A 140086-nucleotide genomic window follows, 5' to 3' on the forward strand; every position below is an offset into this window, starting at 1 on the left:
CCCCTGCTGGAGGGAACCCTGGGTGCTGTGAACGCGGAATCCATCTGTGCCTAACGTACTGCCTGGGCAAGTGGCTCCTGTGGAAGAATTTTCAGTAGGCAAAGGTCCCCCTCTCCCCCACTACTCCTCATCACACACACTCCAATCATTCCTGACTTGGCCTTGAGCAGTATTGGTTCTTCCCTTCCTTGCTTCTAACCAGACAACTCCCCTTAGTCCTTGGGCTGCCTCTGCTTCTGACAGAGCATCTGGAAGAGATTCTCACCTGAAACCCCCCCCTCAGATATGCTGAGTACCTGGCAGGCTAACCACCATTCTTTTCTGCCAAGGGGAAGCTATGGTCTCTCACCGTGACAGGGCCACTCAGCCCTTCCTTCCCCTCCTCAGCCGACCGCACCAAAGAAACCAGAACCCAGGCCAAAGTATCAGAAACGTGTATTCTTTTTCTTTTAATAGTAAACCTCTTTACAACAAATATAGTGAAAGAGTTTTCAAACAAAACTCATAAGAATCTCGAGGACTTTGTCTTTTCTTATTGTGTAGAATACTAAGAAAGCATCACCATACAGCACGGAAAGAAATATTGAAAACAAATCAACAGCCACACACTTGGACTCGCCCTGCCCAGGACCCAGGAGGAGCCCCAGGAGTGTGGGTGATTGTCGGGTTTTAGGGGTGGGGCACCTCCATGGCCTGTCTCCCCCTCCCTCTGCCTCCCCGCCTTCCCTCTGGAACTTGAGTGGGGAAGACAGAGAGAATCCAGATTCTCCATATAACATTCCAGCCCCTCCTCCCCGCATACAAATCCCATTCCTTCTACCAACTGCTTAGGGGATGGAGAGAGGTGGTGAGAGGGGAGATGAGGCGTTCCCAGGCTCCATGTCGCCTCTCCTCCATGAAAGCCTAATTGCACCCCCCAACCCACCCCAGGGGATTCCAAAGAGTCAGTTAAAAATATATAGATATAGATATTTCTAGATACACTTTTACATCATTTCTGTCTCTCCAAACAAATAAATAATCAGCGAGAGAAGGTGCATTACTTCCTTCCTGTTCAAGGTGGGAAGGGCTGGATAAAGGTCAGGGGTCAGTCTCGCTGCATTGAGTGCACTGCTGGGGGGGGGGAGGAGAAATGTCGTGTTCCATTGTGGGGGGTGTGTGTCGGGGTGGGGGGTCCTCTTGCCCACTATCCCTGAAAGCTGTGGGAAACCTGGGGAGGGGAGGGGCATTGGATGACTCCAGTGATTACTTTGGCAAATGCCCAGTTCTTTGGAGGAAGGAGTGGGTGGAGGCAAATTTGGCTTGTGAGAGGAAGAAGAAATGAAGTCTCTACTTGAGATCTGGGTTCTCAGGGACCAGCTCATTGGGCCGGCCAGGAGCCCGCTACCCCCAAGAGAAACTTTGGGATACCGACTTGCAGAAATGTCACATACTCAATCACAGATCAGCTCCTGCCCCTAGGGATAGAAAGAAACAGACACATACACATCCACACATGGTAATCAAAAGCCAGGTTTGCCATTTCAAGGCAGAGGGCAAAACTGGTGAATATTGCACCGTGAACTGCAGGGGCCCTCACCCCCATCCCGTGTTACCGGTGGCCAAGCCCAGCCTAGAAAGGTGGGTGGACTGATGGCGGGAATAGCCTGAGAAGGGAAGGCCAGTCATTCAGCGTTTATTGAGCACCTATCATTCACCTTTCACCCACTCAGCAGTTACTGAGCGCTGGCTATGTGCCAGGCGCTGGGCAAGGCTCTGCGGACACACACACGCATGCGCAAAACTACACCCTGGCTTCTTCCAAGGTCCTGACCAAGTCTCATCTATTCTCGACACTCCCTCTAGGAACCTGCCGGAGACTGGGCATGCTGTGTGCGTGCCCAGCTGGCAGGTGCTGGGGGCAGGTAGGCTGTAAGGAAGAATGACTGCCCAGAAGGAAAAAGCTTCAGAGAGGAAGAACTTGAGTGTTACCCTAAAAGCAGGATGGGGGTGGGGGGAAGTGGGGACTCCAGGAGAGGGACCTGTGCATAAAGGTGTGGGCACTGGGTGGACCATTGTGCGTGGAGTTGCAGGAGAGGTAGGGCTATAGGGAGAAGCAAAGAGGGCCAATGCCAGATCCCCCTGAACTGAAGTATAAACATTAGAGTTGAGGGTGGGAACAGGTGATGGAGCAGAGAAAAGAGTGGGGCTCAGGAAGGAGGGTCACAGAACAGGAAGCCAGGGCTGTATGGCTGCAAGAGCCATCTGTCCCTCTGTAAACACACACTCAGGCACACACGTGCACATACACAAACACAGGCACACGCGTGTGCCCTCAGAGCTCAATTCACACAGAGACTCACATACATGCCCAGACGGGCCTAGAGACACAAAGGCACACCCATGCAATCACACACACACACATAAATACAAAGGTACACTCAGACACGTAAATACCAGGTGCCCTCATAAACACACTCAGGTACCTGTGCGGTCACTCGAACCCCTCTGCTTCTGCTTCCTTCCCTGCATCAAGTGTCGGAATACTACAAGCGGCTGGATTGCAGAGGCAGGCAGAGACTCACCTACCACAAAACCAACCGGGCCTTGTCTAACTCTACTTTCTCATCGGGATGAAACCCCAAGGGAGCACTGCAGCCCTTGGGCAGAGGGGCTGGGCTTCTGCGAAGGAGTGGCACAGGCCCCAGTCTGCCTGCCCACGTCACCCTAGGCCAGGCCCTGGAGGGCAGGGGGTGGTGGTGGGTTGCGGGCCGGGGGCCTGCCCCCTCCAGTTTGATCTGTGATCCAGCCTGAGGTCCCTGGACCCCACGCTTTGGCTGCCCCGACTGGGGAGGCAGCAGAGAGGGTGGACTTGGGGGGAGGGGAGGGGAGCAAGAACAACAGCAGAAGAATCTCGTCTGTACAGTACGGGCCGTTTGAGTCATTATTATTACAATATACTTTGACAAAAATAGAATCTCATTTCATATCAATACAACAACAACAAAAAAACAGTTTCCTGGACTGTTACACTGCTAACGTTTTCCAAAGGTTGCTATTTACAATTACAGTAGCCAAGAGGGAAGGTGGGATGCGGCCTGGGGGTGGTGGGGCAGGAGGTAGCGAGACAATGAGGGCGCCAAGAGCAGGGAAGGGGGGGCCAGGAGCGGAAGGAGCTGGTAGGAGGGCAGGAGAGGGGGCAAGGAGGAAAGAAGGGAGGCAGGCCTTCTTCGGGCCTCCTCTGTTCCCTCTCCCACCCTCACACACCACCCCAGGTCCACTCCTCTGGGGGTGTGTACGTGCAAGGAAGAGCGAGTCCCCTCACTCACACTAGTCCCTGGATGCAAGGGTTTCGGTCCTCAGACGCCCCAGGGTGCCTGAGGCGGCTCCTGCTGAGTCACCTCCCTCTCCCGGTTCTCCCTGCACTTCGTGGCCAGCTTTGCTGGGCTGGTGTCAGCTGAGGGACGGGGAGCTATTGCACTGTATATCTTAGAGAAAACGCTGGGGAAGGGAGGGGGCGCAACTCACCCCCTGTCCCAGCCCCTCGGCCCCTCCTCAGCCCTCTCCTCAGGCTCTGTCTCTCTCCTGCTGTGCTTCACAGGGGCCCCACCCCAAACCCCTCCCCGACAGCCTTCCAGCCCCAGTGCTGCTGGGCCAGCACCTCCACACCTTGGAGGCGCCGCTCACACAAGAATGGGAGAGAGCGTATGCGCGTGCACAGGGGCCTTCGGGGGCCCAGGCCCATGGGCCTGTGGCCACAAGAACAGCCCGGAAGCAGAGACCCTTTTCAGAACCTCTGCCTCACTTTCCCCCTAAAACACAAAACTACTCATTGAGCCGACTTTGGGGTCTCAGTCTATTGTAAGGGGTTTTTGTTGTTTGGTAGTTTTTTTGGTTATTTCCCTCTATCTGGGGGATGGGGTGGGAGGGCTCCGCATGCAGGGCTCGGCGCCTGTCCTTTCCCAAGGCCTATCGGGCCCCCCACCCCCTCCTGCAGCATATGTGTACAACGTGCAAAGTGTCCCCCCCTTCCCGCAAAAAAGAGCCCCTCCCAGCCAGTGAAAATGGCGGGGGGTGCAGAAAGAGGGGATGGGCACATCCCCTCTCCAAAGCGAGAATCCAAATTAAAAAAAATATAATAATAATAATAATAATATAATAATTATACACAAATGTAACCGTCAACAGGACACGGAGCACAAGAAAGGAAGTGGGGGGTCGAGCAGGAGGAGCCCAGGACAGGGAGGGGTGGGCGGTGAGATTGTCAACTCTTCATCAGGGAGGCGGAGAGGAGGGGAGTGGGGATCGTCACTTTAATGTCTGTGAAGAGAGGAGATGGAGAAGGGGGTGTGAGGGCGTGGCCCAGGCTACGGGCTCTGTGCCCCCCACGCCCCTCTCCCAGCAAGGCCGGGACTCTGGTGGCAGGGCCAGCTCTGAGGGGGAGGTCATCGAGCAGAAGGACTGACGCTGGGGGCAGGGGAGATGGGCCTCTGGTCGGGGGCAAAGGGTGCCAGTCCTGCCCTGTGCGGGCTGACGGAAGGGCGAGCTGGCCACAAGGCCTCGGGGGTGGGAGACGAGACAGGCTGGGGGTGGCTTATGGGGCAGTCCCTGGGTGGAGGAGACAACGGCAGACAGGAGGGGCGACGCTACAGTACCCAGGTGTCGAGTCGCATCCTCTTCACAGCTGAGCCCTCAGCCTCAGGCTCTGGGGCTGGGCGCAGCAGGCCCAGTGTGGGCCCGAAGTCCCCCCGTCCATCATCCCGGTCCCCCGTCTCGTAGGAGCCCCCAGCCGGGCTGCTGAGAGCGTCGCCAGGCTCAGGGCGGGTGGCCGGAAACACAGCTGGAGGTGGAGGCGCAGGGCTGCGCTCACGGCTGGGGGACACTGGTTCCGATTTGATGCTGATGTGGGGGTGGGTGGTGACTGTGAGGGCGGCACCCACGTGGGGCAAGGGGCTGCCCGGGCTGGAGACAGGCAATGGGCATGGAGTGCAGGGGACAGAACAGAGGACGTGAGTGACCGAAAAAGTGAGGGGAGGTCACAAGCCAGAGAAAGGACAGAGAATGAGAAGATGGGAGGCGGGGTTGGGGTGGGGACAGGTAGGTGGAGAAAGAGACCAGAAAGGCGGGGGGCGGGGGTGCCGAGAAGGGAAAGGAAGGAAGAGAAATCATGTTAGTTTTCTTTCTGACCCATGTCATCTTCTGCAGCCTGGGGGGCCCCCACCCCTGGGCTGGCTAGGGGAGAGTCTCAGGTGGGTCTCCCAGGCCCACGCCACGGATGCCAGGGCTGCCACTTAGTGGCTCCATGCTGTCCACTGACAACAACCCTGAAGGGATCTCAGATCTCTGAAGGCCTCTCCTCTTCCCGTCTGTCACTCTCCCGCCACAGACACCGGCAGGGCAGCCCCCAGGACTCACATTAGGTTGCTGAGAGACACAGGGACCAGGTGGGGCTGCTGCTGAGGTGGCTGTTGTGGCTGCTGGGGTGGCTGGGGTGGCTGCGGCTGCGGCTGCTGCGGAGGCTGCGGCTGGGGTGGCTGCTGCGGCTGCTGCCAGGCAGTGACGTTGCTGAGCGACAGCCCCCCAGGTGAACTGAAGGCTGGTAAGGAGGAGAGCTCTGCACTGGTCAACTGGTAATCTGTACAGGGTAAGGGAGGAAAGTGAGGGGGAGCTTCCCACTGTGGGAAAGAGGATAGAGGCTCCCACACCCTGGGGAGCCGCCTCCAGGAGTTCTATCAAGGTGGGGGGAGTTGTTAATGATAGCTGTGAATAATTACATCAGCCCATCTGAACTCAGTGAAGACGGCACTCAAAGAAACGCAAATCTTAACCATGAGGTGCTGCTTTTTAACAGGACGTACAAGAGAGGTGGTTTTCTAAAACAAGTGTTGAGCTTTTTTTCTTTTCCCCAGCCATGTGTAGGTGTCACTTTTAGAATGCCAGTTTTAAAAAAGAAGGGGAAAAAGGTAGGTAGGGAAAGTCTAATGCATGTTTAACTGTCATCTCTTCGACTGCCAAGTTCCAAGTGCCTTTCTGGGACAGAAGGGCATCGAGGGAAAGGCTAGGTGAATGGCGCCTCTGAATCGAACGACTGGAACACACAGGACAGGTGGCAGCAGGGCTCTGCTGCTGCGCCCACAAGCTCAAGAGGACGCACCTCTGCGGCCCAGGAGGGCCTGTGAGGGGACCGGGCCTGCGGGACAACCGCCCGGGGTCTGGTGATGTCCCCATGAGGTGGCGCATCTTGTTTTCCAAAATGCCTGTCTCAGTGAAGAAACTGTGATGTTTGCACTGTCACAGAACAAACAGAACCGTGAAATGTCTCACAGTTGACACAGTTGTATTTCATGCCGCAGCCTGTTTGGGACTGTTTAGAAAATGTCTTCCCTGAGGAACAGGGCCGACAGCGTGGTGGTGTGGTGAGGAGGACGTACCGGCCAGCCGGGCCCCCTGCCACACCACCTGAGGGGCTGTCTGCTCCAGCCCTCTGGAGCAGGGAAGACAGGATTATCTGTGCAGTGGAACAGACAGGAGCAGGATGCGAGCCACGGGGTCAAACCTCCTGGCCACCTCCACTCACAGGCCATGTGACTCTGGTGAACGAACTCTGCCTGTAAACTAGAGGCAATAAACCTGCCTGCCTCACACAGCTGCTTTGAGGACTGAGTGACTTAATGCATACGAAGCTGAGAGAACAGTGTGTGGCACATAGTAAATATTCACAGGATTTACCTGCTGTTATTATTCATTCACCAGAGGCAACTGCAGCCTCAAGTTTGAGGAACTCTCCTCAGGTCACAGTGAAAACCAATGGCAGAGCTCAGACAAGACCCGAGGCTTCTTTATTATCTCTGAATCTCACTCTATAGATGGTCCATGCTTGCCTCTGGTCTTACAACAATGTTAGCCAGGAGTGTTGAGACACTTAAATTTAAAAGGCAGACCCAGGGCAGACAGGAGCCCCGAGGACCAACTCTTTACAACACTCATTTCAGAAACAAGGACACCAACCCTGAGGAGTGCGGTGCCTTGCCCAACGGCCACAGCCAGTGACTGGTAGGGACTCGACCCCCAGTCCTGCACTTTCCCACCACACTCCCGCCCTGCCTACCTACAGACCTGACTCCCCACCCACCCGGCTCCTTGGTCTGCTCCTAGAAGGACCACCACCGGACCTCTGCAGCCAGTGTCAACAAGGGGCCAGGGTTGTCCCTACCCGTGATTTCCAGAGGCAGGTCACCCCCAGCTGGAGTTTGGAAGGGGGCCAGGGACTATAAACAGTGAACAACTAAACAGCAATGTGTTCACTGGGGTTCTGTTTATATTCAGAGGGTCACCTGAAAACACCTGCTGTTTAAACTGAGATCTACGTAACTACTCCTGCAGCCGGAGGAACTGGAGCCCCTGGTTTTCGAGAGGATGTGAGAAAGCCCAAATGCTTCCCAGCAGGGCTCTGAGGGCAGCCCAGGGTAAGAATCTGCTTTCTCACCCGCCTGACAAATAGAGTCTAAAGTCTGGCTTTGCTGAGCGTCTGTCCCAGGTTCACAGACACCAACTAACCTCCCTCCTGCTCCACAGAGACCGGTGAAGGGCCTGAGAAGATGGCAGGAAACCACCACCACGGGATTCTCGAGTCAACAGCAGCTCCTGAGCGCCGCCCTCTACCAACCGCGCCGGCTGCCAGGGCTAAAAGGGCCTCAGAGACCCGTCCACCCACAACTCACTGGGGAGAACTCCTACTGGGCTCCATGGGTGCTGCCATCTGAAGCAGTCCTCTCTAAAGCTGCCCAAGGACACGACAACTTGGCAGTGCGCACACACACAGGAGCACGCGCAAGGGACAACGGACTGCACAGACACCCGGGTGATAAACTCTGGACCCCCAACACACATGCCAGGGTCTGCCCCTCAGCATGAGGCAGTCCCTCCAGCTCCTTCACCTGCCCTAAGGGCCTTTCCTACACACAGGGCTGGGTTCTGGAGTTTTGCACACAGGGAAGAGGTGGGGTTCTGTGGCTCTCTGTACTGGTGTCTGGGACCTATCTAGCATGGGGAATGGGGGCTTGGAGAGTGGGGAGAAGTTTAGCGGTCTCTGTTCTAGTCTGATTTCACTGCAGAACAGCCCTGATGCAAGTCACTCACATCTGAGACAAGCTGGGGAGCATGAGAGGCTCGCCTCAGTGAGAAAAACAGACCAGGGCCCCAGCCACACAGATGCTCTGAAGCAAGGTGACAAGGCGTTTCTGCACTGGGAAGTCCTTCTTGACACAGCAGCTTGGAATGCAGGGAAGGGTGTTCAATCACAGACTGTCCCTGGGAGGGTGTGAGTTGGTGACAGGGGCCGGGACAGCCCTGGGGACCCAAGAGAGTCCAAGCACTGGGTGTCCTTTCTGAATTCTTCTACCCAGAAACCTCTCTCACGTCACCAAGTGACACGCCACCTTCAGATCCCCTCCCCCACCTTCATCGGACTTCCTCCTCCCTTCCCCCGTCATTATTCCACCAAACCAACATCAGGGTGAAAGCCCGCTTCCTCCTCCTCCACCTTGCCCTGGAGTCCCTACTTGGCTTTCCCAGGAAGCTGGATACATCTTCCTAACCATGCCTCCCTCTCTCTCATTTCCTCATCCTCCTCCTCCCGGACCTGGACACGCTTCCCTCCCCACTCCCCGACCTGGTCAGCCTGAGTCACCCAGCTGCTCAGCCCACCTCAGACGGGAGCTGCCCAAGGACAGGGCTCTCCTTCTCCATCCGGTCCTATGTAAAAATAAGGGATACTCACACTCACTTAAATTTGATTTTTCAGATGAAACAATGAATAATTTTTCCGTAAATACGTCTTGGAGACAGTTTCAGGAACACCATCACCGTGTGAACGGCATCTGATGCTGCTGTTCGCTAAGTCTGGCAGCCTTAACTAGGTGCTATGCTGTGTGTGCTCATTCACGTCCGGCTCTGCGACCCCATGGACTATAGAGCCCACCAGGCTCCTCTGTCCATGGGATTTCCAGGCAAGAATACTCGAACCTCCTGGGGGCTCCCCCAAATCAACGGCCTTCCTCAGACTGGGGCAGCCCCACAGAATACACTGTGTTTGCTCGGTGGTCCCACCTGCCCCGAGGGCAACTGCACCTGGCTACATGTAACATGGACACTCACCTGTATTGTAGGCAGTGGGCATGGAAGAGAAGGGGAGGCCCTGGCTGAGTAAACTCGGTGTTGCCACGGAAACCACTGGGGTGGTGAGCGAGTGGGTAGACTGGGAGACCCCAAGGCGCTGGGCATTGTTCTGCAGGAGAAAACAGTCTGTCAGAGGTGGCAGATGGGTGGGCTGCTTTACCCGGGCCCCTCACTCCAAAGCCCAGCAGGGCAACTCAAGGCCCAGGTGGGATGCCTCAACATGGAGGCCCCAGAGATACACACACACGGGTGCATACCGAGATGCTGAAATCCACAGAGAGAAACGTGCACACACAGATGTACTCCCACCTACACATGTGCAAAGGGGAAGGTGCACATGCTGGCCCCGTGGCCCCAACACCAGCCAGGGCCCCACCTCCACTCTCCTCCTGGCTGGCCCCTCCACCCGCCACACTGCAGCACACAGCCCGCTGGCATGTGTGAAGGGAACGCGGGGCCTGGCGTGGCATGTGCCTGCGTGTACGCACACACGTGTGTGGGGCTGTCAGCTCCATCTGCTGCTGAGTCACTTGTTTATTCCAACTCCACACTGGGGCCGAAACTGCCGCCGTGTTGGCCGCCAAAGCCTGCCTGCCTTTTCCAGCCTCTCTGGCCTCCCGTCAGGGAGTTGGGGCGGGGAGAGCCCCCATCCCACTCAGGCTGAGGGTGAGTATGTAAGTGTGTGTGCGTGTAAGAGAGAAAGAGTGGCTGTGTGTGCCTCTGAGTGCCTGTAAGATGGGCTGTATGCAGGAAGGAGCACACAGAAGATGGGGAGGCAGGGAAGCCCACAGCCAAGGACAACTCTGGCCTTGCCTGGCCTCAGCTTCCCCTAGAAAGCCGATTTTCCTGTCTGGCTGGCACTCCGCTGGAGGGCCCTGTCCTGGGTGGGCCTGAGTAGAGTCAGAGGGCAGGGGCCTAATGCAGGCATGCTGGGACACAACGAGATCGGACCTCTGAGGCCTGGGGCAGGCCCGCTCCCCTCTCGCGCACATGTGCAGGTACACACAGAGAAGTCAGTTTGCACGAACGCAACGTCACAAGAAGACGTCCACAGACACTCAGGTACACACACGTGCACGGGTAACCCCTTGCCCCACCCCACTCACTCTGTATCCCACCTGGCACTAAGCACAGCTCCTGGCAGCTAACCGAACAGCGCACACACACACGGCTGAAGGGACAAGGCGCACACGGCACTCCATGCTGGGGCCACAGAGCAGGAGGCTGGCCGGGGCTCAAAGCCCCAGCAAACCCCTCACAGCCTCACTTACCAGATCTAAATGGTCCTCAGTCTGGCGGCAGAAATAAAACCAAGGGGATGGCTCAGTCTCTGGCCTCTGCCCTTCCCTCACACCCCTGCCCCCAGGGCCATCCCATCTACCTCTCTGCATCAGAGCAGGGTACTGTCCTGACTGATCTCTGAAGGCGCTACATCCTAGAGCCCACCAGTGAGGAAATCCTCACAGGCTAACCCACGTCCCTCTGCTGTGACAGCAAGTCCTCCTCTCCCCCTCCTGTTATCATTAGGGAACCTTCTCTCCCACCTTGTGTCCCATTTCACCTCCCCCGAGGCTGGTAATTCTGTGTTCCAACCTCTCTTAAGGCCCTTTGGGAGGAAGAGCTCTTAAAAAGCCCCGATTCCACATTCTCTCGGGAAGCCCTAGCTGCTGGTTAACTTTCATCTCTTCTGCTGGAGGTCAGCTTTGTCCTCCCTCCCCACTCTCCCATTCCTCAGCCCCTGCCCTTGGTCCAAACACCCCACTCACCAAGTGATGCATTAACCCCTTTCCTCCCTGGGAAGTGATGACCCTCAGGTCAGGCTTGCGGCTGGGGGCTCCAAGCTGGGCGCTGTGGGCGGGTGGGGGTGGAGACTTGGCAGGGATGACCTTGTTTAGGCTGTTGCCATTGGCCACGGGGAGGAGGCCAGGGGAAGCCCGAGCACTGACATAGCCATTCCCTGGAGAGGTGAAGAGAAAGGGGTAAAAGGAAACACATGGACCTACCACTTATCCTTATCAACTGTGCCAGAAGGCCTGTTACCCAGAACTTCTCAGAATCATGCTCATGTTTTGAGTAGGGGCTGAGTTCTCTAATTTTCCCCTAAAACCACCTTATCTTGGCAATAGGGGGAGAACACCCCTTACTCCTCAATCATCAGGTTCATCCCCATGCCTCCAAGCTACATGTGATGGGGCTGGGTGGTAGGAGCTGGTCACTGATGACAGGAAGTCCAGCACTTGCCCCCAACCAGGCCCATAAAGACACAGGTGGTACAAAGGTAGCAGCCCGAAAGCTAAGACTCAGTGAGGATCCTGGTCACAAGATCAAATCAATACTCAAAAGACTGCTCCCCTTGCCTTGAGCTGGGAATGTCGGGAATGACGCCCCATGAACTTGTTGTGGCGGTGTTATTAGAGCTAGCGGGCTGGTGACACAGCTGCCCCCGTAATTAGACTGGTAATAACAAGCAGAATAACCATCTTTTACACTTGTTCCACACTCCATAACCAACACAGGGCCTTCACATACACCTCAGCGTATTTAATCCTCACACTAACCCTGCAAGAACGGACAGGACATGTATCGTTAGCCATATTTACAGAAGCAGAAACAAAGCCCACTTGGCAGAGGTGTGATGTGTCCAGAGCCACACAACCACTTTCTACTGCTGTGCTTGAGGGTCTACAAGGATCACTGTTCCTTAAGGTCTGCAGACGTTTCTCGGGGCCTTTCTTTGCGGGGGAGGGGTATTCACCCATCCCTGCCCCATACACAGCTACTGCCGAGGGGGTAGTAGTGCATGGTGCCTGGGGAGTGCTAAACCCCCGAGACGTGGGAGTGACCACAGTCAGAAGTGTCGCCTTGCTGTCTCCTGAGAGCACACTGCTTCCCTTGAAGTGTGCGGCTGCCTCCATCCCAATTCCCGGATCACTCCGGGAATGGCAGGAATGTCAGGGTGACGTCAACGGTGACATTCGAAGTCCCAGTCACCAGTGCACAACGGCACCAGGCAGGAGGGGCTGTCAGCTGCTGGGGGTCGGGGGGGCATGGAGGGAGCAGCCTTTCTTCTGTGGTTCACAGATGTGTGCTCCCAAGTGCACACCTACCATGTGCATATTCCCGTACGGGTGAGAATGTCTGTGCGTGAGGGTGTATGTGAGCCCACGCCTCTATCGTCGGCAGTGTCAGATATTTGTATCCTCCAGACCCCAGCCAGACGCCCCTAACTCAACTGGAAGACCCCGGAACCTCTCCTCTCACTGGAAGTGTTGGTGAGTTCTCGGTTTGCCCAGAATTCCCTAAGCCTACATTTTTGTTGATCGTCCACACCCATCACTGCTACAGACAAAAAAATCCAGGGGTTTAAAAGTCCTCAGACTCTGTATACCACCGACTCAGGTCCTGGGATCTTTCTCTCCTCTGACCTAGGTCCCTCGTGGTCCCTGGACACCTGAAGCCACTGAGCAGGCACTCTGGCCCACTCCCAGGCAGAAGAGCAGCTGTACTCACCGACAGGGCTGGGGCAGGCTCCGTTAGCACTGCTGAGGTCTCCCCCCAACATGGCCCCTGGAGGAAGAAGAACCATGGGCTGACAGGATGCCCCCTTCCAGGGTGAGGCCTGGGAACTGAACGGGGAGAGGAGTCGCAGCCCCTTCCCCCAGGAGCCCCGCACATGGGAGAGCGCTGCGGTGGGGGACGCGGGGCAGTCACCGTGGGGACAGAAGCCCCAAGTCCTCACCACGCCTCACTGCCGCCTCGCCACCGCCTGTCGGCTCGCTCACCTGCACTGGCTGGCCGCTGGGGCAGGCCGGGGGACACGCTGCTCCTCTGCAGCGCTGGCTGCTGCGGGGACAGGAGCCGTGGGTCCGTGAGGGATGACGTCACCAGGGAAGGGGTGACCAGGGAGCCGCTGGGATTGCTGAACTGCAGGGAGCTCTGACTGGACACGGGCACCGTGACGGGCATGGCAAAGTTGGGGGCCGGGACAGCTGACTAGACAGAAGATGGAGAGGCAGGGTCAGGCCAGGGTGACCCCTTAGCCTGGACCCACTTTTCCTGGGAGGGCAGGCTGGGGCTCCCCTATAGTCTCTGGGCTGTGTGTCCTACGGCCAGAAGCTGCTCGATCTCTCTGCTCTGGGGCCCCCTGGAATCATGCCTGCCCCTCCCACCAAGGAAGTAGGCAGGCTGGAGTGCTTTGGGATCCAGTTCTGGCCCAGAGAATGAGAAGACGACTCGGCTCGCTGCAGATGGACCCGGGACACCTAGAACCCCCCTAGTGGAGGTGGGTTAGTCCTCAGCCAGGCAGGACACACACAGAGCAGGTTAGAGGCCCTGAGTATAGACCCCAACTCACACACAGAGCTGTTAAGGCCGAGCGCGTGGGTCGGGACACCACCTCACTAGTCGTCTCTCATCCACCCGCCTGCTACAGAGGGTGTTCACCCACCTCACCTTCTTCCCCTTCAGCAGTCTCTGCCTCCCCTCGACAGCGTGACTCAGGGTCTTGGGCTGGGGTGTCAGAGCAGGGCGAGAGAGGCCTCTCCCCAGAACAGATCTGGACAAAGAGCACAGCCTCCACTTTCTAGTTATCTAAGGCTCGCAGGCCATCTACACACTTCTTGCTGGTGAGGCGGCACTCCAGGCCTCTCCCAGCTTATGCTCCATGACAAGGGCCACAGGTTTATCACAACCAGGCTCAGAGGGTCCTCAGTGGTCACCAGCAGCCCCACGCGGCTCAGAGCAGAACATCCACCAGAGGCCGCCGAGGGCCGGGGCGCAAAGCCACACCATGCACCACAGGGAGGCGCTCCTCCATGCGACTACTCACGGCCAGTCTATAACTCTGCATCATTTTATCAAATTCCTCGTCTATCTTTTTATATTTCTCCTCCGTCTGGGGGGTCAGGGCAAACACCTCGTCCACCTCAGGGCTCTCACACTCCCTGTGCTTCTTGTGCAGCGCCTGGGGGGGAAGGGGCCGGGAGGGGGGGCCAACAGAGAGAGAGTGAGTGGGGCTCACCCCATAGCGCCGGAAGAGCCCGTCCAGCTCCTCGCTGGCGCGCCGGTACTTGTCCTCCAGCAGGGGGCTCTGTTCCAGCGAGTCCTCCCCGTCGGGCTCCGGGCTGTCGCAGCCGTTGAAGCCCTTCTTCCTCAGGGTCTGTAACCGCACCACTACCATCAGCAGGGGTGAGGGTCCTCCCCTGCCTGCCCTCTGGCGCTCCTTCCAGCCCCTCCCTAAGACTCCCCTACTGTCTCCCCACCTCAGGGTTCTCAGCGCCCTCCCTTCACAGTGGCCCACCCCTCCTGAGGCACCATGTGGCTATGTGGTTGGTGGTGGGGTGGGCATTTCTGGGGGATGGGTTGAGGGGCCAGCCCTGAGCCAGCGGTGCCTGTGCACCCTTGGGTGAGCCCCGGCCAGAGGCGCAGAGGGCTCCCCGGGAGAAGGCAGCTCTGGGGCTGACTGCCTGACTCCACCCCTGGGCTCTGTTTAAAAAAGAAGGGGAGAGAGAAGCAGAGCCTGAGACAGACAGGGAGAAGAATAAGAGGGAGAAAGCAACATCGTTCCTTGCATTTCCTGAGTTCCTGGCATGCACCGCCCTGTGCGCTGTCCCCGACCGAAGGCTCGTGTTTCTCGCGCACAAAGCAGGGCACGCACCCCTGACGCGTCTAGAGGAGACCCCCAGGCTGCCCTCTCCACGCTCAAAACATCTTCACAGATGCTTGTTTTGTCTTGAAAATGAATGTAAATTTTACTTTCTAGTCTAGAGTAAACCTATTTTCTCTAATATAAAAATAGAGGAATTTCCTCCATATCTGTTAAAATCAAGTCTTGCTCCCAGAAGGCAGGCCTGTGGCTCCCCAGGTGCCCTCTTCATCAGCACAGGGCCTGCACCCCCAGTGAGGGAAGCAGACACTGGGCTGTCTCATTCAATGCACAACACTCTTCAAAGCAGGCGCTGGCCCCATTTCACGGGGGTGGGCACCAAGGCTTGCAGAACCACCTGCCCAAGGCCACACAGCCAGTAAAGGCCGGAGCTGGACTCCTAAGCCCATGCCCTTTAATGGTTCATCAGGTCGGCTCTCTCTGAAACAGAAAACAGAGCCACAGGGACCCACAAAGGGACAAAGACAGAGCAGGAGGAATGGAAACAAAGAACGAGACAGAGAGAGAAAGAGTCAGAGGCGGGAGCACATCAAAAGATGGAGAAGGAAGAAAAGAGAGAGAGAATCTGAGAGAAGACAGAGCAGAGACGTCACGCTACACCTGACAGACGTGAGGAAAATGGCTCAGAGGGTGCTGGGGGGCGTGGGCTGAGTGGGCAGCCCCAGCTGACAGCTACCTTGGTGCCCTCCTACCTTGCTGCCTTCCTCCTTCCCCGGGTTTGTGTGAGAGGATGTGGGTTTATCTGCGTGTGCACATGGGTGAGGGGCTTCACGGGGCAGGTGTGCACACGTGTGGGCGTGGGGTGTGCAGCTGCAGGCGGGGGCGGGGTCTGCGCGCGGCCCACCTCGATGATGTCAGCGTTGGTGCGGCTCTCGTGCGGCTCGTTGTACTCCGTGTACTTGAGCAGCACCTTGTCCATGTCCGTGCTGGCGTACTGGAACAGCTTGTTGGAGTGGTTGAAGATGATGAGCGCGATCTCGCAGTCACAGAGCACGCTTAGCTCGTACGCCTTCTTCATCAGCCCGAACTTCCGCTTGGTGAACGTCACCTGTAGATGGGTGGGTGGGCGGCCAGGTATGGCTCAGCCAAGGGCTGCCCAGAAGTCCCACCCGTAGGCCGCTGGACATAGCCCCTGCCTCAGGGTAACACAGCCCTGTTCTTAGGAGCCCCTGTCTGGGGAAGGAACAGGTCAGCACCTCTCTGCCAACACATGGCCAAGACACAGCCCGGAGCCAATTCACTGACGGCAAAGAAGTCAGATGGACAGAACTCCACATCTCTGGGCTGGAGGCTATGAAGAGGTTAAGGAAGGAGAAGACAAGAGCTTCCAGGCTCTTCCCTGGGGACTGGAGGAGGGGAGGGATTCATCCTGTGAAAGGGGAAGTGCCTGGGCATGTTCTGAGGCCTGCATGCTGAATATGGGAGGAACACAGGTCTGCCTGGCCGCAGCAGCAGGTGAGTCCTAGGGTTCTAGGACACAAGACTCTAAGAGATGCAGGGAGATGGGGGTTCCTCTTTTCCCAACTCAGCCCTTGCCCTTCCATAACAGACTCTAGAGCCCCCTTATTCCAGGAAGTCTTTTTGGAGTGGCTAGAAGGAGTGGAGGCAGACGCCAGCTCCCTGCCCACAACCACTCTGTGGGGCTCCAGGATGCCCTCACCTGTCGGTTCCGCTCATCGGTGATTCGCTGGATCTGAATCTTTTTCCTCCCCATCTTTTCTGGGGATCCTCAGTGCCAGGAAAGGGAGGGGGTTGCTGGGTGGCGGGCTCAGCACACCTTACACTGTGCTCATGAACGGTCTTGCACCAGCGCTCAGTTCATGGTCTGCAGGACACCTTCTGCACAGCCTCCTGGGTGGGGAGGGTTACAAGAGGACTGTCAGCCGAGGCAACCCGCAGCCCAGCTCCCTGGGCACCCCGGCCAGGCTCACAGCACCCCTGTGAGAGGCTGGCAGCATCTGAGCCCCATCCACAAACCGAGGAAATGGTGGCAACGAGGCGATGGCACGCCACAGCCAAGCACGAGCTACAATTCACTCAGGCCCAGGACTCTGCTAAAGGCTTTTCCCACACCATCACAGCTGCCCTCAGGTTTTAGGTCAGACAGAATACACTCAGAAAGCTCCCTGACTTCCAAGGGTCTGGGTCTTAGAGAATGCCTCAGGCCTTCCTTTCTTCCCAGAGCTCTCCCAGAACAGACACCTGGGCTCCCCAGCTGCCCCACTGGCCAAGGATGGCAGTTCCCGTATGGAGCCTGGTGCAGAGAATGGGCCGAGTGAACACAGGCCAAGAGTGTGAACAGCTCACACGGGGTACCTGCTACCAGAACGCCAGCGTGTCTGCGCCCCTGGCTCAAGAGCATGCCACTGCAGGTCCAGAGCAGTGGGGCGCACACCTGGCTCGGAGCCCTGCAGCCTGCAGACCCAGAGCAGGGCTCCGGCGGCAGAAGCCCCCTCCCCCTCACCCGGGGCGCCTGGACACCAATCTGTTCTGCTCAGTGGGCCTTGGCCTGAATTTCAGGCTTGAAGAAAGGATTCTGCTGCTTTAAACAAACAAACAAACAAACCCTCTAGACCACAAGTCTGTGATTTTTTCTTTAAAAAGCTAAATCATAAGTATTTCAGGCATCACAGGCCATAGTCTCCATTGTAACTACTCAACTCTGCCAGTGCAGCGTGAATGCAGCTGTGGAAACACAATTAAAGGAATGCGTGTGGCAGTGCCCCGATAAAGCTAGATTTCTAAGAAAGGGCGGCATGGCCAGATTTGGCCCATGGGTCGTAGTCTACACACTCCTGCTCTAGAGGAATGGGCCGTGTCTAGAACCCAAGTTCAGACTAAGAGCAGTGCCCCCCAAACTTGCTCAACTCCAAGCAGCAGAGAAAATATAAGATGAGTGCCATACAGGAAAGAGGCTGCTGGCAGCCAGGGGACACAGGCGCCAGGTAGAGGGACCCCCGTCTCTGTGCACGTACAAACCCATCACGGCCCACTGCTCGAAGAGCTCCAGTTCCAGAGCCGGGAGGGGAAACAGAGCCCCACACTGAACAACATGAGGTAATGGGTGGTTGGAGGCACAGAGATGGCAGCCATGCTCGAGCCAGAAAAGGTGCATGCTGGGGGTGGACAGCGCTCTAAGAGGCCAACCGGTGGGTGGGGGTGGGCGCGGCGGGGAAAGGAAGGGCCCAGGATGGAGGCACAAGATGACCCCAGGGCCCTTCCGGCTCTGTGATTCCAGAGATGGAGCAGTGGGGGACAGTGGCAGGGGGCCCGTGCCTCCTAAAGCCACTCTGAAAGGGTCCTGGGAGGAGTCCCGGCCACGTGCCAGCCCTCCTCCAGAGTTCCCCTTCCGCAGAGGCCCTGCGGGAGAGCTCACCAGTGTCCAGGGGGGTGGGCTCTCACCTCCCCCACCCAACCCGGACAGAGGTGTCATTGGAACCCCCTCCCCAGCCCCCATTTCAGTGGTTGCTGAGTTTCTCTGGAGCCTTTACATATCCACTCAACTGTGGCCCCCTGGGTTCCACAGCAGATGCCGAAAGTTCAGCCTTGGCCACAGAGGGGAGCAGAGAGGGCCGGCAGGGACTCTGTGGACTTGGAAGGAGCCAGGAATATCCCTCCCCACTCTCTCCCACTACCAGGACTTTCCCTCAGGCCTTCCCTAGCTCAGTTAGCTGGAAGAGCACTTCTGCTGAGTTCAGGTATCTCTCGAAAATAATGTAGCTCCCTCTCCACTCCAGGAAGGACCCTCCACCTCTCCCTCTCTCTTCCCAGGGAGAAATCCCCAAACACTCTTCCCCGGTTTCCTACCCTCAGGGTGCTCCATGGGCCCTGGGCCTTCTACTGTCCACCTTCATGCATGCCCTAGGACATCACCAGCAACAGCCCAGTCAACCCTGAGCTAGCTGAGCCGACATCGGGGCCCAGAACCAGCTCCAGCCATCCCATCCCTTGCCTGTGACCCCAACCTCTGCCAAACACTGTAAAGGCTCTACTCCAAGGATTTCAGCTCCTCTGCCTTCCAGTGCAACCCAAAGGCTGTATTTTCCAGAATTTCAGTGGTATGGGCTTGGCAGGGAAATACTGAGGGCAAGGGAGGGCTTTCTTAAAATTTAATTATTCAAGAAGTGGGCTTTTAAAACAGGACTCTCTGATCTAGCTTTGAAAACCCCAATCCAGACTGGTAAATGCAGTCACCATAACCCTCCTCTGGCTTACAGCATCCACCTCTGTCCCTCTCCTAGTTTTACTATCTCATTCTTGCCACCTTTTGTTCACCAGCAAATTTCTGCTGAGATATAACCACTCTCAGCTTATGGCCCATGCTCTCTTTGCTCTCATGATCCTCAGAAAAGTCATTCCTACAATCTAACTTCTTTCCTTAGGTCCTCCCCAAATTACTGACTCTCACAGTATTCTAATCTTTTCTTTCTAGCACTTATTGTGAGTGAGTGAGAGTGTGTGTGTGTGTGTGTGTGAGTGAGTGAGTGAGTGTGTGTGTGTGTGTGTGTAAGTCGCTCAGTTGTGTATGACTCTTTGCGACCCCATGGACTATACAGTCCATGGAATTCTCCAGGCCAGAATACTGGAGTGGGGAGCCGTTCCCTTCTCCAGGGGATCTTGCCAACCCAGGGATGGAACCCAGGTCCTCCCCATTGCAGGCGGATTCTTTACCAGCTGACCCACCAGGGAAGCCCAAGAATGCCGCAGTGGGTAGCCTATCCCTTCTTCAGCGGATCTCAACCCAGGGATCAAACTGAGGTCTCCCGCATTGCGAGCGGAGTCTTCACCAGCTGAGCCACCACGGAACCCTATCATGAATGTAAATAATCATAATTCCATGCTTCTGTTTAATGCCTAGCCCCCCTACAGGACTGAAGCGTTATGAGGGCAGGAACCATGTCTGTATTCTTCACCACTCTATCCCCTGTGAAGAGGAGCTCACAGAGGAGAGATGTCTGTTGAAAGGAAGGAAGGGCTGTTTTATTGCCGTGGCCCTGAGAGAAGTTCTTCCTGAGGTATAACTTCTGTTAGTCCTGCTGCAGGACCAGCTCCCCTCAGTCTGTGCTCTGTGGAAATACAATTCTTCCTCTCCCAGCTGCACCAATAGCCTGCCTGTTTGGACACCATCTACCCTCCGACCACCCCTGCCACTTTAGTCCTCAACCCTCCCTACCCTCAGGTTGGTTGGTACAGAGGGTGAGACTCTGAAGTCTTCTAAGGAGCAGCCCTGAACACATGGAGATGGAGAGGATGGGGTTGCTCAGGCAACTGTCGCCTGGCAACCAGCTCCCTGGCTGATCTCCTACGCCCCCCCCCACCCCCGCCTCATGCTGGGGGAGCTGGGATGCAAGAGGGAGCAGGACTGAGAAGACAGGGAAGGCACCGAGGCCCACTGAGCCTTGGCTGACAGAGGAAGGAGAGCCGGGTAAACAGGCCAGGCCTCAGCCACCCCCAGTCCCTGCCAAGGCAGTCCAAGGCACTTTCGTAACTCCAGGTTCCTGTCTCCCCTTCCCCATCGCCACTACCACCTCTGTGCTACCTGCCCAAGGAGAAGATGCCCCCGCTTTGGGCAGTCCTTCTTCCTATCTCACCAGGAGGCTCCCATAAAGCAGGCTCAGTCTGTACTCCTCTTTCCCCTTCTGCTATCCATCCATTCTGCGTTGCTGCAGTCTTAGAAAGCTTGGGGGCAAGAACATGAACTCAGCCCTTACTTTGGTAAAAGGGCTGGCTGGGGCCTGGGTGGGCACGATGAACCCTCAACTGACCCTATCCAAGGTACGGAGGCCTACCTTGTCCAAGCTTCCCTCCTAGCCAATTAGGGAAATTTTAATGAACACCTGGATCTCCTTAATCAGCCCTCTGCCTAATTACCTAACCAACTGCCAGGAGCCAGAGGCCTGAGCATCTGTTATCCAGATGTGAGCCTTTTCTTCCTCGCCCAGCCCAGCCCCATTCCTCTTCCCCTCTCTAGTCACTCCTCCTCTAGGAAGCCCTCCCAGATGATCTGGCTTTTGGCTGCTTCTCCTGGAGGCCAAAGGCTTGGGAGGGTGGAGAGCTGCTATGCAGACAGGGGGTTGTCCAGGACGGCCTTTCTGCTCCGATGGCCCCAGGGCCGAATCATTCCTGACCTCAGGGCACAGCTATGACTTCGGCTGGCAGCATTGCTGTCACTGAAAGTCCCCCCTCAAAGGCTCCAGCTGACTCTGACTCACCTACTCTGGGTAGTGCTGGGAGGACAGGACTGGGGAGTAATGGGAGCAGACAGAGAGAGGGCCTCACCCCATGGAGGCAGAAGGAGTGACGGACGAGGGGGATGGCAGCTGAGCTGAGGGAGGGAGGCAGGCGAGGACCCACTGTGGAGAAGGGTGGCTGCAGAGAAGCCTTTGCTAGTGGAGTGTAAAGAGGACAGGAGGCTTCTCTCACAACACTCTTGACAAGGAGGAGAGGCTGAGGGAGGGGACCAGACACGGTGGGGTTCCAGGAGGACCCCACGGACAACCAGTTTTCTCTGCTGGGCCACAGACCCAACAGGAATATGTGGGTTGTACTGACAAGCAAAGGAGGTGCAAATAATATATGTGTACCCTAAAGGGGGTCTTGGTTTGGAGGGGGCATAGGAGAAGTAACAGGCCCCTGCCTCCCCCAGTGTAACACCTCTTGGTACCTGAGCAATATTCAAACCATTCTCGGGTTTCAGAATGATGCTATCTCAGTTCCTGTGTGAGGGTGGCCTGGGGCCAGATGGAGGAGTGGGGGGAGCGGTCAGGGCAGCCTCTCGGAGCTGGCTGCCGTTGCAGCAGGGCTGCCCTTCCTGGGGGAGCTGCAGGACAGGCACCTCCCAAAGGTAACCCCCACCTCCTCTCTCCTGGTGCTGTCGGGGGACCACCTACCTCCCCGCTCCCCTTCTACCCAGATCCATCCTCCGTCCCAGTGGCCCAGAGGCTCGGAGGCACTGCAGAGCATCTGCTTTCAGAGCTGCCACACCGGCGCAAGTCAAAATGGAGCAGCTGCCCAGAGAGGCTGAGTGAGCAGCCCCCGTCACAGAGCAACGGGCTTCAGCCCCTGCTCTTCCACAGTGAGAAAGGCAACTCTCATAAAGCAGGCCCTTCCATCCCTTCCTCCCAGGCTGCTCAGGGCTGCAGGCTGTGGACTGGAGAGGAAGGCAAGAGGCGCTGGAGACAGCTGTCATCCCTCCTCCCGCCCCTTCCCTGTGGCTGGGCTGCAGGGCATGAAATAAGCAGCAGGCGCTGGGGGAGGGGGTGACAATCCAATCCACCTGTCACCCCCACAGTCAGGCGGCCTCAAGCAGCCTGCTCACTAACAAGGGAGGAGGCGTGGGTGAGGCAGACAGAGAGGGGGGTGGCAAAGGGGGACAGACGCACAGACGCAGGGAAAGAGACACAGAAAAAGAAGCAGAGCCAAGCAGAAGGCAGAGTGAGGGGCAGAGGTGGACAGAGACAGACAGGGCCAGAGGAGAGCGAGAGGCAGGAGACCAGAGGCAAAGATTCAGAGAGAGGCAGGCCGAGAACAAGGGGCAGGCTCAACAGCTGCTCGCAGCGCCCTGACGTAGGCTGGGCATGGGGGCATAACTCGACAGGACTCTATCCCCGCCCCAAAACCCTGCAGTCCCGCCAAGAGACAGACAAGGGCAGGGCAGGGAGAGCCAGGGAAAACTTCAGGGGCCAGAACTGGGCCCAGACCTGGCCTGGGACAGAGCATCTCGGCTCTTGGGGCTCTGGCTAGGTCTAGGCTTTAGGGCAGGCAGGCAGTGAGAGCAGGTGGATGGAGGTAAGCGTAAGGCCCAGGAGCCCTCTCAACACCCTGGGCACTGCCTCCATTCCTGCCCCACTCCAGGGCTCACAACCTTCCAAGCCACTCTCTCTAAGCACAGACACAGGCTGGGTGGGGACTCTGCAAGACGGGTGGGAAGGTGAGCTCAGGGACCACTGAGAGGTGGGGCCCAGGCAGGAGTCTTGGGGTTTGCAGCCTCAGGGGTATGCACAGCCCTTTCTTCACAAACGCTGTACTAGTGCTGGAGTTGGGGGCATTCCCCTCCCCTCAAAGTCTGGGCCAAGGCAGGGCCCCTCTTCCTGACCCTGCACAGTCCAACTCTCACACGCCCAGCCAGCTCCCCACCCACTGCTCCCTGGCTCCTCTCTGCTCTCCATTCTCTCTGCCCCTCCCACGCACTTGCCCTGGAGTCCTAGGGTCTGCTCTCAAAGGCACAGGCCAGACCCATCCCCATCCTCCTCCTCCTCCCTTCAACGTACTGTTTGGCAGGCTCACTCCCCAAACCCCTGGTTCCCACCATCGTCCCCTCCCTCGGGGACTCCCCTCCCCCAGCCCAGCAGCCTCAGGGCTGGGCAGGGGCTATTTTTAGTCTGGGCACTGAGCTAATTTTAACTCACCGACAGGGGACCTGGGGGCGGGCTCTCAGGCTGGGGGGGAGGGAGAGAAGGACCAGTCCAAGAAAGCTGGACGTGGGGCGTGGGGCGGGGGTGGGGGGTGGTCTTAGGTCCCAGGTGCCCTAAGTGGAGGCAAGCACTGCAGCCCCATTTGAAGGCACAGGAATCGACCTGCCAAGAGGAGCACCTAGTGTGGGGAGCAGGGCTAGGGGCCCTCCCTCCAGCTTCCGCTGGACAACTCTCCCAAGCCCCACCCTAGGCTTCCCGCCCTCTTCTCCTTGGCAGGTCTCCTGGGATGGGCCCTCCTGCTCTCTGCCCAGGAGATGCCTCTCTCGTGAGGGTCTGTCTCCTGAGCCTCCCCCACTGCTTCCCCACCCAGCTTGTCCTTCCTGTAGTCTAGCTCTCATCCTTCCTGTAGCAGCTCAGAGGCCCAAAGGCTCCCTACAGAGGCAGCCACCGACCCCCACCCCCAGCCTCTAGCACTTCCCACCCAGCTCTGGCCTTCCATCAGTGGCCTCTGGGCTGGCTCCCAGGACCCACCCTAGTCCCTGTGCTGCTGACCTCAGAAATAACGGGGGGGGGGGGGGGAGGTGGTAACAGGAGATTGAGTCCTCGTAGAAAAGGGAGAGGTTGAGGAAGGGCAATGAACAGCCCGAGGAAATACCGGGACTGTGGGTAGGGATTCTGGGCGCTTGGGTTCAAGCCCCTGCCCTGGCCAAACTCACTGTGTGAACCTGAAAAAGTCACTGCCCCCTCCAGGGTTCACCCCCCTCCCCCTGCCAGTACAATGGGTAGGTGGCATGGACCAGGTACCCTAGTGCCCTTCCAGCCTAGACATTCTATTCCTATGCTCTTTATAGAGCCCCAAAGAAAGGCAGATCAGGACTCTCGTGACACCATGGAGAGGTGACAGAGGAGGTGGCCCGCTTACGTGCTGTCCTCCAGCTTAGGAGGGGAGGGCAACGTGGAGGCCAGGAGAGAGGAGGCACAGGCCTGACGAAGAGGGGGTGCTTTCGGAACAATAACCTCCACAACAGATGGCCAAGGCTTGACAGAGGCTCATGGTAGGTCAGGGCAGGTGCCACGCGGGGCACACAGGCCCCGGGGGCAGAGGTTCTGCCAAACAAATCCCCTCACACACACAGAATGCTATCCGACCCAGGGCTTGGGAACCTGCTTCCGGTTAGAGCAGTGACTGACCCAAGGTCACTGTCATGGTCATCAGAGGGGCCAGCTCTGGCAGCCGAGCTGGAGCCTCGCTTCATGCTCTAGCTAGCAGGCTGACCAGTAATGACTCGCTCCTGCTCATCTGCATGGGCGTTTGCATAGCACATCTGATCTTATTCCATCAACTTCTACTTCCCATTCCAGGACCTGGGACACCCCCACCCAGCATCCCTAGGCACTTAGGGACCCCAAGTGGAGTTCCTGGCACCTCAGATCGCCCATCTCATCCTTCTCCAGAAAATATCCCTCACTTATCCAGTGGTACTGTCTAGAGCTCTCAGTCCAACAGGGTCCTCCACTCTTGTCTAGGTCCCCTGTCCAGGAAGGGATGTGAGGGGAGAAGGTGTAATTACGAGCAACAATTGAGCACCGGAGCTAGAGGAATTTTATGAGAATGATGAGGTGAAGTGTGATCCTTCCACAACAGCCTGGGGCTCCTCCGGAGAAGAGCCCTAGTCCCCTCTTTAGCAACGAGGTCAGGGCAGCGGTAGGAGAGGGGTGGACCGTCCTTTACTTCTATTTCTGTCTCCATGTCTAAATTCCACTCTCAAGAGTGCAAAGTGAGAGGAAACAGCCTAGTACAGTGTGCAAGATAGATGTTAAGACTACAGAGAGGACTTTCCAGAGCTGTCTTTGAACTCACAGACATCTCTGGGGCTAAAATTTGCTTTGTTAGACGTTACTCGACCAAGCATGGGCAGCTGGTAACACTTGGAAGGGGATGATGGCCACAGCATTAGAGTCCAACCACGGGAGCTAGAAGACGGCCGATCCGTTGCCTACCTTGAAGAGGTCAAACTGACCTCTGTTTGTCCAGTTATAATACCTACGCTTCCAGCCATACCCCCTGAAAGAATGAAGTCAAGCAGTGGTCTCCTATCCCAGGAAATTATTCCTGCTATCTAACCACCATCCCTCCCACTGCAGCCAACCCTTCCCTGGCAACCCACGCTCATCCACTCATCTTGATCAGAGTGGTGGCGGGGGGCCCCTGGCCAGCGAGGCCTCGGCTGAGGAGAGGTGGGGCGGTTGGAACGGTTAGTGTGTCACCTTCCACCTCCCCACCCAACTTCCCTCTGGGGTCTCAGGAGACAGAAGTGAAAGTGGCAGCTGGGGCCTTGGGGGCGGGTCAGCTTGAGAGCCGTTGGGGTGAGCATAATGACACCAATGCTGGGTCTGGGCTGCCTGCCATTGCAGCAGGTGGGCTGATGGTTAGATCAGGAGAGGGACTGCCCATGGAAATGAGGGCTTGGGAAAACTATGATGTGTGGGCCCCCTGGCCAAAGGAAGAGCAAGCTGAAGAGGAAAAAGTGGAGAAAAGCAGGCAGTACAGTCTCAGAAGGGCACCCTGGTTTGTTCCCTTGTTTAAAGCAGCAGGGTCCTTTTTTTCCCCATCCACAGAACAGGGGCAAGGCTGCTCAGGCTGAAGCAGATGAAGGGATTGCATGTCCTGACTGCTGGGACTTGAGAGCAAGGAGAGCAGGGAGGGGCCTGAGGCCGGGCCCTCACACTGGACGCTCCAATTCCAAAGGAAGGGGAGGCAGTGGAGGAGAATGCAAAGTGCTCACCTACTATTACGGCCAGCAGCCCCACCCCAAAGAGGCCAATCCAATCAGGGAGAGCAAATCCTCCTAGAGACATCATGACCTCGGGAAGCCACCGAGGATTTAAAGGGGCCGCTTGGGGTGGCAGCTGGATCTCCTTCTGACTCGAAGGACAGTCCTCTAAGCCCCTGGCAAGGGAGGGCAGCAGTGCGGCTGCGTGGGCCTGCCGAGGCGGCCAGCCAGGCAGCTCTTACAGGATTAGCTTGCTGCTTTCAGGAAAGGTGCCAGGTGAGGCTAAGATGCCCAGCCAGATGGAGCACCCCGCACCCCCATGGGCAGACAGTGGCGGGGGGCAGGGGAAGTACCTGCACAGATCTATGCAAACACTTGCCCCCAGATTTGATCCACGCCCTTCACCAATACGCAGTTTCTCACTCTTTCTTGAAGATACTGTACAAAGACCCCTCTGATTACTGACAGTGAGGATCCCTGCATACCCAGCTTTCTCTGCCATTTCTATCATCAAGAGCTACCCTCCGTCTAAGGAGGAAGTCCAGTCTATTGTCTCCTCTCAATCCTTCAGCTACACTTTACAACCAGGGCCCCACCCCAGCGAGCAGGTGAGGAGGCCAAGAGGTTCCTCCTCTCTGCTCCCTGTCAGCTCCCCACCCTCTGGGCTGACAGGTGGGGGAGACAAGAGGGAACAGCTGGGCCAGGACACCTGTCCCCACCCATTCAGCCTGGGCCCCACGGGGTATGCACAGAGGAGTCAGCAGAGAGGGGCAGGCAGCTGTGGGGGGTGGAGGGAAGGGGCTCAGCGGCCCAGAGATGTGACTGGGAAGGCCTGAGGCAACACTCTCAAAACCAGCCCTTCCTCCAGGTCTGCCCCCAACCGTCAAAACACACAGGCTCTAAAGGTCTGAGGTCATCTGCCCCATCCCCTCACCTCCGTGCTACTTGATCCAACTGGAGCGGGGAGACTCCACAAAGAGACCAACCCTCCTCTCCCCACCCACACCCACTCCTGCAGTCGGTCTTCCCTTGAGGTCTGAGCATCAGCTCTCTCTTACTCCTCCTCATTCTCCCAACCCTCAATCCCAAGTATTTGCTGGCAGGGGTGGGGGCAGGGAAATCATGAGAGATAAGTAAGCAGCCAGAGGGATCTGCTAACACTCTGGGGTGAAATGAGGAGGGGACAGTTCTGAGACAAGGAGATGGCTGGACGGGGAGGGCAGAGCTGGGCTCAGCTTCCCAAGCCCACCCCTGGGTCTTCTCGGGGCCCTCTGCAGCCCCCCTCACATCAAGTTCCTGCCTGGGACACAGTGTGCCCCTGCCCTACCTTCTGGACCATGGCCTTAGCAGGCAGGTCCAGGGCCAGGCTGAAGCTGACGTCTGGAAGAAAGGATACAGCCACTTTCCAAGCACCCACTCTGTGTTGAGTACCACACATTTTCCCATGGAACCTTTTAACCTTTTTTTTTTCCCCAGGGGAGGCATCTCTGTTTCACAGAAATGGAAACCAACTCAGAGATGGGCAGGGACTTGCACAAGGTCACCAGGAGTAAGTGGCAGAGGTGGGCTGACTGCTGGGCACAGCGCTTCCCTGCACAGCTTGGACTGAGTGCAGGCAGGGTCTCCCTTCCCAGGAGCAACAGCACATTCCTTCCGTGGCAGGTTCCCTACCATCAGGCTCAAGTCAGCCACGCCTCTCAGCCTTCGCACAAGCCCAGGACTCTCCTGGCTCAGATCTCTCCTGATCTAGTCTCTCTCCTCAGCCTTCTCATACGGCGGCTTTAGAGAGCACTAGCCAGTACCCAGGAGGGGTCTGAGTGACATCTATTCCTGCTTACATGTCCCTGCTTGGGGACCTTACCCCATGACAGTCCATCAGAAGACCTTCTCAGGGCACCAAAGCATGTCCCCCACCCCCCACCTGCCACCAGATCCTCATCCTCTGCCTTCCTGTCAGGGAATCCTACTGGACTGGTCCTTCCCTTCAGTGTATCTTCCTCCTACCCCCAGGTCTCCCTGGGCCTTCCTTTCCACTGCCCTTCCTGCGGGCAGGATCCTTCCCTTAATCTCAGACAAAAGCCCTTAGCAACTCCTAACTGGGAAAACTTGAGCAAGTCACTTAAATCTCTTACTCAGTCTCCCTAGTTACAAAGCAAACGACAAACGAAACAGTGTGTGAGAAATAAATGAATCTTCCTATGTTTCCATGCCCAGCACAGAGCTTGGCACACAGGGAAACAACAAATGCAAGTTTCCTTCCTCCAGTCCCCAGGGATCTCAAAAGTTTTAGCTTTTGGTCTCCAAAGCATATTGGAAAACAGAGTGAGTGGGGTACTGCCTGAGGGTAAAGTGCTCTTGACCACGGAGCAAAACAAGCTCCCTCTCTATATGCTTCCTGGGCCTTTCTAACTCCTCAGGGAGTGGCCAGAGCACCACGCCAAGGTCAGTGACCAGGCCTAGAGCCTGGAACCTCCTGGGAGGCTGGGAGGGTGAGTTTAAGTGAGTAAATATGGTCCCGCCTGGGTGAGGCCAGCAACAGGCCAGAGCTCCAGACAAGTCCCTCTCTTCCCAGCCTACAACCCAGGGGAGAGAGACCAAACAGGAGGCGCAACTGTCATCCCCCAGTCCCAAGCTCTCAGGGTCTCGTGCAGAGTCAGCGAACACATCGCCCACATCCACCCTATAGAAATCAGCCAGAAGCATGGCTAGGCCCCCCAGGAAGGGGAGGTTGTGGACACAGCCTCGAGAAAAGGGAAAATCAGATGCAAAGGGCCCTGGGGATCGCCCAGGCTAGGGGTCAGCCCCGAGATGCCTGAGGGCTCAGATGTAACCTTGATACCTTGGACTGGCCTTGTTTATCTGGGTGAGTGAGGAGTGCGACAGAGACCAGTGACAAACCACCCAAAGACCCAGGTGCTCTGCTCACCCAAGGCTAGGTGAAACTCCCGTACATCTGCAAAGTGGACTCACCCAAGGACATGTGGGTAGCATGAGGGGCCAAGGTAGGCTGAGCCAGGGCCACAGAGGGATGAATGGTGGCAGGGATGGGGTGGTGGGCAAGGGGCAGTGATGGAAGTCAGGACTCTCCAACTAACACGCCATGCTCTAGCTCTAGACTCAATCCCTCAAGCTCCCTTCAACACTCCTCTCTTTAGGGTTCTCCATGCCTCTGCCTTCTGGCCTCCAGTCCCCTCACCCTGTTCCCAGTCTCTGATCTTCTAATTATCTTTGCCTTTCAGTACCCCCAACCCCTACTGGATGCAGTGGCCCCAGGGGTGTGGACACACCCATGTGTGTGTGCTGCACACCTCCATGCACGTGTGCCACTAAACGCTATGGACCTGCCAGATATATCCAGGCATGCTAGTTTCCATAGGACCCCCACTCACCCGCCCTTGCCAGGGGAAAGGGGCCCAGAGGCTAGCCATCCCACAAGTCCAGGACAAACTCTCCTCAGGATACTTGCAGTCCCAGGCAGCGCGGGAGAAGAGAAGATAAATATTCCAGGAGCCAAAGAGCACCATCCACACTAGGCCAAAGTTCAAGGCCTTTCAGCAGAGCCACTGGAGAAGAAAGTACTCTGAGATCTGTCTTTCTCTGGCCCAGCTGGAGCTTGCTCTCTCTCCCTCGCCCACCTCCACTGTTAAGTCCTTCCTGAAGTCCAAGCTCCATTCTGCTGAAGTTGCGGACAGTCGGGGACATCAACTGCCACACAGAAAGGGGTTCAGCTCCCAGAAGAGAACTACCTGTGCCCGACGCCTCCCCCTCACCCCATGAGTAAGTCACCAAACTGGGACCGAAGGACAGACAGCTGGCCAGACTCCGGCCCCATGACTGGCTTGTAAAAGCCACTAGCGATTACAGTGATGCTAAGGCTACGCTGGCCCCGCCACCATCTCTTCCTTCCCTCTAAAAGGCAGATAATTGCCTCAAACCAGTTGGCTTGAGAGCCTGGAGAGCCCCAGCCCTGATCCCAAGGGGTGGGGCACGCCTGTCAGCACAGTGCCTCAAGACCCAGAACCTGAGCTGAGGCTCGAGGGCCAGGTCTGATCCTCAGACCCACTTCCAGAACCCGGGTGAACACCAGCTATGACTTGTTCCCGAGAGCTGAGGTCCACATTACCCATCCCCACCCACTCCCCTTCTCCAGTAAGGCCACCATGCTCTGGACCAGAGAGACACGGAGGCAGGAGGCCTGGCTCTCAGCACAGCTAGGGGAGAAATGCTGGGCCCACCCATTCGTTTCTGGCACCTCCCGCCCACAGAGGCACACGAGTGGGAGGCAAAGTGTCCAACACAGGGTCCCATCCACACCAGGCCAGGGCGAGCACTGAGATTCTGGGCCAAAGCCAAACGGGGAGGGCGGGGGCCTGGCTGGCCAGAAGACAGTTGACAGGAGGAGCAGAGAGGCAGGCCTCTCTGGGGGCACAAGGGCCAGGAAAATCCACAGCACAGAGACATTCCCAGGGCAGAGTCGGGGAGGAGGAGGGGCTAGGCCACAATCAGTGAGGGCCTAACCCCAAGGCCTCGTCTTTCCTGTCCTTCTCGGAGGCCAGGAGGCCTCCTCCAGCCTCCTGACTATCGGTTCTCCAGCCCCAACCTGAAGAGTCTACCCTCTGCCTTCTCCCCTCATCACACCTCCCAGGAAAAACCAGGAAAGATTAAAAAAAAAAAAAAACCTTCTGGAGAGATTATGTAACAAGCAGCCAGAAAGACGATCATATCTCCCAGCCTATGAGAAGAGCCAGGAGCCAAGAGAGGCAGAGTGGGGAAGCCCAGGTTCCCCCAGTGCAGGGACGGCAGGTACAGAGGAGGGGCACAACGGGCAGCCCCCGGCACACTCCCAGGTCCTTCACTACTGTGTTCCAGGCACTGGCGAGAGCAGACAGAACCTCCCATGCCAATCCCCCATTACAAGGGCCCTGCTTCTCCCCTTGGACCAGGGCCTCCAAGGGGAAGGACCAAGTCCTCCTTCCCGTGGTCTCTCCCTGCTATGAAGCCATGCCTGAAAGCATGGTGGCGGGACTAAAGCACTGACACAGATGTGCTGTGTGACCTCAGATTTAAAAACAACCTCTCTGGCCTCTGAAGGAGTGTAAGTAATAGCTCCCCATTCCCACAGAGAAACCAGAAACCCTTCTCTTTACAAATGTACACACACACACAAATATACAAACACCTACCGGGAGTGTCGGGAGAGGGGTGGCACGGAAGTTACAACAAGGAGAAAATGACCGCTGAGACCCAAGGGCCCGTATGTCTGCTGGGGAAAGACGTTCACATGAACTCCAGTGATTCCCCAATCACTCTATATACACGGGTACTCAGCCACCTTCACACTGATCCCACCCCACCCCCATCTTCTGCCCAACACACTGGGAAACCACAGGAAGGAAATTCATTCCCAGGCATGCCGTGGGAGCTGGGACAGCCAGGCTAAGTCCTGGGGCGGGTGTGACCCGGCGGCCACAGGAGGGTGGACATCTGTGAACACTGACATGTGCTTTTTTCAACACTCTCCTTGACTACTAAGACTTCCCTGTTATGCGTTTGGAGGGGAGTGGGAGGTGGACAGCTCCCTAACTTCAAAACACCCAATCTCCTGCTGGCCTGGGCTCCCCTGCTATCTCGAGGCCAGAGCAGCCCAAGGTCACCGCCCCAGACGTTAAACTTCCCATAGTCCAGGCTGGGCCCTGAATTGCCTAGAAGACCCACAGAGAGAATGGGGGGAAGGGGTGGGGAGGACCACTCACCCAAACCAAAGAAACCAGGGCTACAGAGACCTCAAAAGGGGGCTGGGCACTGAAAAGGGGGACACAGGATCCACCCACTGTACCCTCCCCCAACCCATCAACAATGAGCTGCTTAAAAGGAGGCAGAGAAAGCCTCCCACTCAAAGGACAAACCTGGATAACCTAGTCTGTAGTTCCAAGGGTACCCACACTCAGGAGCCCTCCCTTCATTAGGGAGAGACCTCAGGAGGCCTTTGAGAGATTAGCTTGAATCCCTAGGGGAAAGGAGACCCTGCCTGTAAGACCAAACCAGACAGGAAAGTGGCTGGCACTGGAGTAAAAGACTAGATGCATCTCAGTCTCCTTGGCCCTCCGTCCCCAAAAGCCCAACACTGACTAGACCCCCACTCCCAGCCCAGCTCAGCCTGCCATAGGTGAAGAAAGCGACTGGAGAACTCTCGCCCAGATGTTAGACAGCTGCAAACTTCTGGCCGGGGGTTCTCCAGTTGGGTCTACTGACAAACCAGATCAGGGGTCTCGGGAGAAGAGGGCGAGGAGGTCCCAAGGAAAGGCCCTGCGTGGCCACCTCCGCGGTGACTCCGCGTCCCAACTCCACAGGCACCGGGCAAGCCCGGGCCCCGGACACACACACACACACACACACACACACTCCCCAACCCACCACCCCGGTGTCATCTGAACAACATCCCCCCTCCCTCCCCCGCTTCCCAAACAGCTGCGGCTCCCCCCGCCCCCACCCTCCCGCCGCCCTCCCAGGCCCCCTTCTGCACCATTTCGGGCCAAGGAGGAGGGAACAGGCGGCGTGAGGAGGGAGAGGGAGGGAGGGCCGGCTGTTAAAATGTCAGTCGCTCCCGGCTGTCACCGGAGACCCCTTCTGAGGATGGCGCCCCTTCCCAGACCACTGGGGGGTCCGCCGTAACCCCAGGACACCAACAGACCGGCGCGCCCCCAAGCCGTCCGTCCCCACCCCGATCCCAACACCCAAGGGAATTACAGCCCACTCCACTTGTCCCCGTCAGCCGACTCCCTCACCCAAACAGTCCCCCATGTAATCTCCCACCAACGCTACACGAAAAGAGCCCGCTCCGCGAGTTCCTCCCAGCCCAGGAGGCCACCCCATCCCACCCCTCAGGGGGACGGTCTAGACCACCCTCCACCCCAACCTCAGGACGGGGTGGGGGAGGGGACCTCTTAAAGCGGCAGGCGCATTATTTTTCTTTACTCACCGGCCCCGCTGGGGGAAGGGAGGGTGTCACGGCTGGGAGGGGGTAGCTCTCGTCCCTAGTCCAGGGGCTCTTCAGCACCTGGAAGCCGCAGCTCCGGGCGGGGGGAAGAATTAGTGAGGCCGGCGTTCGCGCGGGCCCTGGGCGGCGCCGGGGGGCCTGGGCCCCCGTCGTGGGCGCGCGGGCGGGCAGGCAGACGGGGGACCGGGGCTGACCGCCCGAGCCGCCTCGGCTGTTGTTGATATTTTGCTTCCTTCCTCCTTTCGGGCTCCAAAGGTAACTCCTCCAGCCCCCGGGAGTCGAGGCCGACGTAGGCACAGCTCAGCCTAGCTTGAGGGGTGGGGGGAACGGGGGTGATGGACAGGCGGGGGGGCCAATGGGAGGAACCCGTGGGGGCGGAGGGGCGGGGCCGGAGTAGGGGCGGTCCCGGAGACGCGGCCCCGCCCCTCGCTTCCCTCGGGCCGGCCGGGCCGGGCAGGGTCGGCCTCCACCCCACCGCCCTTCCAAGCTACGCTGCGGCGCCGGCAGCGGCAGATCCCTCCGCCTGCCGGGAGGGAGGGAGGGAGGAAGCGACAGAGCGAGGCAAAGTGGGGAGGCGAGACCCAGAGGCCTCTACAGGGATCAGCCCGTGCCCGTGGTGCCGGCTTTAGCCGGCGGGACGGCCGCCTAGCACTGCTGCCACCATGCGCTTGAGGAGGTCCTTTCTGGGGAGGTTCGACGGACTGCACGCTTACTCTCTCATGCACTCAAGCTATATCGACAACTCCCCCAACCCCCAAGCTCCGAGAGAGTTGGGAGGTAGGAGTCTTAGTAGATAAATTAAGGGTAGATGCTAGGTGTTGAGAAGATTCCATCTCTCTCATTTAGGGTGTGCCGAAGCCCCACTTAAAGAGACCGGTGCATTTCTAGGGGGTTACCTGGCGAGCTCGTTTGCTCCCTCTACCTGTGACAGGCCCCCCTCCCTGCCCGGGACCCGGCTCGGCTGACGCCCAGCAATTTAAAGCGACAGCTCATAGTTCCTGGGTGACCTAATCCCGGGTGCCTGCGGCCTCAGAGCACTTACAGCCGAGGGGGCAATTTAAAGGGGTGTGACCTTAATTTCCCCCAGCACAGGAAACGCCCAAAAACATCTTATTAAAGAAGCAGAGTAGTAGCTGTTTTAAAAAGTTTATAATTCCTGTTTGCTCCAGGGTGTGGTGAATCCTCTCCTGCCTTGCAACAGGAGTGTGGGTGCCATGTGTACTGGACAACTGACCCTGTCAGACTTACTCCCCGTTACTCCAATGTCAGCTTCCTACCCTGAGCTTGACAAAATGATGGAATGTGGCTTAGATCTCAAAGAACCTTGCAGAACAGAAGGGCACTCAGTTCTTCACATACTTCGATTTCTACTGGGTCTGATTTACTGGACAAAGAGTCACTTCTAGGTTAAGGGTTGAAGACAAATATATCCCTGAAAGGGGCTGCATGTTATGGTGATTAGAGGCATCAACTTTGGGGGAGTCAAGCTATCTTGGCTCAAATCCTTATTCACCATTTATTAACTGGGAACATAGGCACATTACTTAACTTCCCTGTACCCCATGGGTAAAGTAGAGATGATGATAATAGTACCTAACTCATAAATTGGTGTGAAGATTAAATTAGTTCATACAAGTAGATTATTTTGAACGGTAGCCCAAGCTGCTTTATAATAAACCTAAGGGCTGGACTGTCAAGACCCCTTTAGGCCCATTATCCCACAGGATCCTCAGAGGAGGCAAGTTCAGTGGAATTGCTTTGCAAATAGGTTGGAGGCTTGTCTTATGTTTTAAGATAGGAAGCCAGCAGGCTATTTCCTTGGCCTCAGTTTCCATCTCTTCCACCTGACCACTCCTTCTGGAAACCTGATTTAAACTGTCCCACTTTGTCCCCAAAAGTAGCTTTAGCTCCCCATTATATTTAAGAGTTGGGGCCCCAGCACCAGAAGATGTCTGTCTTCCCTACCAGGCACAGCTGGCTTACCTGAAGGACCTCAGGGTAGGCAGGGGGAGCCCATCTGCCTGGTCCCCAAGGACTCTGAGAAGAACAGAGCCTTGTGCCAGGCTTGGGGCTGTGGCAATAGCACGATGGGAAAGTGCCCCCCCCACCCCTCAACTGGGGAACCTCCCCTCACTTGTGGCCTCTATTTTTAGTGCTTCCCCAGGCTCTAGCTGGAGAAACCGTTTAGTCATCAGGGTGTTTATTTTCCGGCTGTTTCCGACGTCGGGAAAGCAGAATGTTGAGACTGGAGAGATCCAGGGCTGCTGGAAAAGACTTCTTAGGGACGGGCCTGGGAACTAAGCCTTCAGACCACTGGGTCCTAGATCATAGGAAAAAAATTAAAGTGGGGAGGGGGCATCCAGGTCCCAGGAGACCAAGAGAGCTGGGTCAATCAGCCTGCCTTCAGTTTCAAGGCTCTCCCAGCTGAAGACCCCTCTGGCCCCTGCTCTAGTTGAAGGATTCTCTCCCAAAACATTAACGGTCCCAATACAAATTCTTTCCCAGAGCTGATTCCCAGAACCCCTCTCCATAATATCCTATATCTGTGTGGTGAGCCTCCCGCCAGCTGCAGCTCAGCCAATCTCAAGCCTGAGGCAGGCTTGTCAGGGCTGTGATTGGCCAGCTGGTCCTCCCTGCCTTGGAATGTTGGGTCCTTAACAAAGGAATGAGGAAGGAAGGTAGGTGAGTCACCTGGGAGGGTGCTAAAGGGCCAGGAAAAGCAGGAGAGAGAAAGGGAGGGAGGGATAAACTCAGTAGAGGAGATGAAGTATCTTGGACCCTGAGATGCTGAAATGATAATCCAGTAGAAAACAGAGTAGGAAAGAGTGGAACAGGCTGACATTACAAGTGGAATAGAATTTACATATACACTTATTTATAGAGAGAACTTCATAGGAAAGGAAGAGTAACAAACATGAGGTCTTGATTTCCATGGAGAACTAAGAAAGGATCTAGGGAGTACTGCTGCAAGTTAGACTATAATAAAGACTTCCGGAAAATGACTCACTATATCTTTTTCTTCTAGCCTCTGGACTACCCATCCCAGGATGCACTAGGTGAAAAATACCTAGACGGGCTCAGACGCCTGGGTCTCCCTTTTCTCTCCCTTTACCGACTCATCTTTCTTAGAGAAAAGTCACCTAATGTTGCCATAAAACCCCCTAGGAGTTAGACAAATGCCCACCAAGGTTTTAAAAAGTGTGTAAACTCCTCTGAACAGTATCATCTTCATCTATTTGTATGGCAAAGGGACCTCAGCAGCTCCCTTGATTCGTGCTTCCCCAAACACCCCTGTACAACTTAATTTGGAAAGGCCTGCCTCATCCACAAGGGCTGCTGCTCTCCTGACTGTTGTCCTGACTATGGAACTCTGGGATGCCGTTACCACCGTTTCAGCCTCTGTCTGGCTGTTTGGTTAACCCCTCTTGCCTTCTCCACAGCCATCTGGACAATCTCCATCCTCACCTCCATGCATGTCATCCTTTCCATTGGGCTGATCATTCTTCCTCCCAGTTTTCCAGTAATCCCAGCAAAGGCCCCCAGTCTCTCCCCACCTCTTCTACCTTGCTTGTGCCATCAATATAATATACTGGTGATTCTTCTGTGTAGACATTTTCCATGTGAACTTGTGTTTTCCTGTACCTCTGTTTAGTGTATTCTCTGTATCTACCTCATCAGTACACAATGCATTGTACTGGCATTCTTGGTTTCTAATTTACTGTCTTTCGGTAATTTTGAGCTCCTTGAGGGCAGCAGTTTAACTCAGCTTTGAGCTTTGCAGGGGCTGGCATGGTATGCGCTCAGCATTCTGTTGCATGAATTTCTGCATGTGTTTGTAGCTGTGTAACTGAGTTAAGATTACAAAAAACTATTGAACTCCTCCATTTGTCTATTGATAACTGTGCTAGGCCAGGAATGGGGCTCTGATCTGGGACCGAACAAGTCCCATTCTGGGCCGGGGGTAGGGCACGGGGAGGAGTCAGGCAGAGAGATGTCCAAGATTGTTGGCAGAGCTGTCCCCCAAGCTCAGTGCCAGGGTGCCTGGGGCCAGGCCCGGGGCAAAGGGCAGATGCCCCGCCCTGGAACTGAAGGGGGCAGGGACCGGGTGCCTAAGCCGGGTCCTGGGTCAGTGCCCCCCAACACGAGTTCCCTGCCCCCGGCTGGGCAGGATGTGGTGGCAGCTGCAGGAGGGTGGGCAGGATGTGGGGGTGGGGGCAGCTGAAACCAAGCCTGACAGTCGACTCCCCAGCTCCTCCCTTTTTCCCTCTCCCCACCCCCCCACCGCCCCCTCCGGGTCACGTGGTTCCAGCCCCGGCACCGAGGGACTATTTCCCCCTTTCCGCGGAAGGACATAATCGACATCGCAAACTCTAGTCACGACAGACTTTGGCTGTACCACGCGTTTTTCTTGTCCCCTAGCGCAAGACGGAAAGTTTTCCAAATACACAAATCTTTAAAGCCTTGAGCGCTAACCCTGGAGTGGCCCCTTTAAATGCAAATAAACCGCCCTCTGGTTTTCGCCCCACCAACCCCCATCCCAACTTCGCTCCTCGTGCCCAGACTCCGCCAGCTGCCATTGACGTCACGCGTGCGTCAGCGTCGCCAGCCCAACCAGACGGCACGTGGGGGGAAGAAGGTGGCCTTAAAGGGCCAGACGCTTTCGTCCTGCCGGGTTACTGATGTGAGGTTTGGCCTTGAAAAAGAGAAATGAAATGCGAGGTGGGGAAATCTATTGGAACAGAAAGAAATGCAGGATAGACGTTAGGAAGGACTTCCCAGAGTAGGACGGCCGGGCCTTTCCTCTAGATTACCCAGAAATTTGTCCCTGGGAGAGAACAGAACAACTCTGAGGGTAAAGGCAACTTGGCTTTACGACTCGCCCAATTATAATTTCAGCCTTTCTTCTATCCCTGAAGAGCATGTCCACAGCTCAAGGACTTCGGTCACTTCAGGATCCTCGGCACTAAGAGCAAAGGACGGAGTATCTAGATACTCAGTTTAAGAATTTGTAGAATGAATGAAGTACAGGGCAAAAACACATCTTTCCCTGACTGCCCCACCCAACCACGCATAGCACATACCCGAAGCTAAAGACAGTCTCGCTCTCTTTTGAATATCCACGGCATAAGAGCACAGAACTTGGAATCACATGCACACAGGTTCCAGTTCCGTTTACAAGCTTTGTGACTTTGGACAGGTCTCTTCTTGGTTCTACTAACTGTCAAATGGGGCTAATGCTGCTTAGACCACAGACTTGTTATGAGGATTAAGTGGGACAATTTCTGCGAAGTTCCTATATGGTATCTTATTCATAGTAAGCGCTCAAAAATGGTGGAGAGTAGATTTTAAGATGGCCATCTTCCCTACTAAACTTCAGGCTTCTTGAGAGCAAGGAGCTTGCCATACTAATTTATTCCCAGCACCAACACAAGGCAAGAGTTTGAGTTGGTGCTTTTGAAATGTTTGTTGAATGAATAAACACGAATGAATGAGTATTTCAGTATTTCCTGAAATCTGACCTCCAAACCCACCCCTGAAATTGTTATCTAAAGGGAGAAAACATGACAAGTGCCCCCTCTGTGCCCCAGGTTTTTAAAGCCTCAGGGTAGAGTTGGGGTGAGGCCCTAATCTCTGCGGTTGAACCAAAAGTATTATGCAAACAAGCCACAAATGATTGGTCTGCAATGGAGAACTGAGGGGGCCCTCCCCACCGCTCCCCATCCCCAGCTCAGCTGCTAAAGCTCTGTCCCAGCAAACCCAGGCTGAGCATATGCCAGGAACACAGGACACCAGGGAGCTAGAAGAGGAGAACTTCTTGCCCCTTCAGAGTTTCTCAGCCCTGACACTAATCCAGCTTTGGTCTTTTCTTCTCTGGAGCCTAGTTCGCCACCCCGTCCCCCAACATACACCCTCAATTCTTCTCTCCCGCTCTGCCTCCCATCCTCCACGCCAGTCCTCATCCCCGCCCCGGTTCCCAACAGATATATGGGGAGTGAAGTTGGAGAGGGACACAAAACCTCCTATCACCTGATTCCAGCTCCTTGGCCAGAGGAGCTGTAGCCACCTCCTCCTGATTCAGTCTGTCTTGAAGCTGCTTATCGATCTGATTTTCAATATCTGTCACCATCTCTGGAGTAGAAGGTCTGACAGACAACAGAAGGGACTTCCTGCCAGGCGTGGAGCTATGAGCAGAAGGCCGAGAGAGAGAGCCCTCTCCTTCCTTGAAGACCAGGAAGAAGCGGTGAGACCCTCCTCTGGCTGACAGCAAACCTGTCACCCCAAGGAACCCTGGGGGATGCGGGTGGGTTTCCCCCACAGGAATCTCCCATCGGCCGTCATGCTGGCTCCACCCCCTGCATGGGTGGGGTGCCGCCCAGGAGCACTCTGTGTTCTAGAAAACCCGAAAATAACCCGCCTTAACTGTCCGGCTGCTATTTCTGTCCATCTTGTTTAATTATTCAAACCCAAGTTGGGGAGTGAACTATAAAAAGCTCTCCCACTTGGGGACCCAGGAGAGCTGGGAGACTCGCCAGGTTGCAATAGCAGCAGACCACAGGGTTTGGGTGAGGTCACTCGATCCGGCCTCCTGCCTGAAAGTTCCATCTGCTGTTTGCTGGCTTCCTCTGCTAGAAGGCAGAATCCAGGCCTCCCTCCCTAAATCTCTCTCATGCCCTCATTTCAGCATCCCTCCAAGCCAACCCTGCCTAGGAGCTGGGCTCCACCCCATCTTCCTTTACTCTGGAAGTATTTTCTCAGCCATCTCTTTGCTGACTGCTCCCTAGTCCTGGTTCTTAATCCACAGATGATATCATCAGACCCGAGCCTCGGGGACTGAGGGAGATGGGGTAGGTAGAGAAATCAGGCCAGGTGACACAGACAGGGGGATCGACACCATGCCCTGGGAAGGCACTCTATCAGCTGGGGCAGCGCTAGGCAGCACTGTTCTGGGTGGGTGGGTTCCTGCCCACTGCAGGTGCTGAGCCTCTGCAAGAGCTTCTCTCTGGGACTCTGACATTATAGCTGATGAGGAGGGAGAGCAGCAGAGATGACTTGCTTTTCTGGAGCTAGTCCTCTTCTTGGCCAGAAGTCCAATGTCAGTTTCCATTGAAACTGAAGTGGGGGCTGGCTGAGTGCAGAAAGCCTAGGGGTCATTTCTGTGAGGCGCCTCCCACCACAGACTTTTGGTGAAAAGATGGAAACAAGGGGTGTGGTCATGGTTGCTAAGGCAACATGGGGTCATCACAATGATCAGTTTTTGGAGGTGGGGAGTGAGGGGATTAGTGTTAGTGAAGGGGAGACAGACACTTACTCATTCTAAGCAGGAGGGGCCTAAAGAGAGCCTGGGACAACCACAGAGACCCCAGAGATAGAGCCCCGTGGAAGTGGAGTTACAGGATTACAAGGGGCCTTGAACCTCAAAAGAGGAATAGATCACATGGACAGATCCAGAGACCCAGGGCAGAGAGAGCACAGCAGTGGGGCAAGATGTCCAGTTGGGAGGGGGAATCAGCAGCCTGGCAGAAGTTGGGGACAAGGGAGGGTGGCAGGAGTTTCTGAGAGTCAGTGTGGAACATGAATGTTAAAAAAGAACCTGGGCCTATTTGGGGACTTTTTCCCACACATTCCCTAGCAGCAGCAGCAGCTCCTGTCAGGTCCAGTCTGGCTCTCCCTGCTGTGGCTGACACTAAAGCTACGTGGAGAGGTTGCTGAGATAGGGAGGAGAGGCACGCCGTTGCTAAGCAACCAGAGGCTGTGTACCTGGCAGCATAGGAGGGGGCCCTGGCACCGTTTGTAGGGGGCAGGGCAGGCAGGGAGACAGTAAGGGAACAGAGTAGACGAGACTCAAGGCTCCCTCTCCATCCTCCTCATGAGTTACAGAAGAGAGACGTACTTGTCAATCCAAGTGTTAATGAGTGTGTAAGTGTGTGGTCCTTCTCCAGGGTGCTGTGACTGTGTGTGCACTTGCCTGTGATATACTCCTCAGACTCTCTCTTGAGAGCAGCCAGTGGTGGGGATTCAAGCTAGGGGACAAAAGACCAGGTTATGCATTTTTCATCAGGTAACAGAAGGGGTCAAATGCCCCATCCGCTTAAAGGAGTTTCTGCGGAAATGCATAGGCCAGAGGGCAGAAAGTTGGCAGGAGTTGGAATGGAGAGTCTGGTTGACCCTGCTGCGTTGGCCTCCCAAGTCTGATGGAGGCTCCGTAAAAGAGAGGCAGTGTGGTAGTGGGGTCTCTCACTCGTCCCGGAAATCTCAGTGTTCTCAAAACTGAAGATCTCCATTGTATTTCATTATTTTCATTCCGTTACTTAAAATTTGTTTTCAGGTTGGCTGGAGTTCGACAGAAGCAACCACCAATAGGAAAGAGTATATTCTTTCTCCTTTGAGCCCTGTCGCTCATTGAACCACACCTCTAACAAGTCTGTCAGGAAGTAGCTCAGGCCTTCATGCAGCGTGGACTCAGGACCATCACCATTCTTCTGCCGCTTCCTCCTCTGGCTCAGCCAGCCCCTGTCCCCAAAGAGCACCTTCCTTTAACAGTTGTTTATTGAGCACCTGTGACAGGGCACTGGGGAAGTGACGGGGTGGGCACCATGGTGGTTCATGCTCAGCACCCCCTCTGGAGTACCAGCCTGCCCACTGGTGTCTTGCCAAACTCTGGTTCTCCCCCTTGCCCTCCACTCACACATGTTGCACATACTGGTTAATAACTTCTTGAGGTCTGTCCGGGTATGGTCCCCAAATTCCACAGGGAACAGGGTGTGCTTCAGCCCCCTCTTGCTCTCAGTTATTATTTATTATTGTTGTGTGCGTATTCTGTGTCTGACTCTTTGCGACCCCGTGGACTGTAGCCCGCCAGGCTCCTCTGTCTATGGGATTCTCCAGGCAAGAATACTCGAGTGGATTGGCATGCCCTCCTCCAGGGGATCTTCCCAACCTAGAGATCAAACCCATGTCTCCTGCATCTCCTGCATTGGCAGGCAGATTCTTTACCATTGCTCCCCCTGGGAAGACACCCCCCTACCCCCAAACATCCACTCCCCAATGCCCGCCACCCCTGCTCTCAGTAAGAGCTGGGGAATCGCTTCATCTCACACACTCTCCACTTGCCCCTGGAAGGCTGTGTTGCTGGGAAGACTCAGGGGCCAATAAGAGGCTGTCTTAGTCCTGATCCATGAGAAAGTTTAAAAATCAAGGATAGAAAGGTATAAGCCTTGTTTTGTTTTCATTCCTGCTTGATGCCAGGCACTCTGAAAGGCATTAGATGCCCTCTTCTCATCATCCTACAATAGCTCAGCTGACATACAATTATCATCCTTATTTTACAGAGGATGAAGCTCAGAGAGTTTAGGGAATGTGTGCATATTCGTCCAAGAGGTGGCTGTGGGATCCCAACCTGGGCCCCTCTGTGCCCAGTCATGGGTCAGAGAGAAAATTGCCAAAAGAAGGAACACTGGAGGGGCCCAGGACTCCACACAGAGGGGAGACCTCAGAGGGCAATCGGAGCTGTACTCTCATGAATTCATTGCTGCAGCTGCTAATGAGGAAGAAAAGGGCACTGAGAAACCCAGCATGGTCACACAGGACCTCGGAATTGCTCATATTTCTGGGGAGAAAACCTGGGGAGAAGGCTGAGTCAGGCAGATCTGAGATCCAATCCCAGCCAGTCATTTCTAGCAGTGTGGCCTTAGATGAGTCACTGACCCTCTTCGAGCTTCAGTTTCCTCCAGGATAACATGAGGGTGATACAAACTACTGCAAAGATTACAATACATAATGTAAATGTGCCTTGCTACAAAGCCCCTCTCCTTCCATCCCCGACAGGAGAAGATCGTGTGTAACCGAGGCCAGATGCCAGAGTGGTGCAAATCTGTTGGTATAGTACCAGGATGCTCAAAGCATGGCAGAGGTTTGTGGAACACCTTAGAAGCTTCTCTCTCTCTCTCTCTCTCTCTCTCTCATGGCAGGGTGGAGGAAGGTCATGTTAAAGCAGAAGTGTCAAGAAAGGGCCAAAGAAGAGCCCTCTACTGTAGCAGACGGCATAACGATGACAGATGACAGAGGGAACACAATTCCCAACACCCGTTCTCTACCCATTTCTCTCCTAAAGCAGATATTTAAAGTGGAAACGAAAGCACTGAAGTTCTGGAAAAGTGAGAATCACATCTATAGCCCATTCATTCGGTGACTTCCGGTCTCTGCCCTGTGAAGTTCAGCATCGAGGGGACCTTGCACGGATGGTTGTGGTAGCATTTCCCTCGGTCTGTGAAGAATCCTGGAGAACAGAAGGGAAGCAAAGACTGGAGGTGAGAATAGGAGCTTCCAGTCTTTAGGAGGAGGGAGAGATCAGTTTTCAAAACTCCAGGCTTGAACCCCACCCCCACACCATTTTGGAAGGTGAGCAAGGAAAGCAAGGGTCATCAGGAGCTAGCTGAGGTTTGGTAACCCCTGATTCAGTGGGCACGGGCATCACCTGGGAGACGGTCAGCACTGCTGAGAAGGTCAGCCCACTCCAGAACTACTCTTCGCAACGTTCATTTTAACAAGATTTCAGGGATGATTCGAATGTACATTCAAGACTGAAAAAAACTTCACAAGAGAAAATTGGAACTACATGCGATCGTGGATTGTGCTGGTCATTTCACGATATATGCAAATATTGAATCATCATTATGTTGTATACCTGAAACTAATACAATGTTATATGTCCATTGTACCTTAAAAAGAGAGAGAGAGAGAATAAAAAGCAACAACAACAGATGCCTGTATGGGAAAGGAATCTAAAAAAAAAGTGGATATATGTGTGTGTATAACTGATTCATTTGTTGTACACTTGAAACTAACACAGCATTTTAAATCAACTATGCTATGCTGTGCTTAGTGATATCCAACTCTTTGGGCCCCCATGGACTATAGCCTGCCAAGCTCCTCTGTGCATGGGATTCTCCAGGCAAGAATACTGGAGTGGGTTGCCATTTCCTTCTCCAGGGGATCTTCCCAACCGAGGGATCGAACCCAGGTCTCCCTCATTGCAGGCAGATTCTTTACCATCTGAGCCACCAGAGAAGCCCAAGAATATTGGAGTGAGTAGCTTATCCCTTCAGGGGATCTTCCCGACCCAGGAGTCAAACTGGGCTCTTCTGCATTGCAGGCAGATTCTTTACCCGCTTAGCTACCAGGGAAGCCCAGATCAACTATGCTGCTGAGTCGCTTCAGTCGTGTCTGACTCTGTGCGACCCCATGGACGGCAGCCCGCCAGGCTCCCCCATCCCTGGGATTCTCCAAGCGAGAACACTGGAGTTGCCATTTCCTTCTCCAGTGCGTGAAAGTGAAGTCGCTCAGTTGTGTCCAACTCTTTGCGACCCCATGGACTGCAGCCTACCAGGCTCCTCTGTCCGTGGGATTTTCCAGGCAAGAGTACTGGAGTGGGTTGCCACTGCCTTCTTTAAAGCAAAACAAAACAGATAGAGAAGCGCTGCTTGACCTGTCCTTAGACCCTCTACAAGGTGATTGATTTGTAAATGTCATCAAAAGCTAGGAGTCTCTTCAGAGGCCTCTCCCTGTATGGAGGTTAGTGAGGAGAGGCACTGGCTGGGACCAGCAGCTTATTTGACTTGTTTTAAACCGTGAGTTTCCAGGAACTCTTACTTTGAAGAGGCAGTTCAGCTCAGTTCAGTCTCTCAGTCGTGTCCGACTATTTGAGACCCCATGAATTGCAGCACTCCAGGCCTCCCTGTCTGTCACCAACTCCTGGAGTTCACCCAAACTCATGTTCATCAAGTCGGTGATGCCATCCAGCCATCTCATCCTCTGTCATCCCCTTCTCCTCCTACCTCCAACCCCTCCCAGCATCAGTCTTTTCCAATGAGTCAACTCTGCATGAGGTGGCCAAAATATTGGAGTTTCAGCTTTAGCATCAGTCCTTCCAATGAACACCCAGGACTGATCTCTTTCAGAATGGACTGATTGGATCTCCTTGCAGTCCAAGGGACTCTCAAGAGTCTTCTCCAACACCACAGTTCAAAAGCATCAATTCTTCAGCGCTCAGCTTTCTTCACAGTCCAACTTTCACATCCATACATGACAACTGGAAAAACCATAGCCTTGACTAGACGGACCTTTGTGGGCAAAGTAATGTATCTGCTTTTCAATATGCTATCTAGGTTGGTCATAACTTTCCTTCCAAGGAGAAAGTGTCTTTTAATTTCATGGCTGCAGTCACCATCTGCAGTGATTTTGGAGCCCCCCAAAATAAAGTCTGACACTGTTTCCACTGTTTCCCCATCTATTTGCCATGAAGTGATGGGACCAGATGCCATGATCTTCATTTTCTGAATGTTGAACTTTAAGCCAACTTTTTCACTCTCCTCTTTCACTTTCATCAAGAAGCTTTTTAGTTCCTCTTCACTTTCTGCCATAAGGGAGGCCACAGCTAAAGATGTTTGAAAATTCTCTATGCTCTGTTATGCAATATCTGTGCTATAGAATACTGCACAGCCTTACAAAATATTGAGTGGATCTGAGCCCACTGACACACAACAGTCTCAGAAATTGCTCAGTGAAAAAAGCAAACCTTGGACTTCCCTGGTGGCCCAGTGGTTAACACTCTGGCCTTCCATTGCAGGGGCACAGGTTCAATGGATCCCTGGTTGGGGAACTAAGATCCCACAAAAAACAAGTCTCACTTATGGACATGGTGGCAGGGGAGGAAGGAGAGGGTGAGATGTACTGAATACCACAGAAACATACTTTACCATATGTAAACTGGATAACCAATGGGAATTGGCTGTATGACTCAGGAAACTCAACCGGGCCTCTGTAACAGCCTAGAGGCATGGGATGGGGAGGGAGATGGGAGAGAGGTTCCAGGGGGAGGGGTCATATGTAAACCTGTGGTGGATTCATGTTGATATTGGCGGAAACCAGCACAATACTGTGATGCAATTATCCTTCAGTTAAAAATAAATAAATTAAAAAAACAAGTCTCAGAGACATCTATGTAATAGGTCATTTATGCAAACAAGCATGTATAGGTATATATATATATATATTCATCAGTTACCTAATGGTTAGGGCTTTTTCAATCAGGTTTCACGCTGTCCCACTCTGACAGGGGTTAAGATGAAAGCTTCCTCACCTGTCTGGCCCCTGGGGTGGGAACACTCAAGCAGGTGGGGTTCAGAAAAGCTATGATCTTTACTTTCTCTAGTCTGTCTTTGTGATCTCCCTGGCACGGGGGCTTCAGGGTAGCCAGACTTCTTACAGTGTGGCTTACAGCTCTAGAAGTGTGTGTCCTAACACAGACAGCCAAGGGGAATCAATATTGTTTCTTAAGACAAGCCTTGGGTGTCAGCTCACATCACTTTTGTCACAGAGAGGCGTGCTCAGGCGGACAGGGGACAGAACCTCCGCCTGATGGGGTGTGGCAAGGTTTTGAAAGAGCACGTGGGATGGGAAATATTGTCACGGCCATTTTTGGAAAATACATTCTGCCACAAAAAGTTCATATCCAGGAATGCAAATATATAGAAAGAAGATCTGGAAGAATCCATACCAAACTATCAGTAAACTTTATCTCTAGGGAAAATGGGATGCAAATGTATTTTAGCTTACCTTCACATGTATCGTGCTTGTTGTTTAGTGGCTAAGTCTTGTCCAACTCTCTGCAACCCCAGGGACTGTAGCCCACCAGGCTCCTCTGTCCATGGGATTTCCCAGGCAAGAATACTGGAGTGGGTTGCCATTTTCTTCACCAGGGGATCTTCCTGACCCAGGATCAAACCCAAGGCTCTGGCATCTCCTGCCCACTCCAGTATTCTTGCCTGGAGAATCTCATGGACAGAGGAGTCTGGTAGGTTACAATCCATAGGGTCAAAAAGAGTCAGACATGACTGAGTGACTGAGCATCCACACAATATACATTATTTTATTCGTTTAATGAAAAGGAAACTAAAGAGAAGGAAAAAGTAAAACTTTGCCGTAAGCCTCTTAAAATTATTTAACAGTTTGGTATTTCTAGGGAATGTTGTATAATGTATCTGAGTTTCATGAAAAACACTGATTTAGATTGATTATAATATATTTAAACAAGGTACAGAATATGGACATTGTTATTATTCTTTATTGAGCTATAATGACATATAAGATTGTATAAGTTTAAGGTGTACAGTGTGATGATTTGATAATTATGAATTGCAAAATGATTATCCAATAAGGTTAGTTAACACCACCAACAACCTCACATAATTATCATGTGTGTGTGTGTGTGTGTTTTGTGAGAACAAACACACACTTTTTGCCTTCTTTGCTAGGAGAAAAGTCTAGCAACTTTCAGGTATAAGAATACAGTGTTGTTAAATATAGTCACCATGCTATACATTAGATCCAAGATTTATTCCTCTTAATACTAGGTCTGTACCCTTTAACCAATATATCCCCATCTCCCCACCTTCTATGAATAAGATTACTAATTTAACAAATGTTTATTGAATACCTATGTGTATTAATTGAACAGCTATTCTGAGAACATTTTTGTTCTGAGTTCATTCTGAGGGACATCTCTGGTAGTTTCATACATTGCCTCATCCTTTTTCACACGGTTATCTGGAAAGGGAAAAGGCAGGCTTGGCATCTTCATGTAAAAAGACTTCAATATATTAGGTAAGAATAATGAAAATGTTCAGCCTCACTCTTGTAGTTATCTATTGCTATATAACAAACCACCTTGAAACTTAGTGGCTTTGAGGGACTTCCCTGGTGGTCCAGGGGCTAAGAGACTCTGCGTCAAATGGGCCCAAGTTTGATCCCTAGTCGGGGAGCTAGATCCCACATGCTGCCGCTGCTTCCATGCTGCAAGGATCGAAGATCTCACGTGCCACAATAAGACCCAGCAGAGCCAAATAAATAAAGATTTTCAAAACAACTTAGTGGCTTGTAGAGCAAATTATGGACACCAAGGGAGGAAAGGGGGATGGGATGAATTAGGAGATTGAGACTGACATACACACCATCACTAAGTATAAAATAGATAACTAATGAGAACCTACTGTTTAGCGCAAAGAACTCTATTCAATCCTCTGCGGTGACCTAAATGAGAAGAAAATCCAAAAAGGAGGAGATATGTGTATATGTATTGCTGATTCACTTTGCTGCACAGTGGAAACCAATACAACATTGTAAAGCAACTATATTCCAATAAATTTTTTTTGAAAAAAGAAGAGAGAAAGGAAAGATAAAAAGAAAATAAATACAAAAAAAAAAGAAAATAAATACAGAAAGTCAATAAACATTTGAGCTGAGCAACCTAATAAACTGTATTAGTCAGGATTCTCCAGAGAAGCAGAACTGATGGGATGTGTGTATAGAGACTGAGTTTCATTTGTTTCAGAACATCATGTAGAGTTTGGTCTCATCTGTATACACAATTGAAGAAGTAAACGGCTGTTTCCTGGAAAGGACATTTACCAGAATCTTAATTGTAATTTTCTCTGAGAGGTGAAATTTCAGGTAATTTTTGTAACATTTATTGGAGGCATATTATGTATCAGGCATTCTTTCAAGTATTTTATATGGGTTAAGTTCACTCAATAATCTGAAAAAACAAAAACAAATCTTAGTGGCTTAAAACTTCCTCCTTCTCCTCCTCCTCCTCACCATCATTATGGCTCTGGGCTTGACTGAGCTCAGCCCAGCGGTTCTGTTTTAGAGTCTCTCATGAGGTTGCAGACAGACAATGGCAGGAGTCCTCCCAAAGGCCTCCTCATGCGTGTAGTTGCCAGCTAGGACCCCACCTGGGAACGTGAACTGGGACACCCTCACCTGACTCCTCTGGGTCACCTCGGCTTCCTCACTGCATGGCAGTGGGCTTCCGTGAGACAGGATGCAAGGCATAGCATTTGTTGTGACCTGGATTTAGAAGTCACATAGCTTCATCTTCAGTGTAGTTCTAGGCCTGCCCCTTCAAGGGAAGGGAGCACAGAGGCCGCCTCTCAATGGGTGGAGTGTCGATGCCATGGTGAGAAGAGTGTGGCGGGTGGGAGAATTTGTTATGCCCATGTTAGAAGATACAATCTGCTATCAGTTCAGTTCAGTTTAGTTGCTCGGTCATGTCTGACCCTTTGTGACCCCATGGACTGCAGCACGCCAGGCTTCCCTGTCCTTCACCATCTCCCGAAGTTTGCTCAAACTCATGTCTGTCGAGTTGGTGATGCCATCCAACCATCTCATCCTCTGTCTTCCCCTTCTCCTCCTGCCTTCACTCTTTCCCAGCATCAGGGTCTTTTTCAATGAGTCAGTTCTTCGCATCAGGTGGCCAAAGTATTGGAGCTTCAGCTTCAGCATCAGTCCTTTCAATGAATATTCAGGATTGATTTCCTTTAGAATTGACTGGTTTGATCTCCTTTCACTCCAGGGACTTTCAAGAGTCTTCTCCAACACCACAGTTCAAAAGCCATATTCAGTAATTATCAAAGAAATGAAAACTGAACAATCATGCTTGAATTTTTAAAGAAACAGTGGAGTCAGTTAACCCAAAGCCAAGTCCTTCCATGTCAGGCCAGATGGGCTAAGATGTGGTGCAGTGGTGACTGCTCCCCAAATCTCGGTAGCTTAACATATTAAGTCTTGGTGCCCGTGCCCAGCTATCTCTCCAGGGTGCCACCAACTGGTGACTCAGCTCATGACACTTGTCAAACTATTAGTTGGTAGGGGGAGGTTCTGCTCTAGGTAGGTAGTAGGTAGTCACTCAGGAGTGACCCAGGCTGTTGAAGGCTCTATCGTCTTGTCGCTGCACTGTCTGGACTGCAGACACCGACGAGGGAAAGAAAGACCAGAGAATCACATGTGGGATTTTTATTGCCTCAACCTGGAAGTGGCGCACATTACACCTCCACTCACGTTTCATTGGTCCAAACTGTTCTTACAGTCCTGTCTAGCTGCAAGGGGCTGGGGAATGTAGCAGAGGAACTGAGGATTGGGGTGAGCTTGGTCCCTGTGACATCTTGTACAGCCCCCGGCAAGGCCATATGCGATCCGTCCTTCCACTGTATCTCTCAGACCTTTCCTCCAGACATGCACGTGGCTTACCCCTTCACCTCCTTCAGGTCATTGCTGTGATGTTACCTCCTCAATGAAGCCTCTCTAGATCACCCTATTGAAAATCGTAGCTTACCCCTTATTCTCTGTTCTCCTCTGTTGTTCCTTATTCTACTTTTTCCAAAGTAGAATTACTTCTTTTTCTCTCTTTTCTAAAGAATATTAATTTAATTTAATTTATTTATTTGAAGTGTGCTGGGTCTTACTTGCAGCATGTGGGACTTTCAATCTTGGTTGCAGCTTGCGAACTCTTAGTTATGATGTGAGATCTAGTTCCCTGACCAGGGATCAAACCTGGGCCCCCTACGTTGGGAACTTGGAGTTCTAGTCACTGGACCACCAGGGAACTCCTTACTTCTTTTTTTTTTTTAACTGAAGTATAGCTGAGTTACGTATTTTGTTAGTTTCAGATTTACAGCAAATTACTCGGTTATATATATATATATATTCTTTTTTCAATTCTTTTCCATTATAGTTTATCAAAAGCAACTGCGTATAGTTCCCTGTGCTATACAGTAAATCCTTGTTCAAAGCACTTTTTGCTTCTAACAGACTAAAATATCTTTTTTGCTACAATGTCAACACCATGAGGGCATCAATCTATGTCTGCTTTGTTTAAAGATGGATCCCGAGAACCTAGGATAGTGCCTGGTACATAGACAGTACTTAATAAATATTTGCTGAAAGACTGAATTTTTAAAAATACTTGCTGTTGGCAAGGTTGTGGTAAGACTAACATTTCTATGCCCTCTTAGTGGGACTCTAAATTGGTGTGATACAGTTTTAAATAAACTTTTAATTTTGGAATAGTTTTAAATGTACAGAAAAGTTGCAGAAACAGTACAGAGAGTTCCTGTCTCTCCCCATGGTTAACAGTTTACATTGCTATGGTACATTTGTTAAAACTAAGAAACCAATATTAACATATTATTATTAACTAGACTCTAGACTTTATTCAGTTTCACCAGTTTTCCCATTAATGTCTTATTTTCTATTCCCGGATCCAGTCCAAGGTACCACACTGCATTTGGAAATCTGTATTTTTTATTTTCATTTTATTTTTTTAAGTTCTTTTATTTATTTGTTTCCCTCAGGTTGAGACACACTGGCTTAGTTGCTGGGAGGCATATGGGGATCTTAGTTCCCCAACCAGGGTTCAAACCCACATCCCCTGCATTGCAAGGCAGATTCTTCACCCCTGGACCACCAGGAAAGTCTTGGCAACCTGTATTTTTAAAATGTGTGTTCCTTGCAGAGGAAGGGGCCGCCTATGCTGCACTGATGGTGGTAGAAAGGCAACTGAGAGGTCTCACAGTCCCATGAGGGCAGGTTTAGGTTGACTGGCAAGAGTCATGCTGGGCTTCCTTCTGGGTCCAGGACTCTTGGCCCCAGCAAGGTGCACCAGTTTGCTCTCACATTCTCTGCCCCGTTTCTTTGTTAATTGATACTGATTTTCTGGAGGATGTTAGGTCACATACAAAAAGTGCCTACCCTTCAACACAGCCTCTTTTTTTCTAGGAATATAGTCTGAGAAAATAAATCCAGGCATAAAGATTACGTACTAAGATGAATCAGGAAGGAATCTTTGTAAATAATAAAATATGGCACTGAAGAACTTGAGCAAGCAGGGATTGGCTGGGAGATGCCAAGGGGCACTCAGGGTTGTAAGGGGTTAGGTGACTTGTGCTGGGAAACGTGACACGCTGACCCTTCTGGGGATCTCAGTGCCAGAAACTGGTGGCCATCTCTCCACGGTGCTGCCAGCTGGTGACTCAGCTACCACTGGCTTCCCTTCCTGGGTGCCGCCCTCAGAATTCAAATTCTCGTGGCAGAGGGGAAGAGAGTCTGTGTCTATTCTAGAACCTGGAGTCGAGTGCCCTGGTCAGTGGGAGGCAGATTCTGCAAATCATTAACCCCACCAGTCATTTAGAGGAAGAGAGGATCAGTTCACTAAAGGAAAAGATGCAGGACTTCCGTGCTAGTCCAGTAGTTAAGACTCTGTGTTTCCACTGCAGGGGGACACAGGTTTGATCCTTGGTGAGGGAACTAAGATACTAAAAAAAGGAAAAAAAGACCCAGAAAGAACAGTGTCAACAGAGCTCCCTACAAGGAATTTGCAACATAGCGTTCTTTTATATATCAAAACTTAACCCTCTAAATGGTTATTTAATAGTGGGTGGATTAAGTAAATTAGGGTATATTCCATTTAACATGGTGATATGTTTACAGTGTTAAATGGAATAAGGAGTTAACAAAATAAGATGCCTATAGTGTGATTCTAATTACAAATATGATTGGAAGAGAATGCATCAAAATGTTACAAGTAGCTATCATTTAGTGATGGTATCATGAATTATTTTAACCTTTGTTTCTTTTTAAAAAAGATTTCTTTTTTAATTTTACTTTTTGTCTGCGGTGGGTCTTTGTCGTTGCTCTTTCTATAGTTGCAGCCAGCAGGGGCTACTCTCCAGTCGCAGTGCGCCAGCTTCTGACTGCGACAGCTTCTCTTGCTGGGGAGCACAGGCTGCAGGGGCGGGCTTCAGTAGTCATGGTGCGTGGGCACAGTGGGCTCAGTACTTGAGGTGCGTGGGTTCAGTTACTCTGTGGCATGTGGGAACCTCTCAGACCAAGGATTGAACTAGCGTCCCCTACTTTGCAAGGAGGACTCTTAACCACTGACCCACCAACGAAGCCCCCTTTTATTTTTTGCCTTTTAAATATTTTCTAAATTTTACAGAACTATATAAAAAAAGATCTTCACAACCCAGATAACCACGATGGTGTGATCACTCACCTAGAGCCAGAAAACCTGGAATGCAAAGTCAAGTGGGCCTTAGGAAGCATCACTACCAACAAAGCTACTGGGGGCGATGGAATTCCAGTTGAGCTATTTCAAATCCTGAAAGATGATGCTGTGAAAATGCTGCACTCAATATGGCAACAAATTTGGAAAACTCAGCAGTGGTTACAGGACTGGAAAAGGTCAGTTTTTATTCCAATCCCAAAGAAAGGCAATGCCAAAGGATGTTCAAACTACTGCACAATTGCACTCATCTCACATGCTAGTAAAGAAATGCTCAAAATTCTCCAAGCCAGGCTTCAACAGTATGTGAACCATGAATTTCCAGATATTCAAGCTGGATTCAGAAAAGGCAAGGGAACCAGAGATCAAATTGCCAACACCCATTAGATCATGGAAAAAGCAAGAGAGTTCTAGAAAAACATCTTCAGTTCAGTTCAGTTCAGTTGCTCAGTCGTGTCTGACTCTTTGCAACCCCATGAATTGAAGCACGCCAGGCCTACCTGTCCATTACCAACTCCTGGAGTTCACTCAAACTCATGTCCATTGAGTCCATGATGCCATCCAGCCATCTCATCCTCTGTCATCCCCTTCTCCTCCTGCCCCCAATTCCTCCCAGCATCAGAGTCTTTTCCAATGAGTTAACTCTTCGCATGAGGTGGCCAAAGTACTGGAGTTTCAGCTTTAGCATCAGTCCTTCCAATGAACACCCAGGACTGATCTCCTTCAGAATGGACTGGTTGGATCTCCTTGCAATCCAAGGGACTCTCAAAAGTCTTCTCCAACACCACAGTTCAAAAGCATCAATTCTTCGGCACTCAGCTTTCTTCACAGTCCAATTCTCACATCCACACATGACCACTGGAAAAACCATAGTCTTGACTAGATGGACCTTTGTAGACAAAGTAATGTCTCTGCTTTTTAATATGCTATCTAGGTTGGTCATAACTTTCCTTCCAAGGAGTAAGCATCTTTTGATTTCTTGGCTGCAATCACCATCTGCAGTGATTTTGGAGCCCCCCAAAACAAAGTCGGACACTGTTTCCACTGTTTCCCCATCTATTTGCCATGAAGTGATGGGACCAGATGCCATGATCTTCATTTTCTGAATGTTAAGCTAACTTTTTCACTCTCCTCTTTCACTTTCATCAAGAGGCTGTTCAGTTCCTCCTCACTTTCTGCCATAAGGGTGGTGTCATCTGCATATCTGAGGTTATTGATATTTCTCCTGGCAATCTTGATTCCAGCTTGTGTTTCTTCCAGTCCAGCGTTTCTCATGATGTACTCTGCATAGAAGTTAAATAAGCAGGGTGACAATATACAGTCCTGATGTACTCCTTTTCCTATTTGGAACCAGTCTGTTGTTCCATGTCCAGTTCTAACTGTTGCTTCCTGACCTGCATATAGTTTCTCAAGAGGCAGGTCAGGTGGTCTGGTGTTCCCATCTCTTTCAGAATTTTCCACAGTATATTGTGATCCACACAATCAAAGGCTTTGGCATAGTCAATAAAGCAGAAATAGATGTTTTTGTGGAACTCTCTTGCTTTTTCGATGATCCAGCGGATGTTGGCAATTTGATCTCTGGTTCCTCTGCCTTTTCTAAAACCAGCTTGAACATCTGGAAGTTCACGGTTCACATATTGCTGAAGCCTGGCTTTGAGAATTTTGAGCATTACTTTACTAGCATGTGAGACGAGTGCAATTGTGTGGCAGTTTAAGCATTCTTTGGCATTGCCTTTCTTTGGGATTGGAATGAAAGGAGCTGACTGTGGCTCAGGTCATGAACTCCTTATTGCCAAATTCAGACTTACATTGAAGAAAGTAGGGAAAACCACTAGACCATTCAGGTATGACCTAAATCAAATCCCTTATGATTATTCAGTGGAAGTGAGAAATAGATTTAAGGGACTAGATCTGATAGATAGAGTGCCTGATAAACTATGGATGGAGGTTCATGACATTGTACAGGAGACAGGGATCAAGACCATCCCCATGGAAAAGAAATGCAAAAAAGCAAAATGGGTGTCTCAGGAGACCTTACAAATAGCTGTGAAAAGAAGAGAAGCGAAAAGCAAAGGAGAAAAGGAAAGATATAAGCATCTGAATGCAGAGTTCCAAAGAATAGCAAGGAGAGATAAAAAACCCTTCCTCAGCGATCAAAGCAAAGAAATAGAGGAAAACAACAGAATGGGAAAGACTAGAGAAAAACATCTATCTCTGCTTCATTGACTACAGGCCAAAGCCTTTGACTGTGTGGATCACAACAAACTGTGGAAAATCCTTCAAGAGATGGGAACACCAGACCACCTTACCTGCCTCCTGAGAAATCTGTATGCAGGTCAAGAAGCAACAGTTAGAACTGAACATGGAACAATAGACTGGTTCCAAATTGGGAACGGAGTACTTCAAGGCTGTGTATTGTCACCCTGCTCTTTTAACTTCTATGCAGAGTACATAATGAGAAACGCAAGGCTGGATGAAGCACAAGCTGGAATTAAGTTTGCTGGGAGAAACATCAATAACTTCAGATACACAGATGACACCACCCTTATGGCAGAAATGAAAGAAGCACTAAAGAACCTCCTGATGAAAGTGAAAGAGGAGTGTGAAAAAGCTGGCTTAAAACTCAACATTCAAAAAACTAAGGTCACGGCATCTGGTCCCATCACTTCATGGCAAATAGATGGGGAAACAATGGAAATAGTGACAGACTATTTTCTTGGGCTCCAAAAGACTGCAGCCATGAAATTAAAAGACACTTGCTCCTTGGAAGTAAAGCTATGACCAACCTAGACAGTATATTAAAAAGCAGAGACATTACTTTGCCAACAAAGGTCCATCTAGCCAAAGCTATGGTTTTCCCAGTAGTCATGTATGGATGTGAGAGTTGGACCATAAAGAAAGCTGAGTGCTGAAGATTTGATGCTCTTGAATTGTGGTGTTGGAGAAGACTCTTGAGAGTCCCTGGAGTGAAAGGAGATCAAACCAGTGAATTCTAAAGGAAATCAATCCTGAATATTCATTGAAAGGGCTGATGCTGAAGCTCCAATACTTTGGCCACCTGATGCGAAGAGCTGACTCATTGGAAAAGACCCTGATGCTGGGAAAGATTGAAGGCAGAAGAAGGGGAAGGCAGAGGATGAGATGGTTGGATGGCATCCCGGACTTGATGGACATGAGTTTGAATAAGCTCCGGGAGTTGGTGATGGACAGGGAAGCCTGGCGTGCTGCATTCTATGGGGTAGCAAAGAGTCAGACACGACTGAGTGACTGAACTGAACTGAAATTTTCTACAATGAATATGTATTATAATATGGAAAAACCTAATTTTAAAAAATATTCATACTCTTTGATCTAGCAATTTCTGTCCTAGTATTCTAGGGAGATATTTAGAAATATAAATAAAGATCTTAGATTCAAAAACATCCTGGAATGTGAAGTCAAGTGGGCCTTAGGATGAATCACTATGAACAAAGCTAGTGGAGGTGATGGAATTCCAGTTGAGCTGTTTCAAATCCTGAAAGATGATGCTGTGAAAGTGCTGCTCTCAATATGGCAGCAAATTTGGAAAACTCAGCAGTGGCCACAGGACTGGAAAAGGTCAGTTTTCATTCCAATCCCAAAGAAAGGCAATGCCGAAGAATGTTCAAACTACCGCACAACTGCACTCATCTCACACGCTAGTAAAGTAATGCTCAAAATTCTCCAAGCCAGGCTTCAGCAGTACGTGAACCGTGAACTTCCTGATGTTCAAGCTGGTTTTAGAAAAGGCAGAGGAACCAGAGATCAAATTGCCAACATCCCCTGGATCATGGAAAAAGCAAGAGAGTTCTAGAAAAACATCTATTTCTGCTTTATTGACTATGCCAAAGCCTTTGACTGTGTGGATCACAATAAACTGGAAAATTCTGAAGGAGATGGGAATACCAGACCACCTGACCTGCCTCTTGAGAAACCTATATGCAGGTCAGGAAGCAACAGTTAGAACTGGACATGGAACAACAGATTGGTTCTAAATAGGAAAAGGAGTACATCAAGGCTGTATATTGTCACCCTGCTTATTTAACTTCTATGCAGAGTACATCATGAGAAACGCTGGGCTGGAAGAAGCACAAGCTGGAATCAAGATTGCTGGGAGAAATATCAATAACCTCAGATATGCGGATGACACCACCCTTATGGCAGAAAGTGAGGAGGAACTGAACAGCCTCTTAATGAAAGTGAAAGAGGAGAGTGAAAAAGTTGGCTTAAAGCTCAACATTCAGAAAACTAAGCTCATGGCATCTGGTCCCATCACTTCATGGCAAATAGATGGGGAAACAGTGGAAACAGCGTCAGACTTTATTTTTCTGGGCTCCAAAATCACTGCAGATGGTGATTGCAGCCATGAAATTAAAAGACGCTTACTCCTTGGAAGGAAAGTTATGACCAACCTAGATAGCATATTCAAAAGCAGAGACATTACTTTGCTGACTAAGGTCCGTCTAGTCAAGGCTGTGGTTTTTCCAGTGGTCATGTATGGATGTGAGAGTTGGACTATGAAGAAACCTGAACTCCAAAGAATTGAAGCTTTTGAACTGTGGTGTTGGAGAAGACTCTTGAGAGTCCCTTGGACTGCAAGGAGATCCAACCAGTCCATTCTAAAGGAGAATGGTGTTCATTGGAAGGACTGATGCTGAGGCTGAAACTTCAATACTTTGGCCACCTGATATGAAGAGTTGACTCATTGGAAAAGACCTTGATGTTGGGAGGGATTGAGGGCAGGAGGAGAAGGGGACAACAGAGCATGGCATCATCGACTCAATGGACATGGGTTTGGGTGGACTCTGGCAGTTGATGATGGACAGGAAGGCCTGGCGTGCTGTGGTTCATGAGATCGCAAAGAGTCGGACACAACTGAGCAACTGAATTGAACTCAAAAATATTCATTGCAGAATTATATGTTCTTGATCATGGAAAACTGTCCGATATTATACGAATGTTAAATACATAAACTATATGGCCTACATGATGTTTTGAAGAAATTTTAAAGAAATGGAGAACGTTTTTCATGGCTCAATGAATATAGCAGAATCCAAAATTGCATATATAGTGTGATCTCAGCTACTTCATTCAGTCCCTCTGGTTTAATCAATCAGTGCTAATGCATTCTATGTCACTTGACTAGAAGTATGCCCTGTAGAACAGTTCTCAAACAGTCTGTAGTAAAGGGCAACTGCTTAAAATTTTCAATTCTGTTATTGACTGATATTTTCGTGAAATATGAAAAAACCAAGTTACTAGAAAAATGAAATGAAGAGACCTATATAATATAAAATATAATCTCAGTTTTTTTATCATTAGAATCACGGGTACAACTGCAAGCTGTGAGTTTCTAAGTGCTTGCTGTCGATTTCTGCATGTGTCCTAGTAGCTGACCAGGCACAGACTGTAGCACCTAGTTGGAGCCTCACTGTTCTAGAACAAGGGCCACGCCACTCCTCCATGTTGCTCACCCCTGTTCTAGACGCATGGCATGTGCTGGCCTCCTTTTCTGTAAGACTTGGATAAGCTTACTGTAATAACAACACAGAAAGATGCTTCCTACTCCCCAAAGGTGGACCACTGCCACATTTCTCATGTAGCATTCCAAATAACATGTACCATTGACAGCTTTTCACATCAGTACACTCAGATCTAGCTCATTTCTTTTTTTCCTACTTTAAAAAAAATATAATTAGTTTATTTTCGCCTGGGCTGGATCTTCATTGCTGCACATGGACCTTCCCTAGTTGCGGGGAGCAGGGCTACCCTCCAGGTGCAGTGTGTGGGCCACTCGCTGAGTGGCTTCTTTTGTTGCAGAGCAGGGGCTCTAGCACACGGGCTCTGTGGTTGAGGCTCGTGGGCTCTAGGGCGCAGGCTCAGTAGCTGTGGTGCATAAACTTAGGTGCCCCCAAGGCATGCGGAATCTTCCTGGACCAGGGATCAAACTGAAGTCTCCCCCATTGGCAGGCAGATTCTTTACCACTGAGCCACCAGGGAAGCCTGTGTTTGACTTTCATTTGGCGTGTTTTCAAGATTCTTCTATGTTGTAGCTTCTATCAGTATTTCATTCTGATGGCTGAATATTCCATTGTATGGATATATCACCTTTTGCTTATCCACTTGTTAGCTGATGAGCAATGCGATTATTTCCACTTTTTGGCTATTAAGAATCATGATGCTATAAACATTTGTATACAGATTTTTGTGCAGACATATGCTCTCAATTTTCTTGGGATTTATACCTAGGAGTGAAATTGCTGACTCATATGGTAACTCTGTGTTTAGCGAGGAACTGCCAAATTGTTTTCCAAAGTGAGTCCACTATCTTACAGCCTCCTTAGCAATACCTGACTTGTAATTTCTCCACAGCCTCACCAACACTTGTTATTCCCTATTGTACTTTAGCTATCCTAGTGGGGGTGAAGTGGTATCTCATGATTTTGATTTGCATTTTTCTAATGACTAATGATGTTGAATATCATTTTTTCCTAATAATCTTGGGCCTTCAGTCTCTTTTATAAAAAGATTTTACTTATTTATCTTTGGGTGTGCTGGATCTTTGCTGTTGCACGGGGGCTCTCTGCAGTAGCGCGAGCAGGGGCTGCTCTAGTTGTGGTGAGCCTGAGCCTCTCACTGCAGCGCCTTCTCTTGTTGCGGAGCTCAGGCTCAGTAATTGTGGTCCAGGAGCTTAGTCGCCTCAGGGCATGTGGGATCTTTTCAGACCAGGGGTCGAACCCACGTTTATTGGCAGGCAGATTCTTAACCACTGGACCACCAGGGAACCCTGAGCATCACTTCATGTGCTTATTAGCCATTCATCTATCTTCTTTGGAGAAATGGCTTTTCAAATTCTTTGCCCATTTAATTGGGTTATCTTTTTGAGTTGTGCAAGGAGGTCCAACCAGTCCATTCTGAGGGAGATCAGCCCTGGGTGTTCTTTGGAAGGAATGATGCTAAAGCTGAAACTCCAGTACTTTGGCCACCTCATGCGAAGAGTTGACTCATTGGAAAAGACTCTGATGCTGGGAGGGATTGGGGGCAGGAGGAGAAGGGGACGACCAAGGATGAAATGGCTGGATGGCATCACGGACTCGATGGACGTGAGTCTGAGTGAACTCTAGGAGTTGGTGATGGACAGGGAGGCCTGGCATGCTGCGATTCATGGGGTTGGGGAGAGCCGGACACGACTGAGCGACTGAACTGAATTGAACTGAAGAGTTCTTTATACATTGCAGATATAAATCCTTTGTCAGATATATGATTTGAAAACATCTCCCACTTTTGTGGGTTGTTTTATTTCCTTAAAGATGTCCTTTGAAGCACAAGAGTTTTGAATTTTGATGAAGTTCAATTTATCTACTTTTGTGCCTTGTGCTTTCAGTATCTAAAGAAACCACTGCCGAATCCAACGTCATGAAAATTTATATCCATGCTTCTTCTAAGAGTTTTATAGTTTTAGCTTTTATATCTAGGTCTGTGATGTTTCTTTCATTTTTGTTTATGGTGTGAGGTACAAGTCCAGCTTCATTCTTTTGAATGTGGATATCCAGCATCCCGACACCATTTGTTGAAAAGACTATTCTTTCCCCATTGAATTGTTCTGGTACCCTGCACTTAAATATGCATATATTTTAAATATTTATTTATTTGGCTGCACCAGGTCTTAATTGCAGCATGCAGGATCTAATTCTCTGACTAGGGATCAAACCCAGGCCCCCTGCCCTGGGAGCACAGATCTCAGCCTACAGATCTCAGCCTACAGATCTCAGCCTCTGGACCACCAGAGAAGTCCCTGCCCTTGCTATTTCTGATGTTGCAAAATTGTCCACTGAAGAGGTTGTACTGGTATCTAGTCCCACCCATCAGAACTAAGTGCCTGTATCTCAGATTGGGCACCAATAGTTAGGAAAAGATGAACTGAAGCGCATCAGGGACCAACACCAGGGTGGAGTGGGGTGGGCTTGAAAGACAAGAGTGGCACGGGAGTGTGGGGTGATGGAAGTGGAAATGTTTCAGGGAAGAGTACAGGGGAATATAAATCTGAGCAGATGGACCTGAGTTTAAAGACTTTCTTCCCCTTATGGCTCTGGTGCTTTGTGCAGTTATCTGACCCTTTGGACTGCAGTTTCGTCATCTATTAAATGAAACTGGTGACTGCTCACCTTTGTAGCTGTTGTGAGTAGTACGTGTGTGTAAATATCCCAGCAAGCACCGTAGCTACTGGGACTTTTCTATACGTGCTGTATGTGGCGGAGATCCTGTGCTTGTGGGGGAGCGTCACAGCGGGAGAGTGTCGGAATCATTTGGTGAATCTAAGTCTTTTAATGATGACCGATGTGTAGAAACTTGGATCCACTGGTACATGTCACTGTCACCCAGAGCGAGGCAGTACTTGAAGTCTTTGCTGTGACATGGTAAGTGGCGGGGGGTGGGGGTGGGGGTGGGGGTGCGGGTGGGGGAGGATGTGACTGAAACGGAATGTGACAGCAAGACAGATCCTGAGCGACAGAATGGAAAGGAGTGCAGGGACACAGGCTGCACCGCGCAGACCTGTGTGTGCCTGCCCAGCAGGAGCTGCTCGGGGGTTCCGAGGGCAGGATAGGCGTCCGTCTAGACTGTCCCCTCCTCCCAGCTTCCTGAAACCCAGGGGGAAAAGAGTGGGGCTTTCCTCCTGGACAGGGGATTTGGGCCAGAGTGTAGAGCCCACGATACCAAGAAGCTGTGGCTCAGGGGCCTTTGGTGTTGTCATCCAAGGCTCAGGCAAAGAACCTGCTGCAAATGTGTGCAAAACGAGTGGAGTAGAACCTGGACTGGTTTCCCCTCCTCTTGGCTTTAGTCTTCAGAGTGGCCAATAAAAACGGAATCGAAATCTAAGCACTTCTTCCTCCTCTCTGTCCCCTGGGGGAGGGAAGAGGGGAATAAAACGCCACCTCTCATTAAGAACCAATGAGCTCAGGTAGGTGGGGTCCACAGTGGATGCCTGCAGAAAGGTAAGGGGGGGCCGCTGCAGGAAAGACTCCCCCACTCACCAGGCGGATTTATCCCAGAACTTAGGCGCCTGCTCTGCAGGGGATGAAATAAGGGGTTAACAACAGATGCAGAGGTAACAGCTGCTTATATTAAAGTGAAATCAGAGGGGCCACAAGGACAGGAAGTTAGCTCTCAGATGCAAGAATCCTGTTGGGTGAGAGAGAAAAGGGAAAGACGGCTTTTCGTACCGTATGAGGCTGAAATAATGAGTTCTTAAACACGAGGGACCCAAGGTGACTTCATATACAAGGTATAAAAGATTGGCATGAGTATTAGTTTGAATAGGGAAATGGGAACTCTTTCTCTGAGCTTAGGAAGAAAGAATAAAAACCATGATTAAGGTTGCACAGGAGAGAATAAATACCCTGGTGACCCACATGTAAAACAGACTGTAAACAGGAGAGTGAGACTTGAGGTTAATGGAGGGTCATCTTGCCCAGGCCACTGTGTGTCACGAGGCCGAGTGGGCATTAACGAGTGCTGTCCACCCGGGGTGAGGGTCAGGGGTGGGAGGGTGTGAGGCGTCGCTGCAGCAGAGTGGCCTGGCCTCAGCAGGGGAGAACAGAAGCTGCTGCTGCAGTGGGGGTGGGGCAGGGAGCCCAGCCCTGCCTTGGGTCTGTAGAGAGAAGGGAGGCAGCAGGAATCAGGCCGCTGGGACAGTGCTTGCGTATGGGGAGGGCGGCAGCAGACACTAGAGCAGTAGCCTTCGCAGGGCAGGCCCTGGGTTCATTGCTTCCCATCAGGCTGGAAAATCATGGAGTTCTGTGGCTTATAAGCCACATGGCCGGCCTGGAGCCAATTAGAGACCCTGCCTGTGGGCCAGGGAGCCAGACTCCTCCCAGCTGGGGAAAGGTGAGACTCCTTGAGCCTTGCCTGGGCCTGAGTTCTGGGTGTCTGCAGGAAAGTGGAGCAGTGCATTAGTGTTAAGAAAAGCATCCAGTGAGGTAAGAAGGGCTTGGGGAGCACCCCCTGCCTCAGTCACTTCCGCAAGAATTTCTTGTTGAGAAGGAAGATGAGAAGGTTGACGTTGACCTTGGCCTTGTTGAAGAGTTTCATGACAGCCACACCCTCGTACTGGAGCTGCAGGAGGTCCTAGGAGGGAGGGAAGGGGCAGGGAGGGGAGTTGGAGGGGTTCTCACTGTGGCCCACAGAGTCTACAAAGCACTAACATCTTGGAGCCATACACAGTCATCCAGGGGCATTGGCCACCGAAGCGGGTGTGGAAACCCCCTTCATAGACAAGGGAACCACGACCGAGAGGCAGGTGCAGTGACCTGACCAAATGTCAGTTCAAGCAGAGCCAGGGCTTGAAATCATTTAAAAGGCAAAGCAGCAGAGCGGCAAGATTTGGATTTAAAATCACTGCTTTCCTGAACATGGGCCTATGACTTAGGCCAGCTTCTTAACCTTTTAGCCTCAGAGCCTATAAAACAGGGATAATGCTGGAGAGCTTTGGAGAGGATTAAATGAGGTAATGTGTAAAGCCCCTGACATGGGATAGGGCATCAAATATTAATCTGCTCTGCCACTGCCAGCCCACTCCACTCTCCTGTCGCCTGGCTGTGGGGTCTGTGTCAGGGCACGGGGGAGGCTTGGGCTACACAGACCATCACTCTCGTCTTCAGGAACAGACAATGTGGACTGGATAGGGAACAAAGTTGATACCGTCCAAGGCCCAGGGAAGCCAGGCCAGCCTTCCATCTTCAGGCTAGCGACTAAAGCCCAGCGGGTATCTGGAGGGCTCATGGGAATGTCCCTCACCTGATAGTGGAGCTGAAATCGTTCCATGTCCACACCTAGGAACTTGGCGTTTACTTCAAACCTTCCCGCCTCATCTCCAGGGGTGATGTCAAAGATCACATTTCTGAAACTATCAAGAACAGGATTCAAAACAGGGACCCACTGCCTCTTACCAGGGCCACACCCCACTCTTCCACCCACTCTTCCCAGGCAGCACTGTGTGTCACCCAGGGCCAGGCTTCCCTTGTGTCACTCCCCCCCTCTCTTTTCCTCCTTCCAATTTTACTTCTGCTCAGCACGCCTCAGCCCTTTTCTCTGGCTGGCCCTAAACCGCTGTTTTCTCTTCCAGGATGCTTTCCCAGCATCCCGTGCCTTGGGGTGTCTAGAACTGTGCCAGACCACGCCCACTGCCCTTTGCTCTCTGTCTGGAGCTGCCTGTCTTCCCCATCATCCTAATAGCTCCTTCAGGGCAGGGACCACGCTTCTTCCCTCCCACCCAGTGCCCAGCCCAGAGTGCCCCCATCCGCCTCCCAGGTTAGGGCCTGACATTCTGCCCTCCAAAGACACATACTGAGAGGTGGGAAGATCTTCAATTTCCACCAAGACACCCTTCTCCAGGAGCTGGGCAGCCGTGTAGTGGAGAGATACCTGCTTCTTCCCTTTCCCAGAACTCCTGAGGAAGAAAAGGCCCAGACAGTTCACTTAACAAACTCTTCAACACCAAAGACACTAATTCTCTGGGTGGCAGGTAGAAGGAAATTAGAGCCTGAGGAAGACTTCTCACTGGTGGAAGACACTTGAGCCCAAGACTTTACGAGGGAGACTCAAAGACAGTGTCAGGAAGGGACCACGCTGTGCTGGGGGGAGATGTCCGCTCCAAAGCTGGTAAACAGTGGGGCAAAGGTCGACATGGGTGAGAGGACAGGTCACAGGTCACCTTCAGAGTGCAGGAAGGGAGCACATACTTGGAGCTGGGGGCCAGGTGGTCCAGGCAGGCCCGGATGTACTGACTGTAGTAGTCGCCCTGCTCCTCATAAAAGGTGGTCTTGGTGCTCAGGCCCTGGAGTGTGGCCTGGAGCTTCAGCAGCTCTGCTTTCCTCCGTTGCCGGCGCTTGCGCTGGTTGCGGATATCCTGGGGGTGGGGGGACCAAGGGAGGGGTGAGTCGACCCTTCCTGGCAGGAGAGCCTCAGGGCCTGACTCAGGCCCAAGAACAACTTACTGTGAGGATCTTCAGGACAAGCCGGAAGAGGATGACTTCAAGGCAGTTTCTCTAAGAGGCGAACAACCTCAAGGACCCCACCCCAAACCCTCAAAGGATGTTTCAGGGCCTCCCTCCTACTGAGCAGTAACAGGACTAAAGCTTGCTTTTTTTTAAGTAAAAGAGCATTTTAAGAATACTCCCTTCCCTGACTAATTTTGAGACTTTTCCTTCAAAAAGGCCCTTGGAGGTCACTTGGCCTTCCCCTGGCTGGTGACAATTTTGGGTGGGCACTTCCCAGGGAGAGGCCTGCCCTTGAAGTGTCAACACTATGAACATGTGTACACACGCACACACACACATTCTCTCCCTCCCTCCAGACCGTTACCTTGGCCAGTTCGTCCACCAGCCCCTGGTAGCCGTCCCTGGCACTGACCAACCCCAGGCCCTCAAGTCGGCGCAGGTTCCGCAGGACGCGCCGCTGTTTCTCTGCCAGCGGCAGGAGGGAGTGGGCCGTCAGTGAGCGGTGTCGTCGCAGCAGCTCCGGGGTCTGGGCTTCACAGGCCTGGCGCCGGCACATCAGCCGCTTATGGGCTGCTTCCTGGGGGGCAGAGAGGCTGGAGGGGTCTAGCGGGTGCTGACATGCTGCCCCACCCATGGGTCCCCACCCTAGGGGTGGTGACGAACATCAAAGTGTACAACTTCATAGCCACTGAAGGGCCCTGTGGGTCAGCACAGAGGACGAGTGGCCCAGGAGACCCAGCAGGAGGACGGCATAAAAGGCCCGGTGGACACTGGCTGCGACTTCCCCAACGGTGGAGATTTGTGATGGATGGCTCCAGGGCACCCGGGGCATCTCCCTCCTTCTGTCTCATGTTTGGGACAGGCCTCTACTGGCTGTCCCCACCTGTGCTCTGGGAAGACCATGGCTGAGCCTGTGATCCAGCTGGTCCAACTTGCCCCTGGCCTCCCACACTGAACCACCTTCTCCAGCCTTCAGGCCCTCAAGCGGCCCATTCCCTATGCTGAGCGCCAGCTCCTTGGTGCTCTTCAAGGGAGTCTGCCCACTCTGCGTCTCTGCACCCCGACCCCTCCTACCACCGACAGCAGGGCTGCAGCAGGACTGGTTCTCCTGCAGGGCTCACTCTTGTTTCAGTGGGCAGTAGGGAGGAGCTGCAGTCTTGGGACTCTGCAGCCTGAGGGTCTCTGGGGGTTAAGGGCAGAGGCCTCAGCCCTGCAGAGCTCGCATGCCTGGTGAGCAAGGTGTCTGCTTGGAGCCGACCGTGGGCAGGGCCCCGGGAAAGGAACCAGCCACGCTCGAGTCGGGTGGATGAGACAGGACCTGGGAGCCAGGATGCCACTCACCTCCTCCCCGGAAGCTGAGAGGGATAGGATCTCCTGGAGGGAGTCTCCTGAGTGGAACTGCATGATGTCAGCCAGCATCTGCTTGGTGCTGCGGAAGGCGGGGAGCGATGGGGGAGAGGTGAGGGACGGGGGAGGGTCAGGACTGGGGCTGGTGAGGGAGCTGCCAGTAAGTAGCCCTGCCCTGCATGATGGCTGCCCGGCATGGCTGGAGGTAAGGAAAGAGAGCGATGCAGGGAGGTGTTATGAAGAGAACGTAACCAGGAGGAAGACCCAGGTGGACCGATGGCCCGTGACACTGAACTACCACGTCTGAACACACTGTACTCTCTTATACCTGTGTCCCCTGCCTGCAACGCCTCCCACAAATGGCCTTCTTTCGAGTCCTCTGGCTGAAGGATGCGGTTCCTCCTCGGTGAAACGTTTTCCCATCCAGGGGTCCCTCTGAGCTCTCAAGCACCCAACGCCCGGCCCCTCTCGGTGTCCTCTGATGTGTGTTCACCTCTAGCCTGGCCCCGCTGTGAGCCCTTCTGTGGCAAGACAGAGCTGAACACCCAGCTCATTGGTTTATTTGGTGAATGGACGAGTGGAGAGGCCGTCTTGTTGGCAGGGGGGTCAAAGTGGTGACCTGGCTCCTCTCTTGCCTAGATGACCAGCCTGGGCCTACTGAGGGCCCTGCCTCACATTTGCAGACTTGGGGATGAACAGTTCCACACCCACCTCCTGATCACAGTTCACAAGGCCAGGGGCTTGATTAGAACACGAGTTCCTTCACCTCCTGGCTGTGGGACTTTAGGCAAGTCACTTAGCTTGAGTTTCTTTCCTCCACTGGAAGGCAGGGAAAACACCATCTACCTCATTGTTTGTCCCTTACGTTAAATGAAGTGTAAGAAAGCATTTGGGGGGCTTCCCTGATGGTCCAGTGGCTAGGACTCTGTGCTCCCAAGGCAGGGGGACCAGGTTCAGTCCCTGGTCGGGGAACTAGTCTCACACGCCACAACTAAAGATCCCACATGCCACAAAGAAGATTTTGCATGGTGCAACTAAGATCTAGCACAGCCAGAAAAATAAATAAACAGTTTAAAAAAGCGAGCATTTGGTAGACAGCACAACAACATGCCAACAACCACGCTGCCAGTGTCCTAACTAGTCCTTTGCCTTCAGCCACAACACGGAGCCAAAAGCTGAGGCCGCCAGAAGGAAAACAGCCGAGGCTGCAGGAAGGGGAAGGCCAGTCAGGCTTGCGGGAGAACTTTCTGGAGGGTAAGAGAGTCCGGGAAGAAGGCGGGATGGCCACTGCAGAGCAGCCAGCTCACTGGCCCGGGGGGTCCCAGGGGGCCAAGGCTGTGCTCCCACCTCAGAAGCAGGCTCTGGGTGTTGGTGTCGTCAGCGTCTGTCTCCAGTCCTTCAAACTTGTTGGTGAGAGTCAGGGACACCTCTAGCTTGCTCAGATCCACGTTCCCATCCGGAGCTACATTCTCCCCTGACGCAGGTGAGGAAGGAGAGAAACTAGCACACGCACAGATGGGGCCATGGTGAACACGCTGCTCCACGTGCCCCTCTTCCAGGAAGCCTTCCCACACTGTCCCTCCGGCCACCCTGAGCACCAGTAGAAGGGCTGTCACCCACAGAGCTAACCCTCGTGTCTTTGGAGCTGTGCCTCTCTAGGCCGGGAGCTCCTCCTGGCTTTCTTCTATCTGTCCCCACCTGCCCTGCCCCTCTATCTCTGGAAGCCAACTTCCTTCCATTTCACAGCTTCTGAAATCTACCCTCATCAGAGACACATTTTGGGACCCAAAACAGGCCATTATCCCTCTGTCCTATCTCATGTGATTTAACATCACATTTATATGATGGTACAGGCTTAAATCAGTCTGTGTCCATCTCAGGACCAGAGGGAGAGAGGGAGTGCGTAGCCAGCCTCCTGGCACATGTCCCAGACTGAACAAAAACTCGAGAGGGCACGTTCCAAGGCCCTGCTCACCTGCCCACCCGCCCCTCCTGCAGGCCCCACCGCCCGCCCCAGTGTCAAGGATGGCACGCACCGATGAGGTCAGCGACAGTGGGCAGCTCCCCGAGGTCCTCCAGGAGCTCATGCAGGGGGTCTCGGTGATCAGGGGCGATCCAGTCCTGGTGTTCCAACAACAGCTACAGGGTGGAGGGAGTAAAGGAGACACAGAGCTTGAGCCAGGCCTTCCTTCCAGGGCCAGCCCACCCACCCATTGCCCCAGGCTTGCACAGGCCCTCACCCTGTGCGTGTTGACGAGCTCCCCCATGGTGATGTACACCACGGGTTTGGCCACAGCCACCATGTCCGAATACTCATCCATTGCAAAACGCTCCTCTGGCTCTAGCACCTGGCAGGCTCGGCAGATGAACCTCCTAGCCCCAGAGGAAAAGCATGTGAGAGGGTGGGGCAGTCCGGCATCCCCTCACGTTCTGTGTCCATCAGCCTTTCTCCCGCCTTGCCGGTGACTGCTCAAGCCAACTCTGCCTCTCTGCCCCTATCCGCTGCCTCACCTCTCCCAGTGGCCCCCTCAAACCAGCTTCCCTCAATAGCCCTCTCTCCTCTTCACTGGGAGTCCTTCCAACAATCTGTCCTCCAGCCCACTAACTATCCTCCGCGCCTCCCCTCCTCATGGATTTGATAAAGTAAGTTGTGCCTGAAAGGAAGTGGTCTGTGAAAAGAAGATGGGAAGAGGAGAAGAAGGAAACAGAGAGGAACAGGAAGCCGGGACCAAGACCTGAACTTGAGGTGCGTCTCTTCCAGATAGTCATTCAAGACGCGCAGGTGCTGGCTCTCCCTGGAGAAGGCCTTGCCGGCCGCGGCATGCTGCAGGACCTGAGCCACAGCCCCCAAGGCGTGGCGCTGGGGGGCCGCCAGCGCGCCGCCCGCTGCCATAGCCACAATGTCGAAGGCGTCGGGGGCCACCACAGCCGGGTTCAGGAAGCGGTAGTACAGGAGGTTCCCCACCACCTGAGGGCGGAGGAGGCTGTCGTAGAAGCGCCTGTGGCCCACCTCCACAGCTCCAGCCCCGCTCTCCCAGCTCAGCGGGTGGGAAGGACCCCCGGGTCAATCCCATCCTTGTGTAGAAAACAGACCCAGAGCAGACCAGCAACTTGCTCAAGGTCACGCAGCAAATGTTAGCTATAGCTGGGACTAGAACCCACTCTGACAAGGCCAGGTGGTTGTCTACTGTTAACTCCTGTCCTGGATCCCTTCCCGTCTGCCACTTGTTGCCATCTGAGCCCTGTTGGTGAGCCAGGCTTGTCTGACAGGGTGGAGAATATTCGCCTTCTTGGCTTTTTATAGCATAGGTTGTTTTTTGGGTCCTTTGGTCTCATTCTGGGGGTTCACAGCCACCATCAGGGCAAGCAGAGCTCTCAAGGTGGGAATGGGCGACAACACTTGCCTTCTGGATCTCATTCTCTGTGGCGTCGGGGAACTTCTCTGCCAGAGTCGTCTTCAGGACCTTAGCCACGTACCGCATCCCGTACCTGGGGCCAAGCAATAGGTGCACTATGGCCCTGCCCCCGCCTCAGCGCGAGGGCCTGAGTGCCCGCCTCTCCTTCCCCGGGCATAGCCACACCAGAGCTGACCCTCCACTTCCCACAGCCAGCTCCCTGCTGCTTCCTCCAAACATCTCTGGGCCTTGTCCCTCCCTCATGCCCTTGTATCAGCACCCAGGACCAGGGCCCAGACAGCTCTCACGAAGCCTCCAGCCTGTCCCCAGAGCCTCTTCCTCGGCCCCCTTTAGTCTTCCCTGGGGAGACCCTAGATCCCAGTGTCCATCCTGCCTTCCCCACAGAAGCACCTTGAGCCTGTATGTTAGGTGTCTGACACCTGCAGCCAAAACCCGATCCCAGGACAGCCTGGGAGGCTCTGTTATTACAGAGCATCTGTGAGGGCCTGGTCTGGGTTAGAGGCAGGCCCAGGAAGACAATGAACTGGAGTAGAAGCATCTGGTCCTGACTCCGCCACTAACCAGAGATGTCAGCTCAGGCTATTGCGCTCCCCTTACAAGTTTGTTCCCTGGTCTGGAAAATGGGACTGTTCATTCTTGCCCTTTCTATCTCCTAGGGCTTTTGTGAGGATCAAGTAAAATTATTTTTGTGAAAGTAATGGTAGAGTGCGATTCAAACAGCTTCCCTGGTGGCTCAGACGGTAAAGAATCTGCCTGCAAGGTGGGCGACCTGGGTTCGATCCCTGGGACCTTACTATTATTATTCCTATTTATGGATGTGCCACCTACAAATCTAATTAAATACTTTAAAAAGCTATTGCCTCTGCCTGGGGTACCAGGGAGAGAAGTTCACAGCTCACTGTGTGCTTTCCTTTATCAGTCCTAGGACAATCTTTTCTGAATCCTAACTGTAAATCCTTAATCCAGTCTTCCAGATCTGGGGAGCAGGGACATGAGCTCTGTGGGCTCCCCTCTCCCACATCCCCCCCCCTGCCCTGGGCACCACTGAGCACCAGGAAGGCTGGTTGGCTGAGTGAAGATCTAGAGGCAACCCACCTTGTCAACAGTTTCAATCATTTGCTTTTCAGAAAATAATTATTGACTAAATTTTAAGAAAGGAAAGGACTTTTATAAAGTGCTTTACTGGTGTGAAGTTTTCTTATTTTTGACTTTATAGACTAAAGAATTTTACATTTTCCACCACTTACATTTGGACAATCACATGTCCCCGTAATCACTTGAGGTGCCTTTCTCTGGCCCAGGGAGGTCTTGACTGCCCACTAGATCTGTGTGCTATAATCCAGCGCAAGTCTCTAGTCTCTTCCCCTTCCTACCTCCTGCAAGCCCCCAAGCACCCCAGCCCAGTTTCCCTTCCTGCCTGCCACCATTCAGGATTGCTTTGCTCTCCCCTCCCATGCCCGAGCCCTCCGGAGATCCACGCCTAAGCTGTTGCACATACGGAATTTGGTCCACAGATGAGATGATGGCTGCAAGAAACTTATCAGTCACGGCGAGGAGGTTGCGGAGGGAGATGTCCAGTCGTCTTTGGACCTCAGGGTGGCTCAAGGCCTGCTCTGGGGTGACATCATAGGGGAGGTGGCTGTGGGCAGAGAGAGACAAGCTATCAGCCAGAAACCCCTCCCAAGGCCTCCCCTCCCTGAGGCTCCACCCCTTAAACTCATCTCACAACAAGATCTCATACATACATGCTGACGGCAGCCCAGGATTTAGGCCAGAATAAGAGAAAGGACTCAGAAAGGACTAGACTGATGTGGGTGGAAGAAGAGATGAAGCACCTATGGGGAGGTGGAAGAGTGTAGGAGGAAATGGAGGGTCTGGGGTCTGTGGAAAGATCCCAGGGGGAACCAGATGAGACCAGGGCTCCCTGCAAGTCTCTGGTAGTTATGGGGATGCTGAAGGCTGGGCCAGGGCCTTGCAGTGCCCTCACCTGGATGCCTGTGCGCCATCCAGAGAAGCCACCAGCACTGCCTACTCTCCTCCGCGGCTCCATCTCCCCAGTACCTATGCACCTCAGTTAATGGCCATCTGGAGGGCTGATTTATTTCTTCCACTACCTCATCTGCCTATTCATCTATAAATCTGAATATTCAGCTATCTGCCTATCAATAAGGGGTCCTATCCCAACTCCCAGTATATCTGACAAATCATTCGCAAGCACTGACACAGCAATTACACACATTTGCATATTCATCTGGGCTCACTCTATGTTAAGCACACCAGGTCCAGTGTCATTTACATCAGTTCCATGTTAATTACCAGAGGGGGTCTAAAAGGCTACCTTATTTCATCCTATAGGGCTGGTGTCATATTTACATAAATCAGCAAGCTCATTTATATGCCGCCTTCAAAGCACACTCAAGCTTCCCCGGTGAGGCCCAAGACCAAGCTGATCAAAGAGACCCCTCCCTCTGCCCATCTGCTCACCTGCGCTGCCCTGTCTGGGCTTCAGTCTGGTTGATCCAACTCTTGTAGAGGTGGACAGGGTCTGTGTGGACGCTGAGCATCTTGTCCTCCAGCACGTCCTGGATCACCTTGCCCAGGATCTCCCGCAGGGCACTCTGCCCCCGCCCATTCCGATAGAATCTCACCACCAGCCTCACCACAGTCGGGTTGCCTGTCACCATATCCTGGGGCTGCTCCACCTTTGACCTGTGGATTAAGAGGTCATTGAATCTGGTCCCCTGCCTTGGTATAGAAGAGCTGCTTTTCCTTTTGAGATTTTCTTTAAAGCTTGTGTTGGCATCCCTCTTCTTAAGGACAGTCCTGTTACGTCTGTCTCAGCTGTGATATTAACATGTCAGCACATGTCCTCCCCCCAGGCTGTCCCAAGAGATGCCTTGCCTCGCTGGGAGGCAGAGAAAAGAGGTCTTCTGAGTCCATTTCTACCTTCAAACCTCAATAAATTGTCACCTTGTGAAGGAGCCAACAGTGGCCTCTCTTAACCCCTTCTCTTCCCATTCTTTTTGCTTTTGGAAAACCTACTTGATTTCCTCCTGGAGTGCTGCCTTGAACAGCTGGAGCAGGAGATAGGCCTCTCGGCTGTTGGAGGCATAGTTGTACAGACTGAAAATCACTGACTCCATGAATTTGGTGGTTTTGTTCTGAGGCATCTGAAAGATCAGCTTGGCCAGGTAGGTGGGTTGAGTCTGAAAGCAATGGGGAGATTGGAATGGCAGATGATGTACCTCAAGGACTAGTGATCAGATAAAGAAAGGCTTTGCTGAGTGGAACTAGGAATAGGGAGCACTGCTACACTTTCTCAAGGGTCCTAGGAACATTCCAGACAAATGAAAGGAGGCAGTCTCTTTCCCTGGGTGCAGGATGTTAGGATGGCAGGAAAGGACTCCTGACACGCAGGTGAGGGCTTAGACATGAAGGCCTCGGGTCCCAGGCCCTCAGGAGAGAATAGAGATGTCTCCTCCCAAAGCCCTCTGCTCACCTGGAGCAGGTAGAAGAGGTGTTGGTAAGCTTCTAGCTTCTGCCGTTTCTCTTTGCTCAGCGACTTTAATCCCTTCTGCTTATCCAGAACCATCATATCCGACAGCTGTTCCTTATTCTTCTTGGTCAGCTTCTTGCAGTGGGAGACCACTTCCTGCCGGGGCGGGGGAGCAGGTGATACAACCCATCCAGGCCAGCACAGAGCACAGAACATATGGTCTAGAGTCAGTGCTTCTAAGAGCCTGGGCTTTCTGCTGTGCAAGGTATCGAAGGCATGAGCCAGAGGAGACAAACGGGTCTGGGATGAGGAAGGGCCTCCTGCTGTCCTGAGACCCCCACCTGGCACCTCTGCGCTCACCAGGTGAGTCTCCAAAGAGAGCTGGGTTGTGGGACTGAGGCACCAGGTGTATTCATCTCTGCTCTGACTTCTCATTAGCCTGTTGTACAGAGTTGAGGTGGAGATACTGCTGCGTCACTTCTACCTCATCACAGCATATATGTATGGCAACTGACAGGTTAAGGAGCTCTCATATCTATTTTCACATCTGCCCTGGTGAGCACTCTCATTATTCCCACTTTACTAATGAGGAAACAGACCGAGAGGTTAAACAACCAGCCTCCAGTCCCGTCACCAGGAGTCAGCAGAGCCGGGCATTACAATTTTATGTCCAGAGCTCTTTCCATTATATCATGTGCCCCCAACAAATGACTACAAGGGCAGAGGACCGCTGGAGCAAGGATCTGAGCCAGATGATAAAATCTAGACATTCAGAAAATATCTGATTAGCAACCAGAGAATGGCCAGCATCACCTCTCCAGAGGCTCCTAGGTAGATTTCGGGTGGGCCCCTCACCTGCAGGGTGATTCGATTCTTCACCAGCAGGCCAATCTTAATATCCATGAGATTGAGGTCCTGTTCCAGCTGCTGATTGGACCGGATCTTCCTGACCACCTCCTCCTGGAGCTTCAGCAGCTCTGCCTCAGCCAAGAAGTCCTCCTGGCTTTGATTCAAGAGGTGGACAAATCTGCGTACCACACTGAGTGGGGGATGGGGTGTGTGGACTGGCAGGAAGAGGAGAGGTGCCAGGATTAGACATGTCCTCAGCAGACACTTCCTCGCCGCCCTCCTCCCCAGTAACCCCACCCTCAGTGTCCATGCTGCTTGAAGCTAGCAGGCACCCAACTCCAGTTCTTTTCCAATAGTTCTGCCTGCAGCTGGAGGGCAGTGGGCAGCCTCCCAGCTAGTCCTGTCTCTGAACTCCTTGTCTTATAACCAGGGATGACACAAAAGCTGCTTGCCTCTGCCTGGGTTCCCCCCCAACCTGGGCCTATCTCAGTGCCATCCTGCCCTAAAGTCAGAGCCCTAGCAGCCTCTGATGATCTGCTAGGGCCCCCCCATTCTGATTCATTCCCCCTTCGTGCCAGGTCGACTTACTCATCCTTCATCCTGAGTTTACTTCCACTTATCAGCCTCCATGCGGCCCTGCCTGACCCTCACACAACAATGGGTTTTATAATATAGGGAGATCAGAGCTAGATGGATTCTCCTTGAATCTCTTTTGGAATGAGCCTTTGAGCAAAGAAGAGTCTCAGGGTTGAGCTACAGGGAATAACAAGAAATATCCTGAATATTTATTGGAAGGACTGATGCTGAAGCTGAAATTCCAATACTTTGGCCCCCTGATGAAAAGAACTCACTCATTGGAAAAGTTCCTGATGCTGGGAGAGACTGAAGGCAGGAGGAGAAAGGGACGACAGAGGATGAGATACTTGGATGGCATAACCAACTCAATGGACATGAGTTTGAGTAAACTCTGGGAGTTGGTAATGGACTGGGAGGCCTAGCATGCTGCAGTCCATGGGAGTCGCAAAGAGTTGGACATGACTGAGCGACTGAACTGAACTGACTGAACTGAAGACATAATTTTCACTATGGAACAGAAACTGCTCTAAGTGCTTTACACACTTTATACACTGTAACTTACTGGTGAGATCACTCAGGCACAGAGAGAGTAAGTAACTTGCCCTAGACTACACAGCTAGTAAGGAATAAAAGGGTCAGATATGGAAGATGAACAAAACTAGGCCCGGTCCTTAAAGGCTATTCACTAAAGGAAGCAGACAATTAAACAACTCACTACAGTGTGGTTTAGTGCTCTGAGAGGGGCAAGCATGGGGACCTTTGGGAAAGTAAAGGCGTGCCACCAAAGGCCATGTCTGGAGCATGGAGAGGAGGGTGCAGGAGGTGAGGGACAGCGCGGGGGTCACTGAGGCCAGAGGTGCAGGAGAGGCTGGGTCAGAGTTTCGGAAGCTGTCCTCAGGAGGCTGGACTTTATCCCTGGGGCAGTGAGGCATCCTGACTTGTTTTAAGAAGGAGAGTGATAAGATCACAAGGTTTAATAAACTAATTTGGCTACTGCATGGAGGACGGATCTTTGAGGAGTGAAGAGTGGTGGCACCAAAGACAGCTGATGGCATCTTGGATTCAACGACACAGCACTTAACTCATTTGATCCTCACAACAACTCAACCTGATCCTTATCTCCGTTTTATAAGTGAGAAAGTGGAGGCAGTAAAGAAGTTCAGTAACTTGCCTAGGGCCACATGGCTAGGAAGCGGCAGCTCCCTACGTGAAGTGGGACTAATGAAGTTGGGAGACAGACCAGAGAAAAAACAAGTTCTTCCAGAAAAACTATAAACTAAAGAGGAAAAAGAAGATAAAGGATGACTCAGGGCATTGGTGTTAATGTAACAGCAAGAGAGAAAACAGAAATGGCCAAGCTGGGGAGAGGTAAGGAGGGAAAAGCAGCTAGTTGCCCAGAAGCAAATGGGCTGAGTTTCTGTGGTCAGAGAGGGGCAGGAGCACCCCTGCCACAGGGCAAGGTGGGAAGAGGGACTGAGGAGGTGAAGGAGATGATTCCTGGACAGTGTACTCAACCTTGAAGCCCAGAAGTGTAGTCTTGGGCCCGGGGAGGAAAGGGGCCTACCTCTTCAGGAAACCCAGGGCTGGAGGCCAACCTAGAGATGGACCACTAGTCCACTTGACCAAAAGGAGGCAGACTTCCAAGGCTGGGTTTCTGGGCTTTAACAAAGGAATCAAGAGGGCCCTGAAGGACCTCTGTAAGACTTCAGGGGGCTGTTCAACTATTGGGAACCATGGGGCAGGAAGATGGAACCCCCTCAAGTTCCCCAGGACTGCAGAAAGGACCCTAGGTCTGCCTTCCTGTGGGCTGGGCCACTAATGGGGGAAGAGTCATGGGTCAGAGAAGAGGGGAAAGATGGGGAGGCTGCAACTGTAGGAAAAGAGCCTTTCCTTCCCTTCCCCCCCAACCTTTTTTTTTTTTTTGCCTTGTGTCTTAGTAAGAGGAAGAAAGTCAAAGCCTGGTACAGACAGTAGCTGGTTTGAGGGACTGTTCCTGTGATGAGGTTATCTGCTGCTGGGGGTGGGGCGGGGGGCTTTTGTCACCAGCCCTGTTCCACATTCCTGCACAGACAACTAGTACCTTCCCCTAACCTGCTGTGTGGCTCCAGGAGGGATACGTAGACCTGCCTGACTCTCAGGGGACTCCTATCACTCCCACCAAACTGGGGGATTGGCAAAGGCAGGAGCACACCTCCTCACTCCTCAGCCCACTGTGGGTCCTACGGTGCATGCTCAAGGTTGTAGGCGTTAGTTGTTCGTGAGAGAAAGGCTCAGGTCAGACCACTTCTCCAAGGCCCCAGTTTATGGAGTGGTATGGCTTTCTGCCTCGTTCACTGTTGAAAGCCAGGAAGCTCACAAGGACAGTCACTTGCATAGACAGAAGAGGGAAACCAGGCACTTTACCTAACATCCTGTAGTCATCCCGGGCTTTCCTGGCTCGGAAAAATGCCTGGATCTTCACAATGGACTTAACCTGTCATGAATGCAGATGGAAAAAGCACTGTTGGTGGCCCCTCCCCGGTCTCATGGATAAAGGTGGGGTATGGGGACAAGGGGAGCAGAATGAGACTCACATTCTTCTGGAAGTAGCCCAGACGCTTCCGGTATTGCCTCCGAGCTGCCCACATCCGGGCCCAAGCCTGGATCTGGGGGCAGAGACAGACTGACTCAGAGCTCCAGGCTCAGGGCCCTCCCTTAGACACAGGCCAATTCAGCCTTCTCCAGAGGTCATGGGAGGTGAGAAGACTACAAATGGTTTTCAGAGGGTCCTTTAAGAGAGCCAGGAACCCATCCAAATCATGGGAGCTACCTTGATTACAGCATCTGTGTTCGCTTTTAAATACTGCAACCGTTCCAGGTAAATCTTCCGCTGTCTGTAACCACGCCAATGAGCCTGCCGATCAGAAGGGGGAGAAAGATGACTCCAGCTGGTCCCGATTGCCCTGAAAAGCTTGTGGGAAAAGTCTCATTCTGGACTCTCCAGAAAAGGGTAGTGGGGAGGTAGGAAAGGAGAATGGAGAGGCAAATTTGGCTCTGTCCTCAAAGAACTTCCAACTTCATGGGGAAGACTAAACATCTGCATGTAGCCACTCGAGCCCTCTGCCACACTCCCTGGACCCAGCAAACACAAACTCCCGCACACAAACTCTGACGCATGCACTATGCAATCAAACATACATTCAGAACCAACACCTCCTCACAGAAACAAGTGTTAAGACACAAGCTTTTTAAAAAGATATTAGTAAAACATACACTTACCGACTTCACCACAGCACTTACCATATCCCCTACAACATACTCATCCACCCATAAAACCACTACCCATAGGACTTCCCTGGTGGTCCAGGAGTTAAGAATTTGCCTTGCAATGCAGGGAATGTGGGTTTGATCCCTGGTCAGGCAACTAACATTTCACATGCCATGGAGCAACTAAGCCTTCGTGCTACAACTAGACAGTCTGTGATCTGCAATGAAAGACCCTGCATGACACAGCGAAGATCCTGCGTGCTGCAATTAAGATCCAATGCAGCCAAACAGATACATATTTTAAAAAAAACTACCCCCACACCATCACACAATCCAAAGTCTGGAGACGTGCATGGCGCAATGGCTGGAAAGTGCGTGCAGGCCAGAGCTGTATGCCTACCATCTCTGCCAACGGGCATCTGGGCCTCAGGTCGTTCGTGTTCTCATAACTCACACTTCTCTTTACAACCCTACCACTTAGCTGTGAACCTCAGCTCTGAGCAAATCTTCCCTCCAAGGTCTCCAGTAATTCAGCTGTCAGGCTGATGGCCTTTCCTCGCTGACTAGTCTGCTGCAAAGGCGTCTAAATGACCCTCTCCTCAATGGTCACACCCGCTTTGGTCTCTAAGACACAAATCTCATGACTCCCTTCTGTTTTGGTGTCCTTCCTGTGGGCTTTTCCCTTTTCACCCCAAGCTTGTGTGAATTTTCCTAAAACACTACTCGGACCATGCTTCTCATAGCGCCAGTTTCCAGGAAATCTCAACCATCGGACCCCACACTCCTATCTGACTGTCTACTGGTCCCTACTTCCTTAAGAAGTCTAGCCACCTCAGACATTTCACTTTCTTTCAAACATGCTTTATTATCTGCTGCCCCAAACCTTTGTCTATCTATGCCCTTACCCCAGCCCTCTCTCTACCTACTGAAACCTGTCTTTAGAGCACTAATCATTACACTTCTCCTGGGCACTCAGACCCTGGAGGACACTCTGCCACTGATGATGTCATGGTTTAGTGTGTTAGGTGCATTAACTTTCAGGGACTTCCCTGGTGGTCCCGTGGTTAAGACTCTGTGTTTCCAGGGCAGGGGGTACGTGTTCAATCCCTGGTCCAGGAATAAAGATCCCAGATGCCACGCGGCACAGCCAAAGCATTTTTAAAAAGAGCAGCCCCTTTCAGCCAACTGCTCTCTCAGCCTTTCCTAAAGCCAACTCTCCTGAGCAGGCTTTCCCTCTAAGACTTACACCTTCCTACTGTTGGGAAAGGATATAAAACAGGCAGCTTGGTCGCATGGTACCAGCTGTCTATTTTGGAGCCTAGAGGCCAGGGAGCCCCAAGTCTATGTCCTTTCTCAGCACTCCTTCCCCTCCCACTCCAGGTACTGCCTGACATACTGTTAGTTGTCAGAGGGAAAGGCGGAGGGGTCTCCTCTCTGCTCTGACCACCCACCCATCCCCACACGGCTTCTCCTTCAAGAGAGAAGGCCTCTCAGTCTGGATTGGTGAGAATTCAGGACCCTGACTGGAGTCCCAGCCAGGGTTAGAGCTCTCAGGAGACCCAAGCTGCTTCGTTTCTGACTCTCACTCTCCCTAGCTGGAGGGCAGGTGGCCTGGGTAGACCCAGGCCAGAGTCCGCACAGCTCTAGGGTGGGTGGCAAACTCACCTTCTGACTCCGTCCCCTCTCCCACTGTTGGTGTGGCTTCTCTGCTCCTTAGCTGGTGTGAAATTCCAGGCTGCGTCCAGGAGGACTGATTCAGACACTAAATGCTGATGGCTAAGGTTCTCAGTTCTGGGATCAGTGCCCCCAAATTTAACATCTCATAACGGTTTCACCAATAGAGCATGTCCCCGCACCAAGTGCTACATGTCATTTTCCTGCTTTACCCTCACAACCAGCATGAAGCAAGGAATCATCATGAATAAGGAAACTGAGGGCTGGAAAGGGCTCGGTAAGGTACCCAGAAGTTACAGGACCAGAATGCAAACTGCAGCCTCAGGGTCTAAAGCCTGCACTCTCAGTGACCACGTATCCCACATCACCACTGAGGGCATTTGCCCGTCTCCGTGCCTCTGGCTCCCTCAGGGTTCTCTGCTATTATTTTTGTGTCCTCACTAGCACAACATCTAACACCCACTGTATTCCAGTTCCTGCAATGGGAGAGACGTGAGCACGCATCTGTGTCTCACACACCATCTCTCACCCTTGCCCAATGCCAAGCGGAATCCTTTGCAGATACTGGGCATTTGGAGGTGTTCATTAAATAAAGTCTCTTTACACTGCCCACCTTGCCATGAGACCCTCCAGATCACGTCTGCCTGAGGAGGCCTCTGTTTGCTCAGCTCCCACTGTTCCTGGCTTGGAAAGTGCCTCAGCCCAAGGCCTCGTGCCTGAGTGACTTATGGGTCGGTCTCAGAGGCCACACTGAACCACCCAAAGGCTGGAAGAATAAAAATGGAAAGGGCTGGCTGGAGAGAAAGGTAGAAGTTCTTTCCCTAAGGGATTCCATCCCTTTTCTGTTGAATAGTCACCACTACCACCTCTTCACTACTCCCTCCTAGTCCTCCTGGTGTCTAAACCCTGATGCCGGGCTAAATCTTGTGCCACTCTCTCTGTGGGGAAGCTAAAAAGCAGCTCTCATACCCTCTGGATGGTGATGATGATAACAACAGTAACTAGCATTTGCCCATGTTCTTGCCTATCTGCCAGGTACTGTTTAAATGTACTTTAGATATCACCTCATAACACCCTAGAAGAGGGGTGCTACAACTTTCAGATGACTAGTTTTCAGATGAGGAAACTGGGAGAGAGTAAGTAATTAGTTAACATGGTGGAGAGGGGATTCAAACCCAAGTAGTCTGGGCTCCAGCATCCATGCCCTTACTACTACTGCACAGAGGCCAAAAGACCACCCCGACTCCACTCAGCAAAGAGGAAGCAGGAGGAACCTCTGAACCTCAGGGAAGTCCAGCTCTGCCACCTCAGAAGGCCAGAGTCCGCTACCTGGATCTTGACGACTGCGGGAAGCCAGGTCCTCAGAAAGTGGGAACGTTCAGCAAACTTCTGCCGGACCAGGAAGCCGCGGAGGCGGGCCTGGAGCCGGATGATGAAGCCCACGTTGGCCTTCCAGAGCTGCTGGCGGTCACGGGCAGCAGTGACCTTGGTGACAGCTGACTGCAGAAGTAGAAGAGAGGGCCTGTTGTGTCCTGGTGGGCGGGAGCCTCTCCCACAGGAAAGCTCCCATCCACGAGCCCCCACTCTCACAGGGGCTCCACCAACCTGGATCTCCTCCCGAGTTAGGTGGGAGGTATTGAGGCAGCAGGCAGGGGGTCGCTCCCAGGTCCCCTGGAAGGTCTGCAGGTGAAAGTAGTAGGCAGTACCATCCTTCATGTCATGTTGAACCCAGAGTGCTGTATCTCCTAAGCAGAAGCCAAATAAGCAAAGAAGGCTCAGAGGAGGTGAGAGGTAGCTGGGGCTGGCCAACAAGGGGAGAGGCAAGGTGAGGCCACTACCTGGGCGCTGCTTCTTTGCCATGGCATCTTCCAGGAGCCGCTGGTAGCCATCGGCACAGTCGGGAACCACTCCTCGGAGGCCTACGGCAGGGTTCCTTAATACCCGCTCTGTCTGGGCTGCTTTGCCCTCCTTGATGGCTTGGTTGATGGCAGCCACACCAAGAGCCACTAACAGGGGTATAGAGAGGAAGTGGTCAGTTTCTCCTTGAGCCCCTTCCACAGGCTCTGTCCTGTCTATTGTGAAGGAATCCAGAGAAGGAGGACTCAAAATCACGCTGTGTGATGGAAGGGACAAGGACATCCCAGGATGGACAGATGGAAAGAAGCAGCATGCAGCTGTGCTTAAAGGGAAAGGTAGCAATCAAGAAAGGCTTCCTGGAAGAAAGCAGTGTAGGGCTGGCCTGTTGTTTACTCACTAAGTCGTATCTGACTCTTTTGCAACCCCATGGACTGTAGCCTATGACGCTCCTGTCTATGGAATTTCCAAGGTAAGAATACTAGAGTGGGTTGCCATTTCCTCCTCCAGGGGATTTTCCCAACCCAGGGATCAAACCTGTGTCCCCTGTATTTACAGGCGGATTCTTTACCACTGAGCCATCAGGGAAGGCAGGGCTGGACTGCTGCTGCTGCTGCTGCTAAGTCGCTTCAGTTGTGTCTGACTCTGTGCGACCCCATAGACAGCAGCCCACCAGGCTCCACCGTCCCTGGGATTCTCCAGGCAAGAACACTGGAGTGGGTTGCCATTTCCTTCTCCCAATGCATGAAAGTGAAAAGTGAAAGTGAAGTCGCTCAGTCATGTCCGACCCTCAGCGACCCCATGGACTGCAGCCTACCAGGCTCCTCCGTCCATGGGAGTTTCCAGGCAAGAATACTGGAGTGGGGTGCCATTGCCTTCTCCAGGGCTGGACTAGGGCTTGGTAAAAGGAAGGCTTATACAGAAGTTCTGGGGCAAGACATGGTCAGAGACGCCACAGGACAGTTTCATAGGAGGAGAATAAAGTCCAAGAAGTGGGGGGAATTGATGTAGCCCTTGCCTTCCAGTCACTAACAGACATACCGATGGATTCCAGGCACTGAGAACTAACATCATCAGCATCCCACACAAGAACGCCAGTGTCTGTGCTGACTTGGCCTTTACTTTTCCTCAAAGCCAACCCCCCTTTGCCAACTTTGAGACTAAACATTCTCTAACCAGAGCTAATTGTTGAAACCCAAACTCAAGCTACCAGTAGAAAACGGGATGGATTTCTGGCCCCCACCTGTTTCACATGCTCACCCTGCAGGGGGAAAGTGCACACAGGAGGCAGTGGGTGGGCCAGGCGCGCTCGACTCCAGAGGATTTCCTGCCAGCTGACTGCTAGGAAATCTATCCTATGGTCAAAGCAGCAGCCCTTCTGCTCTCTTTCTGGCCTGCCTCCCCAAATCAGTTGAAATGGAGAAGGAGGTGACCGGGGAGGCTACCTGACTGTCTGGGCTCCCACTGAGCCCAATCTCCTCGCCTCCCGCAAACCCTCTCCCCTCCAGTACTGCCCCCCACCTCCACCCTGGCCCGTTTACTTCTCTGAGCTGCATGTGTGTCCTGGTTGGCTCTGACCACTTCCTGGCGGATCTCTTCCAGCCACAGCACAGCTTCAGGATCCCCTGTCACCTGATAAATTGAGAACAATAGGATATGATGAGAGCTCAGGCTGGTCTCCCCAGGTTCCCAAGCCCAGGTGCCCAGGGGAACCAAACTCCAGGCTGACTTGGGGAGCCATAGGGATAAGCAGTCTCTGTGCCCCTCTGCCCACCCTGCATGGGCACAGCCTTGTGGCTCCCTTGGATTGCTGCCAGGCTCACAGGGTTCTTTCCACCCTGCTTTCAGGCCATGCGTCAACTCGGGTGGGCCGTAGCACCCCAGAACCCTCTGAAACCTTCAGCATCCACCACGCTCTCAATAGTTCTTTCCTGCCCTTGTGCCCTAGCCATGTCCAGGGAGAGCCCACATCGGAGGGTGATGGGCTCTCCCCACTCCTCCTCCTTGTTCCCTTATGCCTCAACGCACAGCTTCTCAGGCCAATGCTGACCCTGACCTCCACAGTCCCCTTCCTTCCCAGGCTCCTCTGCCGCACAGGCCAAAGGAGCCTGTGCCCATCTCACCGTCAGGCTTATTCCCTCCCTAGATCTACCCAACCCCAACCCCAACCCCAGACTCTACTCCCTCCCCACTCTCCTCATTCATAGATGAACTTTCTGAACTAACATTTTATTGAGCCCCGGTGTTCCAGGCAGTGTTCTAAAGCACTTATGAACTAACATTTGTTAAGCACATAAGACGATATTTGGCACAGGGTGAGAACTTGATCAACGTTAGCTGGTGTCCCTGTCATATTATTTCACTTAAACCCTACATCTCTGAGGTAAGTTTATTATTGTCACAAGCCTGTAGGTGAGGAAACTGAGGCCCAGAGAGGGTAAGTAACATGTGCAGGGTCAGATGCCAGCATCCAAACTCAGCTAGTCTGGCTCAGGACTAGCAGCCCTCAGCCACTCTCTATGCTGCCACCTACTCCGGCCATTACAGGCTCAAAACCCTGCCACATTCGTCAGCTCACTTGGTTTTTTACCCCCATTCCAGTAGGGAGGTAGGACCAGGGCATGCAGTGTTTTACAGATGTATAAGGGGGGCTCAGGGGCGTTATGGATTCGCTGTGAGTCACATGGTCACTGAGCATCAGAGCAGGGAATGCAGCCTGGTTCTCAGCCCCCCAGATCTGTGCTCTTCCCACACATAAGGTACCCACAGGACACTCTGTGCTGTCAACTGGAGCTCTGCCCTTCTTCCCCAAGGGCAGATCAGAACCCCCCTGCCTCCCACCCCCAGAAGGGACCATGCCCATCAGACTGGCTTTCCAGGGTGCATACTGGGCACAGCTCTGCGCACAGGAGATATTCTTCCTGTGCTGGTGACCCCCCCAGCCAGCCCAAACCTCACCTGGGCCTTCCGCCTTTTGGCCGCCACGAGGAGGAGATGGTACCGAGGGGCGATGGGAAGGCTGATATCATCCAGGCTGGCAGCAGGAAGCAGAAGGGAGGAGAGGGTCTTCTCGGGGTTGTCCTGGTCCAGAGCCTCATTGATGAGGCTGACCGCAAGGACCTCTGGGAAAGAAAGATTGAGGTGGGCGGAGGGCACAGGCTTATGGCTAAAGGATGGGGCTGTCCGAGTTGGGCCGTCATCCCCCTGTCCTGGACTCCACTCACGATCAGTCTCTTCCTGGACCTGGGCGTTGACCTGGCTCACTGCAGCCTGTAGGTCATTCCAGCTCAGGAAGGCCCCATCCACTCCACGTATCTGTCGCAGCTTCACCAGAGCATCAAAGTACCTGGCAGCCAGGTGAGTGAGGATGAGGGGAGAGCGTGTGCATCACCAGCCAGAGGTCAGGGGAAACTTCTGGACTTTCCGCGCTTGACCTCCAGGACATCACATTCTCCTGGTTCTCATCTCACCTCACAGGTTGTCCTTTCTGAGTCTCCTCTGCTAGTTCCTCCTTCACCTCTAAGCACAGAGCATCCCAAGACTCAGTCTTCAAGCCTTTCTCTCTCCATGCTCACATTCTAAGTGATCTCACCTAATCTCATGGCCTGAAGCACCGTATGCTAGTGATTCCCCAGAGCACACCTACCACCCATTCATAAATGCCAGCTGCCTGCTCAGCATCTCCACATGAATGTCTGACACTCACCTCAAGCTGAATTCACATCTGAACTCCTGATTCCCCCACGTGCTCTGCATCTTCCACAGTCTTCTCCATCCCGGTAAATATTCACTCCAACTTCTCAGGCCAAAAATCTTGAAGTCACCCCTGACTCTCTCTCACATTCCATATCCACCACATAACCAAATCCTGTCAGTTCAGCTTTCAGAATATATCCAAAATATGGCTCCTTTTCACCACGTCCACTGTCATGGCCCTAGGCCAAGCCTCCATCATCTCTTGCCTGGATTACTCTGATAGACATTTAACAGATTTCCTTGCTTTTCCCTTCTAACCTAGAGTCAAGAGTCTTGGCACAGCAGCCAGAGTGATCCTGTTAAAAGTAGATCGCGTCACCTCCCTCCTCACTCAGATCCCTCCCGTGGCTTCCTCCTCACCTGGAGTAAAAGCCAGAGGCCTACGTGGTCAGGTCTCTGAGACCTCACCTCCCATTACTGTCCTCCCCTCCTTCCACCCCACCTCGTGGTCTCCCAGTGTTCTCTGAACACACCAAGGACACTTCTTTTTCAGAGTCTGTGCTACAGATAGCTCATGGCAATCCCTTATGACATTTAGGTCTCTCTCAAAATGACACTCTTACCATAGAGGCCTTCTTTAACCATACCATGTAGCAGACACAAACCACGCTTACCAGGGCCACATCCTTTATCCTCTCCGCCCTGTTTTATTTCTCACCGTGTATGCTGTGCTTAGTCACTTAGTTGTTTTTTGGCGATCCCATGAGCTGCAGCCCGCCAGGCTCCTCTGTCCATGGGATTCTCCAGGCAAAAATACTGGAGCGGGTTGCCATGCCCTCCTCCAGGGGATCTTCCCAACCCAGGAACCAAACCCAGGTCTCCCCAGTTACAGGAGGCTTCTTTACCGACTGAACCACCAGGGAAGCCCATTTATCACCATAGCTCTTCTAATCATTTAACGTATTTGTTTTTTGCCTCTCTTCCCCTGCTAGCACAAAGTCAGATGACAGCAGGATCTGTGTTTTGTTCACAATTGTCCCCAGCACCTAGATTAGTATCTGGCACGTGAGTGGGTACTCAAATATTAGCAATGAAATACTAAATAAATGGAGGGAAGGGGAATGACTGTGAACCCAAGCACTCCCAGAAGAAACAGGTCAGGGAACTGCAAAAAGACCCAGAGAGCGGGCCTGGGCCCAGGAACAGGACATCATGCAGAAGGCTAGCCTCCAAGCACAAGAACTTGGAGTCTTGGCTACACTCTCTCCATCACCCACCCTCTCCCTCTGTATGCGGCTACGCCTTTCTTACCGCTGAGCGTTCTCCCCGTCCACCTCGGCCAGGCCCGTGGCGGGGTTCACCAGGCTGCTCCAGAAGCCGCTAGCATCCTTGGCCTCCAGAGCCCGGTTGATCAGGACCACGGCTGAGAGCATCTCCACAGCCACAAAGAGCTCCTCCTGGGCCAGCTCCTGCAACACAGGGAGGGCTGAGTCTCCACGGGCTGGTGAAGGGCTGGGGGCCCAGCTGCCCTCCTGCCCCCAAGCCTCTCCCACATCCCAGAGCCTACATCTCAAAACCCTTACGGCCTAATCCACTCACGAATAATTAAACTTAATAATGCTTACTACGTATTCAATGTATAAGTACTTTGTGCACACTATCACTTAATTTTTCTAACAAGCCATAAGTACCACTGATAGTCCCATTTCACAGATGAGACTATAGTAAAGTAATATAAGATAAACCTAACTGCCAGACACCAGAGCCCACACTCAACCAGTGAGTTCTACTGGTCCCTATCACACACTAAGAACTGCAGTCAGCCCTGGGCACACAGAGAGGAAGAAAATGCAGGCCCCTCTGTGCTACACCACACACTGAAGGGCCCCTTGCCTGCCCAGTCTTCGCCCTGTGCTTGGCCCTGTCTGAAGCACCCTCCCAGTCCTCTACAAACAGAATGCTGCAAAGAATAATAATAATAATGGCTAAAACTTTTATGCCAGGTTCATTCCTAAGCACAGATGTTAACCCATTTAATCCTTACAACAATCCTATGAGATAAACATATTATTGTTCCAATTTTATACATGAATTGAGAGGCTCAAGGTCACATAGCTGGGAAGTAGCAGAGCTGAAATTTAACTCAGGCAGTCTGGCTCTAAAGTCCACATTAGTCGCTGTATTTTACTTCTTAGGACTTATTTTTTGCTTCCTTGTCATAGACTTCCTCACATTCACTGAGACCATCCCCTTCCCAGGTGCTGTGCCTGGACCCGAGGCTCTGTAAATGCCTGCTGTGGGGAGGATTCCCTGGTGAGTCTCCTTTCTTCCAAGACTTCCCAGGTTTACCCCAAGCTCTGCCCCCTCCATTCTCCTACTGTGAAACTGTCTTCCATTCACATCATCTACACCTTCCTCCCTGTCTCTGCTTGGACCCTCGGATGTGTTCTGACTTCTCCAGCAGGCTGGCAAGGCCCTATCACTTCACTGTCAGAGAAGCTGCATGGACGAGGGGAGGTGGGATAGCAGAGTGGTAAAAAGCATAGGCTTCAAGTACACTCGGCTTTGCATACACTCCCAGCACTGCCAGCTATAGCCGTTTGGGGCAAATTACTTAACCTCAGCATCTGTTTCTTCATCTCTAAAATGGAAATAATACTTATCCTATAGGGTTCCTTTAGCATTAAATGAGTGTTTAAAGCAGCGTTTACTCAAACGTATTCGCCATTATAACATACCCAGGATGGCAGGGATGGCAGCCCACCTCCACCCTTAGTCGCTTGCCAGCATTTAACAGTGCTCTCCTGGGTGCTCTGAACTGACTACGCTGATCCGTCCAGCTGCTTGGGGATCTGAGAGCTGGACCCTCACTTCTAGGGCTTACCCCCTGCTGCTGCTGCTGGAGCACTGCCAGCTCCTGCTGGTACACAGCCGAGGCAGAGGGGTACACTGGAGGCAGCTGGGCTTCTGGGCACATCAGCTCCTTCACAGTGTCAGCTGCCACTCCCCTCCGGAGAGCTCTGTTGATCCTCTGCACAGCCCGGAGCACTGCAGGGGAGGAGAGAGAGGCTGTGGAGGCTGGGCATCCAGTGCGATTTTCACTCTCCTAGCTAAATAGGTTCTGCTGGTAATCTCTGAGTGGAAATGGCTTTGAACCTCTGCTAGGTTCCAAATGTATTTCTAAATGTTCAGGAGGAAAAGGGGCTGGATCACTTTAAGAAGAGGTTCTGGAAGAAGCAATTTGTCAGGCCTAGAAGTTGAGTAGCTCAGCAGGTAACAAGGAGTGGCTGTTATAGCTGAGGTGAGTTCCTAAGGTGGTGAGCGCAAGACTGATAGGAGGTTGTGGAGCGCAGCTAAGATGAGGTTGGTCAAGAGGCTCCAGAGACCAAATCTTGATGACAGTGCAGAGGAATAAGGAACTAGCTTCAAGGCAGAGCCATTTGGGCTGCAAAGGGGCCATGGTGCATCAATGTAGTTTTAGTTTTCAAATGCTGGGGCTAATAAAATGCCAGGCAGATATGGGCATTGCCATCAAGGAGCACAAAATCTGCTGGAAAAAAATAAGGATACAGAATTACTACACGGCATTGCTGTCATTGCTGTGAAAGGTACTTCCCTTCCCCACTAGTATCCTGGCAGTGTTGGGGAGGAGAGACTTCAGGGGAGAGAGGAGGAAGATTTCACAGAGGAGGAAGCTGTGAGGCAGCTCTGCGGGACATTTTCATCCGGTTTCCACTGGTGACAATGTGGGGGAACTGTAATCTAGAGGACAGAGGCCTGGCGGTGGGCAAGGCTGGCGCCATCAAGCAAGAACAAGTTGTCTGACCCGGCTAGGCTGGTGGGATGTGAAGAGAAGGGTAGGAGAGATATTCGGAAGGTCTCACATACCAGGAGGAGGAGGAAAAGGGACTCAAGTCTTGGAGAAATATGGAAGAACCCGTGAAGGTCTGAAGGTGCGCAACAAAGAAGATCAGATCAGATTTGTCAGATTACTCTGGCACGAGGAAAGAACTGAGAGATAAGGCAGCCATTAGCCAAGAGTGACCTGGGGGCTCCGCAGAGCCTGCCAGACAAAGGTGAAAGGTGACCGAGCAAGTCCAGACAGAGGCAAGCATTTGCGCCAGGTATGCTGTCCACAGGCCTCTGCAGGACGCTTGGGGCTCTATTTTCCTTCACGCTTGCTCTCCAGGTTGATCCCCTGGGAGGGAGACAATCACTAACTCACATTCTTTTACTAAAGAATTATATCTGTATAGCATATTTTTAAGGGAAACTGAACTGTATCACGAGTTTCTCTCTCATCTGGGCCATCGCTGTATTTTGGAAGCCGAAGGAACCCAAGCAGGTTGAAACGGTCAAAATACAGGGCAAGTGCTTACAAGGAAACTGCCTGCCCCAGGAGTTCAGCCTGGTGCAGAACTGACTGTCATTATCTCCAAGGCCTTAATGAATTTAACTGTAGCATCCCTCTAGGGAGCCAAGAATAGGGCATACTAGGTGGCGGCCAGGAAATGGAGCAGCAGTCTGCACTGCTCTATACAGAAGCCAGCCAAGGAATTACATACTCTTCCAAGAACCAGGGATACAGCCAGACCAGGTCTCAGTCTGGAGGTGACTTACTGGCTTGTTCCTGATCACCCTTTATGTTGGCAGCAGCCACACCAGCTTGGACCTCCTCCTTTTCCAGAAGCTCCACTAGGCCCAGCTCCTGGAAGAGGGAAGAGATGCAATAGAAGAGAGTCCTCCCAGGGCTGTGAATGTGCTTCAGGAGCAGCCAGCGAGCGCCCCAGGTCCACCTCAAGGTCCACCCCAGGTCTACCCTCAAGCCCACCTCCCCCTTCTAGGCAGACTAGCCTGGCCCGCCCAGCCCTAGGAACTCATCTCTAACCTCTGGCTTTTTCTTACCCAGCAAACATCGGAAGTAACAACACAGGCAACACAAATATAGTTGTCTGGGAGAAAGTCAACAGCAATGAAAATAAGACTGCTAACTTGAAGCCTCAATTCAGCAATGGCAGAGCATGTCACTGCCTATTGGGCTGTCCCCCAGGACCCCCTGGTCAGGATGAGAGATGCTCAGAGGGCAGAAACTGATCAGTCTGGTCCATTAGACTTTGGGGTAATTTAACCATTTAAATAGTCTTCCCTGGTGGCTCAAATGGTAAAAAATCTCCCTGCAATGCAGAAGACCCGGGTTTGATTCCTAGGTGGGAAAAAATCCCCTGGAGAAGAGAATGGCTACCTACTCCAGTATTCCTGACTGGGCAATCTCATGAATAGAGGAGCCTAGCTACAGTCCATGGGGTTGTAAACAACTGGGCACAACTGAGCGACTAACACACACACACAGCATGTAGTCAGCACGTGCTAGATACAAAGAATTGACAGTGGTGAGGCTCTCCACCATCCCATAGTCAGAGAAGGTAAGCAAGTCATAGACAGAGCCTGACCTGCGCTTTCTGCTCTCTGTCTGAGCTCAGCTGTTCCAGGTACCAGTCCGCAAAGTCTCTCCTCACTCCTTGCAGGGTCAGGACAGGGTCTTGAAGGGCCTCAAGCAAGGCCTCGGGGCTCTGTCTTTCCAGGGCATCATCAACAACTTCTAGGGCCCCATGGACTGAAAAGACCAAGACTCCATAATGCACAGTGTGAGCAAGCCAACCCCTCACCATTCCCGGCTCAGCCCGCTTCTTTTCTGCCCAGGGTTACCCCCACCCTTGCCCCCTGGGCTCCTAGGGCCCAGCCTAAATTCTTTAGCTTGATCCTCACGGTCTTCCCAGCTCATCACTCCAGACTCTAAGGATACCCGTGCCCAAACAGGCAGGTGCACACTCCATCCTGGGCCTTCAAGCAGCCTCTCCTGCCCTGATCCCCCATCCCCATCCATCCATCCTCCAAACTCTCTTCTTGAAGGACCCCAGACCAACTGCCCCCAGTGCCAAGGGCTGAATGGCCTTCCCCTTTGCCTCTGTCCTCTCCATGGCTCTCCATTCAAACAGAAGCCCCCTTGACAGAGATTGCTTCTCCAGACATTGTCAGATGTAAAGAACACATATAGCCTTGACTTTGAAATAAAGGTTGACCCAAGTGAGGCCATGGGCCTTCTGGCCTGAGAGAAGCCAACCTCAGAACTCCCTGGGTGGGGGCTAATCCCTCAAGCCTGTCCTGGCCTGTCCCTCTCACCATTGACATGGTTGATGTTGCCTTGGATTTCCGCTTGAGTTAGGCAGCAGTCATAGATGTCCTGGCTTTCTCCATCATTCTGCAAAAACTACATTGAGAGGGGGACCTGGGAAAACCAGTTCAATCTTTCTTACTCCTCCCTCCCTGTATAACTAGTTGGTCTTCTGGGGGTCTTCTCAAAGCCAAAGATCAGTCTGGTTAGAAGGAATCTGGGGAAATTGTGTGACCTAACCCCCCCAGTACTGACACAGTTAAGCTGAACTAACCTTGGGAATCTCCAGTCCAGTCTCATCCAGTTCTGCATTCCAATCTCTCAGCCCTGCCCCAGAACCTTTCCCCCCGTTGTCTCTTCTCATCATTCTCCTCAGTTCCTCTCCTATTTCTCTACAGTAACTGACAAGTTAGTTTCTCCAGGCAACTTTACTCAGAGACAAGACACATAGGAGTCCTGGTTTCACTAGAGACTTTCCAGGCCACCCAGCTTTTTGGCCCTTGCCAGCCAAGTCTCCTTACGCGGTTCCTGGCGTTGGCAGCCTTTTCCATCTTGGCCTGAGCCAGCAGCTCCTGGTAGATGGCTGCCAGAGGCTCTCGAAGATTCTCCAGCAGAGCACTGGGATTCTGCAAGGCCGCTAGGGTGTCCTTGACCACCCCTCGCTCCACTGCCTCATTGATGGCAAGAACAGCCGCATGGACTAGGAGGGGACGTGAAAACAGGGTCAGGAGGCCAGAGCAAACCCCAGTCCAGCTACAGCACAGTCAGCTGCAGACCACTCTGACATTACCCTTTTTCTATCCACAAGGCCAGGCAAGTCAGGTAGCCTAATGGCCCTGCCTATGATGAGAGGTAACCAAAGTTTATACGGGGGCATAAGGCTCAGAGTCCTCCCATACCCACGGAACGACGCCAACAGGTGAGCCTGATCTCTACCTGCAGCCTCATCCACTGAAAGTTCATTGGCCAGGATGCCCCCGATCTTGCTGAAGGCAGGCAGCTGGAGGTCATACTTAGCCAGTTCAGAGGCCATGTTGCTGAGTTCCTCAGCTGCAATGAGAGCACAGGTGCCCTTCATCAGGCCCCGAACCCCCAAGACCCCACCCAGACTGTGGAGGTTGGGGGAGGAGCTGGGCTTACCTGTGAATTTCACCTTCCCATATAGATCATGTATCTGAGGAGCCAATCCCAGCCGGAAGAGGAAGAGACTGGGAAAGAATGGAAGGCATTGGGGCCTATTCATTTTGACAGGCTGCCTAGAATAGGTTTGCAGGAGATACTATGGGAATTTAGAGATGAAGACCATTCAGCGCCTGCCCACAACTCATCCCCCACTTACAGGGAGATAGGCAATGTAAGCCAGCCCAAGGCAATGCTGGAGCAGATAAGTAAGATGCTATAGGAGGTCTGTGGGGACTGGGAAGGCTTTACAGAGAAGGACACACTGCAGCGGCAGGTCATTGGATGGAGATGGAGGATGCAAAGGGCATAGCAAGCAGAGACCCACTGAGCTAAGGCACGGCCACCTGAAAGGACGCGGGAAAGGAAGCCAGAAGGAGGTGACGTGGTGGACACAGGAACAGGTCAATCCCTTTCTGTGATTTAGCCAACTGGTTGCTGATGGCTGGCTGTGAGTAGGACTAAACAGCCTTCTCTCTTCACACTGACTGTGACAGCATGTGACCCTCCTGATACATCCTAACTGGACTTCTCTGCACCCCAGTCACAAGCTGAAGACTCTTCGCTGCCTGCCCTTTCCCTTCACCCACAGAGGTCACGTGTAAAGGTGCCCTCCAGCACACACATAAATCTAAACAAAACTAGGGAGATCGAGAACGTCACTCCGAGAAGGGCTCCCTGTGGTCTACCCTCCGCCCTTCCTGTGTCAGTGTTCGTTGCTGTTGACTGTTGGTTGCATCCACCCAAGCAGCCCAGCTGACAAAGTCCTGGCCTCTCACCTGAGTGCATGAATGCAGTAGACCACCCGTGGCATGTTCTTCTTGTCATAAATGTCCGTGGTCTCTGGGAAGAAGGTCTGGAGGGGAAACCACCCAATTACTGCCAATGGACACTTCTAAGCAGCACCAGACGTGGAAAGAGGGGCTGAGGAATAGGTCTTCCTATCTGACCTGGGGTGTGTGTTCCTTTGTTGCCTGGGGCTTCTGGGTAAACCTCCCCATCTCTTTACAGCCAGCACTCATCCGCATACTCAGTGTAGAAGAAAAGCACTGGGACACACTCCAGCTGAGGCCCAGCCACAGACACACAGCCAAACCAAACATGAACCAAACATCAGACAAGGCTATCAAGTCTACAGGATGCGGGCCACACGCTCCAGGAGAGATAGGTGCCTCTATTCATCCTACAGAAGCAGCCAGCCTCTATCCCTCACCTTGGACTCTCACCAGAAAGGTGGCATGCTGGGAGCTGGCCATGACCCCAGAAAGGGCCCAGTGAGACACACACTGCCAAGGACCGCACAGGATCAGGACGTGCCATCACTGTGTCCAAGCCAGAGGTCTCTAGCCAACGGGGACCCCTCTAAGAGCTGAGTCACCCCCTGGCATGACTTCCCATGCCACCTGATGACAGTAATGAGGTTTAACCTCAATACATCTCGGTTACCCTAGATACGTAAGAAAGGTCCAAATCTAGGGACTTAAAAGCATTCTAGCCTCATCAAGGACACATGTTTCTATTGTTTCTGCCTCTCACTAAAGCTTCTTTCTTAACTGTCATTTCCTTGTCTTATAGTTCTCTCCTATAGTGCAGAAAAACACAGCATAGTCTTACCATGCCTTAATTTGCACAGTCTTTACAATCTACAAAAAGAGATCAAACAGATCATGTGATCTTCCTAACAACCTTATAGGGTAGATAGGGAGGGATCACTATCCCCATTTTACAGGTGAGACAAACTGAGAGTCAAAGAGTGAGAGGACACACAGCATGTGTCCAGCTGGGGTCCTGGCCCAGGCTTCCAAGTCTATCACCTAGGGGTGTGGTGTGTCCTTGCTTCGCACTATGAAAATCTGGTGGAAAGACGGCCCGTCAACATAAGGCCCACCTCCTGCATGATACAGGGGCCTCACTGACTAATGGGAACATCCTGGGCCAGGGAGCCTTCACCGCCCGTCACTTGACATACCCACAGGGAAACAGAGGCAGAGACCAAGTAACAAGGTTCAAAGACACATGGAGATGAACACTGAAGAGTCCCAGGGAGATAAAGCATGTGTGTGGTGGGGGTGCTGGTAAAGAGCAAAGATGAACCCCAATCTTAAGGCCCAGTGTTACCGAAGGCAGACCGACGTGGGCTATTGCAGACAGCCAAAAGTTGATGTTGTCCGTGTGACGGAAATGCAAGCCAGTTGCCTGAAAGGGAAGGAAACAGAAGAGAATCTATTTCCACAGTTCTTGGGGTTTGCTATGGGTAGAGTCCAGACTGGAACTTGAAGATTCAAGGGGTGAGGGCAGGGGACCCTGCCCTATGGATTTCCCATGCCCCCAGGATGGAGACACACAGACAGACAGAAACCACCAGGTATGGATGCCCAGTGAGGCATTTGGGAAGGATGGTATGGGGATGGGATTAGCAAGCTAGTAACGGCTTCTGAGAAAAGGGGAGTCCAGAGCTGGGCTGGGAAGGAGAGGCAGGCTGGGCTGGCCAGAACACAGCGAAGGGGAAGCGTGCCCTGGAAGTACCTTGAGGTGGTAAAGCCCACAGCCTCTGTGTGCAGACTGTAGGTAAAAAAGTCTGCTTGGAGGTTCTCATACCAGGGTCTCTCAAAACCCACCTAGCAAATGCCTGTTAAGGGTGATACACACTGCCTGGCTGGGAGATACCCATTGAAACCTGCTGTTCTGGTGCAAAGATTAATAGCATCCTTTTCATCCTCAATAGTAGCCAGGTCTGGACAATAAATTGTATGGTCATCCCACTCTCACAGCTTTGAGAAGAGGGAGTTTGAGAGGAAGAATGTAGAAGGTAGAGACCTCTGCTCCCCACCTGGTACCGCAGCTGCTCCGCATCATAGATCTTCTTCAAGGGAACCACAGAGGGTGCGAAACAGTGGCCCAGCTTGGCCAGCAGCACTCCGTTCCGGAGGCTCTCCTCCAGCTCCATGGGGGAAGGCAGCTCCTCCTTCAGGCAGGCCTCCATCCAGCTGAGGGCATGAGAGCAGCTTGTGGCCCACTCGGGCAGGCCACAGCACTTCATCCAGTCCCAGGACCCTCTTCCCTCCCTCTCTCCCTTTAAGCAGCCTCTCACTCTCTCCCGACTCCTGCTCCTGCCCTGCCTGCGACACCCACCTCTGCCCACTGCCTGGCTGTTTCCACAGTCATCCAAGCTGCCTCAGACACCTGGATTGGCCAGTCCTCAGCCCCCACCTGCCCCATACATCTTCCATGACAGATACTGAAGCTGCCCATCTTCGGTAAGGCTTAAACAGTACCTTACCTGTTACATGATATAACCTCTCACTCAGTCTGGTTATGCATTTGAGTGCTGAACCAAACTGTGCCTGCTCACTTCTCTTATTCTGCATGTTCTCAGAACCCAGGCACACAAAGGTCATGTCTACACAGCCCAAAACCCAGTTTTGATGATGAAGAGGGGAGTAGGTTTGAAGCAAGGGGAGCAGCACAAACAGACAAAAAGGAGTCAGGAGATCTGCTTTCCACACCGTCTCCCAAATTCACCTCTCTGAGCCTCCAGCTGCATAATCTGCAAAATGAAGATACCTGTACTTCCCACTTCAGTGGGCAGCTGCCATGATTAAATGAGTTAATGAATAGGAAAACACCTTGAATGTAAATATTAAGTATTATTATGGCTGATGAGTGTATAAGGGACAGAATAAAGGATCCCATCTGAGAAGCCCAATATGTGGGCTCTTCCTCCACATTTTGGGACCTATTCTGCTGCTGCTGCTGCTGCTGCTGCTAAGTCGCTTCAGTTGTGTCTGACTCTGTGCGACCCCAGAGATGGCAGCCCACCAGGCTTCCTCGTCCCTGGGATTCTCCAGGCAAGAACACTGGAGTGGGTTGCCATTTCCTTCTCCAATGTATGAAAGTGAAAAGTGAAAGTGAAGTCACTCAGTCGTGCCTGACTCTTAGCGACCCATGGACTGCAGCCCACCAGGCTCCTCCGTCCATTGGATTTTCCAGGCAAGAGTACTGGAGTGGGGTGCCATTGGGGAAAGTATTATTCCTTGATGCTCTTAACTCATATTATGAGCATCATTCATAGGGATATATTGCACCCTGGCTCTCTGACCGCCAATTTGGGAGAATGACATCAACAAAGGGTTACAAAGTTCATAATACATTGTAAAATTCAGGGTCCACAAAGCAGAACTATCAAGGCAACTATAACAGCGGTAGATATAGTTTTCCACCAATCACCCTTCACCCAAGATGATAGGACCGAAGTCCAGAAAGGAATGTTTTCATGTGACATTGTTTTCACCTGGTTTTTCATGTCATCTAAAGCAGTCGATACATTGCCAGATAAGTCAGGAATGTATTCACAACATTCAACCTTAATTATAGCACAGGTCTCTCCTTGAGCAGCTGTGAGTATGTCCAAAGCCATTCTATTATGAATTCCCGCTTTTCTCATTTGGAGTTGCTCTTCATTTAAGGCTGGGATGGCTTTTGTTCTATCTAGGAGGACCTGTTTTGTGAAATTAGTCAAGGCCTCTACTTTAATCATGATATCTGCTGTCCCTATAGAGGGTACAAACAAGGCAGCAATATACTCATACCATTGAAACACGGATCTTGTCCACCTAGCATGTAAATAAGGCAGATTTACCGGTTGCTGTAGGCTAGGCTTTTGTTACGCTGGCATTTATATCAAATGTAACCCCATGACTCGAGTCTATTGACTATAGGTCTTACACCAAGAGAGCCAGGAAAGTATATCTGTTTTCAAAGAAAGAGCAAGTCATACCTCATTTTATGCTTTCTCTGCCACAGACACCTGATTTCCTATCTACCCCATCCAACCTACTTTTTGGGAGAACATAAAAATTACACTATTGATTGAAAGGAAAAAATTGAGCATTTATCCTTCCTTTAGAGCCAACATCCATTCATAGGAAATATGGGGTAGAGTGGAACAAGTTGAGTGAGACAGGAAGTGAACAGAAAAAGCCAGAATGTAGGATGTTCTAAAGGACAAATGACTTGGTTTCTTCAACAAGTCAGTGACATAAAGAACTGAAGAGGGGAGGGGAGCTGTTCTAGATGAAAGAAGACTTAATAGTACATAACAACCAAATGCAATATATGAATTCTTTCAGATCCTTAACTGGATAAGCCAACTGTAAGAATACGTGACTTTTTAGACAGTCAAGAAAGTTTGAAAATGGCCTGAGTGTTGATCCTTCAAGGATTAATGGATAACTTAGGTGGGTATTATAATGGCATTGTGGTTATGAAGGCAAATGTCCATATACAGAGATATATATTAAAGTATATAGGGGGATAAAAGGATGTGATGTTGTCTTTGTTCACAGATGGCACACTCGTCTTTGCAGAAAATCTGAAAGCATGACACCAAAAAACTCCTGGAGGTAATAAGTGATTATAGCAAGGTTGTAGGAGACCAGGTTAATATATAAAATTCCATTGCTTTCCTATATACCAGCAATGAGCAAGTGGAATTCAAAATTAAAAACACAATACTATTTATATTAGCACCCCCCTCCAAATGAAATTAGGTATAAATCTACATAAGGAAATCTACAAAACTGATGATGAAATCAAAGAACTCAATAAATGGAGAAATATTCCATATTCATGGATAGGAAGATTCAATATTGTCAAGATGTTAGTTCCTCCCAACTTGAGCTATAAGTCAATTCAATGCTAATCCAAATCCCAGCAAGTCATTTTGCGGTTGTCTAAACAACGATTTTAAAGTTCACAAGGGGGTGCACCCAGCTAGCTTAGTTGGTACAGCATGAGACTCTTCGAGTTTACATGGAGAGCCCAAATACCCACACTAGCCAACATGACAGTGAAGAACAAGTCGGAATACTAACACTACCTGACTTAGCCACAGTAAGCAAGACAGTACGGTACTGGCGAATGAACAAATAGATCAGTGGAACCGAACAGAACCCATGTAAATACAGTCACTTGATCTTTGACAAAGGAGCAAAGGTAACACCACGGAGCAAAGACATTCTTTTCAACAAACGGTGCTGGAATAACTAGATATCCATGTGCAGAAAATGAATCTAGACAGAGACCTACACCGTGCACAAAAATCAACTCAAAACGGAGCATCAGCTTCAAAGTAAAATGCCAAACTGTAATACAACTCGTACAAGTCAACATAGGAGGAAACCTAGATGACCTTGGGTATGGCAATGACTTTTTAGATACAACACCAAAGGCACAGTCCTTGAAAGAAATAATAAGCTAAATTTCACTAAAATTAAAACCGTCTGCTCTACAAAAGGCAATGTCAAGAAAATAATGTGATAGTCACAGATTGGGATAAAATATTTGCAAAAGAAAACATGTACAAAAGACACATTTGAGGAAATTTCCTGGCGGTTCAGTGATTAAGACTCGGTGCTTTCGCTACCAGGGCCCAGGTTCAATCCCTGGTCAGGAAATTATGATCCCACAGCCAAAAATAAATTAATTAACTTAAATTATTAGTTTTTAAAAAGACATATCTGGTAAGAGATTGTTACCCAAGATATTAAAAAAACTCTTAAAACTCAACAGTAAGAAAACAAACAACCTGACTGAAAAATGGGATAACGATCTTAACAGACACCTCACCAAGAAAGACATACAGGTCTGGCTCTCCCTTGAGCCGGCCTGCTGTTCTAACAGCATCTCCCACTCTGATATACTTTATTCTCCTCTCATAAGAAAAAAGAAAAGAAAGAAAGATGTACAAAGAAAATAAACATGTGGCAAATAAGAATCTGAAGAGATGCTTCACATCACATGTCATCAGGGGAACGCAAATTAAAACAATGATGGAGTGCCAATAGACACCTATTGGAAAGGTCAAAGTCTGGAACACTGACAAGATCGGTGCCACTGAGGCAACGGAACAACAGGAACTCTCATTCATTGCTGGGAAGCCACCTTGGGAAGCCATTTGGTGGTTACTGTACTCTTAGCATGTGACCCAGCCATTGGGCCCTTTGGTATTTAACCAAAGGAGTTGAAAACTTACATCTGCAAAACATACTGCCCAACCTTGGAAGCAACCAGGATGACCTTCAATAGGTGAATGGCTTAATAAACTGTGGTACATCTAGATAATGGAATGTTATTCAGCACTAGCAACGAATGAGCTATGAGACCATGAAAAGACATGGAGGAAACTTAGATGTATATTACCAAGTAAAAAAGAAATCGATCTGAAAAGGCTACATATTGCATTATTCCAGGTATGTAAAATTCTGGAAAAGGCAAAACTCTGGAGACAGTAAAAAGATGAGTCGGTGCCAGGAACTGGGGGTGGGGTGGGAGAGAGGGGGTGAATACCTGAAACAGAGCCTTTTTAGGGCAGTGAAACTAATACGATAATTATGGAAGGATACATGTCATTGTATATTTGTTCAAACTCACAGAACGCCTACAATTCAGTGTGAACTCTAAGGCAAACTATGGGCTTTGAGAGATTATGTGTCAAAGTAGGTTCATCAATTGTAACACATGTACTACTCTTATGGGGGATGTTGATGGTGGGGAGGCCATGTATGTTTCTAGGAAGGGGATGTATGAAAAATCTCTGCATCTTTATCTTAATTTTACTGTGACCCTAAATAGGCTCTATAAAGTCTTTAAAAAAATAAAAGATGCTATTTCAACTCTCCCTTTCCCACAGAATGGACTCCTGCCTTTTTCCATTTGCTTTGGGGGCAGATGCCTGGGGTGGGCAAGATGGGAAGAGGAGGCCAGAAAGAGGCAGGCCCTCTGCTCACCGCTTGGCTTCCTCCAGCCGACACAGGTATTGATAGGCGATGTTCTGCCTCCTCTGCTCATCCATTTCCTCTGCTGTGAGGCGTTCATCTGAGGAGTCAAAGAAGGGAGCATTAGACAGAGGGCCGTAGCCAGGTTCTTCTTAGTAGATTTTCTTAGGCAACTCTGCTCAGAGACTAGAGGCAGCTCCCACATGCCTGTCCCCCTATTCCCAGGACACTGGCTCCCATCTTCTGCTCCCATTCGATAAAGATACCCTAGTCAGCACCCTGTTAGAGGGAGGATCCTTCCTCTACTGGAGGCATTCCTTTCCTTTCCAGCCATCTTCCAGGCCTCCTCCCTCCCTTCAGGGATGTCCAGATCCCTCCTTGGCTGGGAACTTAGCTCCTCATTTTATCCCTAATTAGGCTCTGAGTTCTCCAAGAACGGGACTTCCGTGATCCTCCTCATGTACTCTCCCAGAGACTAGGTTAACAGAACCAACTAAGATGCATCATCCAGCAACCATTCATTCACTCAATACCTCCTGTACGTCGCACTAGACTAGTGGACCTCTTCTCTCAAGAAGTTCTGGTTTAGTTATTCAGTCCTGTCTGACTCTTTTTGACCCCCAGGGACTGTAGCCCTCCAGCTCCTCTGTTCATGGGATTTTCCAGGCAAGAACACTGGAGTGGGTAGCCATTCCCTTCTCCAGGGGATCCCTGGGATCCCACCCAGGGACTGAACTCAGGTCTCCTGCTTTGCTAGTGGATTCTTTACCATCTTAGCCACCAGGGAAATCCAAGCAGAAAGGAAGGAAAAGCAACTCAACAGAGAGTACCATGTGAAAAAAAAGCCTCTCAACTTGGGATTAAATGGAATGACAGAGAATTTTAAAAGATCACAAAGGTGTATTTCCTCTCCCTTTTGGTATAGGTCACCTGAGAAAGAAAATAATCTCCAAGCTAAATAAAATGCAGACAATAACTTGACTCCCAAACTCAAGAACAGGAAATCCCTTAAATGAGGCAGCCTTATTTTGCCTTAGCCACAGCCTCCTTTTATCCTTCCCCTAACTCTTCTCTCCCATCCGTCAGTCTCCTTAGGGAAGACAATACAAAATCAGACAAAATGAGAGAAAGCTACATATACACACCAAGAAAATAAACTCAGAGAACTTGAAAAGAGAGTTTAGCAAATCTGTCTTTGACTCAGCACTTAATGCCATTCCGGCTCTTTATCTCTTTTCCTTATGTTGCTTATCCTATGATATGACTTGCGGGAGGGGCAGGGCTTCTCTGAATTGGTAGTTAAGCAAGTTAAAACACACACACACCCCTCCATGTTCAGATGTGAAAGCGCTGGCCAACAGCAGGAAATCCACCAGTTCCTCTGAGGGGGTGTACAAGGAACAAGTGTTGGTTGCTAAGTATGGAAAATAAACCAGTAAGTGAATGACATCACTTCAGAATTATGAACTGAGGACTGTGAGAGATGGGCGGGACTTTGCACATACACAGAGTCTTCTTTTCAGGTCTGAAACTAGCTTTCCTTCAACTGATCAGTAGACATGGACTAAGCTTTTTGAATCCAAATGGAGAAGAAGGGAAAGGAGTAGAAGATTTTGCTTTCACTCAGGTCAGATGAAAACCTTTCTGTGCTTCCATTTTTCCGGCCCTACTCTAAAGCAATGGTTTTGAAAACGTGGTACATGGACTATCCGCATCACAGTTAGGTGGGGTTATGGAAGAAGCCCAGTGGTTCCTGTTATAAGTGCAGATTATGGACCCAAGTTGAGACCTACTGTTGCTAACGCTCTGGGATAGAACAAACACCATACAGTTTAAGAGGCATTGTCTCAAAGAAGCACCAAAAAGTCAAGGAAGTCCCCCATGTCTTGTTAGGCAGTGCTTGGCAAGTATGAACTGCTGAATTTTTAAGGAGCCAACCAGACCACCTACATTCTCCGAGCCCCGGAGCCCCAGAATTTGGGAATAAGGGAGAAAACTCTCTGTAAGCTTTGAAACGCGACACAGAAGTCAGAGCATTTCGCAGCTCACAGCTTTACTCCCGCCCGCCAGAGTCCGAACTGGGTGCTCCCTCTCCACGGAACACAGTCCCGGAGCCCCTTGTCCAGCGGGCACCGCGCCCAGCCCCAGCCCCAACCTCTCCCAGGACCGCCGTGTCCCCGACCAGCGGCACCACAACCAGATCCTACTCGGCCCCTTCTAGCACTCACAGATCGCCCGGCCCGGGCCCGCTCCTCTCCGCTCCATGTTCCTCCTTCTTCCAGGTTTGAATCTCCCGCCGCCCAGCCACCGCCCCTCACCGTTGCCACAGGCGGACAGGGTACTTCCGGTCTATGCCGCAGGATGCTCTGGGATTTGTAGTACCAGGTAAGAAGAAGGATACCACTCAAGGCTGGGAGGATCGTCCTTGCGGTACTTTGGGTCGCTATTTCTCCAGGGCTTCTTCGCTGCTAAATCGTCTTATTTCGAGTACCCTCTGCTCCTGCCCCTGCCACTTTCATTTCCCCCTAATATTCCCATTAACCCCACCCCCGTTCCTATAGTGTTCTTTGGTTTGGTCTCGCTAACTTGAGGGCCTGTTTTGTGCTACGCGCTGATCAAGGTGGTGCTGATGCAGAGATGGCTTGCGTGCTAAGTCGCTTTAGTCGTGTCCAACTCTTTGCGACCGTATGGACTGTAGCCCGCCAGGCTCCTCTGTCCATGGGATTCTCCAGGCAGAAATACTAGACGGGCTCTTTACCACTAGCACCACCAGGGAAGCCCAATGTAGAGATAAACAGATACAGTTAATGCCCTAAAGAAATGCGCTTGAGTGATAAACACATAATCAAGTAACTCAGAGGTCAGTGATACACAGAGGGAGCAGATAATTGCTGTTGTTAAGAGCAGTGAAATAATAATACTTTGTGAAATAAATCAAACAGAAAAAGGCAAATACTATATGATATCACTTACATGTGGAATATAAAAAATAATACAATGAATATATATACAAAGCAGACACAGACTGACAGACACGGAAAACAGACCTGTGGTTACCAAAGAGGAGAGGGACAAATTAAGTGTATGAGAGAAACAGACATAAACTACTATACATAAAATAGAAAGCAACAAGGATTTACTGTATAGCACAGGAAATTATACCCAATATCTTATAATAGCCTATAATAGGATACATCCCCTGGAGGAGGGCATAGCAACCCACTCCAGTATTCTTGCCTGGAGAATCCCCATGGATAGAGGAGCCTGGCGGGCTACAGTCCAAAGGATCTCAAAGAGTTGGACAAGACTGAGCTGCTAAGCAGAGCACATGATAGGTTACAATCTGCAAAAATACTGAATCACAATGCTGCACACCTGAAAATAACAGGATTATAAATAAATGATACTTCAATTAAAAAAATTCAGAGGACGGGATAAAGTAAGTGTTTGAGGAAGAGTGTGTAAAGTAAGAAAGGAGCAAAGGGCAGAGTGTCGGGGAACACTGGTATTTTAGAGGTGGACAGGGGCTTCCCTTGTGGTCCAGTGGCTAAGACTCCATGCTCTCAAAGTAGGGGCCCGGGGGTTCCATCCCTGGTCAAGGAACTAGATCCCACATGCTGCAACTAAAGAGTCTGCATGTTGCAAGGAAAGGTCCCACATGCCACAACAAAGAAAGAAGATCCTGCATGCCACAACTGAGACCTGGTACAGCCAAATAAATAGAAATTTAAAAGGAAAAAAAAGAAGTGGACAGAAAGCAAGCAAAGGAGATGGAGGAGGAGTTGTCAGCACAGGAGAAAGACAGCCAGGACACAGTGGCTCATGGAGCCATGTAAGCAGAGATTTGCAAGGATATGTCAGATATAGTAGGGAATCAAACAAGAAAAATGATCCAGAAATGATCACTAGATCTTTAAGAGGTCATTGGAACCTTGGTGAGACCAGTTTTAGTCTCTGCCCCCTTCCCAAATCATTTCTTTTGCTTTGAGAGAGGCTGGTCAGTGAGCAACAGACTGGGCAGCATCTTTGACTCTGGCTATGCTGCGGTAGCATCCTGAAGGCCCAGCCCATGGACAGAAGCCGCAGGCAGCTAGGAGAGCCTGCCTCGGGCATGGGCACTTTCTGCGGCACACAGCACTAGGCTTGCACACAGCAGGCACTCAACCAAGTCTGCCTGGCAAATGCAGGTGAGCCCAACTACTTCCTTATAATTGTGTTTCTGGCCATGGCCTCTCTACTTAAAAGAGGCCTTTCTCCTAGATAAATGAGGACATTTGCTTTCTGATGCAGGCCACCCTTGGTGAGTTAGGGCAGGAGGTGCCTGTTTTTCCGGGTCCTGCTGTTCTCTCATTAAGCAGAACCTGGAGGTTGCAGATCAGTGGAGCTGGGAAAAGGAGTCCGGGGGCAGAGAGGCTCCTCTGATCTCCAGGCATTTCCTGACCATCAACTTTTCGCCCTCTTCCCAAATGTAAAACTACCACACAGAAGCACAGTGTATGAGTGTGTTCGTGTGTGTGTGAAAGGGTTCATTGCCTGGATAACCCATGCCTCATTAAAACTTGCAATCACGGTTAGTGGAAGGGACCTTAGGCTAGTGAGCCCAGAATCAGAAAACCTGGCCTGTAATCTCAGCCTCATGACTGCTTTGTGACCTCAGGCACACCTGCTTTTCTGAGGTCCCTTCTTCTGTGAAATGAGGGAATGTGATAAATGATCTTTGAAGCTATAACTAGCAACAAGCCCTTGCTGCTTTGATTCTTGCTTGAAATGAAGGACTTGAGGCATGTGTCTGCAAGAGTGGGGAGAAGTGGGGCAGGAAGGGCAAAGAAATACTGGTATCTGTGCCCAAGCACCAGCAGAGTTCAGCACTAAGATAGGATATTTGAGCTGTCAGTCAAAGAATTCCCTAGGCATTGAAGGCGGTACCTGGTTGTCTGGTAACCCCAGGGGCTCTGAGCTAAGAGCTGAGAGAGGTAATCCTAGCCAGAAGGGACCATTCCAGAAAGTCAGCTACAGAGAAGATCAAAGAAGGTAAGGCGCCTGTGCCTGGGGCCCCAAGGTCTGGTTGGGGGTAGCTAGGAATGCCCAGGAAGGAGGGCCTCAAAGAGACAGAATTTCTGGGTGCTCTTAGGAGCAGGGGTAGTTTCTTTAAAAAGAGAATGTATCACCTTTGCTTGCTTCTCCTAAAAAAAAAAAAAAAAAAAAAAAAAAAGGCAGCAGGGAAGAAGAAGAAGAAAATAGGAAGGACTGAGAACTCACCTCTTGGGCCTTTTCCACTCCTTTTCCTGTCTTGGGAGGATTCAGGGAAAAGGCTTTGCCTTTCTAGGGGGAGAGATCCTAATGAGAAACACATGCTGATGCAAGAAATGTATTTGGGTTTAACAGTGCCCCAGAGATAACAGCAGGATGTTAGGCGACCAAAACTAGCAAGCAGACGGAAAGTCAAGGAGGTAGTGGGGAGAAAGGTTCCCCCTGAGATAGGGAGTAGGCAGTAACCGGAGACACAGAGGCCTTGCTCCTGAAAGTTGGCTCCTCGCCAATTACATGGCCTAGTCAGCTTTGTGCCCCTAGTGCCTTGTATGGCTCCTGGCACACAGCAGGAGCACACTGAGCTTTTCCCGAACTGACTTGAACTCTACCTTGAGATTAGACGCAGGAGTATGTAGATTATGAGCAGATGTCTTTGGATGCACAGGGTGAAGGAGATGGTGGAGCAGAGGCCCTGTATGTGCTCTGTTCGTTCATCCATTCATTTATTCATTCAGTACACCTTTTTTATTGTGGCAAAAATCTATATATACCATGAAATTTACCATTTTAAACCTTTTCTAAGCATACAGTTCAGCAGCATTAAGTACTCACATTGTTGTGCAGCCTTCACCACCATCCATCTCCACAACTTTTCATCTCATTCGGTAAACATATTTTGAGAATCTACTGTTTTAGAACATTCAAGTTGCTCCAAATCTAGTAGGGGAAATGGTCAAGAAAGTCAACAACCCTAACTCGGTATGAAAAATGCCACAAGAGACCCAAGTACAGATAAGCACTATGGGAGTACAGAAGAAGGACCCAGCTGGTTGAGGGGAGGGGCTTTCTGAAGGAAGCTGTTACTTGAAATTGTTGCAAGGAAGAGAGTGGTTCAACAGAGGATGGTCAGATCCCAGGTCCAAGTCCCTGGGGTGGATGCCAAGTATGTGTTCTTGGCATCATGCAGGAAAGAATTCAATGTTGAGCCATAGTAAAGAGAAAGAAGGCTTATTCAGGGAAGAAACGCACTCCATAGACAGCGTGTGTGGGGCTGTCAATTTTTACATAGGCTCTTGGTGGGTATCCTCAGTATTGAGGTGATTATATAGGCTAATGATTGGGTGGAGTATTCCAGTTATTTTGGAAAAGGGGTGGGGATTTCAAGGAATTGGGCCACCACCCACTTTTTGACATTTTGTGGTCATCCTTAGAACCATCATGGCACCTGGGGTGTGTTACACTGAGAGTATACTGAGGCTCAAGGTCAAGTGGAAGTTGAGTCCGCCATCTTGGACCCAGTTGGTTCTAATCAGTTTATGTTGCATCCTCAGGCTAAGTCATTTTTTTTAAAGATTGTGCCCTTCCCCCTCCTTGTCTTAAAATGAGTCTTGGAGGATGAACAATTAGTCAGGACATTAGAGTGAGAGTTGATGTGGTGTCCAATGGGATAGGTGAAGCAAAGTGAGATGGCAGAGAGAAATCCTTTAACCCTGAGGGTCACACCGGTGCAGAAGTAGAGCTGAATTGCTGTAGAGGGACAGTGGTCCTTTGGAGGACCAAGGATAACATACTGACCCCTCTGCTCCCTATTGTCAGCCCTATGTCTTCCCTCAACACCGAGGATACCCCCCAAGAACCCTCGCTCTCGTCCTCAAGCTCCAAGAAGAAAAAGAAGAAAAGAAAGTGGCCTCAGCAAGAGGCCACCATCCAAGCCCTCACCAGGGCTGGCCACAGGGCCCTATTGGCTGGCCGGAACCATGAGGCCTTGACCAGCTTCCAGAGGGCCTTCCTCCTGGCTTCCAAGTCACCAAAAACCAGAGACACCCCTGTTCTCCAGGCCTGTGCCTTCAACCTTGGGGCTGCCTACGTGGAGACTGGGGACCCAGCCAGAGGCCTTGAGCTGCTCCTATGTGCTCACCCTCAAGAGACGGCCCAAGGCGGGTATCATGGCGACCAGTGTTTCAATGTGGCTTTGGCCTACCATGTCCTGGGTGACCTGCCTCAAGCTTTGGCCTGGTACCAAAAGGCCCTGTGCCACTACCAGCCACTAGGTGACCAGGGACAAGCCCAGGCAAAAATGGGAGCCTGCTACCGAGCTCTGGGACAGCCTGGGCTAGCAGCCCACTGCCTGCAAGAAGCAAGCCGGGCCTATGCCCAAGCAGGGCAGCCCCAGGCTGCAGCCCTGACACTGGGGGCTGCGGCGGGGTGTATGCTGAAGAGCGGGCAACATGGGGTGGGTGAAGTCATGCAGGTGCTGGAGGAAAGTCGGAGGCTTGCTGAGAGAAGCACTGAGCGGGGACTCCTGGGTGAGGCCTTGGGGCTGAGAAGGTGTGGGATCTGGGGGATTTCAGACTGGGTGATTCCCTGAGACATGGGGTGGAAGCAAAGGCCTTTCTGAGGGCTGGGAGGGGCATGGGAACGCTGGGGGAGTGGGACAGAGGCTGCACCAGTACAGCTTCAGCAGCATCTGGCCAGTGACCTTGGCTATGCCCTGCAGGGCAACTCTATAACGATCTAGGCCTGGGCTACTCCCAGCTCCAGCTGTTCCCGCTAGCAGTAGAGGCCTTCCTGCAAGCCCTGCCCCTGTGCCGGGAGCCAGGAGAGGAGGCCACAGTGCTAAGGAACCTTGGGATGGCCCACAATGCCCTCGGCAACTATCAGGAAGCCCGGGAGTTCCACCAGAAGGCTGCTGACCTGCACGGTGGGTACCAGGGACTGGGGAGTGAGACTGAGACCAAGGGGCTAAGAGGGGGGTTCCAGCTGGGCCCCAAGGTGGAACTCTAGAACTAATTATGGTTATACTTTGGAACTAATTAGACTGGGAAGTCCAGAACCAGGGAAGAGAGAGTGAGGGTGGGAGGGTGCAGGGGATGGGGTAGCCAGGCAGGACAGAGGGTTATGGGCCCCGAGGCTGAAGCCTGGGGTTGGAAAGGCAGCAATGGGCAGAGAGAAGAACCTGGCTGGAAAGGGAAGCCTGAAGTGGAGCCCAGTGCTTCTTCTAAATGATTGTGTGACTTTCAGCACATTATTTTCGCTTTCTGAGCTTCAGGTTGCACATGTATAAAAAATGGAGCTATTAATACCTGCCTTGCCTGCCTCCCTGAGTTTTTATATGGCTCAAAGCAGCCTGGGGAGGCATTCAGGCCAACGCTCAGGCTGGGTTTCAAGAGTTCAAGCCTTCATGGTGCCTCTAGAGGTGTGCCGGGGTTGCTCACCAGGACTCCTGGCAACCCTCCCTTCCTCGTTGGGGGGCAGGGCTCTGATGCCCCAGCAGGCCAAGTCTTCTCTTAGGATGGGGCGGGCTCTGTCCCCAGGCTCTGTGGGGCAGCGGAGGGAGCAGGGCTGGAGCTTTGGCAGCCTGGCATTTGCAGTGAGCCAGCTGGGAGACCACAAGGCCGCCAGAGACAACTACCTACATGCCCTGCAGGCTGCCCGGGACACTGGTGAGGGGAGCGGTTTGCAGGTGGCTTGGGGTGGGGCAAAGCCTGAGGATCCTTGGGGCTGGTGGGAGGACCTCTGGAGGGGAGGGTCGGTGGGGTTGGGAGCCAGGGGAGGACCTCTCAGACTGTCTTCCCCAGGGGACGTGAAGGGGCAATGGCAGGCCTGTGAGGGTCTGGGGGCTGCTGCAGCCAGACTGGGACAGCATGACCAGGCTCTGGAGTACTATAAGGAAGCGCTGGCCCGGTGTCCGGTGAGACCCTCCATCCCAGAATGGAACTGTTCCCCAGTAGCCCTCCAGTTGCTCTCCTGACGTGCTTTCTCCAGCTGATCTTCCTGTCTCTCCCCACCATCCATTCACTCATCAAATGTGCATTGGACACACGGTGTGCTGGGTCCTGGGACACTCTTGTGAGGAAGAATCCACCTCTGTCCACGGTTCTGCGTAGGCGGTGGCAGGACGCTGGCAAAGGCACAGGGATGGGCTAGAGAAGAGAGGAGACAAAGGCCCCTCCCCTCCTCCTTTTCTATTTCTTCCCCGGTCCTGAAGCCCAGGCCTTCCCCACTACCCCATTATCCACTCTCTCCCCAGAAGGAGTCAGATCCTGTGCGAGAGCGGCTGGTGGCCAAGCTGACAGATGCCGTAAGGACCCACTTGGCCCGGGGTGGGCTGCTTCCGACTCACACCCTGGTGAGATGACACCAAGACAAGCAGGAGGGGGTGGGGAGAGGTTACCCAGAGAAAGGGGTGGTGATGGGCAGAGCAGATGCCAAGGATGCTGTATTTGACTGCTCGTCTATGGTCACCTGCCCCAGGGCCTGCGTGTGAGACACACAACACTTTCCAGAGGCCACCTGGGGGTGGGGAGGTGGGTAGGGGGTTGGGGATTGTCCCCAACACCAGGGCTGTGCCAGGGCTTTGGCCGATTGGTAACTAGCCCAGTGGGTGAAGACCAAAGGCTGCCATTGAAGATGGGGCTTCCCAGGTGGCTCAGTGGTAAGGAATCTGCCTACCAGTGCAGGAGCCCCATGAAACACAGGTTCCATCCCTGGGTTTGGAAGATCCCTTGGAGGAGAAAACAGCAACCTACTCAATATTCTTGCCAGGATAATCCCATGGACAGAAGGAGCCTGGTAGGCTACAGTCCGTGGAATCCCAAAGAGTCAGACATGGCTGAACACACTTGCATGCATGGACACCATCAAAGATAACTGAGCCAACCCTGCAGGACGTGGTTTTGTCTCTGGCTGCAGTTCCCAAAAGAGCCGCAGGATGGGAGCAGTGCTCCAAGGATGTTCTCTCTCTCTCATTCTCTAGGGGACAGTTCTCTGTGGGTCTCTACCTGTGCCCCTCCTTCTCCAAACTCCTCCTCCCTCCCTCTCTACCTCCCATCCTCTCTCGACAGGTCAATGTCTCTTCAACTGCCTCTTCCCTCACTCTCAGGCAACCTACTTACCCCAGGAATTGAAATTATGCTTGAATATTTGTTATATTTATTTGCTGGGTTTTATGTCTCTACCACACGATTGCACTCATCTCACACGCCAGCAAAGTAATGCTCAAAATTCTCCAAGCCAGGCTTCAACAGTGCGTGAACCATGAACTTCCAGATGTTCAAGCTGGATTTAGAAAAGGCAGAGGAACCAGAGATCAAATTGCCAACATCCATTGGATCATCAAAAAAGCAAGAGAGTTCCAGAAAAACATCTATTTTTGCTTTATTGATTATGCCAAAGCCTTTGACTGTGTCGATCACAACAAACGGTGGAAAATTCTTCAAGAGATGGGAATACCAGACCACCTTACCTGCCTCCTGAGAAATCTATGTGCAGGTCAGGAAGCAACAGTTAGAACCGGACATGGAACAACAGACTGGTTTCAAATTGGGAAAGGATTATGCCAAGGCTGTATATTGTCACCCTGCTTATTTAACTTCTATGGAGAGTACATCATGAGAAATGCATGATGAAGCACAAGCTGGTATCAAGATTGCCGGGATAGATATCAGATATGCAGATGACACCGCCGTTATGGCAGAAAGTGAAGAGGAACTAAAGAGCCTCTTGATGAAAGTGAAAGAGGAGAGTGAAAAAGCTGACTTAAAACTCAACATTCAAAAAACTAAGATCATCTGGTCCCATCACTCCATGGCAAATAGATGGAGAAACAATGGAAACAGTGTCAGACTTTATTTTCTTGGGCTCCAAAATCACTGCAGATGGTGACTGCAGCCATGAAATTAAAAGATGCTTGCTCCTTGGAAGAAAAGTGATGACCAACCTAGACAGCATATTAAAGAACAGAGACGTTACTTTGCTGACAAAGGTCTGTCTAGCCAAAGCTATGGTTTTCCCAGTAGTTATGTATGGATGTGAGAGTTGGACTATAAAGAAAGCTGAGCACTGAGGAACTGATGCTTTTGAACTGTGGTGTTGGAGAAGAAAGACTCTTGAGAGTCCCTTGGATTGCAAGGAGATCCAAACAGTCAATCCTAAAGGAAATCCAGTCCTGAATAGTCATTGGAAGGATTGATGCTGAAGCTGAAGCTCCAATACTTTGGCCACCTGATGCGAAGAACTGACTCACTGGAAAAGACCCTGATGCTGGGAAAGATTGAAGGAGGGAGGAGAAGGGGATGACAGAGGATGAGATGGTTGGATGGACATGAGTTTGAGTAAGCTCCAGGAGTTGGTAATGGACAGGGAAGCCTGGTGTGCTGCAGTCCATGGGATCTCAAAGAGTCAGATACGACTGAGTGACTGAACTGAACTGATGTCCTCTCTTGGGAAGATCCCCTGGAGAAGAGAATGGCTACCCACTCCAGTATTCTTTCCTGGAGAATTCCATGGACAAAGGAACCTAGTGGGCTACAGTCCACGGGGTCACAAAGAGTTGGACACGACTGAGTGATGAACACTCTCACTTTTCCATCTATGTCCTCTCTTATTTGAAAGACTAGGACATCATATTATAGTTTGCAGGTAAAATTATCTTGGCATAAGCAGATGACTGGATTAGGCATCAGAAGACCTAGGTTCTATCCAACATTGGCCACCAACTTTCTGTGACTTTGTCCCTGGAGGCCCCAGGAGGGCCCGGGAAGGATGAGGTGGTCATCAAGCTCTGGCCAGGTCTGATACTCCATGAGCTTGAGTTCTAACTTGAGAGTTACTACTGGGAACCTTAATAGAACAAAGGGCCTTGCCCTGTAGTTTCATCCTTAGACACAAGGCACAGCCCAGCTGTCTCTAGCACTTCTCTGTCTCTCTGGGGCCATTGTGTGTGGAAGAAACGTACATTCACACCACAAACACAGCTGGGATAGCCATTTTTCTCAAACTGACCCTGTTTACCCGTCTTCATTCCTAGACCTCAGCTCCAGGGAGATCCCTGGCTCCAAGTGGAGCCAGCCTGGTGCAAGGGACCCCAGCCAGGGCAGGCAGGGGCACACCAGGAGTGCAGCACAGGTAAGCATGGCGGGAGCAGAGCTTCAGGGATGGGTGTGGCCTCAGGGGTGTGTCGGGAGGTGTCACAGCCTGGCACGGTGGGTGGGACATGGGGAGGAGGGGAGCTGGCCAGGGTACCACTCTGCCCCCTGTTTCCTGCCTCTACAGATCTTCCGGTGGGTGGGAAGATGAGTTAGAGGAAGGCCACGAGGGGAAAGAGGAAGAGTCAGCGAATGTTCCCACGACATCTCGGGCACCAAGCCTGGAGGGTGAGTCTAAGGAAGCTGCTTCTAGCATCACCGTCCCCTAAATGTGAGTGCTCTTACTTCCTGTACCCCACCCTCCCACTTGTCATATTCCCAAGGCCAGAACCAGCCCTCCCCACTTTCTGCTCCTCTCTCAAGGCCCTGGACCATTTTGCCTAAACCCTTTCCTGAATTTGCCTCTTCCCCCCTGCTCATGAGGCTTTTCTAACATCTAGAACTTTGTATCTTGGAGCACCAAGGTTTCCACACCTGCTGCATGCCAGGCCCTGGATGCTTTTCTTAGCTTGCTAGTCTCTTCCCCCAAAGGCTTTGCACTCTGAGGACAGAGTTCCTTGCTTCTTGGTGACTTCAATTCACTGATGTCTTCTTTTCAGTGTGTTTTCTTCCAGGCACACTGATTAATCATTCCCATCTAGTCAGTCCAAGTTTGCCAAGCACCTGCCCTATACAGGGGGACCTTCTGCGTACAGCGACCAAAACATCCCGATACCCACCCTCCTGGTTCTTCTGCCAAAGATGTCTCTTTCCCCTCATGATGGTTCTTGGGGCAGCGAGGCCTATGATGAATGTGTTTGTCTCTCCTTCCAGGCCCAAGACCCAAGGCCCATCTCTCATTTGGAGGCCAAGGCCCCCTCAGAATGGAGAACCCTGGCCTTCTGGTGCCCAATGGGCCCCGTGGCAATAGGTGGGTACCTGGGTCGGGATGAAGCCTGGAGAATGGATAAAAGAAGTAGGAGAGGACGTGACTTTGGATGACTTTAATGGAACATGATCACTGTTAAACTTGGGGGAAGAGGTGGTCTGTTGCTGGGGGACATGGTGCTTTGAGCCTCTCTGACTTTGCCCTTTAGCAGTCTGCACAACCTTCACCCAGCTCTGGAGGTCCAGAGTGTCCCCCGCCTCCTGCGTGGCCTGAGTGTAGACCTCGGCGAAAGGGAGAATCCTGCTGAATGGGGGAACACACGGCTTCAGCGTACTCCCCACTGCCCTGGAGCCCACCAGCAGAGGTAGGGCCAGAGAGGGTTACAGAAGCTGGAGCCAGAGCGAGCTGCCTTCTCTTCTCTCCCTAGTCACTCCCATTGGCAAGCCCCTCTCTGCCTCCTTCAGGTCATTCAAACAGCCCAGGGAACACCCTGGCAGGAACCCTCAGAGGAGATCCATGGAGTCTGGCTTCTGCATAATCATGTGACCATCCCCTGCTAGCCTCAGCATGGCCTCTGCAGTACCCTCCCAACATGCACACTTCAGGGACTTCTGGGGCTGGACCCCTTCCCCGTCGTTTCCGGTGAGCACTGCATGGGCATGGAATGCAATGTCTGCAAGTGGGCCCCCGAGCAGGCTGGACAAGGGCTTGGCAGTCTCAGCACCAAGGCGTTCTGGGTGCTTCTCATTGGGATTTTTGGATTCAATAGGAAAAAGAATAAAGGAAAACGGATGGTACATTTCTCCCCTTTCTTTCTGGCATCAAATCTCACAATCTGGCCTTGCGAGTTCTTAAAAGCATGACATCTTGTTTAAGACACTTTAGGGTCACTGACTCCATTTTCTCATATGGGAAATGGGTATCTCATGCTACAGAAGATACACCTTAAGGGAGCTATTGATACACTCCTCTTCCTCCACAAAAAAAAAGCAGATGCTGGATGCAGGGCCCCTCGGGCCTATAGCAGCAGTACTGCTGCTAGCTGCTGCAGCAACAGGATTTTGCACCATTGCTCACTTGGCACATGCCACACCCTGTTGTGCTTCACAAGTGTCTTCTCCTTTAATCCTCACAGCAGATGAATCCCCTTTCACACATGAGGAAAAGTAGGCACAAATGTTAAGTGGTTTACCTGCCAGGTCACACAGCTAGTAAGTGAAGCTGAGGTTCATACCTAGGCAGTGAGTACCTTTTAGGATGCTGTGCAGTTCAACTCCCCCAGTTAAGCCATTGCTTACCAACAGTTGTTTGTGTTTGATACCAAATGTGTTTATTCCAATTGTATGTGTTTTTGTTGTTTGTAATTAAACTGATGAACTAAGAGTGTGAAAACAAGCTGTTTCTATGACAACTAAATGGAATCTTTAGAAGACACAATTCAGGTTGAGTGACTTTAAAAACTGCTGTTGAATTAGATGTGAGCAGAGAAACTATTACAAATTGGGGGAAATCATAAAAATCTAGGTGAATTTTGCACTTAGATTGCTTTAAATATACCATCAATTTTCTGTTCCACCTTAAGGAAGCCAACTTTAAACTGTTAGGTGATATGTAGGTGGTGAAGTTTGTGCAAGAAAGAAGATGGATAACTACAGTCTTTGGCCTTATCCTCAAAGGCAAGACTCCGGTCACACTTTGACAGATGGCAAATGAACGTTTGTTGAAGTAAAATAATCTAGTCCCAGTCGTGTCAGATCAGAGAAGGCAATGGCACCCCACTCCAGTACTCTTGCCTGGAAAAATCCCATGGACGGAGGAGCCTGGTGGGCTGCAGTCCATGGGGTCGCTAAGAGTCGGACACGACTGAGCGACTTCACTTTCACTTTTCACTTTCATGCATTGGAGAAGGAAATGGCAACCCACTCCAGTGTTCTTGCCTGGAGAATCCCAGGGACAGGGGAGCCTGATGGGCTGCCATCTATGGGGTCGCACAGAGTCAGACACGACTGAAGCAACTTAGCAGCAGCAGCAGTCGTGTCAGATAAGAGGCATTCTACTGCACTGTGAATTTCTTCACAATGAGATTTTAAGGATTCATTAAAATATTTGTACATAGAGACCTACTAGGTTTCAGGCACAAAACCAGGTTTTGAATCTTCCTTACCTCAATAGAGCTTATTATCTTGTCAGGCATTGGAGATGTCTTGACTGAGATGTAGATTCACTGACTATAACAAAGCCAATCAAACTGCCTTTAAATGAAGAAAGAAGAAAGGAGAATGATTTTGAGGGACAAGTAGCAGCATCTGCCACACAAGAGTATTGATCCTAGGTCAGGATCAAGCATCATTGGCTCTACCATTTTATAGCTATATTACCTTAGGAAAATTACTTAACTTCTCTCTGCTACGCAACTTCTCATCTATAACATAAGGACAAAAATACATCATAGGATGGACAGGATCAAATTAGATAATATAGGCAGAGCATCTGGAACTTAGCAAATACTCAATCCTCATGCCCCCTTTCTTTAAAAGGTTTTCATTTATTTTTTTGCTGTGCTGGATCTTCACTGCTGCACAGGTTTTTCTCTAGTTGTGGAGAGCAGGGGCTACTCTTTAGTTGCAGTACTCAGGCTCCTCATGGCAATAGATTCTCCTCTTGTTGCAGAGCATGGGTTGTCTAGGCACATGGGCTCCAGTAGTTGCAGCTCCTGGGCTCTAGAGCACAGGCTCAGTAGTTGTGGCACATGGACTTAGTTGCTCATCTGCACGTGGAATCTTCCCAGATCAGGGATTGAACCTGTGTCTCCTGCACTGGAGATAGATTCTTTACCACTGAGCACCAGGGAAGCCCGACATGCCCTTCTTAAATTGACTTTGAAGGCATTTTCTAGAGCACACTCCAAAATGTGAAAGGCAGCAAGGTGGAACAGGTTGGGCACTGCCTTGCTGAAGATAGCCTTCATTGGCTGTTTCATGAATTCTAAGTGTGTATGGTGGGATATGTTTTGTGTTACTATTTTATAGTTACATCTCATCTGAATGAAGTCAGCAGTTGATAACCCTTCAGATATATAGCTCTGCATTTGGAGAGGCATTTCAGCATAGAATAATGCTTAAGACTTCAGACTTCAGGTCAAGCTGCTTGGGTCCTATCTCCACTGACAGCTATCAGTGTATCATTGGACATATCATTCAACATCTTTGAGCCTCGGTTTCCTAATCCGCCTTCAGTGCAGGAGACCCGGGCTTAATTCCTGGGTCAGGAAGATCCCCTGGGGAGGGGAATGGCACCTACTCCAGTATTCTTACCTGGAGAATTCCATGGACAGAGGAACCTGGCCAGCTACAGTCCACGGGTTTGCAAAGAATCAGACACTAATGAGTGACTAACACTCTCACTTCCTCATCTGGAAAATAGGGATAATGACAGTTGTTGTAAGGATAAAATGAGAAGACTCATGTCAGCACTGGGTACATATACTCAAAATATTATCTATGTTAAAGAAACATTCTTCACAGTGTGTTTTGGAAATGAATCTTCAGAATTGACTAATTTTCTCAAGTAGGCCTGTAGGGAGTCTTGTTGTTCAGTCACTAAGTCATGACTAATATATAAAAGTGAAGCTACTTATATACTGGTGAAGCTATAAAACAAAATTAGTGAGGTCTTAGATAAGATTATGCAATTGTAATGTAAACTCTCTTTTAATTAAGATGAATAAACGAAAAAACAAGGATGAGTAAACCACAGTCTAACCAAAACAATTTTCCACCACAATCACAGTCTGATACATTCAATTTTCCACATCAGACATGTAAATAAACATAGATGAAGGCAAGGTTACAAGCCATAGGTGATCGTAAGCCTCTTATAATAAAAAAAGAGAGACTATCAGAGGAATGGGCTTCCCAGATGGCTCAGTGGGTAACTAAATAATCTCCTTGTGATGCAGGAGAAACAGGAGACACTGGTTCGATCCCTGGGTTGGGAAGATCCCCTGGAGAAGGAAAATGGCATCCCATTCTAGTATTCTTGCCCGAAAAATCCCATTAACAGAGGAGCCTGGCAGGCTACAATCCATGGGGCTGCAGAGTCAGACACGACTGAGCGACTAAGCACAGCACTGCACAGCATCAGAGGAATAGTTAAAAGCAGGAGGGGTTCCGGCTTCTCTTGTGGCTCAGTGGTAAAGAATCTGCCTGCCAATGCAGAAGACATGGGTTCGATCCCTGGTCCAGAAAGATCCCACATGCCGCAGAGTAACTCAGCCCAGGCGCCAAAACTACTGAGCCTGTGCTCTAGAGCTGGGGAACCACAACTACTGAGCCCAGGAATAGCAACTATTGAAGTCTGCGTGCCCTAAAGCCCAGGCTCTGAAACAAGAGAAGCAACCACAATGAAAAGTCCAAGCATTGCAACTAGAGAGTAGCTCCCCCTCGCTGTGAATAAGGAAAAAAACCCTGGCAGCAAGGAAGACTCAGCACAGCTGATATAAATAAATAATTTTTTTCTTTTAAAGTAGGAGAGGTTTTTGCTTTTCTCAGTGAACTAGCCAGGAATGGAATTTGTTACAGAAACAGAATAAACTAACATAAAAACATCCCCCTCAATCCTGTTGTTGTTTAGTCACTAAGTCATGTCTGACTCTTTATACCCCATGGACTGTGGCCTGCCAGGCTCCTTTCAAGAATACTGGATACAAGAATACTGGAGTAGGTTGCCATTTCCTTCTCCAGGGGATCTTCCCCATCCAGGGATCTAATTCGCCTCTCTTACTTCTCCTGCATTGGCAGGCGGGTTCTTTACCTGGGAAGGCAGGTAAGCAGAGATAAGCGAGGTAATTTAGTGGGGAGAGGGGTCCCAAGTTATATGAAATGCTTCAGTTCAGTTCAGTCACTCAGTCGTGCCGACTCTTTGTGACCCCATGAATCGCAGCACGCCAGGCCTCCCTGTCCATCACCAACTCCCGGAGTGCACTCAGACTCACTGGCATCGAGTCAGTGATGCCATCCAGCCATCTCATCCTCTGTCGTCCCCTTCTCCTCCTGCCCCCAATCCCTCCCACCATCAGAGTTTTTCCAATGAGTCAACCCTTCACATGAGGTGGCCAAAGTACTGGAGTTTCAGCTTCAGCATCATTCCCTCCAAAGAAATCCCAGGGCTGATCTCCTTCAGAATGGACTGGTTGGATCTCCTTGCAGTCCAAGGGACTCTCAAGAATCTTTTCCAACACCACAGTTCAAAAGCATCAATTCTTCAGCACTCAGCTTTCTTCATAGTCCAACTCTCACATCCATACATGACTACTGGAAAAACCATAGCCTTGACTAGATGGACCTTTGTTGGCAGAGTAATGTCTCTGCTTTTCAATATGCTATCTAGGTTGGTCATAACTTTTCTTCCAAGGAGTAAGCGTCTTTTAATTTCATGGCTGCAGTCACCATCTGCAGTGATTTTTGGAGCCCCCAAAAATAAAGTCTGACACTGTTTCCACTGTTTCCCCATCTATTTCCCATGAAGTGATGGGATCGGATGCCATGATCTTCATTTTCTGAATGTTGAGCTTTAAGCCAATTTTTTCACTCTCCTCTTTCACTTTCATCAAGAGGCTTTTTAGTTCCTCTTCATTTTCTGCCATAAGGGTGGTATCATCTGCATATCTGAGGTTATTGATATTTCTCCCAGCAATCTTGATTCCAGCTTGTGCTTCTTCCAGCCCAGCATTTCTCATGATGTACTCTGCATAGAAGTTAAATAAGCAGGGTGACAATATACCGCCTTGACATACTTCTTTTCCTATTTGGAACCAGTCTGTTGTTCCATGCCCAGTTCTAATTGTTGCCTCCTGACCGCACACAGGTTTCTCAAGAGGCAGGTTAGGTGGTCTGGTATTCCCATCTCTTTCAGAAGTTTCCACAGTTGATTGTGATCCACACAGTCAAAGGCTTTGGCATAGTCAATAAGGCAGAAATAGATGTTTTTCTGGAACTCTCTTGCTTTTTCCATGATCCAGCAGATGTTGGCAATTTGATCTCTGGTTCCTCTGCCTTTTCTAAAACCAGCTTGAACATCTGGAAGTTCACGGTTCATGTATTGTTGAAGCCTGGCTTGGAGAATTTTGAGCATTACTTTACTAGCGTGTGAGATGAGTGCAATTGTGTAGTAGTTTGAGCATTCTGTGGCATTGCCTTTCTTTGGGATTGGAATGAAAACTGACCTTTTCCAGTCCTGTGGCCACTGCTGAGTTTTCCAAATTTGCTGGCATATTGAGTGCACCACTTTCACAGCATCATCTTTCAGGATTTGAAATAGCTCTACTGGCACTAGCTTTGTTCATAGTGATGTTTTCTAAGGCCCACTTGACTTCACATTCCAGGATGTCTGGCTCTAGGTGAGTGATCGTGATTATCTTGGTCGTGAAGATCTTTTTTGTACAGTTCTTCTGTGTATTCTTGCCACCTCTTCATAATATCTTCTGCTTGTTAGGTCCATACCATTTCTGCCCTTTATCGAGCACATCTTTGCATGAAATGTTCCCTTGGTATCTCTGATTTTCTTGAAGAGATCTCTAGTCTTTCCCATTCTGTTGTTTTCCTCTATTTCTTTCCACTGATCGCTGAGGAAGGCTTTCTTTTCTCTTCTTGCTATTCTTTGGAACTCTGCATTCAGATGCTTATATCTTTCCTTTTTCTCCTTTGCTTTTTGCTTCTCTTCTTTTCACAGCTATTTGTAAGGCCTCCTGAGACAGCCATTTTGCTTTTTTGCATTTCTTTTCCATGGAGGTGGTCTTGATCCCTGTCTCCTGTACAATGTCACGAACCTCCGTCCATAGTTCATCAGGCACTCTATCAGATCTAGTCCCTTAAATCTATTTCTCACTTCCACTGTATAATCATAACGTTGATAAGAACATTAACTTATTGAGCCCTATGTGCCTGACGCTGTCTACGGCTTTGCATGGACTACAGCCCCATATGTACTCGTATCCCATTTTATAGACAGGCAACAAATCTGGAAAGCCAAGTTCACTCACTAAGTGGTAGAGCAGGAACCCGGGTTAACTGCTGTGCTATACAGCTTAGCAGTAACAGAACTGCTACACAAAAGCATGAAGAAATGAAGAGTTATTATCGACGGGCGCTTGGGAGCAAAGCACTTCGGGTCATTTGCGAGGCAATATGAAAATGCTCCGGCGATGGGCTGGGATCCAGACTGTAAGACAAGACGCCCTGACGGAGGCGGGGCCGCGGTGGGAAGGCACCCGGGCGTTGGCGCGCACCGTAACAAGAGGAGAAGCGGCGGAGTTGCCAGTCGTAGGACCTCTTCCGGCCAGGGTGCGTGCGGGCCCGGCCCCTGGGGGGCAGGGCTAAGTGCTGCGCATGCGCCGGGCGGGCCAGCGTGCTCCCTCCCTGCTGGCTAGCTGGATGTCCGGTTTGCGGGCGCTTCTGGGGCTCGGGCTGCTGGTTGCAGGCTCGCGCCTGTCACGCGTCAGAGTCCAGGCCGGCTCCTGTCGCGCAGGACCCACCTGGTGGGTGCCGCAGCGGCTGATCTCGGGTGGCCGCGGGGACTCAGAAGTCATGGCGAGTTCAGCAGTGAAATACCTGAGGTAGGCGAAGTTCTGAGCGGGCAAGCGGGGCGTAGGACTTGGGTGGAACCCAAGGGGGCGGGACCTGGGGCGGCCGCGCCGCCCGCGCGAGGGAGCACCTGAGGGGTGGGGACTCAGGCCGTGGGTTTCCTCAGCCAGGAGGAGGCGCAAGCCGTGGACCAGGAGCTGTTTAATGAGTACCAGTTCAGCGTGGACCAACTTATGGAGCTGGCCGGTCTGAGCTGTGCCACAGCCATTGCCAAGGTCAGTGGCACAACGCTCGACCTTTGGGGCAAGCCATTGTACAAGCCCCCCGGCCTAGGCGCAACGAAGTGAGGGGAGGGACGGCCAGGCCAAGCCTGGTCTGTCACTGCCCAAAGCCCCTCTGAATCCCCTTTGACTCTGCCTTCAGGCATATCCCCCCACGTCCTTGTCCAGGAGCCCCCCTACCGTCCTGGTCATCTGTGGCCCTGGGAATAACGGAGGAGATGGCCTGGTCTGTGCTCGACACCTCAAACTCTTTGTGAGTATGCAGGGAAGGGCTGTGGGGGAGTGGTTTCCAAGACCTGGGCTTGAATTACCCACCTTCCTTTCCCCGTAGGGCTACCAGCCAACCATCTATTACCCTAAAAGGCCTAACAAGCCACTTTTCACCGCACTGGTGACGCAGTGCCAGAAAATGGACATCCCCTTCCTTGGTGAAATGCCCTCAGAGGTAGGTGGCTCCTGTTCACGGCCCTCCTCAGTAACTGCTGCCTGCATCCTGCTCTTCACTCACCTTTCCAGGCTGAGCTCACTCACGACTCTCCCTCTCTAGATTAACTGTTAGAGGGCAGGGAGAGTGCCTGACACAGGTGCCTGAAGCATGCTACCTGAATGGAATTGGTGTCATAGGGTGTGCTCCATTTATGAGTTGCCAGCACCCCCTTCTCTAAAGCTTTATTTCCCCTTAATCTCCCCTGGTCACTCTTTCCACGCTGTAGCCAATTCCTCTTCCTCTAGCATGCGGTAAACACATTATGTGCCCCTCTTGGGAACTGAAGTGACTACCTTATCCTAAACCCTTTCTTCAGATGATGGGTTTAGGAGTGGGTAACTTGAGAACGTTTTAAAATTCCTTAGCACGTTTTACAGATGAAGAGACTGAGATGCAAAAGAAGGTAAGTGATTTGTCCAAAGTCACACATCAGTTCACGGCAGAGGCAAGGCCAAAGCCTGCCCCTCCTGACTCCAGGTCTCGGGCTGTGCTACACTGTAGCCTCTCCAGTGGTTGGCAGACACTCAGAGCGGAAGATGTGACTGGACTCAGCTTGGCCTCAATCAGTGACTTGCACTGAACTCTAGGCCTCAGAATGCCATTTGAATGAGATTAAATTTCTCCCTGTGCCTGTGGCCTTTGGGTACAGAGGACAGCCCTTTCCTGTTAAGGGTTCTTTGTGAAGCTGCTAGCTCTGACATCTTCTCCTTCTCTACTACAGCCGATGCTGATTGATGAACTGTATGAGCTGGTGGTGGATGCCATCTTTGGCTTCAGCTTCACGGGTGAGGTTCGGGAGCCATTCCGCAGCATCCTGAGCGTCCTGAATGGACTCACTGTGCCCATTGCCAGCATCGACATTCCCTCAGGTGCGGGTCCAAGGAGGTTGGGGGGATCAGGGCCCTGCCCTGTCTTGAGGTAGGTACCTAGGAGTTCTTGTTCCTGATTCAAGGTTCAGAGTCTAGAGGTGAAGAGCGAGCCAAAGTAAGGCTGAGGAACAGAGTTTAGGAATGCCCTTTACATGTTGACTGTGAGACCAGAGCCCAGGAGTGTGTGCAGCTCCAAGGACATGATTTCCTCAGGTGGGGACCCAGGGGGCTTCCCACTCCTTTAAGATTAGAGCAGAGCAAGGTGTGGAAGGGACTGGACATCTTGGTCCCTTCTGCTCTGACTACCACCTTCTTTTCAGGATGGGACGTGGAGAAGGGAAGCTCTGGAGGAATCCAGCCAGACTTGCTCATCTCCCTGACAGCACCCAAAAAGTCTGCAACCCAGTTTACTGGTCGTTACCACTACCTGGGGGGTCGCTTCGTGCCACCTGCTCTGGAAAAGAAGTACCAGCTGAACCTACCACCCTACCCTGACACCGAATGTGTCTATCGTCTGCAGTGAGAGAAGGTGGGGGGCATTCTTTCCAATAAAGACTTAGTGCCTCTCTCCCAGAACTGTGGAGTCCTGGGAGCTCTTCTGACAATAACGGTTAAGAGATGGTATAGCCAGAGAACAACACTGGAGAGGTGGTGCACTCTCTGTGGGAACAGTATGCAAGAGAGGTTTCTATGGCATTTGGGGGCAATGACAGTTGACTTTCAGATGCTGAAAAAGGCTCCCAGGCGAGGTGTGCGTCCTTTACACGCACACAGTTATTAGGGATGCAGACAGGGAGCTGGGTGAGGTTCTCTGAACTCTCTCCTTTCACTTAACAGCATAGCAAGACTACCAGATGTTAACAGAAGGAACTTCTTCAGAGGCCTCTAAGGGAACTAATTTGTATTCAGGACCTTCCCGGGCTGAGAATGGAGATGACAGTCACAACTTATCTACAGACTAGAAGACCAAGCTGATGTTTATTCAATTTGGTATAGTTAGAAACTGGCAATCTATGGGCTGAATTTGCATGTTTTTCTTAGCCTTCAAAATAAAAAATCAGTATATTTCCCATAGATCTACATTTTCAGCTTCTTTAGCCAAGATGTCTCTTCAGATGTCTGCATTCCCACTGCCACAGCTCCCCGCATCCTGGTCCCTTAGCTGCCTGGCCCCTGCAGGTGCCTGAGTTCACCATCTCTGGGTTAGATTCTGTTAGGGGGACTTGCCTCTCCGTCAACTCAGACACGGCACTACCACTCTCCTCTCAGCGGACTGCTGTTCCACGGCTGTTTCCTCGGGAGGGACTCCTCACAGAGGGTGCCTAAGACCTGCGTCAGCTCAGGCCCGAGGCCTCAGCTCCTGGAGGGGCGTCAGTCGGGCCCCGCCATGGCCTGGCCTTCAGTCTCTCTTCTTCCGTTTCTTCTTCTTCTTTGCTTTCTGGGCAGTGTTGACGCCAGGTCCATCCAAGACTTCCTCCTCCTGATGCTGCCGTCTTTTCCTCTTGCTTCTCCCCCTTTTCTGATCACTGCACGATGTGCTTTCTGCTTCTCTGGTCCCACTATCTACGAGAGCCTCTTCAACTTCTTCATCCTCTGTGTTCAAGTCTTCTTCCTCATGCTGCCGCCTCTTCTTGCTTCTGCCACGTGGGTGAGTGTATACTCTCCTCTCCACTTCCTCTGTCCCGACTCCACTGACAGCCACCTTGCCTCCCTCATTATCTAAGACCGCCAGCTCCACCTTCTCCTCTTCACGGTGCTGCCTCTTCTTTTTCCTGAGGGACCGGTCGACGTGCTCTCTGTTTTTCAGTTCCCCAAGCCCACCTGTTCTTGTGGTCTCTTCGTTTCCTGTAGCTGTGCCCTCTCTCTCATCTGTGACTCTTTCTTCTCGATGCCGTCTCTTCTTCTTGCCTTTTCTGATGCTCCCGTCAGTGTGTTCTGAGTACTCTTCTGCACTCCTTTCAGTTGCTGTGGCCTCTTCCTCCTCTTTCTGTTTCCTTTTCTGTTTCTTTTTCTTGGGGGGCTTGCTCTCAGACTGCAGTTGAGGTACCCCAGGGTCCTGGCCTTTGAGCCGAGCCAGGAAGGCCTGCTCCTGGGCCTCTAAGCGAGCAAGCTTAGCTTTCATTGTGATCCCAAGACGGGCAGCCCTGAAATAGATGGGGCCCAAGTCAGAGGGAGGCCATCAGGGAAAAGAAGCCTCATCTTTGAGACTGCAGGGAAAGTTGGTAAGGAGGAGCTACCTGTCTTCAGGCAGCTTCAGAAATGGGCAAAGAGTAGGAATCATTTCCTCTGGGGTGAAAAGAGTGGCACAGGCCACCCTCAATGGTGGGCTTGTGATGGGGAGAAAAGAAGGGAGCCCAAGAAGCCAACCACGACTTACTTGTGTGCTGTTCGTCCCTCGCAGGCCTGGAGCAGCATCTCATCGGTCAGACTGTTGGAGAGGGGTGGGAATCAGAATTACAAATGGATCTGGTGGAAAGGCTTGACCTCTCCTCCCCTCCAAAACATTCACCAGTGAGTTCCTATTCAGGACCTGGAAGTGCCAAAGATTAGTACAACAGTTCCACCCCCAAAGAAGACCACAGTCAAGCATTATACTGGTCCTTTCTTCTGAGATTTGAAGGCATCTCCTCCCATATGCCCCAGCACTAGAAAGATGTCTCACACATTCGGAGGCTTGGGCTCCTGGCTGTCATCACTGCAGCTTTCCCAGTCCTTGTCTGGCTTCTCCCCACTTGAAGTCAGTGTGGCCGTCTAGAAGGAGGAATCGTGGGATGGACAAGGCCCACTCAACACCACCGTCATCCCACTTCTCTTCTGGAAACCACTCCCAACCACCATCTCAAGTAGCCAGAGGCACAGATCTGTCAGCCCCTGACATCACTTCTTACAGACCTCCACAGAGGTGTGCCAACCTGCATATGTCAGCCTGGGCAGGAAGTGGGCTGCAGTTGGGAATGGGTGGGGCAGGGGCAGTCCTGGCTCCCTGGCCCACAGCCAGCTAGCTAGTGGGCAGAACAAGAAGGGAGGGACAAGTGCCTGGGTCATCAGGTCTTCACAGTGGGACAAGTGCCCCCTGGTGGTCATCTCATGGTTCTAGCAACAGACAATAAAGATGGTTCTTTTCACAACCTGTGCGCCACCCCCCCTCCCCGCCCCCCGGCCCCCACCCCTGGGCCAATACCTATGCACAGTTCTTTATTTAACCAGGTTAAGAACCTACTATGGATTAAAAGGCTGGGGATACAGAGTGGAATAAGAATGAGATGGGTGCAGCTAACATAGATCCTACGTGATTAGCAGGGAAGGAGATATGGCAGAATGTAAGCAATTATGAAGGAAATACTGGCAGACTACAGTCCATAGTGTCCCCAGAGTCAGACATGACTTAGTGACTAAACAACAACGATCTCTGCTAGAGGAGGGGTACCTGACCAGGCTTCAGGGTTTGGGGAATAGTTCCTACAAGTAACTCGGCTTTGAAAGACAAGGAAAAGGTCAGCAGGTAAAGGAAGCAGAATGTCCCAGAGAGGGGGAGCATATGCAAAAATTTGAAGGTGATAAAACATGGTACCTAAAAAAGATTCAGAATCAATCTGGCTAAAGTGTAGACAGAGGTCCTGCGAAGTGCCGAGAAACAGGCTAGGGAAGAAGGCGAGGACAAGGCCTGAAGGGCCATCTGAGTCAGTCTGACACCTGTAGACTGTGTCATCCTAGGTCAAGGAGGAGCCAGTGACGCAGTGAAACCTGTGTTTTACAGAGAACACTCTGGATGCTTTGTGGAGGATGAACTGATTGGCACGAGGATTGAGACTAGAGTGAGGAGCCTAGCTAGTTATGAGGCTGTGGAAGAAACCATGCAGGAAATGATGGTCTGAACTGGGGCCGAAGATGGCCACAGAGATGAATGGGTAAGATCTGCTGGATAACATGTAGAGCCTTTAAGCAGGTAATGGAAGATCATTAAATGTCAGCTCCCTTCCACTGGCACGCTAGAAAAGCGAAGTCTGAATACCTGGGTTCTAGTCCTTGGCTAGAACAGGTTTTTATAGTTACTAGCCACCTGTGGGCTCTTCAGTGAGCCACCTCCCCACTTCTGGCCGTATCTGCCAAATAAAAGACAATGGGTCCGATAATCTCTCAGGTCTCCTCAGGCTTCTAAGTCCTTTGAAATAGATGTCCCCTTCCTGCTCTCCTCTGGCAGCTCCTGACTGTCCTCCGCCTCCCACTCCCTGTTGCAGCCCCCTCAGCAGAGGGCAGGGATCCATGCAGCCTGAAGATTTCAATTCTTGCTGAGGATCTGGGCAGTCTGGGTCAGCAACAGCGAGGTTAGTCCCAGGACCCTACTTAGGACAGTCCTGAGAACAGGTAGGGCATGCAAGGCAATTGTTCAGACCCCAAGAGACCAGGGAAGGGGAAAGGGTGGGCCCTCTCACCCCCAGCCTCTAATACCTTCACAAACTTCTGATACAGCAAGTTGGGCTTGGCGTGATCCTGACGGGTGGTCTCCTCAGACAGGCGTCTTATCTGTACTCCATCCTGGGGGAAGTATGTGTGAGTGGGTGCCACGTCTCCCTCACCCCCATGTGTCCAGGCCCTCGTGTGTTACATGCCTGCTGTTAGAGCTTATACCTGCCTAGTTTCCACCACCAAGTTGGCTGCAGTCTTGTTGAACAGATCATTCCACCAGTGATTTGTGAACTCCTTGGCAGGGTCGTGTCCCACCTGCCAGAGAAGTGTGAACTCAGGGCTTGTCATTCCCCTCCCTCACCCTATCTTCAAGGCCCCCATCTCCCATCCCACTGACCTCCCGCAGTCTGTCCAGCCTTACCCCATAAGTGTCCTGCTTCAGCGTCACCCTGAGGGCCTGGGTGATACCATTCTCCTTCCGGCCCAGGCCTTTGCCTACAGAAGACAGCGAATGACCTGGCTTATTCCACTGCCTGCCCTAAGCCCTCACAAAGCAACCCTGGCACATGCCACTCCTTGTCATTCCACACACCTAGCACTGGGCGTGCCCTGTCCCTCTCAGAAACCCTCCCAGTTCCACTCTTCCTACTACCTCTCCATACGGTCTTCATGTCTTTGAGCCCAAACTCTCTTTTCCCATAATTCTCTCAGGACAGAGGTCATCTCTTTCCCACTCCCAGTTCTCTCAGCCACTTCCTTCTCACTATCCACAGTCATATTTCTTCCCTTTTCTGGAAATGTCTGGAAATTGCTGAATTTTCTCTTTAACTTTTCCTCTTCCATTGAACAGACTACAGAGAGGTTAATCCAGGATAATGCCTCTCCCCTGGGCAGAGGGTAGTGAGGGAGTCGGGGGATGTGGAAGGGGCCCCCTGGGAATCACCTTGAGTCCATCCATGCTTTAGCAACTGCTCCTCAGCAAACTTCATCCCCCGACTCTTGACCTCGGGGGTAATACTCATGGTGAGAAAAGTCACTGTCTTCAGGCCCTCACTGGAGAAGCAGCAGTCACTGTCATCCCTTTAAGAGGAAGGGAGAAAGTGCTCAGATCATGTACCAAATCCATCCTAACCGCTCTTATAAGAATTCTTTCCTGGAGCTGGAACAGAGACCAAGCTGGGAGGCCTCGTCCTTAGGGAGCTCCCTGACCACTGAGAGGTCAACATGCTGAAAGTCAAGGAAGACCAGTATTAACAATAATACCTAAATTTATGGAGAGCTCACCACACGCTGGGCTTTGCTAAGGCTTTGCATGGATCATTTCATGTAACTGTCACAGTCCAGGAAGATTTCCTAAACTTTGCATTCAGGAAAAGTATTACTATCCTTTTGTTCAAATGAGGAAACTAAAGCCTAAAGAGGTTAGGTGACTTGCTCAAGGTCACACAGCTGATTCATGTAGAATTCACAATCAGGCAGCTGGTCTGCAGAATTCCCACTCTTGACCGCTACCTGACAACATCTCCCATGATTTATTACCATGTTAAAAACAAAGCAAAGCAATGAGATGTTTGTTAACCTGAGTGATATCTGTCTGTGCTCAGTTGTATGATTCTTTGTGACCCTTTGGTCTGTAGCCCGCCAGGTCCCTCTGCCCATGGGGTTCTCCCAGCAAGAATACTGGAGTAGGTTGCCATCTCCTCCTCCAGTTATAAGACAGCAGTGCTTAACAGAGCCTGTATCCTATACCTGTGCCCCAGCATTTACACTGTGGGGGCTTCACCACCACTGTCTTTCAGTCTTGTTGGAGCACCCTTTTTGAAACTGTCCAGCTTGGAAAGGTCCTCTTATATTTAACAGGAGGATTACACATACTATTATACTGTCTCATTTAACCCTGACAGTTCTGTAAGACAGATATTGTCCTTATTTTATAGAGGAGAAAAATAAAGTCTCGGTTTCTTCCCTGGTTTCTTATATAGCTGGTAAGGGATGTAGCTGGAAATATGAGCCCAGGATGCATGACTGTATAGTAGCCCGGCTTCTATTATATTCCCAACTACAGTCATCCCTCAGTTATCAGCGGGGGACTTGTTTTAGGACCTGCCATTGATACCAAAACCCAAATTCTATACTCAGCCTTCCACATGCCAGCATGTTGCTAATTGTTTCACACATATTATCTCATTTAATCCTTTCAGCAACCCCACAGGGAGGTGTTTTGGGTTTTGTTTTGGCTGCCCCGGGTTCCTTGCAGGATCTTAGCTCCCCAACTATGGACTGAACTCCAGCCCTCCGCAGTGAAGGTACAGAGTCCCAACCACTGGACCACCAGGGAATTCCCTGGAGGTGTTTTTACTGTAACTTACAACTGAAAAAATGGCACTGAAAAGTTTAGCTACTTGCACAAATCAAATAGCTGGTTAAGTAGCGGATCTAGGATCTCAGGCACTCCAGAACTGGTGTTCTCAATCACTACTCACAGGCTCATAGCCATTTACGCTTTACACGCTAAGACTTACACAGCCTATGCCTTGTCGCATTAATTTGAAATTATATTATATACCACAGCCTATGCTTAGTCTTATTCCCAAACCCCTGATACACTTAATGCAGCTCCTCAATGCGTTCAGTCCTTAATTGTTGAACTGAATGACACAGGTGGGAATTTCCTTAACCGACCTAGAACAGCTAACTGTGGACAGAAGCTAGATACCAGGCTGTGCTCGCAGTCTTTGCGAAGGCTGTGAGCACACTTTCAGGAACTGTCTTCTTTCCAGTCAACGTGAGTTTTCTGGAGAAGGGACCCTGGGCTACCATTCTTACAAAGGTTCTGAAGAGCTGGCTCCTTTCCCTAGGGTTCCTTCCTGTGGAGGTTAAAACTCCAGCCCTCCGACCGCAGTTTCACTTGAGTAAAACTATTCTCTTTCTGTCACATTTGCGCCTGAGCCCGAGCTATGACAGTCACCATTCGGGGGACTGTAGCCCCTTACCGTCATTGCGCGATCCTCTCCGCAGAAACATGTGACAAACGTGACTTGTGCGCAGCCATCTCCCCGGAAGTGCTGTTTCGACCCTTCTAGGCTGTGGAAACCATAGAGATGCACGCCGGAACTGAGTCTCTGTGGTCCCGGGAGAAACTATCTGAGAGGCCGGCCTGCCGTATGGTTGCCATAGAAACTCCGCCCCAGAGCTAGCCCATTTCTGGAGATTCGAGAGGTATTCTACTTATTGCCTCCCAGCAGGCCCTGTGCAGCTAAGTGACTTCAGTCCTACCTGACTCTATCGGGGTTCGGAGAATAGCTTTGGGTCCAACATTGACTAGTCCTAGGCACAAATACGAGAAAGGAAAATTTTAGGTGAAAGCATCGAGAGTGGCCTGAGAGATTCGTGGAGGCAGAGAAGGAGGTAGTACCTCTGAGGTGATCCATAATTCAGGGGATGAATACTCAGCTTGCAGGGACAGTTTTTTTTTGTTGTTGTTGTTTTTAAATAAAATCCTAGAGGTAAGAGGTTTCAATACGTTCATCAAACACATTTTGATTCACCCCTCTGTGCCAGGACCTGTTCTTCTTTGGTACTGGCGATACAAAGATGCGTAAGACACGAGCCCTGACTTCGAGGAGCACTTTGTCTAGCCCAAGCAAAGCTGGAAGCTCGAGTGGGACTGGAGAGGCAAAATCCCGGAATGCATAATAGGTTGAGGAGTTCAGACTTGCCTTATAAGTATGAGAATCCATTGAGCAGGAGAGGGAAAGAACATTGCAAAGAAGTCAGCAAGAGAGGTTGCACATCCTCTCATCCCCACAGTGTTCTTAGGGTCCACTGAGCCACCCAGGAACTAAAATCGGAAGGGAAAAAGAAAAAAGTTTTCCCTTATTTGCATCCCTATATCAATATTTGGACTTCCCTGGCTCAGACGGTAAAGCGTCTGTCTACAATGCAGGAGACCCGGGTTCTATCCCTGGGTTGGGAAGATCCCCTGGAGAAGGAAATGGCAATCCACTCCAGGACTATTGCCTGGAAAATCCCATGGACAGAGGAGCCTGGTAGGCTACAGTCCATGGGGTCTCAAAGAGTCAGACACGACTGAGCGACTTCACTTTCACTTTCACATCAATATTTACGGTAACTTAGCGCCCCCTAGGATCTTCAAAGAGAAAAGCTGCCATTTCACTCAAGCTTTGTCACAATTGTTCAGTATGTCATACTACCTCATTCCAGTACGTTTTTTTAACATGAAATTAGTTTTACTTTTAAAATATGCTACATGGGAACAATACTTTAAACAATGGATCTTGATTAGTGGGCTTGTAGATGCTTTCATAAGTGATGTGGAATGCTTCAAATATACTGTTCAGAGGTTGGATTCAATAGAGGAGCATTTCGTGAATGGCAGTCAGATCTGAGTCCTCTTCCTGCTCGAGAGCAACCTTTCCCTGGTCTATAAAATTAGAATGTTGAACTAGTACAATCATCTTTACAAACTTGGTTTTATTGTAGTGTCGCAGGGGCCACTGAGAAGATTCCATAGGTAGGGTTTCAATTTTCACCCTTTCAATTTTCCACCCTTTCTATCTCCCCTGTCTATCTAGTATTTACATATTATACTGTGGTCATAAAAGAAGTTTGAAAACTCATGAATAGGTCAAGGGCCCTTTTCAGCCCACAATTTCTGTTCAGCGTACTCTTTGTCAGCCATTCTGAAAACCTAATGGCCATAATTTGTTGAATTGAACATTCAGAAAACTAAGATCATGGCATCCAGTCCCATCAGTTAATGGCAAATAGATGGGGGGGAAAAATGGAAACAGTGACAGACTTTATTTTCTTGGACTCCAAAATCTCTGCAGACAATGACTACAGCCATGAAATTAAAAGATGCTTGCTACTTGTAAGAAAAGCTATGGCAAAACTAGACTGCATATTAAAAAGCAGAGACATCACTTTCCTTTAAAGGTCTATATATTCAAAGCTATGGCTTTTCCAGTAGTCATGTATGGATGAGAGACCCGGACTATAACAAAAGCTGCGTACCAAAGAATTGATGCTTTCAAACTGTGGTGTTGGAGAAGACTCTTGAGAGTCTCCAGTAAATGCTAAAGGAAATCAACCCTGAATATTCATTAGAAGGACTAATGCTGAAACTGAAGCTCCAGTACTTTGGCCACCTGATGAGAAGAACCGACTCTTGGAAAAGACCCTGATGCTGGGAAAGATTGGAGGCCGGAGGGGAAGGGGGCGACAGAGAATGAAATGGTTAGATGGTATCATCTATTTGACGGACATGAGTTTGAACAAACTCTGGGAGATAGTGAAAGATAGGGAAGCATGGCCTGCTGCAGTCCATGGAGTTGCAAAGAGTTGGATACGACTTGTTCAATCGGAGCAACTGAACAACAACATAACTTGTTGACTCAAGATTCTGAGTCTGGCCTAGGAACTTGAGCTCCTGCTCTGCCTGGCTCACTCATTTGATAAATATTTATTTAGGGTCTTCTATAGACCAAGGACTAAAGGTCCAGCCCTTGTTCTGTTGGGCTTCTCGATCATGTGGGGGTGTAACAAGTTACCATGAACTTATATCAGTGAGTGATGAGAGCTGTGGCAAGGTCAGAACACAGTTCTGTGGGGGTAAAAGAAGAAGTCAGGGCCCCTGCAGGCCTGTCCCTGGAGGCTATGTGGGGTTGCAAAAGAAGAAATGGGCCTCCAGGAGTTCAAAATTTCAGGGGCTTCAAACTCTTCACAAGAGTTGTACAAAATAAAAGCCATTATGAGAGAGCAAGAATACATGACTATTTATAAGGTAAGCTCGGGGTCTTTCTACTCCTCCGTCTTGGCCCCTCTCAGTTCTGAATGCTGGGAAGTCCAAGATCAAGGCACCAGGTTGATGACCTTCTGGTGAGGGCCCTTTTCCTGATTCATATCTGGCAACTTCTTGCTGTGTTCTTTTGTGGTGGAAGGGGCCATGACTACTTATAAGAAAATAATCTGAAATGCAGACATAGAAAGATCAGCAGAAATATTTATTACAGGAATATTTATAAAATGGAAAAAAAAAAAAAGCAAAGAAACTAAATATTCCACAACAGGAGAATGGCTAAATAACTTACAGTGAAACCATTGTTGCTTTATTGCCCAGTCACTAAGTCATGTCTTACTCTTTGTGACCCCTTGAACTGCAGCACACCAGGTTCCCCATCCTTCACTATCTCCCAGAGTTTGCTCAAAGAGTGGAAATATACAGTGCACTAATACATAGTCTTAAAAAAAGAATTTGAAGAAGGATTCTTAATAATTTTGGGGAAATGTCTATGATATGATTGAAGTGAAAAAAACAGGTACAAGTTCAGTTCAGTCGCTCAGTCATGTCCGACTCTTTGCGACCCCATGAATCGCAGCATGCCAGGCTTCCCTGTCCATCACCAACTCCCGGAGTTCACTCAAACTCATGTCCATCGAGTCGGTGATGCCATCCAGCCATCTCATCCTCGGTCGTCCCCTTCTCCTCCTGCCCTCAATCCCTCACAGCATCAAGGTCTTTTCTAATGAGTCAACTCTTCACATGAGGTGGCCAAAGTATTGGGAGTTTCAGCTTTAGCATCAGTCCTTCCAGTGAACACCCAGGACTGGTCTCCTTTAGAAAGGACTGGTTGGATCTCCTTGCAGGCCAAAGGACTCTCAAGAGTCTTCTCCAACACCACAGTTCAAAAGCATCAATTCTTTGGCGCTCAGCTTTCTTCACAGTCCAACTCTCACATCCATACATGACCACTGGAAAAACCATAGCCTTGACTAGATGGACCTTTGTTGGCAAAGTAGCAGATACCAACTGGTCCCTAAATAGTAAGAGCCATTGATGTTAAAAATTCATTGACTATGGCATCAAAATAAATAAAACACTTAGTAATTTAATAAAATATAGCCAAAAAGTGCAATAATTATACACTGAAAATTAAAAAATGTCATTGAAAGAAGCAAAAGAAGACCTACATAAATGGAAAAATACCTGTGTTTATGGATTGGCAGACTTAATAAGACCACTGTCCAAATTACTTTGCCAACAAAGGTCCGTCTAGTCAAGGCTATGGTTTTTCCAGTAGTCATGTATGGATATGAGAGTTGAACTGTAAAGAAAGCTGAGCACCGAAGAATTGATGCTTTTGAACTGTGGTGTTGGAGAAGACTCTTGAGAGCCCCTTGGACTGCAAGGAGATCCAACCAGTCCATCCTAAAGGAGACCAGTCCTGGGTGTTCACTGGAAGGACTGATGCTGAAGCTGAAACTCCAATACTTTGGCCACCTCATGTGAAGAGCTGACTCATTTGAAAAGACCCTGATGCTGGGAGGGATTGAGGGCAGGAGGAGAAGGGGAAGACCGAGGATGAGACGGTTGGATGGCATCACCAACCCGATGGACATGAGTTTGGGTAAATTCCAGGAGTTGGTGATGGACAGGGAGGCCTGGCGTGCTGCAGTCCATGGGGTCCCAAAGAGTCAGACACGACTGAGTGACTGAACTGAACTTACTCTCCAAATTGGTCTACAGATTCAGCACAATCTCTATCAAAATCTGAGTCGGATTTTTGCATCAGTTGACAAGTTGATTTGAAAATTCAAGTGGAAATGCCAGGGATCCTTTTTCTTGAAAATGAGCAAAGTTGAAGGACTAACTGAGCAACTTACGCTTTCACTGTTTTCATGATTGGTAACCGGGGGATCTTCAAGAGGAGGTGAGTGTGGCCCTGAGATGACCAACACTTGAAATCCTTTCTAAATTTCTGGAGCAGAATGAAACCCTAAAAACTAGGTATTAGGTTATTTTCCTTTAAGTCTGCACAATGTCATAAAAACCATACTCTGCCCACAAATACCTTTGGTGCATAAACTTGTGTAACATTTTCCTCTACCTCTTCTCGTTTATTTATTTGTTCTGTTACTGGACTGCAGGATTGAGAGAAGAGAAAAGACCTTGTGGTTGCAACTACAGTATGGGGATTTTTTAAAGTTTGTATCACAAATATTGACAGTGTTTATCTAGTATAATGTGTGGGTGTGCGCACGCTTTGACTGAGCTGCAAGGCTTTGGGGATGTTCTTTCTCCCACCAGGGATTGAAACCAACAATCCTCCAGTAATGAAAGCGAGGAGTCCTAACCACTGGACCACCAGGGAATTCCCTAACATAATGTTATTTTTCTGTCTGTCTCTTAGAGTTTTTCTTTAGGCTGATAGTATTTCCTAATCTTCAGGCCTTAGGCAGTTTCTAATTTTCCTACTCCATTAACCATTTGGAATTTATAACAATAAAAACAATACAATTTCTTGTGTAGAGTGCTCCGCTATTTAAAAGTAGTGGCTTTTATTTAAAACAGTGGCTTACAGTTTGAAATATTTTCACAAACATCAGTATATTTGATTCTCAGCCTAATCCCATGTTGTACGCAATCTTCCCCATTTGTAAGTGGGTAACCTGAGGGCCATGCCTGGAGAATCCCAGGGACAGAGGAGTCTGGTGGGCTGCTGTCTATGGGGTCGACAGAGTCAGACACGACTGAAGCGACTTAGCAGCAGCAACCTGAGGGCCAGTCAGCACAGAAAAAGGGACTAGAATGGTCTCAGCAAAAAAAAAAAAAAATAGAATGGTCTCAGCTGCAGGGGCTTGTTCTTTGACGAAGTTTAGTGTGTGCTCTGCTTAACAAACATTTATTTCTCTTTGAATCACACTGCCACTGCTCCTTGGTTCCATGCTTCTCTCCAGTCTGGATCAAGACCTCTCTCTGAGTCCAGCATCCCTGTCCCTGTAGTTCTCGTCTCTGACTTTCTCTGGCCTCAGTGTCTCCTGTGAAGGGGCTTGAACACCCCAGAGCCGGCCATGCTGGTTGTGGTCGGGGTTGGGGAGAATGCATGAGGGGGAGAACCGCCGAAGAGGTCTTCTTTCCTCTGTAGTGCTTGCTGCCACTTCTAGAGTCAGCCTAGAGGAGTAAAGTTTTTAAGACAGCAAATACTTCCAACTTGGGTTGTTTTTTATATTTAAAAAATGAAATGGAAAAATTTCAGTAAAAATGCCATGGAAAAATTTCTGAACGGGGGAAGTATGAAAGACACCAACATGAGTGGGAGCAGAGGTAGGAAAAAAGACTGAGCTGGAAAGAGAAACACCTCATTCCTTTGACACTGCTGATGCAAATATCAAGAAGGAAAACGCTCGGAGAAACTGGGACTCTCCCTCTGAACTGAAGCTTAGCTAAGCCTTGGCAAGCAAGAGTCTGAAGGGCGCTCTGAGTCTGGTAGACGCCCCCGGAACTTTAAAGTCTCTGCTGTAGCATTCCCATCTCAGAATGTTCTCCGCCTTAAACAAACAGTGATTTTCCAGCACGGCACAGGACGCCAGCTGAGTGTGGAGCCCAGCACTCTGCAGGGCTTGTCAGTGCCGGTAATGCAGCCTTCTCCCGCCACCTGCTGGCTATGTGATGTATTGCATATTAAGTCATGAAAAAAGTCAACAGTTCAGTTCGGTTCAGTTCAGTCGCGCTCAGTCGTGTCCGACTATTTGCGACCCCATGAATCAAAGCACGCCAGGCCTCCCTGTCCATCACCAACTCCCGGAGTTCACTCAGACTCACGTCCATCGAGTCAGTGATGCCATCCAGCCATCTCATCCTCTGTCGTCCCCTTCTCCTCCTGCCTTCAATCCCTCCCAGCATCAGAGTCCTTTCCAATGAGTCAACTCTTCGCATGAGGTGGCCAAAGTACTGGAGTTTCAGCTTCAGCATCAGTTCTTCCAATGAACCCAAGACTGATCTCATTTAGGATGGACTGGTTGGATCTCCTTGCAGTCCAAGGGACTCTCAAGAGTCTTCTCCAACACCACAGTTCAAAAGCATCAATTCTTTGGCACTCAGCTTTCTTCACGTCCAACTCTCACATCCATACATGACCACAGGAAAAACCATAGCCTTGACTAGACGGACCTTTGTTGGCAAAGTAATATCTCTGCTTTTTAATATGCTATCTAGGTTGGCCATAACTTTCCTTCCAAGGAGTAAGCGCCTTTTAATTTCATGGCTGCAATCACCATCTGCAGTGATTTGGGAGCCCCCAAAAATAAAGTTTCATTTTTTCCACTGTTTCCCCATCTATTTCCCATGAAGTGATGGGACCAGATGCCTTAAGAAACAAAAATTCCTTGAAAATCTGGAAGGACGGACAACAAAATGTAAAAAAATTAATTCTTTCTGCATGGTAAGATTAAGAGGGATTTTCATTTTTAAATGTTTTTATGTTTGTTAAATTGTCTGCAGTTAGGTGCCTCGTTGTGGGATCAGTTTTTAAGAAAGCAATAAAAGTGCTCCTCCAATTTAAAAATTATTATTCTGTGACTTATTCTGGCTTCACTTTTTAAAATGTTATTTATTTTTAATTGGAGGATAATTGCTTTACAGTGTTGTGTTGCTTTCTGCCATACATCACGATGAGTCAGCTGTGAGTAGACACTTGTTCCCATCCTCTTGAACCTCCTTCCCACCTCCCATCCCATCCCACCCCTTTAAGCTGTCACGGAGCACCGGGTTGAGCTCCCTGCATCACACAGCAGATTTCCACTGGCTCATTATTTTATATATGGCTTTGTTGTTGTTCAGTCGCTCAGTTGTGTTTGATACTTTGTGACCGCATGGACTGCAGCACACCAGGCTTCCCTGGAGTTTATCTCCTGGAGTTTGTTCAAACTCATGTCCATTGAGTCTATGATGCCATCCAACCATCTTATCCTCTGTCATCCCGTTTTCCTGCCCTCGGTCTTTCCCAGCATCAGGGTCGTTTCCAATGAGCGGGTTCTTCACATCAGGTGACCAACGTATTGGAGCTTCAGCTTTAGTGTCAGTCCTTCCAATGAATGTTCAGGCTTGATTTCACTTAGGATTGGTTGGTTTGATCTTGCAGTCTGAGGGACTCTCAAGAGTCATCTCCAGCACCACACAATTCAAAAGCATTGCTCAGCCTTCTCTCTGGTCCAGCTCTCACATCTGTATATGACTACTGGGAAAACCATAACTTTGACTATATGGACTTTTGTCACAAAGTGATGTCTTTACTTTTGGATATGCTGTCCGGGTTTGTCATAGCGTTTCTTCCAAGAAGCAAGTGTCTTAATTTCATGGCTGCAGTCAATGTTAGCAGTGACTTCAGAGCTCAAGAAAATGAAATCTGTCACTACTTCCACTTTCCCCCCTTCTATTTGCCATGAAATGATGGGAACAGATGCCATGATCTTAGTTTTTTGAATGTTGAGTTTTAAACCAGCTCTTTCACTCTCCTCTTTTATCCTCCTCAAGAGGCTCATTTGTTCCTCTTCACTTTCTCCCATTAGAGTGGCATCATCTGCATTTCTGTGGTTGTTGATATTTCTTCCAGCAATCTTGATTCCAGCTTGTGATTCAACCAGCCCAGCATTTCACATGATGTACTCTGCATAGAAGTTAAATAAGCAGGGTGACAATATACAGCTTTGTCATACTCCTTTCCCAATTTTGAACCAGTCTGTTGTTCCATGTAAGGTTCAAACTGTTACTTCTTGATCTGCATATAGATTTCTCAGGAGACTAGTAAGGCTATCTGGTAAACCATATCTTAAGAATTTTCCACAGTTTGTTGTGATCCACACAGTCACATATCATGCAAGAACAGATATGATAAAGGACAGAAATGGTAAGGACCTAACAGAACCAAAAGAGATTAAGAAGAGGTGGCAAGAATACACACACACACACACACACACACACAAAAGGTCTTAATGACCTGGATAACTATGATGGTGTGGTCACCCACCTACAACTGGACATCCTGAAGTGTGAAGCCAAGTAGACCTTAGGAAGCATCACTATGAACAAAGCTAGTGGGGGGTGATGGGATTCCAGCTTAGTTATTTCAAAATAATGCTGAAAACTGATGCTGTTAAAGTGCTGCGCTTAATATGTCAGCAAACTTTGAAAACCCAACAGTGGCCACAGGACTGGAAAATATCAGTTTTCACTCCAATCCCAAAGAAGGGCAATGCTGACGAATGTTCACACTACCATACATTTGTGTTCATTTCCCATGCATGTAAGATTATGTTCAAAGTTCTTCAAGCTAGGCTTCAGCAGTCTGAAGTTCTTATACCAAGAACTTCCAGATGTACAAGCTGGGTTTAGAAAAGGCAGAGGAACCAGAGATCAAATTGCCAATATTCGTTAGATCATAAAGAAAGCAAGAGAATTCTGGAAAAGCATCTACTTCTGCTTTATTATGCGAGAGCCTTTGACTGTGTGGATCACAGCTGGAATACTACGCAGACATGGAAAGGAATGAAGTTTTATGTCACGCACTAATAGGAACAGATGCTCACAACATATTATTAGATTAAAAAAGCAAAGTATGGAACAGTTTGTATTATATGATCTAAAATAGATTTTAAAAAGAATATATATACCTGACGTATATTTCTATTTATCTGCATTCTTGTAGTTTCTTTAAAACTTTCTGGGCATTTACAGAAGAAACTTAACAATAGTTTAATTGCTCCAAGAGAAGGTAAGAAGAAGGAAGGATTTTACTTTTCATTTTATTCCTTTGTTTGTAGTTTAATTCTTTTTTATTCTGTTCATGCATTAATTTTGTTGTATTTTGTGATAAAAATAAGTGGAACACTGACTTGTATGCGTTTACGGTATTTGTGTTCTTAAGATCAGGTGATCCCTTAGAATCAGTCAATCAGTATCTGTGTTTTGATTGATTCTGCTCCCTTTGACACTTCGTCCCCTTACCAACGGTAAGGACTAAAATATATTGAGTGCATTATATGAGTCAGTTTGTTATTTTTGTCGCTAAGTAGTATCCAACTCTTTTGCGACCCCATGGACTGGAGCCCACCAAGCTCCTCTGTCCATGGGATTTTCCAGGCAAGAATACTGGAGTGGGTTGCCATTTCATTCTCCAATATGAGTCAGGCTCAGTTCTAATTATTGATGTTGTTATCCTCATTTTCCGATGAAAACAATGAACAGCAGGTAAGGTGCCTAATGTTATCCAGCTAGTGGGTTGCCTGAGATTTATCTCCAGACACTCAAATTCCAGAGCCTGTGAAACTCCAACATTATGCCCTGTTAAGTCTGCAGAAATTAAAGAAAGAAGACCTCAATTTTATCTGTCTATTCAGTCAACATTTTCTGAATGCCTCCTC

The 140086-nt window shown here is 50.8% G+C and overlaps 5 protein-coding genes and 1 long non-coding RNA gene across 12 annotated transcripts; 2 read left to right on the forward strand and 4 right to left on the reverse strand.

Moving 5' to 3' along the window:
* Window positions 424-33331, reverse strand: MEF2D (myocyte enhancer factor 2D). 5 transcript variants are annotated; one of them, XM_018039411.1, is made up of 12 exons: window positions 32989-33331; window positions 16482-16672; window positions 15666-15869; window positions 13985-14119; window positions 12939-13149; window positions 12667-12723; window positions 10923-11113; window positions 10428-10448; window positions 9136-9265; window positions 5395-5614; window positions 4635-4941; window positions 424-4299 (listed from the first exon to the last, which is right to left on the reverse strand). In XM_018039411.1, the coding sequence occupies exons 2-12, from the start codon at window positions 16533-16535 to the stop codon at window positions 4288-4290; spliced, it is 1542 nt and encodes a 513-aa protein (XP_017894900.1). In that variant the 5' UTR covers window positions 16536-16672; window positions 32989-33331; the 3' UTR covers window positions 424-4287.
* Window positions 37381-39328, reverse strand: LOC106503822. The gene is made up of 2 exons (XR_001297524.2): window positions 39034-39328; window positions 37381-37699 (listed from the first exon to the last, which is right to left on the reverse strand). It is a non-coding gene; the product is annotated as an uncharacterized LOC106503822 (long non-coding RNA).
* On the reverse strand, window positions 62021-102500 carry IQGAP3 (IQ motif containing GTPase activating protein 3). The gene is made up of 38 exons (XM_005677342.2): window positions 102426-102500; window positions 100210-100297; window positions 95253-95409; window positions 94541-94618; window positions 93202-93278; window positions 92384-92451; window positions 92180-92293; window positions 91765-91943; window positions 91252-91339; window positions 90522-90685; window positions 89692-89779; window positions 87956-88119; window positions 86383-86540; window positions 84600-84721; window positions 84334-84497; window positions 82917-83007; window positions 81360-81527; window positions 81127-81266; window positions 80851-81021; window positions 77411-77494; window positions 77175-77246; window positions 77005-77074; window positions 74032-74240; window positions 73180-73332; window positions 72723-72886; window positions 72165-72389; window positions 71179-71319; window positions 69669-69753; window positions 69000-69232; window positions 68505-68637; window positions 68301-68403; window positions 67612-67738; window positions 66259-66346; window positions 65282-65494; window positions 64660-64826; window positions 64266-64367; window positions 63716-63824; window positions 62021-63046 (listed from the first exon to the last, which is right to left on the reverse strand). The coding sequence occupies exons 1-38, from the start codon at window positions 102460-102462 to the stop codon at window positions 62933-62935; spliced, it is 4908 nt and encodes a 1635-aa protein (XP_005677399.2). The 5' UTR covers window positions 102463-102500; the 3' UTR covers window positions 62021-62932.
* Window positions 107048-114618, forward strand: TTC24 (tetratricopeptide repeat domain 24). The gene is made up of 11 exons (XM_018046526.1): window positions 107048-107753; window positions 107945-108148; window positions 108762-108890; window positions 109026-109138; window positions 109478-109576; window positions 112256-112353; window positions 112501-112601; window positions 112973-113062; window positions 113181-113283; window positions 113450-113605; window positions 113706-114618. Exons 1-11 carry the CDS (start codon window positions 107048-107050, stop codon window positions 113785-113787), a joined length of 1881 nt encoding a protein of 626 aa, XP_017902015.1. The 3' UTR covers window positions 113788-114618.
* Window positions 120627-126558, forward strand: NAXE (NAD(P)HX epimerase). Of its 3 annotated transcripts, none has more exons than XM_013976609.2 (7): window positions 120627-120853; window positions 120988-121096; window positions 121245-121355; window positions 121434-121547; window positions 122311-122458; window positions 122779-122987; window positions 126216-126558. In XM_013976609.2, exons 1-6 carry the CDS (start codon window positions 120627-120629, stop codon window positions 122979-122981), a joined length of 912 nt encoding a protein of 303 aa, XP_013832063.2. In that variant the 3' UTR covers window positions 122982-122987; window positions 126216-126558. The 3 variants fall into 3 exon arrangements, with proteins under 3 accessions (XP_013832063.2, XP_017901780.1, XP_005677396.1); XM_005677339.3 differs by lacking the exon at window positions 126216-126558 and adding an exon at window positions 123296-123532 and having other exon boundaries at window positions 120628-120853; XM_018046291.1 differs by lacking the exon at window positions 126216-126558 and having other exon boundaries at window positions 122779-123063.
* On the reverse strand, window positions 123418-129959 carry GPATCH4 (G-patch domain containing 4). Its single transcript, XM_005677341.3, has 8 exons — window positions 129859-129959; window positions 127809-127945; window positions 127287-127360; window positions 127088-127180; window positions 126908-126994; window positions 125121-125209; window positions 124836-124886; window positions 123418-124602 (listed from the first exon to the last, which is right to left on the reverse strand). Exons 2-8 carry the CDS (start codon window positions 127885-127887, stop codon window positions 123858-123860), a joined length of 1218 nt encoding a protein of 405 aa, XP_005677398.2. The 5' UTR covers window positions 127888-127945; window positions 129859-129959; the 3' UTR covers window positions 123418-123857.

The sequence above is a fragment of the Capra hircus genome, chromosome 3, assembly GCF_001704415.2.
Source record: "Capra hircus breed San Clemente chromosome 3, ASM170441v1, whole genome shotgun sequence".
In the NCBI taxonomy this organism is placed as follows: domain Eukaryota; kingdom Metazoa; phylum Chordata; class Mammalia; order Artiodactyla; family Bovidae; genus Capra; species Capra hircus.

Coding starts and splice junctions, on each gene's coding strand:
- TTC24 (XM_018046526.1), top strand. CDS start 107,048: ATGTCTTCCCTCAACACCGAGGATACCCCCCAAGAACCCTCGCTCTCG. Junction 112,602..112,972: donor TCGGGCACCAAGCCTGGAGG/GTGAGTCTAAGG, acceptor TCTTCTTTTCAG/TGTGTTTTCTTCCAGGCACA. Junction 113,606..113,705: donor CCTGGAGCCCACCAGCAGAG/GTAGGGCCAGAG, acceptor TGCCTCCTTCAG/GTCATTCAAACAGCCCAGGG.
- IQGAP3 (XM_005677342.2), bottom strand. CDS start 102,462: ATGGAGCGGAGAGGAGCGGGCCCGGGCCGGGCGATCT. Junction 94,619..95,252: donor CGGAGCAGCTGCGGTACCAG/GTGGGGAGCAGA, acceptor CTTCCCTTTCAG/GCAACTGGCTTGCATTTCCG. Junction 86,541..87,955: donor TCCAGCAGCAGCAGCAGGGG/GTAAGCCCTAGA, acceptor CCTGTGTTGCAG/GAGCTGGCCCAGGAGGAGCT.
- GPATCH4 (XM_005677341.3), bottom strand. CDS start 127,887: ATGAGTATTACCCCCGAGGTCAAGAGTCGGGGGATGAAGTTTGCTGAG. Junction 127,181..127,286: donor TGAAGCAGGACACTTATGGG/GTAAGGCTGGAC, acceptor CTTCTCTGGCAG/GTGGGACACGACCCTGCCAA. Junction 124,603..124,835: donor GAGGGACGAACAGCACACAA/GTAAGTCGTGGT, acceptor CATCTATTTCAG/GGCTGCCCGTCTTGGGATCA.
- MEF2D (XM_018039401.1), bottom strand. CDS start 16,535: ATGGGGAGGAAAAAGATTCAGATCCAGCGAATCACCGATGAGCGGAAC. Junction 9,266..10,427: donor CTGAGGACCATTTAGATCTG/GTAAGTGAGGCT, acceptor TTTCTCCTGCAG/AACAATGCCCAGCGCCTTGG. Junction 5,615..9,135: donor GCCCACTGCCTACAATACAG/GTGAGTGTCCAT, acceptor TACCCTGTACAG/ATTACCAGTTGACCAGTGCA.
- NAXE (XM_013976609.2), top strand. CDS start 120,627: ATGCGCCGGGCGGGCCAGCGTGCTCCCTCCCTGCTGGCTAGCTGGATG. Junction 120,854..120,987: donor TCAGCAGTGAAATACCTGAG/GTAGGCGAAGTT, acceptor GGGTTTCCTCAG/CCAGGAGGAGGCGCAAGCCG. Junction 121,356..121,433: donor CTCGACACCTCAAACTCTTT/GTGAGTATGCAG, acceptor CTTTCCCCGTAG/GGCTACCAGCCAACCATCTA.